This window comes from Nannobrachium achirus (assembly GCF_963921795.1).
Source record: "Nannobrachium achirus genome assembly, chromosome: 16".
Lineage (NCBI taxonomy): Eukaryota > Metazoa > Chordata > Actinopteri > Myctophiformes > Myctophidae > Nannobrachium > Nannobrachium achirus.
In genome coordinates, this window is record NC_137823.1 from 1,418,286 (window position 1) to 1,525,035 (window position 106,750).

Below are 106,750 nucleotides of genomic sequence, written 5' to 3' on the forward strand. Positions count from 1 at the left end.
CATGGACTGACTTGATATAGTTATGGGGAGGAGAGAATGTTTGTGCTGTAGATAGAGCCATACAGGGCCATGGTTAGAACAGGATTGCACACATTAAACATTGTTCAATAGGCGTGACATTAAGTGACATTTACATTTTGTTTACTTTCCAGTCAGAGATAGCATTGTGCAGTGGTGTCCCATTAACTTTTGAGATATCAAAGTCAAGTGAATTGTCCTTGTGCCAAATAAATTGTACATCTTTACTTGTGCTATTGATGAAGTCCACATAATATCATTTTAGTAATAACATGGTTACAAAACAAAGGGTTAGGTAGATCAGACTTCCATTCTTTCTCCCTATTAGAGGGTTTTATTTATGTGTGTATTTATCTTAATAATCATTATAGTATTACTTAAGACTTAAGTAACCATAAAGCTTAGTTTGTGTCATGCAATTTATTATGTTTTTAAGGATTTGTTGTGCAATCCACAACAAGTTAACTTGTCATTAGTGTCCACACTTTTCAGACACCTCTAAATTACCTTCCTGTTTGTTTTCCAATCCAGTGTTTCATCACCAGTCTGACTTCCTTGTCCTACCAGAGATGAATGGAAAAAGAAGGTTGGCTAAGCAAAAACAACACTGCTGTGATCAGTGTGGAAAACATTTCCCTAACATCTCCCAACTTAAAAGACACCAGAAAATCCACACTGGGGAGAAACCCTATGGGTGTGATCAACACTTTTCTTTAATGGCACACCTTAAAACCCACCAGAGAATTCACACTGGAGAGAAACCATATGGCTGTGATCAGTGTGGACAACACTTCTCTGTAATGTCCAGCCTTAAAAGCCACCAGAAAATTCACACGGGGGAGAAACCCCACGGGTGTGATCTGTGTGGACAGCACTTCTCTCTAGTGGCAAACCTTGAAAGACATAAGAAAATTCACACTGGAGAGAAACCATATGGCTGTGATCAGTGTGGACAACACTTCTCTTTAATGTCTAGTCTTAAAATACACCAGAAAATTCACACCGGAGAGAAACCATATGGCTGTGATCAGTGTGGGCAGCACTTCTCTGTGATGTCCAGCCTTAAAAGCCACGAGAGAATTCACACAGGAGATAAACCATATGGTTGTGATCAGTGTGGACGACACTTTTCTCAAATGTCCAATCTTAAACGCCACCAAAAAAACTCACACTGGAGAGAAACCTTATTGATGTGATCGGTGTGGTCAAATCCTCTGTCCAGCCTTAAATCACACCAGATAATTCACACTGGGGATAAAACATTTAATTGTGATATGTGTTGAAAAGCTTTTGACAATCAATCAACCAATCAAGTTCACAATGTTGAACACACTTGATTTAATCTGAGGTCAGTGTAGAAAGAGTTTTACGTATTCAGACAGAAAATATCATGACATAAACACAAAATATACATCAGATTACTGTGAATGGTATATGACAAGAGCTTTAGAAGCTGAGAATCATAACCAAGTGTAGCGTGATAGTCTTTTCAACTTGTTATTAAGATGCACTATAAACACGTTACATGTATATGAGCATGATTATTCTAGAACAACTGGAGATGATATTTTGTTGATCCTCTTTAAGTGAACGGTTCTTTTTAGTGGGTTTCTCATTATCATAGTTAAGAGTTTAAAAATAAAATCTGGTGTTTGAGCCTGTTAAATGTATGAATTCGGTCACTTTGCATATTATTTCCCTGCACCACATCTGCAGCTTTCGTTATTCTTATTATCATCCTTTTTTACACAGAATTGTCTTTGTGGAAGATGTCCCACATACATTTTGAGATGCACAAGTCTCAACCAAAACAGACCTTTCTTATAGCAGCATTGAAGAGTACACTACATCTGTATTTATATGTTGTTAAATGTAAATGTGTGTGTGTGTGTGTGTGTGTGTGTGTGTGTGTGTGTGTGTGTGTGTGTGTGTGTGTGTGTGTGTGTGTGTGTGTGTGTGTGAGATTCGGAGCAATCATGTGCAAATTAGGTTTCTATAGGACTTGATAGTCCACTCTATCTTAATGGTTCTGCATGAATAGCTAGGTGAGAGACACATTCATAAGAGGCCATTAATATAGGTTGTTTTGTTCTGTTGAGTATTCATGCACAAATTAAGTTTCTGTCGGAACAAGGTTGACAAAATAAAATAAAAAATAAAACAAATAAATAACAATGGTCTGTCTTAGACACTTCTCACTGGTCACTGTCCTTGACCACAGGCCTTTGTCACAGTCCTCAGTTCTTGGCCTTTCACAACCTTGGCAAATACTACTTCAGTGCAACAAAAAAAAATATATTTAAAAAACAGATATTAACAGGCTCTATGAAAAGTGCCTAAAATAATAATAATAATCCTTTCTGTTCTCTGGGATTACAGACTGCTTTGACACACTTTTGCATGGCCTGACTTGATATTGTTATGGGGAGGAGAGAATGGTGGAGCACATGTAGGGACATGTGCTGTAGATAGAACCATGCAGGTCCATGATTAGAACAGGATTTAATACATTAAACATTGGCCAATAGGCTTGTCATTAAGTGACAAGCAATTACATTTGTTTACCAGTCAGAGATAGCATTGTGCAGTGGTCTCCCATTACCTTTTGAGATATCAAAGTCCATACAGTGAATTGTCCTTGTGCCAAATACATTGAACATCTTCACTTGTGCTATTGATGAAGTCCACATAATATCATTTTATAATAACATGGATATAAAACAAAGGGTTAGGTAGATCAGACTTCCATTCTTTCTCCCTATTAGAGGGTTTTATGTATGTGTTTATTTATCAGGCACAAAGCACTTTAATCAACACGTCAGTTTCATCAGTGTGAATGGCCCAGAGTATAGCCATAAACACATTTTCATCTGTAGCCTCTGAGCAGGCTATAAAGGCTTTGAGGGCATTTACACATTATGAGATACCACATTTGATCACCCAGGATACAAATGGTGAACACATGGTGGCCCATCGACACCTAGGAGGCATTGCATTTCAATTTCAAAAGTCTGACCAGGTCTATGAAGACAGATGGCTGTTCTGTACAGAATGACATTCTTGTATACAGAAACCAGACCACTTCTTTGTACTCTATGTAGTCAAATCAATTTAAAGGTTAACTTACATAGCAACTTAAATCAAAACATGTGCAGGGAATATTACACATGTTCTGAAGGATTTCAGCCATTAATTTAACATAAATGTTTAGCACAACCTTTGATTGTACTACCTGTATTGTTAATAATTGTGGTTTCTATATATGTTATTGTTTTGACTCTGCGTTGTTAAAAATTGATTGATAGAATTGATACATTTCAGAAGTTAGTATATTCACATACCATTTAGTAATAATATTTGTTCTAAAAAAAACAAATAAGTAGATTTAGACTTCCTTTCTTCCCCCCTAGGGTAGATGATCATCCTCTCTTTGAGGGCATTTAAGAGATATTATGAGATGTCCACTTTTCCCATAGTTTATATCCATAATGTATATAAATATTGTATTATTATAGAGTAAACAAAGCATTTATTGTCATATATAGAATAATCAAATTATTGATCTTATATGTGCCATGGTGTATATCCATACATATATTCATTGGATAGATATGTCATTATTATAGAGATAGGTTCATGTATTTTAGGTAACAATGCTATGTATTTCCATAGACATATTATTCTGTTGCCACTTCATTTGTAGAAGGTGGAGGAGTGAGGGGTGGAGCACTGTATGTTACACTGTGATTGGTGGAGAGATGGTTCTATTGTTCTCATTGGCCAATCATTCAGCAGTTAGTGTTTTCACCCCAGGCTCTCTGGTATAAGAAGAGTTGGTCTGTGACATGTCTCCACAAGTCTTCCAGGATATCCATCATTTCTGATCAAATCTTACTGTGGACTTCAGGGGAAGATGAACTATCTCAACCTTAACTCTGCTGAACAGGAGGAAAACAAAGACTTTGGTATGTTACGTACTCTATTTAATTTATTATTTATTCTCTATATTTCGTTTTTTCCCCATTGTGTTAAATTGAACTGTTGCTTTGCTGTATATTAGACCAATTCCAGCTTGACTCTCTTTTTAACTCATGAATGCAAAAGCAGTCTTCTAAAGTAACCATAACAATTTGCCTATTAAATAATGTTAAACCACAAAGTAATAAAACACGTAATGTCTAGTGAACAAATGGACTCACAACTGAGTTTTATATAGAAATACATATTTATAGAAAATGAAAACAGCATTTAGGTTCAAAGCCTGGACTGTGAAAATACCCCTCTTCCTTCAGGAATAATATCACAACACTGTAAGTGCAAAATAAAAAATATATAATCTTCCCACAGTTCATATTAAAATAATAAACACCCATTAGATGTCTCCCTTTGAGTCACTTAATGACAATTATAATAATTTGTGGGCCTACACACTCACACACAGTCCCTAAAAGCCAGCAAAATGAACTACTACCTAAGTTAGCAGGGACTTAGGTGGGACAGTTAACAAAGCATTATCCAGTTTCTGTCTATTGTCCCCCAGTTTCTGTCTACTGTCTCCCCCCACCACCACCATGATTGGTCCATCAGAGTCATTGTGAGTATTTAACATAGCTCTGTTTAGCTCCATGACACAGTCATGACACAGTTCCATGTGTGCAAGTTCCTGAGGCTGAACTCTCTTCTGGACTAAAGGTGAAGTATAAATAGATAGATAGATAGATAGATAGATAGATAGATAGCAGGTTGATGCACCAATTGATGCAGGTTAGAGTTGTCCCATCTAAAAAAGAAGGTAATATTTGAATTCTCCATCAAAAAATACATACAATAGACATCCAATTTGTTTTTTAGATGGATAGGGTACAATTGGCAATAATAAAATACCAATTGATGCAGGTTAGAGTTGTTCTATCCCAAAAATAAGGTAATATGTGAATTCTCCATCAAAAGATACATACAATAGACATCCAATTTGTTTTTTAGATGGATAGGGTACAATTGGCAATAATAAAATACCAATTGATGCAGGTTAGAGTTGTCCTATGCAAAAAAGAAGGTCATATTTGAATTCTCCATCAAAAAACACATACAATAGACACCCCCTTTTTTTTTTGTGGCATTTTTTTCGCGGCCTCGTACATGGATGCGTCCACGGCCGGCCGTTTGCGTCCACGGCCGCGGCCTCATCCACGGCCTCGTCCACGGCCGCGGCCTTGTCCACGGCCTCGTCCACGGCCGCGTCCCCGGCCGTCTGCGTCCACGGCCGCGTCCACGGCCGGGACGGCCGGCCGTTTGCGTCCGTGGACGCGGCCTCGCGTCCACGGCCGTTTTTTTCGCGGCCGCGTACATGGACGTGGACGCGGCGGCCAACGGCTCTTGCTGGCATTATCAGTGAACATTTGAAATCTAAATTATATTAAAAAAAAAGAAAAAGATCTTGATTGCATTTAAAACACAATTTTCTAAAATGTCTCTGTTATTTGTCATGTGACAACGCATATGGCTTAACATACATCCTTGTAAACAGATAGTTGTGGATTCTGTGAGGGATATAAATAAAACTAATCTAAATGACTCATACCTTGACATGGAAATTAAGGATTTATTAATCTGAGTACCCAGAAGTTCTTTTTTTCACCACTAGAAGGATTTATAGCTAAATGACTCTTTGGTAGAGGTTTGTCTTTCAGGTAGATAATGTGCCATCTTCAATAGCTTCTCCATTGATTATCGTTGATTATCATTATAGAGCTGAAGAGACACTATAGCAATGATTACTATCAGAATAAAGTACAATTAAATGGGGAATTGGATGCAATTAAATTGTGTTTTAATGTGACACCATCTTTGCAAGTCCGTATTAAGTGAATTTCACAAGTTTTATTGAACTGTGATGGTGTACACTAAACTGCCATTCTTATTTTACTTTATTAAACCAGTGGTTCTCAAAGTGGGGTCAGGGGTCCTTGAGAGGGCTCCCCAGCTAAATGATTGATAGTTAGGAACCAAATGGACCCATTGACCCATAATTCTGATGGTGTAAATGGTACCAAATGGTGCCACCATTTGTACACCGTCAGAATTATGGGTCAAATCCAGACCTCCCCTAATTTAGGCTACAACTACTACTGACAATAGATTAAGAATAAATAAAGCAAAAACAAATGATTTCTACCATAAAGAACATTATGTAAAGCAGGCTAAAAATAATTGTCATTAAGGCAGGGACATTAGCTGGTATTATTATTATTAGCCTATTATTAGTGGCCAAGGCCACGAAGTGGCAAATGGCCACTTATTGATATTGGACTTCAGCACTATTATTATTATTCCGCCACTTTTGCTCTAGCGGCTAGACCGTGCAGTCACATTTTACGAAACTCGGCAGTATGGCAGAGGACTATGCCAAACGGCTAAAACGCGAAGCTCGCAACAATCGGCCAAAGGGTGGCGCTGTAGGAAGCCTTTGAAAAATGCCAACTTTGAACTGGTGTAGCTCATGCCCTGTTTCAGGTACAGCAATGAAACCTGTATATACTTATGCGTCTCCTCATGCCGAACAACTTTTACGCTCTGACTTTTGACCTCTGACCTTTACTTCTCCCACAATTTTGAATTATATGAAAAACAGTAAAAATGTATCTCCTCCTGGGATTTTCGCGTAACGTGCGCAAAACTTTTTTTACATGAACTTTGGACCAATACGGTCTGAAAAGTTAGGCGGATTTTCTTTAAAGCGAAACATTATTTTTTAATAATTCACTCAATGTTGCAGTTTTATGCAAATTATTCTTCTGCCTCTAAATCATACATGCAAAGTGACACGTTCATGGCATTTGGCAAATATGTAGAGGGTTAGTCCAAATATCACTGAAAGCAATCTTACTCCAATTGGCCAAAGGGGGGCGCTATACGAAGCGTTTGAATACTCAAACTTTAAAGGGGCATAAGTCATGCCTCGTTTCGTTTGAAGACATGCAACTTGCTTACACGCGTGCCTTGACTCAAGCGGAAGACATCTGTGTGTTTGTTAAGTAAGTTCCGCCCTTAGATTTTCCGCCATTTTGAGCAGTTTGTAAAACACTTAAACCCGCTTTTATTCTGGAACTTTCGCGTCACGTGCACGGAACTTTTTTTACATGAACTTTGGACCAATATCTAAAGATCTGTCAGATCGGATTTTTTTTTAATTAAAACATGCTTTTTTAATAATTCAATCAATATTGCGGTTTTATGCAAATTATTCTTCTGCCTCTAAAACATACATGCAAAGTAAAATTTTCATGATGAACTACTGTAGAGGGTTAGTCCAAATATCACTGAAACCAATCTTACCCCAATTGGCCAAAGGGGGGCGCTATATCATTTCGAAAGAAGGCGTCAAGTACATTACATGAAACTTTTTTTTTTTTTTTTTAATGACAGGTCCATTATGTGTGACTGCCGTAGTGTAGTGGTCAGTGCCTGTGCCTGGTATACGCATGGTTGAGTGTTCAAACCCCACGTCGGGTTGGGTTGATGTTAACATCCTGGATGCCCATGGCATGTGCGTATGTCAAACTCTTTAATGTGGACACGTCTGATCTAACTCCAGATCACCTTCATGTTTAAAATGAGCCCTTCTCTACAGGCCGTTTTGTTTCTGTTCTGAGTAAAAGAAAATGTCAGAAATACTCAGATTACATTTACTCAGATTGATTTCACCCCAAGCCTCCAAAATATAAAAAAGAAATCAATAAAATCAAGGCACTCAGCCTAAATAGAACTTTTTTTTTTTTTTTTTACAAACATGGTGAACAGATCCTGTGGCTGCCTAGTGTAGTGGTCAGGGCATATGCCTTTCATGCAGAAGGTCGTTGGATCGAATCCCGCCTGGGGTTTATATAAGCATAAAACCATGACATTTGGTAGACTTTACAGTTTGGTTCCTTGAACAATGTCTGATATGGAGCCTTCCTAAAAATGTCCCCCAACCCCCCTTGATGCATATTTTAATATCCGCCATTACTAAATAATGTATTTTGCATCATAAATCCTGAAACAAGCATTATAATACAAACTGTCATGTCTACACCTATGTTGTGATTTCCAAGGATTGCAATGATATCATGTACCAGCTCAGTGGCCTAGTGAGACTGGGAGATCTGGGTTCAAACCCGGGTCGCGTCATACCAAAGATTCTAAAAAATGGGACCCAGTGCCTCCCTGCTTGAAACTCAGTATCAAGGGTTGGGTTGGATTGGGGGTAACTCCCTGCGACATACAGTACTAGCGTCATGTCCAGGGGGTGTACTTGTACATCAAGCTGCCTTACGCTACAGAAATAGGAGATAGGCTCCTGCCCTATGAGATTCATGGTCTGGCCGATTCATATGGTCTTCATAGCTCAGCAAGGCTTACTATGTACATCATCAAACTGTCCAGGTGCATAGTATCACAGTTTTTTATGTCTGTTGCATATAGGCCTACAGTCTTTTGCATACATGTTGTGTAGAGGCCAATTTGTGCTTTTACCTATGACCACCGATTAGTGTAAAACTTTGTATGCACACTTCCCAGAGGCCAAGGAAAAACCTGTTCCCTGCATTTTTCACATCTGCCATTTATAGCGCCACCAGTGTTACAGTATGTAAAACACATTCTTCGATATTACTCCTTCAGATTTTATCCAAAAATCACACAAATCAGTACACAGTATCTCTACAGTGATGTGATCATGACGGATTTGTCAGATATCATATTCTATCTAATTGGCTAACATTGAATTCCAAGGTTTGCAGGATTGCTCCTTTTTGAACAAAATGTCTCAAACGCAGTGTGAGATTTTGCACACACATTCCCACTAGGCCACATTCCCACTAGATGCCACCCTTCTCACATTGGCCTGTTATAGCACCACCAGCGGGTCAATTTTTGGAACAACATGTCTCAAATCCCGCATGCAGCGTCCGATTGCCGTGAAATGCCCAAGAACACGTGGTACCCTTTTCACTTTGGCCTATTATAGTCACCACTAGGCCAAAAAAAAAAAAAAAAAAAACACCTGACCTGCCGGAGACCTGTTCGGAAGAACACTGCTTCCAGTTTTTCTTTGATTTGTTCTTTGCTTTCCCTTGATGCTTTTTTGCTTTCCTGCTTTTTCTGCCTTGGCCACTTTATCGCTGCTTGCAGCTATATTTATTATTATTATTGGCCTATTATTATTACCCGTATATTAGTATTACCCCTATCGTTAAATCGGTTCACGAAGCCGAGGTCCTAGGGCTGGTGTACACGACACATTTCCAAACCCCGCTGTGTGTTCCCTGGGGGCGTGAAAAATAAGGGGGTGGGCTCTACATGTCCTCTGGGACCCCATCTACGTATGGACACCACTTGTTCGCCCATCCGTCTTACGGATGCTTTTTTATTCCATTTTATTTGTTTTAGGGTCCTATCTTGCAGTTCAAGCCTATTTCCACAGGGTGGCAGGCTACTTTCCCAACCTACTGGAGGTGAACATGCAGGGGCGTCAATTGGGTATGGCAAGCTATGGCAACTGCCATACCTTGGCTACAGGGGGGAAATAATTAAATGTACTTTTCATCGTGCCTGTTGCTAAGTTATGGCAACATGATTGGTGTCTTGCAAGACACCAGTCATGTTGCCATACCTTAGCCTTTCCTGAACTGACGCCGCTGTGAACATGTGTACACAGCCAGCATATTACTCAATGCCAAACTTTGCACACACACTCCTTGCCTGCCAATCCACAACCTCCACCCCTCCAGGGACCCCTGGAGCTCCAGGGACCCCCAGGGCTTATCTCCCGATTAGGACACTTTCCAGCATAGTGACATGCAGAACAAACTGTCCATATAGTATGGTTTACATAAAAGTCAGTTGTCTTTCACACACACACACACACACACACACACACACACACACACACACACACACACACACACACACATATATACATATACATATACATATATATATATATATATATATATATATATATATATATATATATATATATATAATTTCATTTATTTATTTCATAAATATTTTTCATCACAATTGGGTTTGTGGGGAGCCATCCCTGCTTCAAGCTGTCACAGCACGGCACCAACACTTCAAACTAGTTAAAAAACCCAATACAGCAGATCTACAAGCACCTCACAGATCTACAAGCACCTCGCACATGCCAGGGACAGAGTTAGGTTGGCCTGCATAAGCCTTGCTGTCAACACACTATACTACACCACTCAGGCCACCAAGCCAGGTGTGGTCAATTAGTGCCTTCTTTTGATCAGTGGCTTCTGCTTGATGAGTGGCACCAGTCTGTCTTTGTTCACTGGTCAGTCAAGTTCACTGGGAGAGAATATGTTTCAGATCAGTGCAAGTGTATTTGTTTTCCATTTGGACTTACTGTGTTTTGTTGGTACAGTATGCGTGCGACTAACATATTTCTCATAATTCCAATTTGTTTGTTGTTTAATTAGCCGGATTGTGAATGCCCTGCATTTTTCTTTCATCTTTAGAACCACACGTGTGTAACAAAACAGAGTGGTGATCATTTGGTGTGGGTGAAGAGAAGAAAAACATTTCATTAAAGGAGTAGTTCACCCCCAAAGTGACTTTTTTTCTATTGAACTCAAGTCTCCATGGCGTGAGTAATACATTGAAAAAATAAGTCATTTTGGGGGTGAACTACTCCTTGAATGTCAGTTTTGTGGTGTTTTGACTGGACACCCTGAGGATATTGCCAGATAGATAGACAGACAGACAGACAGACAGACAGACAGACAGACAGACAGACAGACAGAGAATTGTAGGCCTTGCATTTATTTGACTTGGTTCCAACAGATGGCGAAAATAGCTAATCTTCAAGCTCACAATGCCTCACTGTTTGGACAAAGAGTTGAGGCGTTACATTTTGTAAAACACGGCCTTGTGAAAATAGCAGATCTACATGCTCACAACACCTCACAACGCAGGGCGGCGTGAGCATGTAGATCTGATATTTTCACAATTTCTGCCCCTAATATTTAATTTATCATTTTAAAAGTATTAAAAAGTCCTTAAATTGTCTCTTTAGAAATGTGCAGATAGCCTCTGTACACTGTTGAGTGGAAAAACAATGTTTCACATTAAGCTAAACATTTGGGACCACCCAAGATCATTTGGAGACCCCTCTAGGGGTCCCATAGTTGAACCACTGACTTATAAGGGGAGTATGGAGACCCCTCTAGGGGTCCCATAGTTGAACCACTGACTTATAAGGGGAGTATATGAGGCTGGATCCGTCTGGAACACTGCACTAGGCTCTCGCCAGCTCTGTAGCTCTCCACACTTGAACAGTTGTGTCCTTAAATTCAATTATAATAATTAACCCCTGTGTATACGGGCAATAGTTTTACATGACTTTGTGTACACAGCCAATAGTTTTACATGAACATGTTCAGGCTTTAGTACTGTACTGTCTCGTGTAGCCCAACAGAGCCCATCACAGCACAACACGGCCCACCAGAGCCCAATACAGCCTATACCAGAGCCCAATAGACTCCAGCAAACCTAAGTCCAGCCCAGTCCTGCCCAATAGGAGTATAGACCAGGGAAGGGGGGTAGTTAGATGACTCCACCAGGCCATTACAGTGACTGTAATGGCAGACCAGGGTAGACAGGACTGCACCAGACTCCACCAGGCTGCTCCATGCTCCAGCCAGCTCTGTAGATCCTGTGTACACGGCACTCCTAACTCGAAAGGTCAAGGAAAAGGGTCGTTTTAGGCGTCAAAACAGGCCCTTTGTCCTTAACACCTTGACGTCCGAAATAGAATGGTGGTTGGTAGATTAGCCGTGACATTTCTATTATTGTATTGTGATCTGAGACATAATATTATGTTTATAAACATGACCCCTCCATCTTGAACAGCGCCGCTGTTTTTTCTTTTTTTTTTCTCCCCCAGGCCAGTAACTCACCATGATTTTCTCGATTTCCGTTGGGATAGAATGGGGGTTTTGGCCGATCGTCGATGTCCCCGTGCGTTTCGCGTGCGCGATCCTTTCACGTAAATGTCCCCGCAAATAGTCCATGTGTGACTGAAGAACAGAACTGAAAAGTTTCGCTAGCATAGCCCCAAGCATGGCTGCAGGAGGAGCTCGAGTGTGTAGACAGTAAACGGATGGGTGGAAGGTGCCTTGGAGAAGGAGAGGCGCTGACGTCACCTCTGCTTCATGCACGGTCTGCATGAGCTATCAGTGCACGAGTGGTGACTAGGGAAGGTTAGACGATCGCCGATTTTCGGATCAAAAGCTTTTATTCCGGTTTTAAAGACAAAGTCCGGGAATGTACGACGTGGCTGAGAGTCCCTGGGGGGATGTGCGATATAGTACGGTTTTAACATTAAGGGGCTCCCCTTGGCTTAGAAGGTGTTAAAATGAATAAAAAAATCAAAAAAATATGTTTTGTTTCAGGCAGGACACACGTTTCATATTTGAAGCATGCCCGATCTGATGGAATGGGTTTCGTGTCTCTCCGACACTTTGAACCCTTTACGATTGCGAAAAAGACACCGAAACCCGGATTTTTGTCCTTAAAATCAATAAAAAAATCTAAAAAAATCTGTTTGTTTTACGCAGGAAACACTTTTCATATTTGAAGGATGCCTGATCCGATGGAATGGGTTTCGTGTCTCTCCGACAATTTTAACCCTTTATGATTGCGAAAAAGACACGAAATTTGCACGCCACCAACACGATTACACATTCTTTCGGATAAAAGACACTTATTCTGACTTACTTTTTGACGCTGAATCCAACAAACCCGGTCTCGTGTCTCTACAACACTTTGAACCCTTTACGATTGCGAAAAAGACACCGAAACCCGGATTTTTGTCCTTAAAATCAATAAAAAAATCTAAAAAAATCTGTTTGTTTTACGCAGGAAACACTTTTCATATTTGAAGGATGCCTGATCCGATGGAATGGGTTTCGTGTCTCTCCGACAATTTTAACCCTTTATGATTGCGAAAAAGACACGAAATTTGCACACCACCAACACGATTACACATTCTTTCGGATAAAAGACACTTATTCTGACTTACTTTTTGACGCTGAATCCAACAAACCCGGTCTCGTGTCTCTACGACACTTTGAACCCTTTACAATTGCGAAAAAGACACCGAAACCCGGATTTTTGTCCTTAAAATCAATAAAAAAATCTAAAAAAATCTGTTTGTTTTACGCAGGAAACACTTTTCATATTTGAAGGATGCCTGATCCGATGGAATGGGTTTCGTGTCTCTCCGACAATTTTAACCCTTTATGATTGCGAAAAAGACACGAAATTTGCACGCCACCAACACGATTACACATTCTTTCGGATAAAAGACACTTATTCTGACTTACTTTTTGACGCTGAATCCAACAAACCCGGTCTCGTGTCTCTACGACACTCCTAACTCGAAAGCCACTGTGTACACGGGCAATAGTTTTACATGACTTTGTGTACACGGCCAATAGTTTTACATGAACATGTCTAGGCTTTAGTACTGTACTGCCTCGTGTAGCCCAACAGAGCCCAGCACAGCACAACACGGCCCACCAGAGCCCAATACAGCCTACCAGAGCCCAATAGAGTCCAGCAAACCTAAGTCCAGCCCAGTCCTGCCGAGTAGGAGTATAGACCGGGGAAAGGGGGTAGTTAGATGACTCCACCAGGCCATTACTGTCCAGATCTGGCTTGAATTGGCCAGACCAGGGTAGACAGGACTGCACCAGACTCCACCAGGCTGCTCCATGCTCCAGCCAGCTCTGTAGATCCTTGCATATGCGATTAACCACTGTGTACACGGGCAATAGTTTTAAGTTTTACATGAACCCTCAGAGGGACACTGTGGGCTTATCAAGTGGTCCATGGCCGGTTCTCAAAGTGAGGTCGGGGGGCCCACAGTGTCCCTCTGAGGGGACACGGCACAGACCGTGTACACGAAGGGCAGGAGCAAGTGTTCAAGTCCCATAGAATCTATGGGAAATGTACACAGGCGTGTACAAAGTCACCAGTAGTTTTACATGAACCCTCAGAGGGACACTGTGGGCTTATCAAGTGGTCCATGGTCGGTTCTCAAAGTGAGGTCGGGGGACACTCAGAGGGACACTGTGGGCTTATCAAGTGGTCCATGGTCGGTTCTCAAAGTGAGGTCGGGGACCCTCAGAGGGACACTTTGGGCTTATCAAGTGGTCCATGGTCGGTTCTCAAAGTGAGGTCGGGGACCCTCAGAGGGACACTTTGGGCTTATCAAGTGGTCCATGGTCGGTTCTCAAAGTGAGGTCGGGGGACCCTCAGAGGGACACTGTGGGCTTATCAAGTGGTCCATGGTCGGTTCTCAAAGTGAGGTCGGGGGACCCTCAGAGGGACACTGGGCTTATCAAGTGGGAGCACAAAGTTGGTGATGGGGGTACTAGCTATAGTAGGATGATCAGGCTTGTCGAGGCCAAAGGGTGTACTAGAGTCTTAATAGGCACCATTAGGTTGTTCTAGGCCATTGTCTGCCCTTTAGCTGCTCACACAATTGAGACCAAACACTGTGTACAGGAGCCTTAGTTTGTGTGTACATGACCAATAGTTTTAAATGGATATTTCTAGTCCATCGCACACCGCTGCCTTGTGCACCCTTGGTTGGTTCGTCTTTGTTTGGGAAGGAGGGACTTTGAGGATGTACCTCACTTTGAGAACCGACCATGGACCACTTGATAAGCCCACAGTGTCCCTCTGAGGGTTCATGTAAAACTACTGGTGACTTTGTACACGCCTGTGTACATTTCCCATAGATTCTATGGGACTTGAACACTTGCTCCTGCCCTTCATGTACACGGTCTGTGCCGTGTCCCCTCAGAGGGACACTGTGGGCCCCCCGACCTCACTTTGAGAACCGACCATGGACCACTTGATAAGCCCACAGTGTCCCTCTGAGGGTCCCCCGACCTCACCTTGAGAACCGACCATGGACCACTTGATAAGCCCACAGTGTCCCTCTGAGGGTCCCCCAACCTCACTTTGAGAACCGACCATGGACCACTTGATAAGCCCACAGTGTCCCTCTGAGGGTCCCCCGACCTCACTTTGAGAACCACCACGGACCACTTGATAAGCCCACAGTGTCCCTCTGAGGGTCCCCCGACCTCACTTTGAGAACCGACCATGGACCACTTGATAAACCCACAGTGTCCCTCTGAGGGTCCCCCGACCTCACTTTGAGAACCACCACGGACCACTTGATAAGCCCACAGTGTCCCTCTGAGGGTCCCCCGACCTCACTTTGAGAACCGACCATGGACCACTTGATAAGCCCACAGTGTCCCTCTGAGGGTCCCCCGACCTCACTTTGAGAACCACCACGGACCACTTGATAAGCCCACAGTGTCCCTCTGAGGGTCCCCCGACCTCACTTTGAGAACCGACCATGGACCACTTGATAAGCCCACAGTGTCCCTCTGAGGGTCCCCCGACCTCACTTTGAGAACCGACCACGGACCACTTGATAAGCCCATAGTGTCCCTCTGAGGGTCCCCCGACCTCACTTTGAGAACCACCACAGACCACTTGATAAGCCCACAGTGTCCCTCTGAGGGTCCCCCGACCTCACTTTGAGAACCGACCATGGACCACTTGATAAACCCACAGTGTCCCTCTGAGGGTCCCCCGACCTCACTTTGAGAACCACCACAGACCACTTGATAAGCCCACAGTGTCCCTCTGAGGGTCCCCCGACCTCACTTTGAGAACCACCACGGACCACTTGATAAGCCCACAGTGTCCCTCTGAGGGTTCATGTAAAACTACTGGTCGTGAACACCACCTAGGGCCTGTGTACATATGGCTCTCTGCTGCCCCCCATTGAGAAACTATAGACGGCACAGACCGTGTACACGAAGGGCAGGAGCAAGTGTTCAAGTCCCATAGAATCTATGGGAAATGTACGAAGTCGTGTACAAAGTCACCGGTTGGTACACGAGCCATAGTTTTTTCCATTGTAGCTCCCTACAGTGTACACGACTTTGATTATTACTATTATCATAATTATTATTATCATATTGATGTAACTACTAACTAATAAACACATTGATGTGAACACATGTGAGGGGGAAAAAATTGCAGTTCTGTCTCAGAGTTATAGTTGTAATGACATGTAAATATTCTTGTCTCTGCTCTCAAATCAACTTCTGGGAACTACAAGAGTCAAGTATTTTGGTCTCATGATGTTGCCACGACACCTGCTGGTTGAAAAAGGTAAATGCAGAGCTTTTTAAACCACAGTGTCTGAAAACAAATTATGCATGGCATATTTTTATTGGCAGACCTATTATGCCTTATGTGTCATAATAATAGTAGGCCTATTTTGTATTATTTTGTAATATTATGTAGATACACTACATACTATTACAAAATAATACAAAATACAGTACAGTGGTTCTCAACAAACAACTAAAAACATCAATCATCATATTTATGCTGTGTATTTTGAGATATTACTGATAGCATTCGATGTTGTTGGGGAAATGTCCCTATGGAAATGTTATAATATATAACACTCTATGTTGTGTAGGCCTATCAGGGTATGTTATAATATATATAACACTGTATGTTGTGTAGGCCTATCAGGGTATGTTATAATATATAACACTGTATGTTGTGTAGGCCTATCAGGATATGTTATAATATATAACACTGTATGTTGTGTGGGCCTATCAGGGTATGTTATAATATAGAACACTGTATGTTGTGTAGGCCTATCAGGGTATGTTATAATATAGAACACTGTATGTTGTGTAGGCCTATCAGGGTATGTTATAATATATAACACTGTATGTTGTGTAGGCCTATCAGGGTATGTTATAATATATAACACTGTATGTTGTGTAGGCCTATCAGGGTATGTTATAATATATAACACTGTATGTTGTGTAGGCCTATCAGGGTATGTTATACTATATAACACTGTATGTTGTGTAGGCCTATCAGGGTATGTTATAATATAGAACACTGTATGTTGTGTAGGCCTATCAGGGTATGTTATAATATATAACACTGTATGTTGTGTAGGCCTATCAGGGTATGTTATAATATAGAACACTCTATGTTGTGTGGGCCTATCAGGGTATGTTATAATATAGAACACTGTTTGTTGTGTAGGCCTATCAGGGTATGTTATAATATATAACACTGTATGTTGTGTAGGCCTATCAGGGTATGTTATAATATAGAACACTGTATGTTGTGTAGGCCTATCAGGGTATGTTATAATATATAACACTGTATGTTGTGTAGGCCTATCAGGGTATGTTATAATATAGAACACTGTATGTTGTGTAGGCCTATCAGGGTATGTTATAATATAGAACACTGTATGTTGTGTGGGCCTATCAGGGTATGTTATAATATATAACACTGTATGTTGTGTGGGCCTATCAGGGTATGTTATAATATATAACACTCTATGTTGTGTGGGCCTATCAGGGTATGTTATAATATAGAACACTGTTTGTTGTGTAGGCCTATCAGGGTATGTTATAATATATAACACTGTATGTTGTGTAGGCCTATCAGGGTATGTTATAATATAGAACACTGTATGTTGTGTAGGCCTATCAGGGTATGTTATAATATATAACACTGTATGTTGTGTAGGCCTATCAGGGTATGTTATAATATATAACACTGTATGTTGTGTAGGCCTATCAGGGTATGTTATAATATATAACACTGTATGTTGTGTAGGCCTATCAGGGTATGTTATAATATATAACACTGTATGTTGTGTAGGCCTATCAGGGTATGTTATAATATATAACACTGTATGTTGTGTAGGCCTATCAGGGTATGTTATAATATATAACACTGTATGTTGTGTAGGCCTATCAGGGTATGTTATAATATATAACACTGTATGTTGTGTAGGCCTATCAGGGTATGTTATAATATATAACACTGTATGTTGTGTAGGCCTATCAGGGTATGTTATAATATAGAACACTGTATTAGGGGTGGGCGATACTGGCAAAAAGCATTATCACGATATGCTTCATGCAGTATCACGATACACGATATTATCACGATACTGTTTTATGCGAGTTTTTAGGTTTATTATGATTATTAGACCCACACAGATATTCTATAGATAATAATCTATTCATTTTTATGCTGCAGATAGAAAGATAGATAGCCTAATCTATGATTTTTTAATGATAACATTCAGATTTTTGATTAAACAATTATCATTTTTTACCTCAAAATATTTACTAGTTGGTGTGATGATGGTTCAGGTCATTCAAATGGGTCCCAGAAATGTTTTATGGGTTCCCTTAAAATGTTTTTTTGAGTGTTGTGAGCTTGTAGATCGGCTATTTTCAAAACAATTTGGCGGGACCTCTCTGGGGGTCTCGACCCACAGGTTGACAACAACCCATGCCTTACCATTGAAACTTCAGGGAAAACAAATTACCTTATGACCAACCAAAGTCAGGAGGTTTGTTATGATACAAGCTTTCTTTTTAGAGAATTACTCACTCATTATCATCCTAGCTTTTAGCTTTTCTACTAACAATAATGGCATGGTTTTATAACTAAGCCAATTATGTAATAGACGCAAAATAGACGCTACGATTTCACCGCGAGACGCGACGACACACGCATGCATCAATGGTGAAAACATAACAAACAAAGCACTTTACAAATCGCAGCAAAAAGCTACTTGTTTGTAGTTAATAAAAACAGAAGCATGGATTTACAAGGTGATCTAAATCATCTCATCAATACTGCCAGAGTGGAGACTCCAGCACAGCTTTGCAAGCAGTGAGATGGCTGATAGCGATAGCAGGACGGATAAGTACAGTAGTTTGCGTCCTGTTAGTTTAATGCATCCATTATGAAAAATATGCTCCAAAGAATGCAGGCCAAGCTGCATCCCTGCTTTACAAAGTCCCGTGAAAGTGAAACTAAATCGTGGGCCAGTGTGCCGTGCTGCTCGGTGCTCCTCAGCTCCTGCACACAACTCAGTCAGTGCTGTAGACACTCTGTAGCCTGTCTGCGTGCTGCCCGGGGGAGGGGCCGTGAAAGCAGGGGACAGATCCCCAAGCTATACGACACGTTGAGCCGCGACACGTTATAGCTTGTAGATCTGTTCTTTTTGGCGAATTACACCACCGTACTATAGAAGTATAAATTAAGCAATCGAGCTGCGACTCATGGAACGTGCACTCGCTGTATATCCAGATTCCAGAGCCTTTTCTAAATGACTGTTTGTATCACGAGAGAAACGATATTCTGAAATGGCCTATCGTGGCAAAGCTGTATCGCCGAGACGATAATTATCGTCATATCGCACACCCCTACACTGTATGTTGTGTAGGCCTATCAGGGTATGTTATAATATAGAACACTGTATGTTGTGTAGGCCTATCAGGGTATGTTATAATATATAACACTGTATGTTGTGTAGGCCTATTAGGGTATGTTATAATATAGAACACTGTATGTTGTGTAGGCCTATCAGGGTATGTTATAATATAGAACACTGTATGTTGTGTGGGCCTATCAGGGTATGTTATAATATATAACACTGTATGTTGTGTAGGCCTATCAGGGTATGTTATAATATATAACACTGTATGTTGTGTAGGCCTATCAGGGTATGTTATAATATATAACACTGTATGTTGTGTAGGCCTATCAGGGTATGTTATAATATAGAACACTGTATGTTGTGTAGGCCTATCAGGGTATGTTATAATATATAACACTGTATGTTGTGTAGGCCTATCAGGGTATCAACATTTCTAAATTGGCAATTTACAGATAGTTATGAACTTTTTTAAATAAAATAAAAAAATTATACCATAAACATCAAAAGTAATCAACAAACTATAGCCTACTATAAAATTGTGAAATATCTGTCAAATTGTCAAATATCTAAGTGCAATCTTCAAATTAGATTACATTTAGGGTCAAATTTCTCTCTCTCTCAGGCTAAAAGGTTTGGGAACCACTGCTTCAAGCCACATGTTTAGAAGAGGATAAAAGTTATTCATTTACATACTGCAACCGAGAATGCAAGAATAATAAATAAAAATAAGAATAAAATAAAAAACACCAGTGTTTTCATTCATTAAAGTTGATTTATTTTTTAATTCAATCAGATCACAGGCATTTATACATCCAGAGCTAACAACAAAAGATTTCTAGTAAAGAATCATATTTTCATCTTCTATTATTGATAACATGGTGCGGTCATTAAGATCAGAATCATTGCAGTCCTATTTTCAATTAACTCTTCTAAAGAAGAGATGTTAAAGTACAACAATCTGAGAATTAAATATTGTTATTCCTGCACATTAATGAAATAAAAAAATTGAGATCAACTTAAACTTCAATGACAAAATAAACAATCAAGTCAAAAAATTAAAGTAGACTAGATTTAATCAGTATTACAGACCCCTTGAACCCTTTCTTTCCTATTTTGGTATTTTTTATTTTTTTATAGCATATCTACAGTATTTTAAATATCTTTAGTGTAAAGTAAGGTTTAAGTGGTTAATCAAAATACATGTTTCACTGGAGAACTCATTTCCCATATTAGTCTGACCGTTATTCATGTACATTACGTTTCTTGTTTTTCAATAGAATGTATCTGTTAGGAATTTAAATGCCTTGATTTGAAATGACAGTTGAATTGAAAGTTAATCTGTACTTTCCTGTTCTTTGTTTTTGCAAACTGCTAATGAAGTATTCTGCTAATTAGTAAGTAATAATCAATCAATTAACCTTTCAAAATACACATTTGTTTTGTCTTAATTGAAAACTAATTTAGGATTAAATTTGTCTAATCAGTGTGACTGACAGGAGAGATGACCAGAGGAGCAGAGTTTATACCACCATCATTGAAAGCTGGATTAAGGATTGGATAGAGTTTCTCAGTGAAGGTGCAGCCAGTGAAAGAGTACAGATGAACTCTGGTCTCCACATCATAAAAGGAGACCAGACCCTCCTCATAATCCACAAACACCCCCACTTTCTGGACCTTCTCTCTTACAGGGAGGAGGACAGGGGGGTCAGTAAGAGCCTTGTAATCATTTTCATTACTTAACCCTATAGACCAGTAACCGTTGTCGGGACTCTGTGTGCTTGGACGTTTCCTGTTGATGGACTCTCTGGCCACTCCTACAGTCCAACTAGTCTTCCCTTTAACCTGAACCTCATAGTAAAACCTTCCTGAGGAAAAGCTTTGTTTTCCTAAGACACGTGTATATTCAGAGAATCTCTCTTTGTTGTTTGGGAGATTCTTCTTTATGTTTCCATGCCTCACTCGTTTTCCATCCTCAGACAGGATGAGTTGGCAGTGTGCTGTATCAGGGTCCAGAGTCACATCCACTGCATATTGCTGGACCATTCTCAGCTCTGCATCACGCAGCTCCTTCTCCATCTCTTGACCGAGTGTCTTCAGAGCTGTCTTCACAGTCCCTACAAATGAAAACTGATGGACATTGACCTTGGTGGGTGGAGAGGTGTTGATGTCTGGGAAGTTCTGGAGGAAGTGGAGGTGGTCTTCAGTGTGTGAGAGCTGCTTCAGCTCAGAGCTTCTCTTCTTTAACTCAGTGATTTCTTGTTGCAGATCTTCGATGAAGCCTTCAGCCTGTTTCTCTGTTGTTTTCTGCTTCTCTTCAATCACATCAATGAGCTCAGCCTGGCTTCTCTGAATACAGCTGATCAGTGCAGTGAAAACCTGCACACTGTTTTCTATCTCTCTGTCTGCAGCTTTCTTACTGAGCTCTACTGAGTGGGTGACCTCCTGAATCTTCTCTTGTCTCTCCTGGATCATCTGCTTAACATCAGCCTCCGTCTTTCCCAGCTCAGCTTTCTTTCCTTCATATGCCTCTTTCAGAGAAACGATTTGATGTAACTTGTGGTCTGACTTAATGCACATCTGACAAACACACATTTTGTCAGTCTTACAGAACAGCTCCAGAGGTTTGTCATGTTTCTTACAAAGAAAGTCTTCCAGGTTCTTTACAGGGTCGATTAGTTTGTGTCGTTTTAATGCTGTGACTCTCAGATGAAGCTCCAGGTGAGTCTCACAGTAGGAGACTAAACAGACCAGGCAGGACTTCAGGGCTTTGAGCTTGGTCTCAGTACAGACGTCACAGGAGACTTCATCTGGTTCAGCAGGTTCTTGGTTTGTGCTGGAGGTTTTGTTCAGCTGCTTGGATTTCCTGAACTGATCGGCCATCTCTGAAATGAAAGTATTGACAAGGACGTCTGGTCTCTTGCAGAAGATTGTTTGACACAGTGGACACTGACACACATCACTGGTGTCCCAGTAATGTGTGATGCAGGTTTTGCAATAGTTGTGTCCACATGGAGTGCTGACAGGATCAGTGAACACATCCAGACAAATAGAACACAGGAACTGCTCTTCAGACAGGAGAATGCTGGCAGAGGCCATGTCTACACACTGGAAATAAATAAAGAAATGAATAACTTAAAAAAATAAATAATGAATAACTTCTCACAGCTCAATAGTAACACATCTGATTGGGCAAATAGCAAATAAATACATAAATAAATAAATAAATACAATATAATGTTGCGAGCCACAAATTGCAACACTAGATTCTTTTTTTATAATCGGATGAATCTAGGGTTGCAATACCTCCCATAGGCAGCCAATGCATCAAAACAGTTTTTTTCTATCTGATTGTATTAAACGACGTCAAACTCACCAACAGTGCGGCTCTATGGAAAGCTTGCATAATCCTCTTTCTATCTGCAAAGTGTTTGTTTCAGAAAAATCCACCTTGAACATGTTATGATTTATTTTCTGTCAAGAAATCCAAGCAGACATGGTTTATTTTCTAAGTGTTGAACTTCAGAAGCGCTCGTCTTCTATAACGCAACGTCCCGCTGCCTCCTGCATTATGTGACATTTAGAACCGGGTGGTCACAGGACCGTTGAGGGATTTTCCACAAGCGCTTCCAAACTAAAAAATAATCACCTGAACCAAATTTCTTGATAGAAACGGGCTCATAACATGTCTATGGTGGATTTTTCAGAAACAAACACGTTGCAGATAGCAAGAGTAAACTCCAAGCTTTCCATAGAGCCGCAATATTGGTGAGTTTGACGTCGTTTAATACAATCAGATAGCAAAAAACTGTTTTGATGGATTGGCTGCCTATGGGAGGTGTTGCAACCCTAGATTCATCCGATTAAAAATAAATCTAGTGTTGCAATTTGCGGCTATAATGTTGCTAATCATATAGGCCTACTACAGGATACTATACTTCCTGGAAACCCTACAAACTAAAACAGACCACGGAATTTCAGGGATTATTATAATAAGGTTGGAAGACCATGGCTAATTAGTCAGCTACAGTTACAACTTCATTCTCAGTTACTGAATATTAAGCCCTTAGCCTATCTGATGTACAGGCTACTCACCTTTTCAGTGTGTTCGTAAAAGCCGTGTTGGATTAATGTTTTGTAGCCTAGAGCTTGTTGTGTGCGCTGCCTCAGTTGCACAGTTTAACTTTCATTTCACTAGATTTGCGTCACTGAGAAACTCCTCCTTGTACTGGAGTTGTTAACCCTTCACATCCTCCACTTCACATCTCTTTCTCATTCCATCTCTCTTGTTACCACTTCCACTGGCTTGTTGCTTTTCTTTAGGAGTCTGAAGGTTTCCCTCTCTAGTTGCACTCGTGGACTCACCTGTGTGTGTGTGTGTGTGTGTGTGTGTGTGTGTGTGAGGGGCGTCAATTGGTTATGGCAGGGGTATGCAGCTGCCATGGGGGAAAATAAAAGTTACTTTTAAATATAAATCCATGAATGTCTCTTTGTCTATCTGTGCTGGTTGTTAAATTGCTGTAACATAACTACAAATGCATTATTGTTAATTGTGGCACGTTTACTAACATGCCAAGTCTAGCTGCCATATCCAGCCCAAGAAACCGTAGAAACAGGGGAAAAAATAAAATGTACTTCTTAAAATAAATGTATCATGCCTATTGCTAAGGTATGGCAACATGACTGGTGTCTTGCACGCGCCAGTCATGGCCATGTTGCCATACCTTAGCTTTTTCTGAACTGACGCCACTGGGGTGTGTGTGTGTGTGTGTGTGTGTGTGTGTGTGTGTGTGTGTGTGTGTGTGTGTGTGTGTCAGCCTTTTGCAGTCTATGGTCAGCCTGGTCTAATGAGCCGAAGGATAGCCTACTGGTGAATGATTCTTGTCATTTTGGTCGGAGTGCAGAGGGCTGAAACCAGATGGTAATAATGTTATGGAAACATAAGCACTGCTGCACAAGTGCTTTAACAGAGTGAATAAAGCACTGGGCTAGGGGCTACTCAGCAAAATACCAAAAGTCTGAGGGCCACAAGCTGGACGTTTAGACAATGATGTTGTAAGTAAAAGTAAGATAACACACAGAAAACAGCCACATTTCTATCTATAAGGCCAAACCTCATTGAACAAAAAGATGATCAAGTTTCTTCTTTTGGAACAAATGAAATAGCAAAAAAGCCCCCAAAAAGTCTTGTATAAAACAGGTTTTGGAGAGAAAATGACATCAGTAATGATTTGTCTACACTGAAAGTAGAACAAATATATTAGTATTGGTATGACCACAACGGCCACATAGACATGCTCCAGGGGCTGCATGCGGCCCACGGGCCACATGTTGAATAGCTCTGCTGTAGAACATAACCTGAACACAAACATGAACAAATCATGGTGTGAGATATTTAATAAATGACACCTGATGGCTTCAGTAACACAGAACAGTAAATGTTGTGCTTCACAACCAGTGATAAACAATACAGAACAGTCACAGAATATTCTATAACACAGGGGTCTTCAACGTTTTCAGCCCAAGGACCCCTTAGTTGAGAGAGAGATGAAGCAGGGACCCCCACAACCTGTTCATAGATTCCATATAGTTTCATCGTTTGATAGCACGATCAACAGTGTATTTTGGATTCATGTTAATTTGTGTTTTCAGATATTTAACCACTTGAACCGTCAAGTCGTCAATACTTAATAAACTTGACCTTTCACTGTACTTAGTCTGCTCTTTTCCCCCTCCAAAGCTCTTTACCAAAAATAGCCGATCTACAAGCTCACAACGCCTCGCAGCGCGAGCCGTTGTGAAGTTCCCATTACACAAAGATTTGGAGGACTCCCTGTAGTATCTCCGAGGACCCCCTAGGGGTCCCGGACCCCCTGTTGAAGACCCCTGGTACATACTATAACAAATGATATTGATGCTTGTTGTCAAATGTCTTATTGGGTCGACCACTGAATGGCAGCATTTAATGTTGGCCTCCATTAACAATGCAACACTAGAACTAAATGTATGGCAGCTTGTAATGTGTATATCTTTAACAAATGACAAAGAAATATAGAAATATACAGAACGGATGGATTGAGAAAAGACAGGTGGCACACCACAATGTACAGCTATGTGTATAACAATGAATATAATAAAATAATAATAATAATATTCTCGAAACATGACAGTGGGAGTTAATAGCAACATAATCACAATACATTCTAACAGATAACAACAAACGTAAACAATACTAAATGCAGTGCATAACTACAGATTGAACAAAGTCAAAATCTCAAGGCACTCATGTAATCATTGCAACAATAGCTGATCTACAAGCTCACAATGTGTCGACTCATTGCTTGTACAGTAGATCTATCTAATTTGGCTAGTTTTAAACATTAGTGAAAAATAAAACAAAATTATAAACTAACACCGGTCCAAACATGTGTATGACAGGATGAGAGCTCTCTCTCTCTCTTTAGGTTTTTAGGGTATAGAATTGGGAGAGTGTTTTCTGCAGGTCTTTAAGTCCGAGTGTATCAAAGGGTGCGTTCGGAAATGCACACCGGGTGTGTGCTCAGTGTAGTGAGTGCCTAAACCCAACCATAACCCTAACCTCAGTAAAACTATGCCTAAAACTAACCCTAACCTTAGTAAAACTATGCCTAAAACTAACCCTAACCAGACCCGGTGCACATTTCCGAACGCACTCTTTGATACACTCGGACTGAAAGACCTGCAGAAAACACTCTCCCATATAGAATTGGCCACTGTATTGGAAAACATAATACATAAATTATTTGTGTACAGTTGTATATATTGTAATAATGTGTTCAAAATTCCAAGACAGGCCTGGACTTGCCACACAGCACAGGGTGGTAACTAGGTTACTGTTACTTTCAACCTAATCTCTCAAAAACAGATGTAGTGCTATGCTGGAACAAAACAGAGAGGGCGCAGTTTTTTCCTTTTCTTTGACGACGACGACTAGCCAGATTGCTTTCAACCAGGCATTCCTTCTTTTGGGCCATCATCATCAGTGAACATTTGAAATCTAAATTCTTAAAAAAAAGAATGAAAAATCCACAAAATCTTGATTGCATTTAAAACACAATTTTCTAAAATGTCTGTAATTTGTCATGTGACAAAGCATATGGCTTAACATACATCCTTGTAAACAGATAGTTGTGGATTCTGAGGGATAGAAATAAAACAAATCTAAATGACTCCTTGACATGGATATTAAGGATTTATTAATCTGAGTTCCCAGAAGTTTTTTTTTTTTTTTTTCACCACCAGAAGGATTTATAGCTAAATGACACTTTGGTAGAGGTTTGTCTTTCAGGTAGATACTGTGTCATCTACAATAGCTTCTCCGTTGATTATCCAAATTATTCTCCTTCTCTACAGGGAAACAGGTCTCAAAGTCACTCTTTTAGCACATATACCGTACAAACGCAAACTAATCTGGATCTTCCTCCTAATTCAAAGTCAAATCAATAGGAAGATGCATCTTTATCCCACAACCTTAATGAGAATCGCCCCAAAAAATAGTGTGTATGTTTGTCCGTTTGTCCATCTGTAACTCCACGTTCAGCAGTTGTTCAATTGTCTAAAAAACATAATACAAAAATCAATAACGCATGTACCTTGCCCAACATCAACTTTATCACCTTCAAATGTGTCTCTACTTCTCATAATCCCCAAATGTTTAAAATATTTTCCCAAATTTTGGCCTGTAGGCGGCTTTGTCCTGTGATGCGATTTAAATCACAAATGGGCGTCACCAAGCAGCGCACTCCCAGTCCGGGGGCAGTTCCAGAGAGAACAACATTGGTCTGCTTCACACCAAGGGGGACTAACAGGCACACACACAAAGGGGCCAGGCCCCCGCAGGGGGCTGTAGGCTAGTTTGTTTTAAACAAAAGAAAAGAAAAAGCCCAGAATCTATTTATGTACACAAAGAGCGTCTTTGAGACCTTTTTCACTGTGATGAGGATATCTCACAGGCACTCTACAGATCGAGGATAGTGATGTCATAAAAACGCAAACATAGAAAATGCAGAGGACCCTGATTATCATAATATCAACTAATATGGCTGATGTTTAGAGGACGTTTGGAAGAAAAAAGGGCTGAATCAAAGCAGTCCTCGAGGCAGGCACCGAACCCTACTGGTCACTAGAGTGGTTGTACAACAATAGTGTGGTTCTACAGGTCAGCTCCTACAACAGTGTTAGACAGTGGTTGTACTGGTAAGGCCTCCCAGTGACCAACAGTATAGGATTGTTGTGGAGCGTCCGCTGGCCTACTGGTCCAGACACATACCACGTAGTCTCCGTGTAGTAGCCTGATGGCGTGTCGCTGGTTCGATTCCCAATCCCGACCGGATTTGCTGCTCATCACTCCCTGTCTCTCTCCCCATTTCTATCAATAAAGGCATAAAAGCCCCAAAACATAATCTTAAAAAAAGATTGTTGTTGTGCTGGTACTGCACTGATATAACTGTGAGATCAGTAAACAAAACACTACAAAACGCTGAAAAGCTGTCACCAGTGGTGGAAAAAGTACTCAAATGTTTAGCTTAAGTAAACGTATCAATGCTTATATAGAAATTCTCTGTTAAGGTGCCCACACACCAAAATACCTAGAGTGGAATCCGCCAATGCATTTCAATGAGAATGGAGCGTTCTTTTGCCAGTAGAGGATTTCTGCAAAAAAAAAACCCGCTCCATTCTCATTGAAATGCATTGGCGGATTCCACTCTAGGTATTTTGGTGTGAGGGCACCCTTACAAGTAAAAGTCCAGAATTCTAAATGTACTTGAGTACAAGTACAAAAGTATTGGTATCAAAATGTACTTAAAGTACCAAAAGTAAAAGTACAAAATGTTTGAAAATAGCAGATCTACGAGCTTGTAGATCGGCTATTTACAAATAGTCCAGGTATAAAATAGGGCTCAAGTGGTTAATGTGCGTTATGTAATATTAAAATTTATATCTGCAAAGTAACTAGTAACTAAAGTAAAAAAAAAATTAGTGGAGTAGAAGTAAATGTATTGGAACTACTCAAGTAAAGCTTGTACTTTAGTAAATGTTACTTTACACCCCTGACTGTCACTCTACTCCACCCCCAGACCAGTCCAGCTGGTTTGTTCAGTGGTTTATAATTTCTCAGTGCTCAGACAGACATAACAGTAACAGTCTTTTCACGCGGGGAGAGACTTTACATCTGTGGGGTTGCACTGTGCTTGTCATTTTCAATAAATGTCTACGCGTCATGTAGAATAGATCACATTTCAACACATATCAACTCTGGCGTTGAGACGACCACAAATGCGACAGTTTCACAGGATTGTGCCTCCCTATCTGTTGCCTCTCATTGAAAATGAATTACTAGACATGTGAAAAGCCCTTTACTCTGATACCTCCGTTTGCAGAACAGTAGCAGACAGTAGCATGTCCACACAGTAAAGTCCTTAGTGACCCAGAAGAGTATACGATTATACCTGTTAAGGGTCCATTTGGTTCCACTAAAGATTTTACTTTGTATGTGGAGAATAGCACAGTGTTCACCAAGTGGTTAAAAAAACAAAAAAAAAACACACATCTTGTAACTTTAAGATCCCAGGTTGAAATCCCTTATCGACATGTCCTGGAGCAAGACAATGAATAAACCGTGACTTTCTTACCTCATTGTAAGCCGCAACGTAAGCATGTCGACCAAATGCGTCATATGTAAACGTAACACTCCCAATCTTAAAATCCTGCCACACTCACGTCATCAGAGTAACACACTGGAGCTGGAGGAACCAAATGGACAAAACCTGCTGACTCCTACTTCAGAGCTTGGTTTTAGATTATCAACGCATTAGCCCAGACCGTCCAAAATGAGTTGGAGCAACGCCAAAACATAACCTCGAATTATTTCAAACTTGTATTGCACTTCTTACACTTGTTTGACCGTTCTAAAAACATAAGTCAGCCAGTCAGTCAATTACGCTTTACGTGTGTCAAGGTCTTTAGTGTTTAACTCGGATGAGTACACTACACTCAGATTTGTATTGACTTTCAATGTGCATGATGGCACAGCGTTCGCCACAAAAAAGCATTGTATAACTTTAAGATCCCAGGTTGAAATCCCTTACCCCAAACCGACCGTGTCCATGAGCAAGACAATGGACCGTGACTTGGTGAAGCGGCTTCACTTACCTCACTGCAATGCTGTGTTCACACTGGTAGAAAAGAGACAGACACAAAGCTAAACAGCATATTTGTAGCTTTGTATTTTTGTAGCTGAAGACAGTTGAAACCAGCTCAACCCCGTTTTGTAGCTTTTCTAACAGCCACAAACATCGGATGTATCTTCATGTCGCTGGCTTCCACTGAAAAACATAATGGTAGACTGTATCTTTGCAGCTACCAGTGTGAACGAGGCATTAGCAGCGACGTAAGCACGACGACAGGTGTCACGTGTAAACGTTAACACACCCGATCTAACGTTCCTGTTTATTTACAAGTTCGAACCCCTCTCCAGGGTTCCCACACATCTTTACCAATTAATTTCCAAAACTTTTCCAGAATATTTAACACGATTTCCAGGACTATATAACAATAATTCAGCTCAATAACCTATGTGCAATGCACAAAGACAGGTTGTGTATGCCAGTGGTTCTCAACCTTTTCAGGCTGTGACCCCCAAAATAATCATATTTTAACTGGGGACCCGGCACCCTGACGAGCACTACGAGTTGAGGAACACCATTTTATTGTGAAAATAGCAGATCTACATGCTCACAATGCTTCGCGTCGCGAGGCGTAGTGAGCATGTAGATCTGCTATTCTCATCATTTCTGCCTCTAATATTTGACAATTTGGCCAATGTTGAATTTGTCAATTCAGAGGTGTTAACAAAATCAATAACCAAAGACAATGCATAGCTATTTTTTTCCTGGACCTTCCAGGACCCTTGATCAATTCCAAAACTTTTCCAGTACTGGAAACATATTTTTCTAATTTCAAAATATTTCCAGGAATTTCATGACCGTGGGAACCCTGTCTAACGTTCCTGTTTATTCACAAGTTCGAACCCCTCTCTCTCTCTCTCTGTCTCAGCACTCGGTCTCCTTGCTGTTGATCCGTCGCTGTCGCTGCAGGCGGAACACCAGGGCCTTGTCGCTGCGCCCCGCCGGGGGGCCGCCCTGCTCCGTCAGGTCCTCAAAGGAGCGGGAGGCCATGGCCTCACCCCCGGCGCCGCTGGGGAACCCCTCCTCCTCCTCCTCCTCCTCGCACCCCTCCTCCTCGTCCAGCACGTCCTCGTCCAGGTGGGAGTCGAAGCTGGGCGCCTCCTGGATGGTGGCCATGCGAGGGCTGTCCAGCGGCGGGAGAGAGGAGGAGGGGCTGTGCTCGCGGTCCGGGCTGTGGGTGTGGATGTAGGCGTGGCCGTGGGCGGAGACGGAGACTGGGGGCGTGCTGGTCTGCTGGGGAGGGGCCCAGGACGGCTGCTGCTGCTGGGCGAGGCCCCAGGGCTGCTGGTGGGCGGGGCCCCAGGGCTGCTGGTGGGCGGGGCCCCAGGGCTGCTGGGCGGGGCCCCAGGGCTGGAAGGACGGCCCCCGGAGGAGGGCGGAGGAGGAGGAGAGCACTGGGGGCTTGAAGATGCGGACGGAGGCCGACTCCAGACTGCTGAGCAGCTCTGCATTCTGGAGAGAGAGACACGCACGCACGCGCGCACACACACACACACACACGCGCGCGCACACACACACGCACACATAATTCAATTCAATTCAATTTTCAATTCAATTCAATTAAGGGCTTTATTGGCATGAGAAAACATACATTTACATTGCCGAAGCAGAAGTTTACACAATACAATAAGACCAATAAGGGCTTGAAATTGAAAAGGTTGAGAACCACTAATCTAATTAGCCCTTCGCTATGCCCCTCCTAAACCCGTGCTTGCCCAATGCCACGTTTAGCGACAGGTTACTAAGGCGGGTGCCTTGGCAAGCTGCCATGGCGGCGTGCAGCAATAGCACCCAGCTGCAGACTAACCTGCCTCAAACGCACGTCTAGGAAGAAAACAATAGCCTATACTAAAGTCAGATTAACATACAGTACACAAGTGTTACCAGTTATATTTTCTCATGAAGTGCTCCTAAATTATTCCTGTGGGTTTGTGTAGGTCAGTGCAATCCGTTCTGTTTTTGTTTCAGTGTTTGTGACACGGAAGCGAGTGGGTGGGACGTTCGCGAACGAATCGAGTCTTTTGAACGGCTCTTTGAAATGAACGATATGATTCGGTTCACAGTAGGGAGCCGTTCCTTTCTAATGAACAGTGTTGGGAAAAGTAATACATTTCTTTACTTAGGTAAACATATCTGCAATCAAGTTTGGAATGTTATTAATGTACTTGAGTAAAAGTAAAATAGTATTGGTATCAAAATGTACTTAAAGTAGCCTACCAATATTAGAACGTAGGCCTACTCATTATGCAGAATGTCCTGTTTCACAGGTTTTCCAATGAGTAAAATGTAGAAAAATCATTTGCAAATAGCTGATCTACAAGCTCACAATGCATTGCAACGTGACACATTGTGAGCTTGTAGATCACCTATTTTCAAATGCCAGAAATGTATCCAATGGCAAAAATGTATAGGCCTATTTGGGTGGAAGTGATTTACAATCATAATCAAAATCTACAAAGTAACCAGTAACTAAAATGAGGCAGTCTTTTGAACGGCTCTTTGAAAGGAACGGATCTCAGAGATCCGGTTCACTTCAGAGAACCATAAATCCCATCTCTATCTAGCAGCCAGACTCGCGGTACAGCGATGCGCGCCGCCATGGCAGCTTGCCAAGTCAGCTGCGTTAGTAACCTGTTGCTAACTTGGCATTGGACAAGGACGGCTTTAGGAGGGGCATAGCGAAGGGCTAATTAGGCAGATTTTGATGACACCATGACTCTAGGGCCCGCTAGAGAGAGGCTAGTTTCAATGTCTCAGTTCATCAAATTAAACACACTAATGTTGTCCATCATGTGATACACTTACACTGGAGAAGAATTAAACACACTAATGTTGTCCATCATGTGATACACTTACACTGGAGAAGAATTAAACACACTAATATTGTCCATCATGTAACACACTTACACTAGGGAAGAATTAAACACACTAATATTGTCCATCATGTAACATACTTACACTAGGGAAGAATTAAACACACTAATGTTGTCCATCATGTAACATACTTACACTAGGGAAGAATTAAACACACTAATGTTGTCCAGCATGTAACATAGGCTACTTACACTGGGGAAGAACATAGACTTGGTGTTCTGCTCATACTGCTGGTCCAACTTCTTATCCTGCAGGAGACAACACAGTGCCATCAGCGTCATGATCTTAAAACGTACGCCATTAGAAGTGGGCCGATGACACCTTTTGGGACTGATGCAGAGTTCTAGACCACTGATTAACCATGTTTTGACTTATAGTCTTTTTAAAAAGCTGCAAATCCAGTATGAATCCAGAAACAAATATATACACTTTCTTTTTTCTTTTTTTAAGTAGACGATATACAAGCTCACAACGCATCACGATGCAACACTTTCTGAGCTTGAGTTTGCTTTTTTTAATTTTGGAAACCTCACATGTCCAGAACTTTTCAGGGTTCAAGTTCAAAAGGATCAAAAGTAGCAGATCTACAAGCTCGAAACACGTCGTTCACGCAGCGTATCAAGCTGCGTATCAAGCTGCGTATCAAGCTGCGTATCGAGCTTGTGGAGCTGATGCTTTTGCGTGACGCTGTAGTGTGGTCAAGAAGGGCAATAATTTATGGAAAAAAAAAGAATTAATAGAATATGGAGATAAGAGGTTTCTGCCTGACCGTGACAATATTTGTGTCACATGAGCTGTTCCTAGTAGTTGTAGATGTTACTAGGGCTGTCACCATTATGACATTTTACATGACGATTAATTGTCTCTCAAATAATTGTGATTAACGATTTAATTGTGTTTTTGTCGTTGACAATTACATTCCTGTTTGGTTTGTAGGCTTTGAAGTTGCACATGGCAGATATGACACATAACCTAAATATACAAAGAAATGACTGACATATTTGACAAGCGATGTGACGCGTAATAATTGTGACAGCCATATGAGCTGTTCCTACCACACAGTGCACCAGGATGCTGAGAGGAACCCAGAACATCTCTACCTCAGGGGTTCCCAAACCTTCGTTGTCGGGTGGAAACCTTGTATGTCCAAAACCGTTCGTTTTGTATTTATCATCTATAAAATGTACTAAACTAGTGAAAACAGCAGATCTACAAGAACACAAGTGAGCTTGTAGATCTTCTGTTTTCACTAGTTTAGTGCAACAGTCTTGTATGATGAAGCAGGGCTTTGCTTTACCAAAAGACGTACACATTTGAAACGTGGAGATAAAAGGTTTCTGCCCGACAATAACGATATGTTAGTGATTATGTTGAGAGGAAAACATTGAGATAATAGCAATTTTGGTTAGAACTGACTGAAAATAACTTTGTACTTCAAGTTTAAAATGATACTAAATATTTTGTGTCCAAATAAATTCCAAATATTATCAAATTATCTCGCGGGACCCCTGGACTGCCGTCACGGCACCCCAAGGTGCCCCGTCACCCACTTTGAAAACCCCTGCTCTACCTACCACACAGTGCACTAGGATGCTGAGAGGAACCCAGAACAGCAGGGAGAAGACCACCACAGAGCCCACGATGTTGTCCGCCAGGAACTTGCCAAACGTGTTGATGTCCAGCTTGTCGATGAAGTCCCACAGCCTCTCGATCACATCCTGCACCTGCTTCATGCACTTACCCTGATGCCGCGCACGCGCGCACGCGCACACACACACACACACACACACACACACACACACACACACACACACACACACACACACACACACACACACACACACACACACACACACACACACACAGGTGTTTCTATACTTGTGCAGATATCAACATTTTAGGACAGCAATTTCATGAAAAAGGTTTTCTTTTATTTTTATTCTTTAATCTTAGTAACCCTAAAGCCTGAGTTACACATAGTTGAGTACTGGTGTGGCACACTGAAAACAGCCGATCTATAAGCGCACAACACATCGGTCTGACTTTATGATGGTGTAAATGTGGCTGTTCAAATTCAGGTCTGACACCATGACTATACAAAGGTTTTTGACTTGGCCTGTGTTTTTTTAACATTACACCAATTGAAGCTGGCCACCGACTTTGAATCTGTCTTAGCTCCAAAAACAATTACTTCAGTCTTTGTTAAAGGAGTCATTCAGATCAAAACACATATAGGGTTAAATCTGCCTTTTATCATACCCCTTCATACCTGCTTTAGTCCATTTCTTTTCATAGCTGCCCCTGTTGCTAGATTTCATGGGCTCTCTCATAACTAACACAGTGAATTGTCCTTAGGCTAGTGCGGTTATTTCTTTAGCTTCAAAGTTGGTATTTGTTTATTGGATTGTGTTTACTCAACGTCCTGAGACCAACCAAACCGCTGTTTTGACCTCACAGGCACCCTTACTTGTTATGTTATGCTTTTTCTGCTTTTGAAATGATGTCCCAGATAAAGTACTGTGTCCTATCCGTCTGTCTTTCAATGTTATATGAGATAAATAAAGTGGTTCCTGTGTAAGCCATAGGGCTTTCTAGGATCTCCTTCTAGTTGACCTTCTACCAGGGATTTGTGCTGTCATGAAACTGTACTCTTTTCTATTGCAAACTGCTAATAAATTCTTCAATCAATCAACTTACATCTCCGTCACAGAAGCCCACGGTGCAGGGCTTCCCCTTGCGGAGGAAGAGGAAGTGCCCCAGCGCGTCCTGGTAGGGAGCACACACACCACGTGCACTGCGGCAACACACCTTGCACGATGAGTTGGTTTCTGGTGAGGAGGGATGGGACGATATGAACATGTCATGTCACGATCGTTGTGACCAAAGAAGTTGCGAAATACGATATTACTGCGATAATCAAAATATCCCAACATCCATTATCCTGGGGCGGAACATTTGCCATAACAATAGCAGATCTACAAGCTCACAACGTGTCGCAACATTGTGAGCTTGTAGATCGGCTATTTCTTTGGCAAAGAGATTTGGTAGAGTGAAAAAAAAAAAATGTATCAACTACATCTATTATAAGTACGTTTTACCAATAGAGGGTTTAAGTGGTACCGGATATGCAGCTCAGCAAATAAAAGGTGAATTGATCCCAGTGCATGACGAGGACGATTTCGCGATGAATTAAATCTCCACGATACGATTATCGTGAGTTTTTTATCACGATAAACGATAATATCGCTTATCATCCCATCCCTACTGGTGAGGAGAGGAATACATGGTGAGTCTCACACCCACTGGACCCCCAGATGATAAGTCATTACTAAGGACGTCTTACTTCGCTTCAGTCATCTCCTGGATTCTCCTGACTGACAGTCCAATGTTGACAACCCTGCTCATTGGCGAGGTGGCGAAATGACCTGTATTCATTTAATTGCTGCATGTAACTCCCCAACTCTCTCTCTCTCTCCATTTCCTGTCTCTCTAGTCTACACTGTGGACTATCCAAAAAGAATAGAAACAGTCAATAAAGAGGTTATGTTACCATTACAGGCACAGGAGGTCAGGTTCAGCATGGCCTCACAGAAGGGGACACACACTCCTCCACGACACTCCCCACTGTCCAGACACTCTGTCTTATCTGGAGCACTCTCTGGAGGAGGACACTCACTGTGGTTACCTACACAAACACAGGAGTACCATTTCGATTAGGGGATGAAAAAAGCCCAGTAGCATTGCATTTCAAAAAGGTACACCACAATGTCTCATCTTTAAGATATTTAGGAATAGAAAAGGTGCTACCTCCAAGACGGGGAGGAGCTATAGATAACCTCTTATTGAGGAGGGAAGTATGGTGGATCCATTATCTTAAAACTATGGCACCAATGGGACTCAACGAAGAGTTCGACATTAGGCCTTTTTTATAAGCATTTTGTACGTTTATTGTTATCGGGTGATATGTTCAAGAAGAGGTTCTGAAAAAAGGTTGGGGCTTGACAGTGCTTCCTCGAATAGTGTATTGAAATTTTGAAGTTTTGATAACTTGATCTTTTGTAAGATTTTGGAAGATCTTTATAAAAGTACAAACTTATGGAACCTTATAATGTGTACCTATTCTTAGAAAATCATGTATATTTGTTAAAAAATGTTAAAACATAATCATGTAATTTTGAATCATGTCTATAATCATCAATCATGTATCACTGATTCGCTCCAGCTCACCAGGTGGGGCTAATAATCACCAGTGTTGAATGTGTATATAAAGACATTGTTTCCTATAACACTTTAACCAGTCGAAACGTCTATCTTATTGCTGCTTGTAAATAGAAAGCTTGGAGCGACTTAAAAGTGAGTGCGGGCTACCTTCTTTGTTTCTTGTACCTACACAACAAATACACAACACAATATCTTATCCGGAGCACGTAAGTGTCAGAACTCTCTCTTTCTACGGGTCTGGCTACAACTACATACAGTATACGCTCATTACACTAACCTGTGCAGTAGGACCGACCCTCACAGGTGGCATCAATGAGCTCCTGGCAAACCTCGCCCTGGGCCTTGAACTGGCACTTATTACAGCACACGCTGTTTCTGTCACTGCATGGGAACACGAACACACACACACACACACACACACACACACACACACACACACACACACACACACACACACACACACACACACACACACACACACACACACACACACACACACACACACACACACACACACTGCTTCATTATGTTTGCGGTCTTTTTAACAATTCATATAGTAGGGCATTCACCAAATATTAGAATATTCGAATATCAAAGTCAATATTTGAAGTTTTTCACCAAAGTCGAATATTATCTTTTTTTTATATATATATATATATATATATATATATATATATTTATAAAGCTTGGCTAGATAGGAAGTCATAAGAATGAGTTGTCAATGCCCCTGGTGGATGATTTTGTTAATGCTCTATACCAGGGGTTCTCAAACCTTTTTAGGCTGTGACCCCCAAAATAAACATATTTGAACTGGGGACCCCCACCCTGACAAGCACTTGGAATTGTAGGTATTACATTTAATGTGACTCGGTTCCACAGATAAATATTGTGAAAATAGCAGCAATGTAGATCGGCTATTTTCACAATGTTCGCCTCTTGCTTACTTAACACTTTGACTGCCACAATGTTAAGGGTTTTAAGGGTAAAACCCTTGCCACCATAGAGGCCCATTGATTTCTGACGGAATAAATTGAAAATGGTAGGATGTACGAAAATTGCCAAAAAATTCAGAGAAACTAGAGCCGGAACCCTAGTTTTCACCATAAAATTTTCGTCCATAAAAAGTGCTGTGGAGAAACCTGAGGGAGAGCGAAAGCTGCACAGATGAAAAAACAGCATCAGAAATTTACTTTCTGAGATAATTGAGGTCAAAGAAAAAAAACTTTCAGAAGCCCTACAAACAAATTGGTAAATGGTACAAGAACACACAGTACCTCTAAATGAAGAACAGGGTGCCGGTCATAATGCTGTAAAAAAAAAGTTAAAAAAAGTTGTACCGTGGTCTAGTTATAAGGCAGGAAAGTGGAAGAAGCCAGGAGACTGAGAGAGGCTCTTTTTTCATCTTCCCAGGATGAAGGAGAGACAGAGTAGAATCCACTGTGTTTTGACCTGGGATTTTTTATTCAAGCCTTCAGTTAGACATCAGACATCTCAAAAATAAAGATAAAAACTCTGATAAAGATAAAAAAAAAACTTTACATTGCTGTTTCACTTCAGTATAGTTGTAGATGTGTTCCATTGCAATCATCATTTTAGTCACTTCAAACTAAAACGGTCAAACTACCCTGAGCAATTCAAAGTCATAATACATAAAATTAAATAAAAATTGATGTACATTCATATGGAAATGTTTGTATTGACAAAGTCAAGCCAACTGCGACAAACTTCACCATGTTAGAATCCAGACCAGGCAACTGCAAGTAAGAGTAATTATGAAAAAAAAAACATAATTACCATAAGGTATATATAATTATTTGCTATACATTTTATATACACAGGTACATATATTTCCAAAATAGCAGATCTACAAGCTCATAGCCCGGCACCGCGCTATGAGCTTGTAGATCTGCCATTTACATATGATGCCTAATAGCCGATCTACAAGCTCATAGCCCAGCAAGGCACTATGAGCTTAGTATTTTCATGGCTCTCCTTTTAGTAGACCTTGTACCAGTGAACTGTACCGTCATGAAACTGTACCTTTTCCTATGCAAACTTCTAATAAAGTCTTCAATCAATCAATCAATCAATCAATCAATCAATCCCTTCTTTGTATTTACCTACTGTATGTTTTTATACTGTTTTTTATTTCCCCCTTTTTTCCTGACTATATCTACTGCATAGTACTGTGTTCTATCCGTCTGTCATTCAATGTTATATGAGATACTGCAATGGTTTACTATGGAAATAAGCCTAGTCTTTTCATGGATCTCCTTTTAGTAGACCTTGTACCAGTGAACTGTACCGTCATGAAACTGTACCTTTTCCTATGCAAACTTCTAATAAAGTCTTCAATCAATCAATCAATCAATCAATCAATCAATCAATCAATCTCTCTCTCCCCAACTTTCTCTCTTGTATCATGGCTGTAAGGTTTATTCTAACGCAGTTGGTTCTCTAGCGAAAAAAAAAGAGAGAGAGAGAGAGAGAGAGAGAGAGAGAGAGAGAGAGAGAAGTGGAGCAGAGAGAGAGGTAGAGAGACATAGAGACACGGTGAGAGAGATCACTTTCTGAACGAAAGAGAGAGAGGAAATCTGAGCAGGCTAGAGAGTTAGCAAACAACGTTGGCACCACTTCGATGGGTTACTTTTAGAATAAAACACGATAAAACTATAAAAATACAATGAGGATTACCACTGGGATTCTTTTTCGATCTCCATCTCGCTGGATTGGTCAGACTGCGACGTCTGCGAGTGACTTATAGTGGTTGTTTTGCTGGGATGTGTTTGTTTTGCACTAAATGGAGCATCTGTCCTCCTTCCTCACCAAGCTAAGCTAAAGAGGCGTCAATTGGGTATGGCAAGCTATGGCAGCTGCCATACCTTGGCTACAGGGGGAATATAATAAAATGTACTGTAATCGTGCCTGTTGTAAAGGTATGGCAACATGACTGGTGTCTTGCACGCGCGCGTGAAAGACACCAGTCATGTTGCCATAACTTAGCTTTTTCTGAACTGACGCCGCTGAGCTAAACGCCCTGCTCGATCGGTGGTCCGCGCGCGGACCACCTGTTGTGATCCGAGATGAGCATAATCATCTCTCATCTCATGCTTGCTCTCGGAGCGACGTCGGCGACCCCCCAAACACGCCACTACACCACTGTATGTATCAATCAATCAATCTAGCAACAACCACTTACTTTATATAGCAGTTCTTTTCGCTGCGACGCCGCGGCTCGGTGGTCCCTGGTGGCCTGGTCGATGAACCATGACGATCCAGTAAAACTTTTCAGATCACATGTAACGGCTGTAGAAGTAGTCCTCAGTAGTATAGTAAAGCACCCCTCCTCCATCTCAAGAAATCTATACTTTTCACTCTACAGTTGGGTCCTTTCACTCCAGTTGTCAAGTTGGACATATTACTGGCCGTGTTATATGATCACAGAGTAGAATGCTACTCCTTGCCATCCATCCAGCAATCCCAGGCCTGGGGAGGACGGTCATGTACCAAATCACCATGGTAACACAAGGTAACACAAGCTGATTGGCCACACAATGGTAACCATGGTGATTTTAGTCATTCCAGGGCCCAGGACGGCTGAATCCAAGCGTCAGTGATACATATGCTCCTAATCTTGTGTTAATTAAAAAAAAGACATTCTGGCGTCAGTTGACGCTGGTGGCAGCGCGGGGGGGGGTAAAAACCGTGACGTCATATGACTCCCGTGGCGGTTAAAGTGTTAATAGGCTATTTGACAGTTTGGCCAGTTAGGCCAGTCCTGTCGAATATTCCACTATTCAAATACTTTGAGGTTGAATAATTAGAATACTAAAAATCTATATTCGTGAATGCCCTAGTGTGTGTGTGTGTGCGTGCGTGTGTGCATGCGTGTGCGTGCGTGCGTGCGTGCGTGCGTGCGTGCGTGCGTGCGTGTGTGCTGACCTGCACTGTGCGTGCTCCCGGAGCTTGCACTCGGAGGTGCAGCAGGGGTCGGTGTTGAGGTGGAGCAGGCCGGGGTCGCACTGCTCCCCCTGCTCCACCCGGGAGTTCCCGCACACATTGCTGTTCCTCTGCCTGAAGCACTGCCCCGCCTTGGCCCTCAGCCGCTTCACTATGGACCTCTTACTGCAGTTGGAGAACACCTGCACACAGGGGCGGCACAAGGGGGGGGGGGGGGGGGGGGGGGGGGAGTGGGACTGAGTTACTAGGGCCCAAGGTGGAGGGGCCTGGAATTATTTTATACTTTAGCTATTGAAAAATAGCAGATCCACAAGCTCAGAGTGCGCTTGTAGATCTGCTATTTTTGAAAAGTCGTGAAAATGTGTGCAAATATTTGAATATATGTATTTGTTAAGCGAACATTTGTAACTCAAATTTTGCTTCTGGGGGGTCCCTGGAACTAAATATTTGGAGATGGGGGTCCGTGGCCAAATACATATCATTTTGGGGGTCCTTCACATGAAATGATTTGAGCACCACTGACAGAAACATAGGTTTTTCAAAAAACCTTAGAAGGATTTGAAATATTCAAAGACTTGCACACGCTGTGAGCTTGTATATCTGCCCCTCCCCCTATGAAGAACATTCATGGGGGGCCCGCAGTGAATCCTTGTACCCAGGGCCCAGAATTTGGTGAGACACCCCTGCCTGCCTTGCTCCTCGGAGAACACGCACACACATACCTGGATTAAATACATTAAAGATGCACTATGTGTTTTTTGGTGAATAAAATTATCGGTTAATCGGTTTGGAACCATTCAAGCTTACAATGTTGTGTGCTTGTAGATCTGCAGTTTTCACTAGTTTGGGTCCCGGGCAAACGTCTCATTTCTCTTTTGGGTCTTGAGCTAAAGTGTTTGGGAACCACTGTGGTAGTAGAGTATGTTGCTCTCTGCTCTTCTATTGAGGACTGCTCTTCTATCCAGTGGTCAGGTAGGACCTCTACTGGTTGAAGAGTGCTACTGCCTGAATGTCAAGCTTCAATTTCTCCCCCCAGTAAGAAGAAAGGCCATGCTCTACTGTAACTGTTCAGTCTATTGGCTCAGTGGTAAAGGAAATTCAGCACTTTTGACTTTTAAGGTTTCAAAATTTAAAAACAGCAGCAGATCTACAAGCTCGAAACAGGTACCTTGATGTTTTCTAAAACGTCTGCTGTGTTTGATCAGCTGCTGGGACCAAGTGAGTGCTGGTCATCATTTTAAAGATAGAATTACGGGCGGGACGATAATTATCTTTTATCGTGATAAAAAATAAAACACTCATATTAACCGTATCGCGAAGATTAAAATGTAACGTCCGTCATAGGATGAATTAGCTTTTGTTGAGCTTTAAATTCATTACCACTTAAACCCTTTATATTTTACACATTTTAAATTTTCAGTACTTTTACTTCTACTCCACTAAGCCTCAGAGGAAAATATAGTACTTGAGTTACTAGTTACTTTGTAGATTTGAATTATTATACAAAACATAGGCCTACATTACCCATTCCAGCCCTAATTTGAACTTTGGCTATTTGAAAATAGACGATCAACAAGCTCACAACATTGTGAGCTTGTAGATCGGCTATTTTCAAAATATATTATACATTTGAAAAGTTGTGAAATGGGACATTCTGCATAGTGACTACTTTATACTTTTACTTGTAACAGAGTGTTTCTACATTGCGTTGTTGCTTTCACTGAAGTAAAACTTGAAAGTAATTTTCCCACCACTGTCTAGATTTCTAGAACAAGCTAGGGATGGAAATCGGAATCGGCCAATATAAAAAATCAGCAGGTATGATATCAAACCGGCCGAATCGGTGACCGGCAGGTCACTGACATAAATACCGGTTTTATACCAATTGTGTTTATGGCACTGCACAGCATGATGCTCTGGTCCTGTGACTAGCAAGTAGCAGCCAGTCTACTTAGTGGCAGCCTACAGAATACAGATGATGCTGATTACCTTTGCAATGTAAGGATATATTCCATAATCCTGGGTCAATGTCGTCTCCAAATAGAAGGGGGAAAAAAAGCATGTGTCAACTGCTTTCCTCCTGCCTAGTCCAGACGGTCATATTAGAGTATTAATAGTAGTATTAAAGTATGTCTTGTAGGCCTACTTGGCCTTAAAAAAGGGTATTGGAGCAACCCTATTTTCTAGTTCTTAGCTAAAGAAATCGGTATCGGAAAAATCAGTTTTGGCAGGTCAGACCTTCATAAAACCGGTGGATCGCTATCGGCCAAGAATTTTGCAATCAGTCCATCTCTAGAACAAGCATCTCGTTCTCCTGTTCCCGCAGTACCTTGTTGTTGACGTGGTCTCCGCTCACAGCGATGGGGTACATGACGTACTTCCCGCCCTGGTCCTCTCGGGGGGCGCAGTAGGCGATGTTGTCTGGGTCGTGCTCCGCTCCAAAGTTATGGCCCAGCTCGTGTGTGGTCACCAGGTCTGCCTCCTGTGTGTGAGACAATATGAAAGACCAGTGTTGATTTCGTCGACTAAAACTATGACGAAAAATGTTTGTCGACTACGTTTTTTTCACTGACAAAAACTAAATAAAAACTAAGCTGTGATGACTAAAACTCGGAATAAATATATTGACAATTTCGTCAACAAAATAAAAACTAGACTACAACGTTAGGGGGAAGAGAGTCATTTTATGTTTGGTTGCTCTCAGGTGTTGCGTGTTGAAAATAGCCGATCTACAAGCTCACAACGCGTCGCGCTGCGACGCGTTGTGAGCTTGTAGATCTGCTATTTTCAGCACGCAAGCAAGTGTAAAATCAGTCATTACGATGCCATCAAGGCCTGCCAAAATATATTTTAGTTGACTGAATCAACTGTAGATTTAGTCGACTAAAAACTTATGATATTTAGTCGACTAAAATTAGACTAAAACTTAAAACTTTTCAGGTGACTAAATTATGACTAAAATTAAATGACATTTTATTCAAAAGACTATGACTAAAACTAAATCAAAATTTGCTGTCAGAAACAACACTGTGAAAGACACACAGGATTAATGCAAACACACCCTCACAGTTGTATTGATAAAGGTTTTGAGAGTAGTCTCGCGTGGCCAGGCTGTTGCCTCCCACACTTTTCAAATGCTTACAGTGCTTACAGTCTGGAGCAACGGAAGCGGATGTAAAGCCTTCTCCCCGCTTCCGTGTCGTCTTTACAGACGCGCAGATTTATCCTATTATAAATCAAAATCATCTAAGCATACAGTATATACCTTGCTGCTTAGCAGAAATGGAAATTAAATACATTTTCGAGAAAGTAAATGCCAGCTTCCTCTCTCTGATTTTGTGAGGTGTAGTTCCAGACTATATAGCATTCAGAGATTGTGGAAGAGTTGTCTGGATACGTGAGACTATTTTGAGAGTGATCTGTGTTATGTGAAAGGATGCGTATCAGACGATATCGCTGGTCTCTTTCAAAATTGGCCTGAACAAAACATATGATCAGGAAAACAAATATGAAGGGATCTAGGCTTTAGGCCTAGATCTCTTCATATTTGTGAATACTGGAGCATACTGTAAGTTCATCAGTGTCATTTAGCATAGTCATTTATGGTCTCTCTAGATTACGGCTCTAGTTCTATCTAGACCAGTGGTTCTCAACCTTTTCAGGCCTGCGACCCCCTAAAAGAATCATATTTGAACTTGTGAACCCCCCACCCTGACAAGTATTTGGAATGGATGAGTACCGGGAGCTCAGCCCCCACCTCTCCGCCGAGACCTCCGACCAGAATCACAGCCGCACCATTCACTTGAATGGATATACAGTGGATTTTACACATTAAATATTAATTCCGTTTTGGACCCAGAGCTTCGAAATCTCGTCCAATCCGTCAACAAAGGCCTGGATATGCATTGGAAAAATATGTAGACCTTTAAACTTTTAAAACAATACGACAAAGGAGGATGAAGGAATATATAAGGACGCAACAGCAGAATGAGGAAATCGCCTGTCTGCTGGACCTATACAGAGCCGTTTTCACTTTTCACTGATTTGTTTAGAGGCTATTACTCTCCATTACACAAACAACCAACCAGAATAAACTGCTTCAAATGTAGGCTACATGTTTCTTATCATGCCGATTGCTTATAAATCTTATCTATAACATCTCTGGCGTGAAATGTTCGCGATTCCTGACAAGTTTAGCTGCCGAGCCGCAGAGGGAGAGGCAAGGGTGTCGCACCAAATTCTGGGCCCTGGGTACAAGGATTCGCTGTGGGCCCACATGAATGTTCTTCATCCTGGGATTTCAAAAATAGCAAATCTACAAGCTCGCAGCGCGGCACTCAGTGCCATGCTATGAGCTTGTATATCTGCTATTTTTCAATCGATAAAGTCTAAAATAATTAAGGCCCTTCCACCTTGGGCCCTGGTAAGTCAGTCCCACTTTTCCCCCCCTTGTGACGCCCCTACCCACAGCATGCAGTCGAAAGCAGAGTTGAAATACAACACTTCGCGTCGCTACCCCTGTTCATTCAGACATTCACAGACGTACATTACATATCAGTTGCTATTTAACATAACAAATAAGGTGTTTGTAGTCATGGGTTATTGTCGTTTAGGCCAATACAGTCCATTCATATTTAAATTGGTTTGAAACGGCTTTCTGTGGTCCAGCAACCATGGACATGTTCCTTATTCCTCTGCTGCGACCTTATATATTCCTATGTCGTATTGTTTTAAAAGTTTAAAGGTCTAAATATTTTTTCCAATGCAGATCCAGGCCTTGTTGATGGATTGGAAGATATTTCGAAGCTCTGGGTCCAAAACGGAATTAAACGGAATTAATAATTAATAGGTTGCGATAGGCATTATATCTTGTTTGACTCGGTTCCACAGATAAACCTTGTGAAAATAGCCGATCTAACAAGCTCACAACGCCTCGCAACAGCTTGTCTCTTTCTTATAATTGACAATTTGGTCAATGTTTAGTCTCGCGTGGCCAGACTGTTGACTCCGCGATTTGGGAAATGCTCCAGTCAACAGTCTGGGGCACGGAAATAGAGATAAAGCGGATGTGACGCAACCGCTCCCTTGGTGCAGTAGCAATAACATGTCCTACTGGAAGCGTTATGTCTCCTTTCAATATTTCTGGGGGCGTTATTTCGTCTTTCTCTGGTGTTATTGGTGTTACCACCGTGATGTTTTCAAACGCTTTCTTAAACTATACACCCATAACAAGAATAGGCCGCTCGAATGACTTTGTCTGAGCTATTGTGTTTCTGCATGTTTCCAATGGGACTACAGTTCAGTACAGCACTGGCTACATCCGATACTCGCCGTTCGGGAGCTGCTGTTCCAGACTCTATATAGCATTCGGAGAATAGTTGGAATAGTTGTCTGGCTACGCGAGACTAGTCAATGTTTGACCAGCTTTCATAGTGCAGTCTGACTATGTTTGATGCAGTAATGGTCCTATTCACTTCAACTCTTTTCTTTCTTTTTTTTATGAAAAATGTCCTTAAATTGTCACCTCCCCCTCAAAAAAATAAAAATAAGATAAAAGAATCACGTGGGTTGAGAGCCACTGGTCTAGAATGAAGGTTGTAGTTCTATCTGACCTTAGTGAGGATGGTCTTGCCATAGTTCTTGGTGCTGGTCAGTCCGGTGTTCAGGTAGATGGGTCTGTGCTCAGTGGAGGACGGAGGACACTCTGACAACAGAGACAACACGACCACATGAACCCTATTCTGCATAAATAGACGATTTACAAGCCCAAGTACACCCCAAGAGTTCAAAACTTGAGCAGGCCGTGTTTTTTCAATAACTTTTTTCATTTATTTTTTATAATTATTTTTTGTATATCATTTTTTTCCATTTTCCCAAATAATTATTAAAAATAAATGAAAAAGGTTATGGAAAAAACACGGCCTGCTCACATATTAGGAGGGTAGTATGAGTCACCAGAAAACATAATGGGGTTTTAATGAATCTATCATGGTTAAAATGGAGTTTGAAGTTACGATGGGTGTGTGTGTGGAGAGAAGCCCATAAGCTGTTTCCCTGTTGAAAGTGGAATATCCATTTAATACATAATATTATGTCTTAAATGTTGTGAGTTGATGAATGAACAAAAACACAAATAATGCACGCTCAAATCAAATGGCTCTGGTAACGAGTAACGAGGTGTTCTTTTAGCGGAGTAATGTGTTAAATATTACCGTTTTTTGCAGAGTAATACCTTACCTTACTCTTACTGGCTAAAGTAATAATATTACAGTAATATATTATTAGTAATTGTTACTGTACAATTACTCCGTTTTGTATTCCAGACATTGTCATTGCAGTGTGGGTATTTCCACTGTACTGGCAACATATAATATGCATATGTTAGAATAGGTTTAGCTGTGACACTTGAATTTTGAATTTTGACCCAATTTTGACCCAATTCTATAAGTGTCTTTTGAATCCTTCTAAGGTTTTTTGAAAAACCTATGTTTCTATGTCAGCAATCTGGCTAGCCATCGTCAAAGAAAAGGTCCTTTTCACTTAACTGGAGCTCAGTTAGTCTGTTCTTGAGAGACTACTATGTCAGTGGTTCTTTTTCATGTGAAGGACCCCCAAAATGATATGTATTTGGCCACAGACCCCCATCTCAAAATAGGGACCCCCCAGAAGCAGAATTTGAGTTACAAACGTTCGCTTTAAAAATGCATATATATTCAAAGATTTGCACACATTTTCACGACTTTTTTTCTAAAATAGCAGATCTACAAGCTCGCAGCGCGGCACTCGGTGCCGCGCTGTGAGCTTGTATATCTGCTTGTATATCTGCATTCAATAATCCCAGGCCTATGAAACAACATGTTGTCTTTGAGGATTATTGAAGTCTGTAATGGTTCAGTAAACTGCTACCTGTTTATAGATAGATAGATACCTTTATTATCCCAAGGGGGAAATTTAGTTGTCCAGTAGTAGCACAGCAGTATACAGTTATTTACAAAGTTACAGAGACGTAAGAAAGATAGATAAGAGGGAAAAAACAAAAAAAACAAAGACAAGAGCAGTACAGTACCAATAAGGAGAAGGTGCACCAATAGAGGGGGGCAATAATATATATATATATATATATATATATATTTCCCACATGAGAGGATAAACAACACCACCTCCTTCCTCAACTCCTTCTTACTTCAAGGCCTTTCTTAGCGGATAGTAACTGGCACTGCTGGTGACCTTTGTTGACCCCATACTACATCTGTCATTTATGCCCAGCATCCAGAATGTTCCATATTGCGAGATAGTATATTAAGGACTGTTCATTCTGCATTGAATGCCTTTGCCATTTTGCTCTGACTCTCAGTCTTGAAAATGTGTGCAAATCTTTGAATATATGTATTTTTTAAGTGAAATTTGTAACTCAAATTTTGCTTCTGGGTGGTCCCTGGAACTCAATATTTTAAGATGGGGGTCCGTACATCATTTGGGGGGTCCTTCACCTGAAAAAGTTTGAGCACCACTGACATAGAAACATAGGTTTTTCAAAAAACCTTGACTCATATGATTTCTCAAACATAGCAGATCTACAAGCTCGCAGCGTGGCACTCAGTGTGGCGTTGTGAGCTTGTAGATCTGCTATTTTTCAATAGTCGAAGCACAACATGATGCGTGATAATACGTTCCCAGTCTAAATGGGTTAAACCCCCTCCCCCTATGAAGAACATTCATGGGGGGGCCCGCAGTGAATCCTTGTACCCAGGGCCCAGAGTTTGGTGAGACACCCCTGCCTCCAGGGATGGATAAATGTTATGAGCCCCTAAGGGATGAATAAAGCAGTGTTTCTCAACCACTGTGCCTGGGGACCTTTGGTGTGCCCCTGAGAAGGGTCAAGTGTGCCCCTTGAAACTGCTTGAAAGCCATTATTGTATTTATCATTTTAAAAATGATTTAAACTAGTGAAAACAGCCGATCAGCTGTTTTCACTAACGTTGTGCGACAGTCTTGTATGACGAAGCAGGGCTTTACTTTGCGAAGAAACGTACAAATTTGACACTTGGAGATGCAAGGTTTCTTCCCGACAGTGACGATATTTACACCCCCGTATTATGTTGGTGTGCCCATGGATTCTTGGGACATGAAAAGAGAAAAAAGGTTGAGAAACACTGGAATAAAGGACTTACTTTCGGAGCAGAGCCCCCCAGGGATGAATAAGTAAGGGATAATGAATGGCTCCACGGTGAATGACGATATATAACAGACCGACGGCCTGATAAGTTATCAGGCCGAAGGGATGTTATATATCGTCATTCACCAAGGAGCCATTCATTATCCCGCTTACTACCTGGCTAATAAATAAAATGTATAATCTGACAAAGTATTTCCTTGTTTACAGACGGCTGGAAGTGTTCCACAAGTGTTGCGCTGGGCGTCCCCCTAGCGCAGGGGTGCCCACACTTTTTGGACGTGAGATCTACTTTTAAAATGACTAGCTCAACATGATCTACCCATCCAAAATGTTTTAGCTTAGGGCCTGAGGGGGGCTTTGGAATAGCAGCACTGGCGTTACATTTTAGACAAACACACTTACTGTAAGGGGGAAATAAATGGGAAATACTGGGGGAAATGTCTTCATTCTGTATGGAAGTGGTAGGTTTTGGGGTTCTTTGTAATGCTACTGACTCTTGAACAAAGCATTGCATTGGAGGTTTGCCTACTTTAGAAGCCATGAAGGGAGCTGACAGGCCCTTCTTGATGTCATATTGACATATTATTTTTATATTTTAATTATATATTTTTAGAGGCATGTCATGTGGTCTACCTGCACCCCCTTGGTGATCTACTGGTAGATCACAATCTACCTTGTGGGCACCCCTGCCCTAGCGCAACACGGTCGCCTTGGAAACCAAGGAAGTGCTGATTAGATAAGGTCCATTTTCTGATACTACGTTGTCTATTTCTCGCTTAAAATATTTTTAAAAACATTCTTGAGAGCAACGTTTAGTTGTAAATGTTGCTGTGTGTTTGTTTAGGCCTACATGGCTGACATGTTGGCTACAGCACAAGGTTCACGCAGTGCCGCTTGACTGCAGCAGGTGCTCTGAGTCTTTGATTAGGCAGCGGTCTGTTATAGAACGGAGGGGTCTGTTATCGGGGAATTAGCCTTATTCACGGCCCGCCCACTCAGCATCCCCCGGGTGCTGAAGTCACATTTTGAAGGGGAAAATCCTACTATAGCCTATAGAGTTAACACAGAAATCACAAATGGAATGCAATTTCCGAATAGCAAAGTATAAAATACGGCTAGAATGATCAAGAACACAAGATAGTAAAAGGCACAAAGCATTATAATTTACTTTACCGTTCGAAATAATGATTTGTTGGCTTTAAGTCCAGCTATTTCTGTTATAATTTCCCCTTCTAAATTGATGTCAGCACCCGGGGGATGCTGAGAAATTTGCTGAGTGGGCGGGCCGTGAATAAGGCTTATATCAGACCTCTGATTTCAGCGATTGACCAATCAGAATCAAGCATTCAAACAAGCCGGGTAATAAAGGACTATAAAGGACTTACTCTCAGAGCAGAGCCCCCCAGGGATGCCGTGTCTGGAGGGGGCCACGTAGGCCAGGCCCAGCGTCCCCTCGTCAAAGTCCTGGTAGGTGAACAGGTGCGCCAGACACACCTGGGACGCCTTCTCTGCCATGTCCACGCTGAACTGCTGTGAGGGAGCACACACACACATGGTGAGTTCCACAGGTTACAAACAGTTTATACAAATATCAATACATTATTTTTAAATGTAATGATAGGACCAATCAATAGATAATGTCTTTGCAGGTGAGACTAGAGGCCTAAAATGTATTCTAATTAGTCAGGCCAAGCATCGGGTCGGCCCAGTTAGGCCCAGTTAGGGCCGCCGGGCCTTAATTTTCAGGCCCGTTGTGAGACTCTAGTGAGACTTTTTCATTATCATTATTCTATAGTCTATACCAGGGTTCCCCAATAGGCGGCCCGCGGACCATTTGCGGCCCGTGGGGGGGTACTGTCTGGCCCCCACCAACCCCAGTAATATTGGTGGTATAAGAGCAGCAACAACACTAGTATATCGTCATTGTCGGGTGAAAAACCTGTATCTCAAAATGTGTACGTTCTTTCGCAAAGTAAAGCCCTGCTTCATCATGCAAGGTCGTCGCACAAAAGTAGTGAAAACAGCAGATCTACAAGCAACAATGCCTCGCGTAAAATGATAATTGCAAAACGAACGGTTTTGGACATACAAGATTTTCTACCCGACAACGACGATATCTGAACTGTCACTGGAGTAGCGGGAACGCCACCTTTGCCCCCTGCAATGTTGTGGCCCTCGGCTTGGTACCCTAGACATAATTCGGACCTTGGGGAAAACTAATTGGGGAACCCTGGTCTATACTGTACGTATATGACAGTTGCTGTGCGTCTTGATGGATCATAGTTGTGTAGTGTACCTGTGTCAACATAGGGTTAATCGAGACACTGAGAGTAAGGGTGGCAGCGGTCACTGGAAAAATGCCTTATCTGTACCTCCCCTATAGATCAACTGGAGCTTCCCCTAAAGAAAACAAAACATTGTCTTTTATTACCCCCGGAGTGGTCCTGGCTCTGTGAAACCCCTAGTCGTATCTCAGATGAAACGATAAGTAACCCTGCGATATCCTGTCATTCCCCAGGCCTGTCTTCACTACTTCTGTGCTGATCGGCATTACTGGTGACCTTTGTTGACCCCATGCCACATCTGTCATTTATGCCCCAGAAGCCCTTCTGCATCTAGAAAGTTCTACAGTCCTGAGAGATCATATATAAGGACTGCTCACCCTGCATCAGATTGTCATTGTCAGTTTGTGCTCTGACCCTGCCCATGGACAGCTGTAAATAGATCTTTCTTTTATTTGACTAGAGGCTCTGCCGGCTTCGCCGGCCGATCATCTCGTGTCACCGACAAACCCCTCAGGCACAGGGTGGCTTTGAGCAGATTCCATTACAATTGGCCAGTTGTGCACAACCTGGCCAGATATTCCACTGCTGTGCACAGCTCTCCAGGCTAGTGCACAGCATTTAAGGGCAAAAATTACCTCATGACAGACAATGCTGTTGAATTGGCTTGTAAAACCTCTGTCAGGGACTTAAAATGTTACATATATTTCTGTTGCTTAGTGTACTTTGTGAAACTATCAGAGGAGACTATTAATGACCTTTAACGGGCTTCACCTGTGGACATTCATTAATCCAGCGTGTGGACATACCACAAAGTGAACAGTCTTTTTCTTTTCAGCAGAGAAACTGGAGCTGATTTTCCTTTTAAACTGGCTAAAATAAAGGGACTAATGGCTTTTTCTGTAGCTTGCAAAAGCTTTTGCAATTCTGTTGCATTCTGTTAAATTAAAGTGAAAGTAAACTCCTTCTGCATGGAACGTCTGGATAATATTATTATTAGTGGCCAAGGCCACGAAGTGGCAAATGGCCACTCATTGATATTGGTCTTTCCCATTATTATTATTATTCTTCCGCCACTTTTTCTCTAGCGGCTAGACCGTGCAGTCGCTTTTTACGAAACTCGGCAGTATGGCAGAGGACTATGCCAAACGGCTAAAACGCGAAGCTCGCAACAATCGGACAAAGGGTGGCGCTGTAGGAAGCCTTTGAAAAATGCCAACTTTGAACAGGTGTAGCTCATGCCCTGTTTCAGGTACAGCAATAAAACCTGTATACACTTATGCGTCTCCTCATGCCGAACAACTTTTACGCTCTGACTTTTGACCTCTACCTTTACTTCTCCCACAATTTTGAATTATATGAAAAACAGTCAAAATCTATCTCCTCCTGGGATTTTCGCGTAACGTGCGCGAAACATCTTTTTACATGAACTTTGGACCAATGCGGTCAGATCTGTCTCGGCGGATTTCTTTTAAAGCGAAACATTATTTTTTAATAATTCACTCAATGTTGCAGTTTTATGCAAATTATTCTTCTGCCTCTAAATCATACATGCAAAGTGACACGTTCATGGCATTTGGCAAATATGTAGAGGGTTAGTCCAAATATCACTGAAAGCAATCTTACTCCAATTGGCCAAAGGGGGGCGCTATACGAAGCGTTTGAAAACTCAAACTTTAAAGGGGCATAAGTCATGCCTCGTTTCGTTTGAAGACATGCAACTTGCTTACACGCGTGCCTTGACTCAAGCGGAAGACATCTGTGTCTTTGTTAAGTAAGCTCCGCCCTTAGATTTTCCGCAATTTTGAGCAGTTTGTAAAACACTTAAACCCGCTTTTATTCCGGAACTTTCGCGTCACGTGCACGGAACTTTTTTTACAAGAACTTTGGACCAATATCTAAAGATCTGTCAGATCGTTTTTTTTTTTAATTGAAACATGCTTTTTTAATAATTCAATCAACATTGCAAGTTTTATGCAAATTATTCTTCTGCCTCTAAAACATACATGCAAAGTAAAAATTTCATGATGAACTACCGTAGAGGGTAAGTCCAAATATCACTGAAACCAAAAAGAATCATATTTGAACTGGGGACCCCCCACCCTGACGTGAGTAGGGTTTTCCCATGATCTGGGCCTTAGGCTAGATGCAGAATAGAGCTGGGACGTTCGCGAACGAATTGAATCTTTTGAACGGCTCTTTGAAGTGAACGTTGGGATCCGGTTCGCGCAGAAGAGAGCCGTTCATTTGTGGGGGAGACCCCCTCCCCCCAATTCAACATCTCCTTGCTACTCCACTGAGTACTGACTGAGTACAGTGAGTGAGTGAGAGAGAGAGAACAAGTGGAGGAGCGAGTTCATTGTTGCCTGCTTGTTTTTTTTGGTGTTTTATGAATAAGGTAGCTTAATTTACACACACATTTTATGAAAAGGGTAAATACTAAATTGTGATCTCAACTGTCAGCAGAGGAATGTGGTGCCACCTTGTGGATTCATGTTTAAACAAATTCTTCTTAAAAATATATAAATATACAAGGAGCCAAATGAGCCAGTCTTTTGAACGGCTCTTTTTAGTGAGCCAGATCGATGGTACTGTCTCACTTCAAAGAGCCATAAATCCCACCTCTAATGCAGAATGGTTAGGCACAGGTGTGTGTGTGTGTGTGTGTGTGTGTGTGTGTGTGCGTGCGTGCGTGCGTGCGTGCGTGCGTGCGTGCGTGCGTGCGTGCGTGCGTGCGTGCATGTGAACTGAATCTAACTGATGGCTTAGTTTGGTTTTCAGAAAAACTACATTTCCCAGAATGCAGCAGCTAAGATGGCTGCTTGTTGCAATCAGTTTGATTTGTCAGCACCATAGAGTATATATAAAATAGAGAGCGGACGAGCCCCGCCCCCACTATCATTTCAATGCAAGTGCTCAGTGGCGTTTTGAAGCAACGGCTACGTGCTAGCATGTAGCTAAATCCAGGTGCATTCTGGGGGAATTGGAACCACCGTGGTTCCAAAATGACGTCACGCTGCTCTCCTCTCCTGTCTGGAGTGGAGGGGGCGGGGCCAAAATGCGCGTTTAGGCTGCAGTTCCAACTTTGGCCACCATCGGGGTTGCTTCAAATCTAGCCCTGGGTTCTGGGGGCTTGGTCAGCACCTGGCCGCAACACAGCTTCTCCGAGTCAGGCAATCCAAATGTTTTTGCTCTTAACCACCGAGCTCTGCTTCACTGTGTAGCTGGCTCTCGAAGGGACTCTTCCATCGAGCAGTAAGCAAAACTCCACTATGTTCTCCTCTGTCGCACATTTGCTCTGTATTTTGCCACATTGCTAATGGTGGTTCTATCTGTTCCCATTGTAGGCAAATTAGGAGCTGCATCTGAGTCTTGGAAGAGAAATGGCATGTGTTAATGGAAGCAACGGCATACTGTGAAACATATGTTTCGAATGTAACCCCTGTTTGTTAAGTTCTGGAAAGAAGCATATTTTGAGTTAAAAGCCCCGGTTTTGGGAAGAACTTTATTTCATGTTTTAGGGGAACGCCCCATTGAATAAAACAACGCTTATTGCGTTTTCACCTTGAGAACTGTTTCCGTGTGCTGGTTTGGGTTCAGACTTCACAATACTTAATGTTTAAAAACTTTATTTGAAGACGTTTACTACTTGAATTATTTGAAAACATTGTGATTTAAAAGACATGCCTGAAAATGGCTAGGTTGTTAACCCTCTGTTTTGAAGGTTTACAACCTGATGACCAACTCTTCAACAAAGACAACTAATGAAAAAGTTGGAAAATAAAGATATTGAGTTAAAACCTTGAGGAGTTCTTTGGAACTATTTTATGTCTGTTGCATATAGTCTTTTGCATACATGTTGTGTAGAGGTCAATTTGTGCTTTCACCAATAACTATGCCGATTAGTGTAAAATCGGCAGAGTCTCTGTCATTTATAGCGCCACCAGAAGGCCGAAAACGCATTCTTCGATATTACTCCTTCAGATTTTATCCGATAATCACACAAATGGGCACACAGTATCTCTACAGTGATGTAATCATGACTGATTTGTCCAATATCATATTCTATCTAATTGGCTAACATTGAATTCCAAGGTTTGCAGGATTGCTCCTTTTTGAACAAAATGTCTCAAACGCAGCCTGCTATTTGTGTGAGATTTTGCACACACATTCCCACTAAGCCAAGGAACCCCCACTCCGTTATTTTCAGCTTCTAAAGCCTTCTTTTTATATGTTTTCTATGATCCCTGCCCGGGACCGGTTTTCGCGGAAAAATTGCGTCATCACACTACCGGCCAATCACAGCGAGGGTTATACACTGCCGGCCAATCACAGCGCAGAACATACACTGCCGGGTTCTCTGGTGGGTTTAGGAAACACGCCTTCAGGAAGTACACTGCAGTGTTTACACTGGAGGAGTCTAGCATGTAACTCTCCAACCGCTGCTCGTAGAAGGACACGGGAGACCTCATTGAAAGCGTCTCGGCGAGGCGAGGCGGACGCGGTGGTCTGACGGCCCGGTCCGCGAGCGAAAAACGGACGAAAAAAACAAACGCGACCGCGGTTTGCTATACTGCTACAGACCACCAGTTGAGCAACTTACACAGTATAGCTTTAATGAGACCTCTATTCACACCTTTCAACAAATAAAACAATGAATTAGCGATTTGCATATAAAAAAGGACATGGGCCGTTGACACAGTTGATGTATCACGTTGGAGCGAATTATTAGATTTTATTATTGGAAAATGTAATATGTCACAATAATCTGACTCTAGTCTGTTCCTTTCAAATATTTAAGGGCAAAAGTTACCTCATGACAATGCTGTTGAATTGGCTTGTAAAACCTCTGTCAGGGACTTAAAATATTACATATACATTTCTGTTGCTTAGTGTACTTTGTGAAACTATCAGAGGAGACTATTAATGACCTTTAACGGGCTTCACCTGTGGACATTCATTAATCCAGCGTACGCACATACCACAAAGTGAACGGACTTTTTCTTTTCAGCATCAGAGAAACTGGAGCTGATTTTCCCTTTAAACTGGCTAAAATAAAGGGACTAATGGCTTTTTCTGTAGCTTGCAAAAGCTTTTGCAATTCTGTTGCATTCTGTTAAATGAATGTGAAAGTAAACTCCTTCTGCATGGACCGTCTGGACTGGAGGCAGGAAAGCATGGTGACACGATGCTTTTTTTTTTCTTTCTTCTTCTTTGAGACGACATTGACACAGGATTATGGAATATATCCTTACATTGCAAAGGTAGGCTAATCAGCACCGCGGTATAAAGTAAAACGTTGAAAAATTAAAAATATCCGTGCCGTGTGTCTCTCTCCCCCCTCCTACTCCGTGAGGCTTTGTCATCTCTCTCTGTCAGCTGCTGTTACTGGGGGCTTTTACACCGCAAACGGTGACCTATAGAATCTGGTGACAATTCGAAAATTGCGGCGTGCGTGATTTGTTGTTTTATATACTGTTTTTAGGTGATTCACACAGACAGAGGAAATATACACTCTTTCTCTCTCTCTCGTATTGGGTGCCCCCCCAAAAGGCAACTAAATTAAATAGGTCCTTTTGGCTGTGTGTGTGTGTGTGTGTGTGTGTGTGTGTGTGTGTGTGTGTGTGTGTGTGTGTGTGTGTGTGTGAGTGTGTGTGTGTGTGCTGGCTACGCCCCCCTCGGTTGAAATTGGATCCGCCGGTCCCATAGATGGGAATACGAGCCAATGGACGGCTATGGGCGGTATTATTCCGTACGTTCTTCTCCCTACCGTTGAGTTGAAGTTGAGTTGAAGTGGATGCAAAGTGGGCTTGAATGGGCTTGGAAGTGGGATGCGGCTCTTACTCAATTGTAAATATAAGATACTTTGACACTGTTTTGAGTTTTCTCTATTCTTTGGACAAAGTGTTGTCTCGTCCTGATCATGATCGGTTCGGATTAAACTTTTTCTGTTTGACTTTTAACTTGTTCGGAGTAGGGGTGGACGATATGGAAAAATACAATATCACGATATTTTCCCAAGCTGTATCACAATACACGATTTTATCACGATTCTTTTTCACGTTGGTTTTGATGGTTATTTTTCAAGTTACTTGACAAAAACTAGACTCTCTGGTTTCCTGTTGGAAGGTCTAAATTGATCTTTACAAGTATGTAACTCTGACAGTATACAAATGAAACCTTACGGCAACATGACTGGTGTGGACTGGTATGGCAACATGACTGGTGTCTTACACCAGTCATACCACCAGTCATACCTTAGCTTTTTCTGAACTGACGCCACTGGTGGAAAGTTACCAGGACCCTACGTCTCTGTCTTGATTTGGGAACCAATCAATGAGTCCCACGCCTAACTGTCATGTACTGTATTCTCTTATATACTGTACAATGTGTCAGAGAGAGCTCCGACCGTGAAACGGTTTGGATGTGTTTTCTGTACTGTTCCTTGCCTGTCTCTCTCAAAATATAGCAAATTCCATTTATTCTCTCAGGTCTTATTTCTTTGAGAATTTTTCTATTAAAGTCCCCGCAACCTTTTTGTGTCATCCTTTTAGCTTTAATGTCATAAATTGCCAAGGGCTGTTTTAGATTTGTGAATAATATAAAGCAGGGGTCTTCAACAGGGGGTTCGCGGAGGTACTGCAGTGGGTCCGGGAAATTATTGCTTAAAAAAAAAAAAAAAAAAAAAGATTTCAATTATTGTTATTTTTTTTGTGCCATTTTTTCACATTTATGTAAAAAAAAAAAAATCATGATTCTATCCATTTTGAATAGCTTGAATACATGATTATTATGCAATTGACAGATTGTTGATATTATTGACATTGGTTCTCAGTTAATAAGTAGTATGTTTAGAAATGGTAGTGGTACGGCCCACCCTGCTCGCTGTAACTTGTACATGTTTAAAATAAAAAATATGTCGTAGCCCCGACCCCCCCACCCTACGAGGTGGTAGGGGGTCCCTGCTCCATCTCCCCATCAGTTTGGGGGTCCCCGGCCTGAAAACGTTGAAGACCCCTGATATAAAGTATTTGATCAATCAGTCATAAAGGATGATTCTATGTCTTACCTCCAGCAGTCTCTTGACGTCCCACACTTCCCTGCCCTCCACTGGACTGCCTCTCATGTTGAAGTGAGCGCCCCCTGGTGGTACAGAGGTGGGACTCTTCTCAATGATGATCTGACAACAAGAACAGCAGAAACAAACCCTTGAATATTTGCTCTAAAGATGCAGTACAATACAGCAGTGGCAATGATTATTTAGGCCTAGGATTATTGAATGCTTTAACTGCTGAAAAATAGCAGATATACAAGCTCACAGCGCGGCACCGAGTGCCGCGCTGCAAGCTTGTAGATCTGCTATTTTTGAAAAAGTAAAAATGTGTGCAAATGTTTGAATATATGTATTTTTAAAGCGAACGTCTGTAACAAAAAAATTGCTTCTGGGGGGGTCCCTGGAACTAAATGTTTTGAGATGCGGGTCCGTGGCCAAATAAATATCATTTTGGGGCTCCTACAAATGAAAAGGTTTGAGAACCACTGACATAGTAGTCTCTCAAGAACAGACTAACTGAGCTCCAGTTAAGTGAAAAGGACCTTTTCTTTGACAATGGCTGGCCAGATTGCTGAGTGCTGACATACAGTAGAAACATTAGAAGGATTCAAAAGACACTTATAGAATCGGGTCAAAATTCTAATTTTCACGATTTAAAAAAAATAGCAGATCTACAAGCTCGCAGCGCTGCACTCGGTGCCACGCTGTGAGCTTGTAGATCTGCTATTTTTTCAATAGTTAAAGCATAACATATGAAAATATTTTGTGACAGGGACCACCAGGAGAGAAGATCTGTGTAAAAGAAAGCAAACTAGCAGATGTAAAAGCTCGCAGCGCGGCGCAAAGTGACTCGCTATGAGCATGTAGATCTGCTATTTGTGAATCGCTAACCTGTAAATGGGTTAAGTGGTTACAATGATTGTGATGCTATGTTAACTAGTATTTGCTGGGGACCCCCTGGGGATCCCCTGAACCCATCTCAACACGGCAGCCAAAATTGCAATAATTCTCGAAGAGGATAATTGGAAATTCAGCTAAGCTGCAGCCAAGTTATAAAAAAGGATAATGATTTAAAAAGAAAAGGGAAAATAAAACAAAGAGTATAAATGGCAAAATAATAAAAATGTGCATTTAATTATTGGGCTATAATAGCGAAATAAAGTTCTTCTAAGTAGAAGTCTACTCTAATCTACATGAGAATGGCAATAATAAGTAAGAATCCATGCACTGGAGAGGGTAGTATGAGAGGGACCCCACTTTGAGATCAACTGGTCTAAGTTTGTTTTAGCAAAATGTCCATAAACTAACTAAACTAACCCTAACCCTAACCCTGTAAAAAATGACTCTCTTGTGGCCCATTTATGCACAACTAATGGAGACTAAGTGTGTATGAGACCAGAATGTGTCGGTAAGCAGAGTGAAAAGCAGATCAGGAATGGTGGCAGTAAAACAGTCTGTGTGGAACCAGGCCTCCTAACAGTATCATTCATCAGCATATATCACACACACGCTGCCCCCCCCCCCCCCGACCCCAAGCATGCAAGCTGGGGTCATTTAGGCCACTGGTTCTCAACCTGTGGGTCCCCAGATGATAATGTGCAACATTGTTTTCTCTGCACTCAACAGTAAACAAGCCAAGCAGCCAACATACCTTTTAAGTGAATAGAGGGTATCTGCACATTTCTAAAGTGACAATTTAAGGAGTTTGACATAGAAAATGACAAATGAAACATCTGCCAAATGGTCAAATATTAGAGGCAGAAATTGTGAAAAGAGCTGATGTACATGCTCACTGTGTGGCGAGGCGTTGTGAGCATGTAGATCTGTTATTTTCACAATAGAACCGTGTTATACTAAATGTAATTACTCTCAACTCTTAAGTACCATGCATAGTAGTGCAGGAATACACAACACACGGAGGGGGAGAGTGATTTAATCCGGTTGCTCTGTAGGTCCGTATGTAATTTTCTCTGTCCGAAACCTTACGGACAACACTCAACCCGACGGATTAAAACCGATAAAAACATACGTACGCTTGAACTACACGTGGCGAACTTTTGTCAACCGTGGCAGTAGTGAGGAAAATTACTTATGACAGCGGTTCTGAAACTATGTGTCCCAACAAGAAATATAATTTAGCAAGAAACAGGAAAAAAGGAACGTCATTGCAATCACTGAAGAGGATGTCTGGACTCCTCACAGGCTCAAAAGGGCTTTATTGGCATGAGAAAACATACACACAAACGCGCGCACACACACTTACACCGCCTGTCCTCCAACAGCGAGACGGGTGCAGTGCACTTTGTTTTGTTATTATAACTCAGTCCGGGTGGTTAAATCTGTACCTCTGTTCCTCGCAGAGTTGCATTTACCGCGATTGCCGACAGACAGCAGCTTATACAAAACATCACGTCGGTCGGTTTTTACACATGTGTGCTGTGAAGAACCACTTCCATGTGGCGCGTGGCCCCAACGGGAGCAGAATTGGAGCGGAGAGCGGGTTGGCACGTAAATAACGTAGAGAGGAACTATGCATGACGACGAATCTACCGTACGTACTCCCCTCTCTCACCCAAAAACATACACAAAATCACGCATACGTAACTATAAACGGCCCTAGGACACCTAGACCAGACCACCAGACCAGATCTAGACCAGATGCACATTCCAAAGGTAACCTCCTCATGCCAAGTGACTATACAAGCATTCTGAACACCTCAGTTAATCCACCCAGTATCTGCCAACGAGAGTTGAGGAACATATGGGTAAAAGAACTGCATTTGAGGTTAAATGTGAATACTATAGAGCAGGGGTCTTCAACGTTTTCAGGCCGAGGACCCCTTAGCTGAGAGAGAGAGATGAAGCATGGACCCCCAGATTCCATATAGTTTCATTGTTTGACAGCACAATCATCAGTGTATTTTGGATTCATATCAATATGCGTTGCAGATATTTAACCACTTGAATCATCAATACTTAATAAACTTGAACTTTCACTCTGTACTTAGTCTGCTCTTTTTTTCTCTTCTACACCAAACCTCTTTGCCAAAAATAGCCGATCTACAAGCTCACAAGCTTGTAGATCTGCTATTTTTGGCTAAAGTTCTCCGAATATGGACGCTAGGGTTCAAGTGGTTAATATAAAAAAGTAGAAAAAAGGTTTCTATCATACAAACATTTGGAGGGCCCCCGTAGTAACTCTGAAGACCCCCTAGGGGTCCCGGACCCCCTGTTGAAGACCCCTGCTATAGGGTGGCAACTGCCATCCCCTGAGACCCCAAATATCTCTCTCTCTCTCTCACACGCACGCACGCACACACACACACACACACACACACGCACGCACACACACACACACACAGGGGTCCCTTGCACCAAATATTGTCCGTGGCCTTGACATGCACATATGTTTGAGAGACACTGATGTTAATGCCAGTGGTGGAAAAAGTACTGAATTAAAGTAAAGTCCGGAATTATTATTATTATTATTTATATATATTTGAAGAAAAAGTGCAAAAGTATTGGTATCAAAATATACTCAAAGTACCAAAAGTAGAAATGTCCAGTGTTCAAATGTATACAAAATATTTTGAAAATAGCTGCGCTACAAGCTCACAGTGCATTGTGACATTTATTCAGATACCCTCAGAGTCTCCCGAGAGGGGGGGGAGTATGTGAGACTCAACAATACAAACATAACGGTAACAGCCCTTAACTAATCACAGCTAACAAGATGGCTCACCTAAACAACATCAGCTGGGGAGAAATTGGAAGTAAAGTGTCACTGCGAGAACATCTGCAGGAACACAAAAGGTAAAAATACATCAAGCCAGGACCAAGTGTGGAGAAGAGGGGTCACAGGTGCAGCGCACAACTTGGTTGGTGAGTTGGTGAGACGAAGGAGAACTCCAGGCAGGAATAACCCCACAGTACTGGAGAACTCTACGCACCTGTGTCACCTCAAGACCTCAGGATGGACCCACCCAATACCTCCCCAGAGAAGCCTCTTGTTGGGAAAAAACAAATAGAGCAGGAGAGGGGAGTTTAGCCTTGGTCAGGAGGAGGAGATGGGCAGTGATTTGGCCACCACTGCCGACCCGGCCATCAGGAGGGTGTTGTGGTTTGCGGGTCGAAACACCACCTATGATCGATGGTTACCACCTGAAGACATCAAATTTTCCTGGACAAGGCTACATTCACCAAACGTGAATGGAGGAGAAGCATCGTTAGATGTAATTATAATCTGAGCTTGTAGATCAGCTATTTTCAAATGGCTTGCGTAAATGTCCTTCAGTTACTTGACACCACTGGTTAAGGCATTGGTTCTCAACCTTTTCAGGCCGCAATCCCCACAATAATCATATTTTAACTGGGGACCCCCCCCCCCCCCCCACCCTGACAACCATTAACAGTTGAGGCATTATATTTTGTATAACACGGTTCTATTGTTGCGAGGCGCTGTGAGCATGTAGATCGGCTATTTTCACAATTTCTGCCTCTAATATTTGTCAATTTGGCCAATGTTTAATTTGTCATTTTAGAAGTACTAAAAATTACAGCTAATAGAACTTTGGAATACCCTATACACTTACACTTTACAATGTTGCACATTAAGTGAATCATCTGGGGACTCCCCCTCTCTTCCTCTCCATTCATTCTCCATGGCAATTAATCTTCTTGCCCTGTCACGGGGGAGTGGAGTGTGTGTGTGTGTGTGTGTGTGTGTGTGTGTGTGTGTGTGTGTGTGTGTGTGTGTGTGTGTGTGTGTGTGTGTGTGTGTGTGTGTGTGTGTGTGTGTGTGTGTGTGTGTGCGTGCGTGCGTGCGTGTAAAGCCCCTCCTCACTGAAGCTCCTTTATCTCTAAAGGCGTAATAAAGTTTGGAGCAGAGGAGAGCAGAGTCACAGACACGCGGGAGAAGACTGGAGAACAACAACTGGACTTTACCTTCAATCTGCATCTTGGAATCAGAGTCAGCTTTAGACCTTTTCACTAATATCGTTTTTATTACATGTTTTTTAGAACTTGTAATCAATCATTTAATCACAGGACCTTATATTTCTTAATATCGGTTATACCTTATCTTGAATCTTTTTTTGGCGTCTTAGTGTTTTACACGTTTGTATTTGACAGATAATAAGAAACGTCATTTTATCGATTGATAAAAACATGAAGGGTGAACGCCAGTCGCAGAGCGTGAGCGCAGCGCGTTGCTTCAACGTAAAGGTAAGGCCAAATAAAACGTCGGGTGACAATGTTTGTTCTTCTGATTAACTTTGAGATTACATTGCAACTTAGCCCTAGAATGGCTGTGACATTACATAGCCTACATCAGTGGTTTGTAATACAGCATCACAATCATTTTAAACACTTTTTACACTGTATTTTATACTGTATGTTGGCGACATAAAAAAATAGCAGATCTACAAAGTCACAAGGCATCACACTACGTGCCGCGCTGCAAGCTTGTACATCTGTTTTTTTTTAAATGTAGACTAATTTTGGATCTTTTTTTTAACTAGGATAGTAGACTGACAGGAAAGGGGGAGAGAGATGGGGGATGACATGTGGCAAAGGTCGTCTGGATGGGGAATCGAACCGGCGACGCCAGCAGGCTTCATAGCCTAGTATGTGGTATGCGCCTTGACCACTAGGCCAGCGGGCGCCCCACCTCACATGCAAATTAATGCATTTTCCCCCCCTGTATAGTAAAGTTAATGGGACCCCAACTTTCTGCACCTTCCCAGAGGGAAATTGTATTTCAATCTTAGTTGGACGCGTTTCTAGAAACCTCTACATTTCTTGCTAAGGAATTCCCCTGACAGGGACGTGCAGAGAATGTTAGAGAGGCAGGGGCTGACATTTCTAAAAGTTCCTTTAGGTGGAAATATCGAAAATAGCAGACCTCCAAGCTCACACTCTCAGAGTTACAAACCTTTTAAGGGGTCATTTGGAACCCCCAAGGAACCATGAGGGTCCATGGACCACACTTTGAGACCCACTGTTGTAGCAACGCTGCAACGCATTGTGAGCTTGGAGGTCTGCTATTTTCGGTACTTGTTACTTGGTAAGTTGAGGAGAGGACAAGGCAAGGCAATTCTCTTGAATAATGCCTTCAGGTATGGCATGGAAAGGGGACATTTGCATTTTTTTCACCATAGTAAAAATCTGCATTCATGGTCTGGAGAAGGCACTTTTTACAGACGGCTAAAAGGGCAAAAGGCTCAAGCCCCCTTTGATGAAAACCTCCACCCACTGTCTGTCAGTCTGTCCGTCACGTCACGTCACACCACACTTTTGGCCCTACTCTTATCTCCGCCACCGTTGCCCCTATCCATGCCAAACTTTGCACACCTGATTTCTCACATGCCCCTCTTCTAGCGCCACCATGAGGTTGCTAAGGCCAATTTGTGCATACATGCGACTTGACGGTCGTTTATCTCCCGATTAGGGAGTCTAAAGCCCTTTGCACACAGGATAGTTGTGTTTTTTTTTTCGTTTGCTGCATGAATACAACGCATTGGATTTAGTGTGCAATGCTGTGCGGAATCGGCGCTGCGGATCCCAAAAGGAGTCATAAAAGGAGCGATGAGTTTCTTACCGCATGCGACAAGACGCACGAATCGAACTGGGTTCGATCGAGAAAAAAAACGCACGGCCGCAGCCACTCGTCGCACGGCTAATTCAGATCTGGTGTGCATGAGGTCGTAGAGAATCATTGTTTTTTTTAAAAAAAAATATGAAATTGTCCGTTTTATCCGTGCGGATAAACGCGCCTGTGTGCAAAGGGCTTTACTGGTGGTGTCTATGTGTGTCCCCTGCAGGGGCGTCACACCAAATTCTGGGCCCCGGGTACAAGGATTCACTGTGGGGCCCCTGTGCTTTAACTATTAAAAAATAGCAGATATACAAGCTCACAGCGCGGCACCGAGTGCCGCGCTGCGAGCTTGTAGATCTGCTATATTTTTTAAATCGTGAAAATGTGTGCAAGAAACCTATGTGAAGGACCCCCAAGATGATATGTATTTGGCCACGGACCCCGATCTCAAAATATTTCGTTCCAGGGACCCCCAGAAGCAAAATTTTAGTTAGAAATGTTCGCTTAAAAATTGCATATTATTCAAAGATTTTCACACATTTTCACAACTTTTCAAAAATAGCAGATCTACAAGCTCGCAGCGCGGCACTCGGTGCCGCGCTGTGAGCTTGTATATCTGCTATTTTTCAATAGCTAAAGTTACTAGGGCCCCTCCACCTTGGGCCCCAGTAACTCAGTCTAACTTTCCTACCCCTTGTGACGCCCCTGATCCCCTGACAACTACTCTCTCTGTCTCCCAGATGTCCTCCCCCTCCCCCTCTCCCTCCATACGGCCGTCGGAGCAGCAGCTGCGCTGCCCCGTGTGCCTGGGCGTCTTCGCCATGCCGGTCAGCATCCCGTGTGGACACACCTTCTGCCGCCGCTGCCTCACGCACTGCTGGGCCAGGCGCGGCCAGCGCCGCTGTCCCGTGTGCTGCCAGCGCTACGCTACCATGCCCATGCTGAAGGTCAGTGGTGGAAAGCAGGGGCGTCGCACCAAATCCTGGGCCCTGGGTACGAGGATTCACTGCGGGCCCCCCATGAATGTTCTTCATAGGGGGAGGGACTGGGAATGCATTATTTAGCATTATTTTGTATTAACTATTGAAAAATAGCAGGTATACATGCTCACAGCGCAGCACCGAGTGCCGCGCTGCGAGCTTGTAGATCTGCTATTTTTTATTTATTTATCGTGAAATATTTGAATATTTCAAATCCTTTTTCGAAAAACCTATGTTTCTATGTCAGTGGTGCTCAATTTTTCATGTGAAGGACCCCCAAAATGATAAGTATTTGGCCACGGACCCCCATCTCAAAACATTTAGTTCCAGGGACCCCCCCTAGAAGCAAAGTTTGAATTACAAATGTTTGTTAAAAAAATACATAGGCCTATATTCAAAGATTTGTACACATTTTCACGAGCTTGTATATCTGCTATTTTTCTATAGCTAAAGTATAAAATAATGAAGGCCCCTCCACCTTGGGCCCTAGTAACTCAGTCCTACTTTCCTCCCCCGTGTGACGCCCCTGGGTGGAAAGTAACTAGAAAGATGCAATCGGAAATTGCAAGAGTGTTTGCTGTGACGCGTGTCACACTTACCATTTGAATTTTCCCTATTCAAGTCAATCGGGAAATGTAATTCACTAGTAAATGAATGCCCATATATGGAGATCTCTGTGTCAGTCCATGTCCCTTTCATGCCCATACAGTATATGGAGATCCCTGATGTCATCAATAATAATATGCCCATATATGAACATACTGTGTCATGTAGTCTATGATGTCGAACATCTATGATGTCAGTCATCTCCATATTTGGGAAAAGGTTACATTTTTAATTAAAGTCAACAGAGAAAATAAATTCACGAATACATTTACATAAATTAAACAATAAATATAACGTATCCCTTTGCAAATTGCAAGGAATTGATTCTGGTCGATTTGACATAGGGCCTGGCCTGGTGCGTGCCAGCAGAACTGGGCAGCAAAATAACGTTTATCTAGGAAGGGGTTGAAGATGGATGGATGGAATAAAGTGGGAGCAGTGGTTCTCAACCTTTTCAGGCCGCGACCCGCATAAATAATCATATTTGAACTGGGGACCCCCGCCCTGACAAGCACTAAGAGTTGAGGCATTACATTTTGTATAACACGGTTCTATTGTGAAAATAGCAGATCACACCGCCTCGCAATGCGATGCATTGTGAGCATGTACATTGGCTATTTTCACAATTTCTGCCTCTAATATTTAACAATTTGGACATTGTCATTTTAGAGGTATTAAAAAGTCCTTAAATTGTCACTTTAGAAATGTGCAGATACCCTCTATGTCTATACCATTAAACATTATGTTGGTTTGTTTACTGTTGAGTGAGAAAACAATGTTGCACATTAAGATAATCATCTGGGGAACCAAAGGTTGAGAACCATTGCTATAGTGCAGGGGCAACCACGCTATTTATAAAACATTCATCAACCGATTCATCCCTATTTTGTACTTTGGCTATTGACGCGTTGTGAGCTTGTAGATCTGCTATTTTCAAACGTCTTGTACTTTCACTTTTGGTGCTTTAAATATAGTATGATGCCAACACGTTTGTACTTTTGCATTCCAGACTTTTACTTGTAACAGAGTATTTCTACACAGCAGCATTGATACTTTTACTTAAGTTTAAAACATTTGAGTACTTTTCCCACCACTGCTGCAGGTTAACACCATCCTCAACAACATGGCTCACCAGGTGAAGGAGCGGACGGGCCCGGACACGAGCCACAGAGAGGTAAGGACCGGAGTGTCACTATAGGCTGTATGTACATCCAGGGGCGTCACAAGGGGGGTGGGACTGAGTTACTAGGGCCCAAGGTGGAGGGGCCTGTCTTTAGCTATTGAAAAATAGCAGATCTACAAGATATTGTAGATCTGTTATTTTTGAAAAGTCGTGAAAATGTGTGCAAATCTTTGAATATATGTACTTTTTAAGCAAACATTTGTAACTCAGGTTTTGCTTGGAACTAAATCTTTTGAGATGGGGGTCCATGTACAAACACATATAATTTGGGGCTCCTTCACATGAAAAGGTTTGAGCACCACTGACATAGAAACGTAGGTTTTTCAAAAAACCTTAGAAGGATTTGAAATATTCAGACTCTGCACATAATGTTCACGATAAAAAAAAAATAGCAGATCTACAAGCTCTTGTATATTTTTCAATAGTTAAAGCACAAAATGTGAGTGAATCCTTGTACCCAGGGCCCAGAATTTGGTACGACACCCCTGTGTACAGTGGCCATTTTGGAGAGAAGTTGGGCTTCTTTCACAGGTGTTACCAATAATACTGATGGAGGCTCTGTTCCATTCTGCTCAAAAAGAGTCAGTAGTGGGTGCGTTTACATGCACAGATGTATTCCACTTATATTCGGAATGACTGCTCATTCAGAATAGAAATGCTCATATAAACGTTTAGGAATGGCCATTCCGGTCTGACCGGAATGAATTTTCATTCTGGTCTGAAGGGGTGGTATATGCCGTTTCAATCGGGATACATTTGTCATATAAACGCTCCATTCTGAATGAACTGCTGTCTGAAATAAATGAAGTATGTTGCACTGAGTACCCCCCCTCCACACCCCACCCTTCTCCGACCTGAAGTATACTGAAGTATACATGCCCACAGTTCTATTCCGAATGAATCCTTTGGTCATGTAAACGACTGTGGAATGAGGGATACTTGTATTCAGGTCCCATGTAAACGTTTGGGTATGAAGCTCTATTCAGAATAAGTTCATTCTGAATGCCATTCTGAATGAGTATATAAACGCACCCATTGTTACCAATGATACTAATGAAGGCTCTGTTCCATTCTGCTCAAACAGAGTCAGTGTTACCAATGATACTAATGAAGGCTCTGTTCCATTCTGCTCAAACAGAGTCAGTGTTACCAATGATACTAATGAAGGCTCTGTTCCATTCTGCTCAAACAGAGTCAGTGTTACCAATGATACTAATGAAGGCTCTGTTCCATTCTGCTCAAACAGAGTCAGTGTTACCAATGATACTAATGAAGGCTCTGTTCCATTCTGCTCAAACAGAGTCAGTGTTACCAATAATACTGATGGAGGCTCTGTTCCATTCTGCTCAAAGAGAGTCAGTGTTACCAATGATACTAATGAAGGCTCTGTTCCATTCTGCTCAAACAGAGTCAGTGTTACCAATGATACTAATGAAGGCTCTGTTCCATTCTGCTCAAAAAGAGTCAGTGTTACCAATGATACTAATGAAGGCTCTGTTCCATTCTGCTCAAACAGAGTCAGTGTTACCAATGATACTAATGAAGGCTCTGTTCCATTCTGGTCAAACAGAGTCAGTGTTACCAATGATACTAACAGGGGCATAGTTCCGCCGATTTAAAACGAATCCAATACGGAACTAAAACTTCCTATGTTTGGCCGCTAGTTGCGCTGTTTCCCCCCCGCGAGGTACCAAAAAGAATTTGTCTACATTGGACCCCATTCGTTTTCCCCTTTGATGTTCGAACCTTAATAAACATTGTCATAAATAGTCAGTGTTGCACAGCACTACGACAAGGGCACAACTTTGTTTGTTGAAGTAGGCTACAATATTGTCGTTGTTGGGTGGAAACCTTGTATCTCCAAGTTTCAAATTTGTAAGTTCTTTCGCATAGTAAAGCCCTGCTTCATCATACAAGGCCGTCGCACAAAAGTAGTGAAAACAGCAGATCTACAAGCACACAACAGTTTTCACTAGTTTAAATCATTTTGTCAAAATGGCAAATGCAAAACGAACAGTTTTGGACATACAAGGTTTTCACCCGACAACGACGATATACTGTATGCCTGTCAACATTTATAAACATATCTTTAGTTTTATTGTTCCACCACATTTCATAATCATAACTGCAATGACAGGGAGTTGTCTTTTCTCTTTATAAGGTCATTGATGGAAGCCCCCTAAAATGAAAAGAAAAATAGTTTAAAAGTTAAGTAACCAGTTACTTGTAACGGAGGTGATCCGAACCTCCCCACCCGGCTTCGAACCCGGGTCTCCCGCGTGAAAGTCCAATATCTTAACCATTACTTCAAAGGGATATCCCTATGGAACGAGGGCATATACTAGACTTTTGAGGCTTCAGGCTGGGGCTGCGACTCTCTCCGCCACACTCACCCCCCTTTGACCTCCTCCAATGGGGAAGCCCGGATCCGGGTCACGGCACCAATGTAACGGAGGTGATCCGAACCTCCCCACCCGGCTTATATATAGATGTGTCTATGGAACAGGACGGGAGGGGCCTCCCCGTTCTATCAGTCTGGTGTCCGAAGCACCACAGGTGCGAGTGCAAGTTTTTTTTTTCTCTATAATTTTTATCCCACAATTTTGCAACCCACTTTCACCCAGTGCCAATTGCCTATGTAATCCTGGGCTCTGCTCTCCCTCTGCCACGCCTGGGGAGACAACGGACTGACCTCATGCTTCCTTCAATGCATGAGTAGTCCAAGTTGTTTCTTTTCACCTGACAGGGGGGATTTCCCCGGGATGGACGCAGCGCGTGGAAGGAACACGTTATTCCAACCAGTTCTTTCCCCTCCATCAATCGCCCCGGCTGGCCAGGGGGAGGCATTATTGAGACCAGGATTACTGCATGTTTTTGTGAGGGTATCAACCCTAGGAGACACGGGGAGAACATGCAAACATGCAAGTTTCTATGCAAACAGAATGACCTTGATGCTTCACAAAGACTTCTCAGTGGAAAAATGATACTCCCTCATACCACAAGACCGGAGAGTGGTCAAGTGAATCGTACTGATATGGATTTTTCTAACCTTATGATACTGTATACTATTTTTATTCTTATCTTATGACACTGTGATACTATTTTTACTGATGTGATACTATTTTTACTGATCATATGCTCATTTTATTTTCATACATCATATGGGGTAATTCCCTACTGTTCCCTACTGATGGAGGGGCCCTGAACTTGACCTTTTGACCCGTGTTTTGTGTGCAGTGACAAACAGTCAGTGTGTTCACTTCTTCATCATCAGCACTAGTTCATGTGTAGGTCTATTTATCTCTGTGTCTAACTAATGGCTGGATCATTTGTCCACATTAGCACTTCACTGACACATGTTCGACTACTAGCTAAAAATAGTTCAATTCATTTGACCACTCTGTCGTCTCCTGATCTTAGAAAAGTGTCATTTTCCTTTCACATAGGGCCTCTGTGGACGCCCCAAGGCCATCTCGGTAGCATGGCAACGCTCACTCCCCTGTCTGCTGGCTAATAGAGAGGAGAGCCCCTCCCGTCCCAGGTTTTTGAGACTCTGTTCTCTATATATGTGTCCCAATTTGGCTGGGAGCCAGTCATTGGATTTTTATTCATTTTCATTTTTTCATTTCATTTGAAAGCTGGGGATCATAGCTACAAAATGATATATTGGTTGTGGAGATTGACCCAACAGTTTTGAAGATATGGCTTATAGAATGATGCCATGCTAAAATACTACTTCTGAGATATTCAAGTTCTAAATAAATGTCTAACCTGCAAATGACCTGACGATCTCTCACATTAATTAAAAAAAGTCTTATTTACATGCAGAGTTAAGCTCTGGCGTTTAAGTGAAATGTAGCCTGAAATTTATGAAATGCTTTAGTGGCTTTATCACATTTTAGTGAAAAAAAAAAAAAAGTATTTTCAGTCCCTGTCTAAAGCTGTACTTTTCGAGATGACTGGCTCTCAGTGAGATTGGGACACATATATTTGTGTTTTCATATCTGTCCTCTGTTGCTTTTCTGGGAGACCTTCATGCCTCTGCCTGAAAAGCAAACGTGTGTACGCACTATTTTACTGGTTTGAATACATTCACAGAAAGACAGCTCAAGCTTCCATCTTTATTTTCATCGTGAACTGGTCTAATTAAAAAAGCTTCGACAGTACGATTTAAACCAGTGACCATAAACCTGTCACAGCAGAACGCTAAAGTTGACATATGTATTATCATTCTTGCATACGATTAGACACAGAAGCAAATATACACATATGACCCACAGTGGTGAAAGTGAGCCGGAACGGCCGGAACCCCCGTTCCGTTAAAACATTCGGGGCCGGAACGGAGTTCCGTTAAGAAGAGGAGAAGCCATCTGTCAAAATCCCATGTTAAATAACCAGCCACAAACGCACGTCCAGGAAGAAAACAATAGCCTATACTAAAGTCAGATTAACATACAGTACACAAGTGTTACTAGTTATATTTTCTGATAAAGTGCTTCTAAATTATTCCCGTGGGTTTGTGTAGGTCAGTGTGATCCAGTCTGTTTGCGTTTCAGTGTTTGTTTGACACGGAGCGAGTGGGTGGGACGTTCGCGAACGAATCGAGTCTTTTGAACGGCTCTTTGAAATGAACGATAGGATTCGGTTCACAGTAGGGAGCCGTTCCTTTCTAATGAACAGTGGTGGGAAAATTACTCAATTCCTTTAGAAATATCAATACTGCAATCAAGTAGAAGTTTGGAATGTTAATGTACTTGAGTAGTAGAAGTATCAAAATGTAGGCCTACGTCTTTTGAACGGCTCTTTGAAAGGAACGGATCCCAGAGATCCGGCTCACTTCAAAGAGCCATAAATCCCATCTCTAGGAGGACTCGTGTCTGTGCCTGCATGCGGCAATACATGCAGAATAGACCAAAATGATTCAATTCTGCATCTGGAAATGGGAGATGTAGTGGAGTAGAATTAAAAGTATTGGAAATACTCCAGTAAAGTAGGCTAGGCTATACTTAAAACCTGTACTTAAATACAGTACTTTAGTAAATGTAGGTCTACTTAGTTACTTTAGATAACTGGTTATAATGATATTAATAATAATATATATAATAATATAATAAATATAATATATATATATATATATATATATATATATATATATATATATATGCTTACTCTTCTGTATGGAACAATGAACAATATGAAGAGGCTTATTATAGAAGGGCAGCAGGTGGGCCTCCCAAAATGCAGTTTTCTATGCATTTCAGGGGTTTTGGGGGATTAGAGCCTCCCAAATTTTTTTCGGATGACAGTTCCGGCAAGAATTTCAAACCACTTTCACCACTGCCCACACATGAACTGAGGCTGGTGATGACGTCACAATGATGCTTTGTAAATGTATAGTTCAGCAGTAGGCACAGGTCAAAAGGCCAAATAGCCCCAAGCTCCGTTCAGTGGAGAACTTACACAGATTATATATCGTCGTTGTCAGGCAGAAACCTCGTATCTCCAAGTTTCAGATTTGTATATATTTTTTTCACATAGTAAAGCCCTGCTTCATCATACAAGGCCGTCGCACAAAAGTAGTGAAAACAGCAGATCTACGCACACAACGCCTCGCAGTGCGAGGCGTTGTGTGCTTGTAGATCGGCTGTTTTCACTAGTTTAAATCATTTTTAAAATGATAAATGCAAAACGAAAGGTACTGGACATACAAGGTTTTCACCCGACAACGACGATATGTAAAAGAAAGAGGTAGTATTAGATAATTATAAAAACCCATAACTATGCCTGTCAACATTTATAAACATATCTTTAGTTTTATTGTTCCACCACATTTCATAATCATAACTGCAATGACAGGGAGTTGTCTTTTCTCTTTATAAGGTCATTAATGGAAGCCCCCTAAAAAAGAAAAGAAAAATAGTTTAAAAGTAAAGTCGCTAGTTACTTTTATGATTTAGTAACTAGCAACGTAACTAGTTACTTTTTCAGAGCAGTAACTAAACATCAGCATTACTTCGAATTTCATGACATCAACCTCCTCTGTGTCTCCCTTCATACAAAGGCTCCAGAAAACGAGAGGCATCGGGAGATGGCATTGAGCGATGGCGAGAGTGACCGCCATGGCGAGAGTGACCACCACGACGAGGGCAAGGAGGGGAGAAAGCAGATGAAAAGAAACACGATCAGCTCTTCATCAGAGGAGGAGGAGGAGGATCAGGCGGATACATCATCATCATCTGAGGAGGAGGAGGATCAGGTGGATCCAAGCTCTCCTTCGTTCCAGGTGGGATACAAAGCGGCATTGATGTAAAGTAACTAAGTACATTTACTTAAGTAATTATACTTAAGTATAGTTTTGAGGTATTTGTACTTTACTTGAGTATTTCCAATTTCCAATACTTTTACTTCTACTCCACTACATCTCAGATCCAAATATCGTACTTTTACTTCACTACATTTATTTGAAAACTTTAGTTACTAGTTACTTTACAGGTATAACTTATAATATTATAAAACATAAATAGACCACTTTAGCCCTATTTTATACCTTGGCTATTTTCAAACATTTTGTTCTTTTACTTTTGGTACTTTAAGTCTAGGGCTGTCACAATTATTACATAATCGTCTAATCTCAATTATTAGACATAATCGCTGTTATTTTTCATAGTCGTCATAATTGTTTTTATGAAAAATGTTCATATATTTTTTAAGTAAAAAATAGCAGATCTACAAGCTCACAACACGTCACATCGTGACACGTTGTGAGCTTGTAGATCGGCTATTTCCACTATCAATGATGTTTTCTAAGTATAAAAGTTGTATGTCAGTAATTTCTTTGTATATTTAGGTTATGTGTCATATCTGCCATCTGCAACTTCAAAGCCTAAAAGCCAAACAGAAATGTAATTGTCAATGACAAAAACACAATTAGATCGTTAATCACAATTATTTGAGTGACAATTAATCGTCATGTAAAATGCCATAATTGTGACAGCCCTACTCACATCACACTCGGTGTGATTGTTGCACGTGACGCCCGCTTCATGGGTTCCCTGACTTTTCATGCCTGTTGATCACAGCAAGTCTCATGAACTAATGAAGAAAGGAGACAACATTTGTGCAAGTCATTCACATGACATCAACCTCCTCTGTGTCTCCCTTCATACAAAGGCTCCAGAAAACAAGCGGCATCGGGAGATGGCATTGAGCGATGACGAGAGTGACCACCATGGCGAGAGTGACCACCACGACGAGGGCAAGGAGGGGAGAAAGCAGAGGAGAAGAATCAGGATCATCTCTTCATCATCATCATCATTATCATCAGAGGAGGAGGAGGAGGAGGAGGAGGAGGATCAGGCAGATACTTCATCATCATCATCAGAGGTAGATCAGGTGGCTCCAAGCTCTCCTTCGTTCCAGGCGGCAAGAGAGGATTTGGAGGGAGGGCGTGATTCCCAAAGTGACCGTGCCCTTCAGGGCGCCCAGCGACGGAAGAGAGCACTCAGTGGACAAGTGGACAGCATGTCAAAGAAACGACCCAGGAAGGAAACGGCCCCTTCCCCAAAGGAGGACCAAGTTGACACAGCTGGTATGGAGAAAGACCGACCTGCTCAAATCAACGAGGCACGGAGGAAGACCTCCAGGGAGGCAAGGAGAAGAAGCAGAGAGGACGAGTCTAGCTCTCCAGCAGACAAGGAACCTCCCATTTCAGACAAAAGAGGACGGCCGCCAGGAGTTTCTTTTGACGCTAAAAGCTATGCCACCGACTATCCCCCTTTGGATAAGGGGGAAGGTGAAACATCTCCACGCACGTCAAAGAAAAGGGGCAAGGACAAGAAAAAGAAACACAATGAGATAACTCGGTCCCCGACATCCACTGGCATAGACCATACCCTCCAGAAAGATGCAAGGAAGAATGAGAAAGCAAGACCAGTGGATTGCAACAGCCTGTCTGGTTCCGACGGGGAATCCCCTCCCGACAAGGATCAACCAGATCAGAGAGAAGGAAAGGGTGACGGTAACGCGTCGTCCGGCGAGGATTCGGAACCGTGTGTTGAAGAGGCCCAACCCACCCGTCAAGCTACAGCATCTGTTGGGAAAAAACCAACCGAGGTATCCACGATCGATGGACCAGAGTTGGACCAGGATAGTACTTCTGAAGAGTCGGACTCATCAGAGGAAGACGGCCCTAGAACCTCTTTAATGAAGAAAGCTCCAGAGATGAAACGGCGGTCGCCTCAACGAGACAACATCCGGCCTGTACCAGATGTCGTGGCCGTGGGCCGTCCCTCAAAACCGATCACTACAGAGTGGACGGCAGTGAAAAGATTGATATCCTGTCCAGTGCCTGAAGTACCGAACCCCCAAGGGCGCGTCCAGTTTTATGATGTCAATGGAAGGAGATTCAGCGGAGAGGAGTTGATGGGCCCTAACGCTTGGCTGGGGATTGCGATGATGAGACCGGGCCGGGTGCCCGACCCGACGAGCAACGGCGTGTTCATGAACTGGGAGCCAAGCCGCCGAGCGGCGGCGTTGATCGAATCCGCCTTCTTGGGATGCTCCAGTCACGATAACCTGGAGTTGCTGCCCGGGATGTGTGCGGCCGTAGTCACCCTGTATTCCATGCAGGGCAATCCCACCCGTTACTGGGCTAAAATAGAAGCCATTAAGAGGAGTGGGTATTACAGCAAGGTCATACAGGAGCTCATTCTGTCAGCCAAGTGGAGTACGACGTCTTCCGGGGATAAAGAAGAGGAGTTCCATGAATCTTCATCAGGCGGCGAACGCAGGCCTGCACCAAGGCCTGCAAATGGCCAGATTGCATGGAAATTGAGAGAGAGAGACAGAGAGGGAGAGAGAGGTCCGGGGATGGCGAGAGACAGGGAGATGGAAATCACCCAGGGAGAGAGAAGGGGCGGCCCGATGGCACCCGCTCTCCAGCCCCTCCCCGCCAAGCATTACCGACAATCTCCTCTGCCCAGTCGGCCTCCTCCCATGAAGATGACGCCTTCCCCCCGACCCAATCTAAACTTCCCCCACCACCATCCACCGTTTACCCCATCTCCACCGCAAGCTCCAGTTCACCCAGGGCGTTGTAAATCTTACCCAGGGGGGAACCAGTCGGAGGGCCAGGCGGGGGCCAACGCAGCACAGGGATACGACTCGTATAACTACAGCAGACCAAATGAAGAGAGGAGGGGCCTCGGATGTCAGGACAGAAGAAGTCCAAATGCTCCCAGGATGAGAAACAGGCCGACTGACCCGCGGAGAAATCGCCCTCTGGCCAGTGGACGTGGAGAGGGCTTTGTTCCAGGGAGATTCAACAGAAACCCCTTAGGACCAGCAGGGAGACGCTACGATAGAAACCGCATGGGACCGCCAGGGAGACGCTACGATAGCAGGGCAGGAGAGAATTAAAAACAACTGCTCTGACACCGTGGTCTCGCAGACGGGATGGAATCAGCCAGACCAGAGGAAGATAGCGTTGGGGAGGAACGAGCGATCCCAGTTGACAAACGACGCAGTCGGAAAGGGACGCTATGCCAGAGGGACTGGTGGAGTCATCAGGCGACATCGCAATCTTGAGCTATTATGCTGCTTGTCCATATTTCTCTACCAACCCCCCATCATCTATGAAATGTCCTCTATTCACCTCAAAACAATGTGACACCAGAGACTATCATTATGCGTGCACCAGAGACTGTCATTAAACCTGGCCAAACAAAATCTTTTACTTTTCCCCAAATACATTATAAGTGGTTGTGGATCCCAGTTCAACCGACGATTCATAGACCCCACAGCCTGTCCTTGTGGCCCACTATTACCTCGCCACCCCCATCGGGGGGATTGTCCTTTCCCCTCCCTCACACTAGAGGCTGACCCAGATGGATTTGAGATAATGCATTGATATCATGATTTTGTTGGTGATTATTTGTGGTGGCAAAATGTGAAGAGGAAGTTGATGTTACCTTGATGTGGTGGTCATCGATTTTTTTTTTTTATGGTCCTAATTAAGGAAACCTAAATTGTGTTGCATAGTTTATTTAGTCTCATATAACCAATCTGAAATACCATAATGGGTTATAAGTAGCATAAGGGATTTTTATTTTTATTTTAAACAATGATTATATCATTGAGTGATCATACTAGTCATGGTTGTTTTATAAGTTGTTATAAGGTGTATTTTTTGTTGTCAAGAAAGCTTGATTCATTTAGCCCACGATAGCATGTGTAAAAGTTCAGCTATGGGGTGGGCAACTTTCATGATGGCGAGGGACACTATATTTCCATCTTCACTCCAGAGGGCCACATTGCATATTGCTACGGCCTACTTTCTACTATCTCATACAAAAAGAAGCAAAAATAGCAGATCTACAAGCTTGTAGATCGGCTATTTTAGCTTCTTTTGAATTGGAATCCTGAATTCTTTTTTGTTATTTTTTAATTGGAATCCTGAATTATTTTTTGTTATTTTTGAATTGGAACCCTGAAATGTAACATTTTGATTTAATTCAAACGCATTTAGTTATATACTCATGTTAACTTTATGAACCTAAAAACAAATATATTGGACATAAAAAATGCATTACTACTATACTAGTCATTAAGCTACTAATATAGACTGACGGGATTAAAGCAGGTGTTTTTGGAATTGTAACAGCTGAAATCAATAATATATCAGTATTCCGGTATTAACCTGAGGGCTGCCTTAAGTGAAGGTGGGGGCCGCATGTGGCCCCCGGAAAGCCAGTTGCCCATGTATGTATAGGATCAGAGCAAAAGAATGTATAAGACAAACAAAACTAAACATCCATAGGTCAAGAGGTGAATCAAACCCTGCCCTCCCCGGCTCAGCGACATGAGGGGATAAATCCAAAACCATTGACAGGGGGGCCCCTAAATGGTAGGACATTTAAAGTGTTACCAAACAGAGAGAGGGGCTGAAAACTCTTCGTAGACGGACCACTGTTGCCGCAGGAAGTTTCGTTTGGAGCCTTTAGCAATTTTGCCTCTATTTCAGGAGTTAGACTTAAAGGAGGACTTCACCACTTTTCAACCCATCTTCATATAATAACATGTCTACCAGTGACATCATCGTTAGGCAGATTTTTTATTTTTTAAAGGATATTTAGATTTTTATTATCATGAGAACGATGGCTTCCATTATAATATTGCAACTTTTCAGGAATAGAAAGCCTGCCGTTTCTATTAGCTTTGATCCCCCATTGATGATGTCACTGGTAGATGGGTTTATGAACTTCCCACAGCCCTCCTATGAGACACAGACTGAGTAGAGCAGAGGTCTTCAACAAAGGGTCCGGGACCCCTAGGGTGTCCTCAGAGTCCTTGGCCTGAAAACGTTGAAGACCCCTGGAGTAGAAAAGAATTGTGCTATTTTATAATGAACATTAGTGAGGACCAATTATAAGAAGATAGGTTGAAAAATGGTGAATTCCTCCTTTAAGTCCTTTACATTTTTTCCACTCAATGTATCCAGAAGCTCTCATAGCCTCTATCTTTGGCAAAGGGATTTTCTTAGTTTCCAGACATACAAAGTATACATTTTTGGATACTATCTACTATATTTTTCTTGTATTACATTTGTATCAATTTATCTATTTTTGACTTTTTATAATTTTTGTAACTTTTCCTTTTCTGCAATTTTTGAATAAAGCAGAGATTATTGGACATTACGAACTCGGCTTGTGCTATTTTCCTTGACATCTCCATATTTCCGGTGAGTAATAACCCTTTTAACCCTCTAAGGCCCGCATTAAGAAATACTTGAAATAAAAAATTGAAAAAAATCAGATGGTGTTGTAGGAGTCCTATTAACACATCTGCCGCCTTACACGTTTATAAACGTTCTATTTTGCCCAGCTATCTACCGCCTTACACGTTACTGTACGTTCTACCGTTTTTGGCCACTGGGGGGCACTGTTCACTAATATATGAGACAGCAATGTGTTCACAGCTCTTTGGGCAGCCTGTGATGCTGATAAAAAATTATAAAAATGTTATTCATGTAATCAGCTTTCTGCACACCTTCTTCAAGATGGCTGCCAAAATGGCCACCATCCACATGCTGTAATTGTTTGTGTGTGTTAATCTAAAAATAGATTTTTCTTGGGGTTGATTATATTTTTCTGCCAACTGCAAGGGGGCAATGGACATCTTCTGAGAGCTTATTTTTTTTCAAAAAATGTTTAATTTTTATTTTATTTTCATTTTAATTTTTTGTAAAAAGCCGGGCAGTACTAAGATAGATTTTTTTTAACCCTTGGCAGGCATTGTGTTAAGAGGAAAATGTAATGTTTTTTTCAAAAAAATGTTTTTGTAAGATTTTATAGCCATAAATCAAAAATCATAAATCATGCTCTAATTTACATATGGGGGATATTTTTCACAATAATAACATATGTACATGTTCTAGACATTCTAATGATCACCAAAAAAAATAGTACAGGCATTTTACTTATGTTTTTGTGAGGTATAGCTTCCATGAAAAAGTGAGATGTTGTTCGTCAAAACTCTGGAATTTCAGCGGGTGTGGCGGGTGTGAATGTCAGCCCCTGTGGGGGGTATTTATATGCAAATATTGTGGCCAATGGCATTGTAATACTAAACAATAGAATCCAATGGTGGTGTTTAGGTGGTAGGGGGAGCTAAAATAAAATGATTTAAACCTTTTTTGGGATAAAATACAAACGTTGTAATATTACAACCGTGGGCCTTAGAGGGTTAAAACAATAATAATCTTTTACAGGACTGTGTCATTACCATTTATTACTAACCTATGTGTTTAATGAGAAGCAGTGAACCATAAAAAAGGGAAAAGAACACTCCACTCAATAAGCCGCACTCTGTGTCTGAACCACCAGTGCAGATAATTCACATCCCTCTCTGTGTCCAAGCACCAGTGCACGCACGCACACACACACACACGCACACGCACGCGCACGCACACGCACACGCACGCACACGCACACGCACACGCGCACGCACACACACACACACACACACACACACAAACGACCTCTGACCTGTTGGATCTGAACTCCATAGCCCTTGTAGTCCTCATCCCAGGAAGTGTTTCGGTAGATGTCATCCACGCGATCAATCAACTCAATCTGCAAAACACACGCACACGCACAAAGTCTAAATTATAGTGAAATTGGCTGGCACACCCTGCGGTCGCTACTCGACCTTAGGGAGTGTTACTTGTATAAAGAGTTATAGACAAGGAGTAGAGATTTGAAGGTCAACCGAAATCATTCTATATGGTGTGCACGTGTACAGTATCCTCTCTGTCGGGTGCAAACCTCCTACCAGCAATTCAAAAGTCGCTTCGTGACACATTTCTAACCTTCCTTTTTCCTAACTTTCCTTAAAATGTTTTTTAAGGAAAGTTTGTCTTTTTTAAATGTGAGGATAACAGGTTTCTGCCGGACAGCAACGATATCACAGAGTGCATTAATGTGGTGCTCTCCTCCTCTCTGCCCATGTGTTTGTTGTAGTGTAGTGTAGTGTAGTGTAATGCAGTGGTTCTCAACCTGTGGTTCGGGACCCACAGGGGGGTCCCCAGATTAATGTTCAACATTGTTTTCTCACTCAACAGTAAACAAACCAACATAAAGTGTATAGAGGGTATCTGCACATTTCTAAAGTGGCAATTTAGGACCTTTTACTACCTCTAAAATTACAAATTAAACATTGGCCAAACTGTCAAATATTAGAGGCATAACTTGTGAAACCGCCTCACAACGGCGTTGTGAGCATGTAGATCTGCTATTTTCACAATAGAACCGTGTTATACAAAATGTAATGCCTCAACTCTTAGTGCTCGTCAGGGTGGGGGGTCGGTCCCCAGTTAAAATATGATTATTTTGGGGGTCACGGCCTGAAAAGGTTGAGAACCACTACCACATGTAGTGTAGCATAGCACAGCGCAGCTACAGCGTAGCATAGTGCAGTGCAGTGTCAAATCATAGTGTAACTACCAGATAATGATCGTATTTGTACGATAATTTGACCCTCTGTACGATGTACGATCAATAATTAAAAAAAATCCCAAATGTACGCCAATTTCGGCATATCGCCAATAAGAGCGTGAATTCACTCAATTCCCTGGCTGCTGATCTGGGATCCAGTTTGGCTTCACAAAATAAGCCAGGAAATCAGACAATCTGACCCTAGATCTGTACTTGGAAGCAATAAAAACACCAGTCGCGTCTTTCCAGACCAGTTTTAGGCTTTTATTTATGTAAGCTCCAGGACGTTTCCTGCCTCCACACAGCATGTCTGATGCGTTTTTATCACACAGGAGTCTCAAACAAGCTTGTTTCTTACACTAAAGACGCATGCTTTTGGTGAAATTACTTTTTTATGCGGGCGATTTCTCTTTCTTGGCAGTGTACGATAGTTTCATGTCAAATACGATAATTCTGAGCCTCCGGTACGATAATTCAACATTTCCCATCTGGCAACACTGCTCTCTGCCCATGTGTTTGTTGTAGCGTAGCGTAGCATAGTGCAGTGTCATATCATAGTGCATCATACCAGGTAGTTTAGCGTGGTGCTCTCCTCCTCCCGGCCCATGTGTTTGTAGAAGCGGTGGTCGGCCACCAGTAGCAGAGGACAGGTGTTCTTGCTGTGATCCACCGCCTGGCGCTTCCGCCGCACCGCAGACTCTGCAGCGCACAGGGAGACAAGTCAAGTCAAATCAAACTTTGTTGACATAACTTGGACAGCAGTGGTTTTTGTATATGAACCGTGGCCGTAATTGTGTATGAGAGAAGTCAGAGAACATTAAACAATAGATAGTTGGTAGCCTACAGTGAGTGTCCTACAACAACATTACGGTACAAAGCACGTCCAAAGATAAAGTTGACAAACAGAGTGGATATCACTATTAAGACGCCTCAGGGGGACATGCGACCTCGCGCCAATTCTTGGCCATCTGGCCAGTGATGTATATCGGACCAGTTACCCATATATGGAGATCCCTGTCTGAACCGCACAGATATGGGCTGTCTTCCTCCATATATGGGCCTTCCAATATGAAGTCCTGTTAGATATTGGCTTAATATTGATGACATCAGGGATCTCCATGTGCATAAAAGGGATTCTGTTAGAGTGGTTCCCATGACATCACAACATAAAATATATTGTATGCCCATACATGGAGATTCCTATCTGAACCAGCCACACAGATATGGGCCATGCCTTTGCCATCTGGCCAGTGATATATATATATATATATATATATATATATATATATATATATCGATGACATCAGGGATTTTCATATATGGGCATAAAAGGGATTCCTTTTAGGAAGTTCAGCTCCTGCCTCTAACATCCTCTGCACGTCCCTGGCCACTGGCTTCACTCACCCTCTTCCTCCTCTGCTTCCTCCAACATGGCCGCCGTGAGGCCGCCGGGCAGCAGGTGGTTGAGGTCGTAGTTGACGTAGCCGCAGACGCGCGGCTGCGCCAGTCTGCTGAGGTTCCTGATGTCCTCTGAGCGGTAGATCAACAGCCGGCCATCGGGGGGCACCGTGGTGAACCTCCACAGAGGCTGGCGGGGAGAGAGAGACGACACAACGGGCTGAAACACTTCATCAAACTAATTTAGGGGTCTTCAACAGGGGGTCCGGGACCCCTTGGGGGCCCAGAGTTACTACAGGGGGTCCTCCACAACTTTGGGTGATAGAAACTTTTTTTCCCTCCTTTTTTATATTAACCACTTGAACCCTAGCGTCCATATTCTGAGAGCTTTAGCCAAAAAATAGCAGATCTACAAGCGCGAGGCGTTGTGAGCTTGTAGATCGACTATTTTTGGCAAAGAGCTTTGATGTAGAGGAGAAAACGAGTACAGAGTGAAAGGTCAAGTTTTGACAGTTCAAGTGGTTAAATATCTGAAAACGCAAATCCAAAATACACTGACTAATGGATTGGTTTGATTAAGTTTGATTGATCTGCAATAACGTTAGCCTAGCAGCATAGCAACACACATGAAAGCAACAGGCTCGTGTGTGCGCGCGCACGTGTGTGTTGTGTGTGCAGTGGTGGAAAAAGTACTCCGATTTTTATTTATTTAAGTAAAAGTATCAATAGTTGCATTAGGCCTATAGAAATACTCGGTTACAAGTAAAAGTCTGGCATTTAAAATGTACTCGAGTAAAAGTACGAAAGTATTGGCATCAAAGTGTACTTAAAGTACCAAAAGTAAAAGTAGCCTACAAAGTGTTTGAACATAGCAGATCTACAAGCTCACAACACGTGATGCGTTGAGCACTTGTAGATTGGCTATTTTCAATTATCCAAGGTAAAATAGGGCTAAAGTGGTTCACAATGTATGTTTTATAATATCATAATTTATATCTGCAAAGTAACTAGTAACTAAAGTGTTCAAATAAATAATAAATACAATATTTGGATCCAAGATGTTGTGGAGTAAAAGTAAAAGTATTAGAAATTAGAAATACTCAAGTAGGCCTACAAACACCTCAAAATTATACTTAACTAATGGTACTTAAGTAAATGTAGGCCTACTTAATGTTACTTTACTTACTTGTGTTACTTTTTTGTTTAGCAATATGTAGGCTACTGGGTTCAGTTGGGTGAACTGGACATACTGGTGGTGGTGTTGTACTGTACTGGGATCAGTTGGTTTAACTAGATATTGGTTCTTCTGTTGTATTATTGTACTGTACTGTACTGTACTGTACTGTACTGTACTGTAAAACTAGACTAAAATGTCAACAGTTTTCGTCGACTAAACTAGACTAACTAAAATGACTTTGTCTTGGACTAAGATAAAAACTAAAATGCTCAGACTTTTAGTCGACTAAACTTGACTGAATAAAAACCGGATGAGGTAGACTAAATGTGATAAAAACTAAATATAGTTTTAGTCTTAGGACTAAGACTGACAAAAAATAAAAATATGGCTCATAAAATTAACACCAGAAGGCAGTTATTATAGACGATTGGGAAATCTGACTGATGCATGACGATCACATGACTTCATAGATAATGTCTACTGATGTGAGTGAGTTTTGGAGTTTATGTAAAAGTATCTGGAGAGCATTCTGCATAATGCATTATGTATTTAGTTTGTATTAATTTACTGAATATCTGTCTGGATATATGGGCATAAAAGAGAGCCAGACAGACAGAGATAAGAGATCTCCATATATGGGCATGAAAGGGACACAGACAGACGGATACTGCACAACTGGACATCAATGGTGACCGTTCTGCCCAACGGTCACCAGTCTGGTGCATAATGTATTTCAGTGTGTATAAAAGTACCTCCATGTTGTACTCTGCCTCGTCGGTCAGGATGTGAGCAGAGAAGTCGTTGTCGTCGATGTGAGCCTGGACTCGAGAGTTCTCCTCTCCTGCAAGTCAAAGACTGCTCTTACCACACTGCTTCTCCAACTAAAGGACCTCTGGTTTGGTATGCATTAGGGCATTCACCAAATATTAGAATATTCAAATATCAAAGTCACTATTCGACGTTGATCACCAAAGTCGAATATTCACTTTTTTTCTCATTAAAAAATATATAGTTTATAAAACTTGGCAAGATAGGAAGTCATAAGAATGAGTTGTCAATGCCCCTGGTGGATGAATTTGTTAATGCTCTATACCAGGGGTTCTCAAACCTTTTTAGGCCGTGACCCCAAAAATAAACATATTTGAACAGGGGACCCCCACCCTGACAAGCACTTGGAATTGTAGGTATTACATTTAATGTGACTTGGTTCCCCAGATAAATATTGTGAAAATAACAGATCTACATGCTCACAACGCCTCGCGAGTCGCAACGCGAGGCGTTGTGAGCATGTAGATCGGCTATTTTCACAATGTTCGCATCTTGCTTACTTAATATTTGACAGTTTGGCCAGTCCTGTAGAATATTCAAATACTTTGAGGTTGAATAATTCGAATACTAAAAATCACTATTCGTGAATGCCCTAGTATGCATTAGACCAATGGTTCTCAAAGTGGGGTCCTTGAGGGAGTTGCAGGGGGTCCCCAGCTAAATGATAGTTTAGATGATGACACAACGCCTCGCTGTGTGCTTGTAGATCGGCTGTTTTCACTAGTTTTGTGTGACAGTCTTGTATGATGAAGCAGGGCTTTGCTTTACCAAAAGACGTACACATTTGAGAGATACGAGGTTTCTGCCCGACAGTGACGATATTTTAGTGATTATGTTGCGGGGAAAACGTTGAGATAAAAGCCATTTTAGTAAGAACTGACTGAAAATAACTTTGTACTTCAAGTTTAAAATGATACTACATATTTTTTCAAGTGTCCAAATAAATTCCAAATATTATCAAATGATCTCGCGGCACCCCTGGACTGCTGTCACGGCACCCCAGGGTGCCCCGTCAACCACTTTGAAAACCCCTGCCTTACAGGAGTGTAACTCTGCAGTTGTACCAACAGTACACTCTCAGAATTATGGGGGTCCCTTGAAATAAATGAAAATAAAGTTTGAGGGCCAACAGTGTAGGAGAGACAGACAGTAGGACAGCTTAGAGAAGGGGTTTTCAAACATGTTTGACTCGGTTCACCCCTGTAAATAACCTTTCATCCATAGCACCTCTGAATTACACTGTTAATGTTTAGAATCTTTAATCATATTATGCCAGGCAAATATGCATTTTCCATCTGAGATACGGTAGGCTATGTCACGGAGAAATATCCGTTTCAATCAGAACGTATTGAAAATAACTTTATACTTGCTGTTTAACCACTTGAACCCCAGCATCCCTATTCTGAGGGGAAGGTTCACCAAAAATAGCCGATCTAAAAGTTCACAAAGCGTTACAACGTGACGTGTTGTGAGCTTGTAGATCTATTTTTGGTGAAGCGAGTTGGCCATAGATGGAAAAATAACTCAAGTACAGCGCAAATCAGGTCTGTTTTACTGAAGTGATATTGATGAATTCCAAATATTATCAAATTATTCTGCACCCTGGACTGGCATCGCGGCACCCTCGGGCAGTGGTTCTCAACCTGTGGGTCGGGGGTCCCCAAATAATTTTGGGGGGTCCCCAGATGATTAACTTAATGTGCAACATTGTTTTCTCACACAACAGTAAACAAACCAACATAAAGTTTAAGTGTATAGAGGGTATCTGCACATTTCTAAAGTGACAATTTAAGGACTTTTAAATACCTCTGAAATGACAAATTAAACATTGGCCAAATTGTCAAATATTAGAGGCAGAAATTGTGAAAATAGACGATCTACATGCTCACAATGAGCATGTAGATCTGCTATTTTCACAACAGAACCATGTTATACAAAATGTAATGCCTCAACTCTTAGTGTTGGGGGTACCCAGTCAAGTTGGGGGGGGGGGTCCCCAGTTAAAATATGATTATTTGGGGGATCACAGCCTGAAAAGGTTGAGAACCACTGCCCAGGGGGCCACGGCACCCACTTTGAGAAACCCTGGTTAGAGACAGACAGTGTAGGAGAGACGGACAGTAGGACAGCTTAGGGCAGGGGTTTTCAACGTGGGTGACGGGGCACCCTGGGGTGCCGCGACAGCAGTCCAGGGGTGCCGCGAGATGATTTGACAATATTTGGAATTTATTTGGACACTTGAAAAAATATTTAGTATAATTTTAAACTTGAAGTACAAAGTCAGTTCTAACCAAAATAGATATTATCTCAACGTTTTCCTCGCAACATAATCACTAAAATATCGTCACTGTCGGGCTGAAAACTCGTATCTCCAAGTTTCAAATGTGTACGTCTTTTGGTAAAGCAAAGCCCTGCTTCATCATACAAGACTGTCGCACAAAAGTTTAGTACATTTTATAGATGATAAATACAAAACGAACGGTTTTGGACATACAAGGTTTCCACCCGACAACGACGACATGCTATAAATATAAGGTGCTGGGAGTGAAAATTATAATGTAGGGGTGCCTCGGATTAAAAAAATATTTATGGGGTGCCCTGAGACAAAAAGGTTTGGGAACCCCTGGCTTAGGGACAGACAGACAGGTAGTCTTACCAATCACATGTCCAGTGAAGTAGTTGTGTCTGTTGACAGGGTAGAGGTCCTCCTGTCCGTCCTCTCCAACCACTACCGCTCTGAAGTCCTCCGTGAACAGCTCTGTGTTGGTCCGCAGGTACAGCCTAAAGTGTCTGCACACACACACGCACACGCACACGCACACACACGCACGCGCACGCGCACACGCACACGCACACGCACACGCACACACACACACACACACACACTCGTGAAGGCATCCACAATTTAGAATGACAAATTTATCAACCTGAGAAAAAAGCTCAAAGGTGTGTTGTGTAGTGGAAATTCACTAGATACTGAACATGTATCAAGGAGAAGACAAACTCAGAACAAGTTAAAAGTCAAGTGTATAAAAGTAGTTTAATCCAAGCTGATCACGATCAGGACGAGACAACACTTTGTCCAAAGAATAGAGAAAACTGAAAACAATGTCAAAGTATCAAATTAAAGAAAGTTCTATTTACAACTGTCCATGGGCAGGGTCAGAGCATAATGCAGGATGAGCAGTCCTTATATACGATCTCTCAGGACTGTAGAACTTTCTAGATGCGGAAGGGATTCTGGGACATAAATGACAGATGTGGCATGGGGTCAACAAAGGTCACCACCAGTAATGCCGATCAGTACGGAAGGGAGTAAAGACAGGACTCAGGGGAAGTCCGGATATCACAGAGTTACCTATCGTTTCATCTGAGATACAACTAGGGGTTTCACCGAGCCAGGACGACTCCGGGGGTAATAAAAAGACAATGTTTTGTTTTCTTTTGGGGAAGCTAGGGGAGATACAGATAAGGCATTTCTCCGATGACCGCTGCCCGCCACCCCTACTCTCAGTGTCTCAATTAACCCTATGTTGACACAGGTGTATTATATTTTTTCCAGTACAGTTGCCCCTTCCTACTGTAGCTTTTCTGAAAGTCCCTCCTCACATCTCGCTCTCTCTTGTCTGTCTCTCTCTCTGTCTGCGTACATCTCTCTGTCTGTCTGTCTGTCTGTCTGTCTGTCTGTCTGTCTGTCTCCATCTCTCTCTCTGTCTGTCTGTCTGTCTCCATCTCTCTCTCTGTCTGTCTGTCTGTCTGTCTGTCTGTCTCCATCTCTCTCTCGGCACACAACATTAAAACCTCATGTCCGTGTGTACAGTAAGTCCACAGAGGAGTACAGCACAGGTTCACAAACCTTTTAGCTAGAGGCCCAAAGAAGACGTTTGCCCTGGACCCACACTAGTGAAAATAGAAGATCTATGCTTCGAGGCGCGTTGTGAGCTTAGATTAGACTATTTTCACTACTTTTAAATTATTTATTCATGGAATCTTTCTTACATTTGTTTATTTGTTTTAAAATGTATACAATTATTATATTGTCGTTGTCGAGCGGAAACCTTGTATCTCCAATTTTCAAAGTTGTACGTTCTTTCGTAAAGTAAAGCCCTGCTTCATCATACAAGGCGGTCGCACAAAAGTAGTGAAAACAGCAGATCTGCAACGCCTCGCGGTGCGAGGCTTGTGTGCTTGTAGATCGTCTGTTTTCACTAGTTTAAATCATGTTTAAAATTATACTTGCAAAACGAACGGTTTTGGACATACAAGGTTTCCACCAGAAAACGACAATATATATATATATATTATTTCAATTTAAAAAAGAACGTTAGAATTCTTTTTTTATCTAGGAAAAGAAAATGGGATTTGTGACCCATAAAAAGTGCTCCGTGACCCACACATTGGTCCCCACCCACTGTTTGGGCACCAGCAGTGTTTTTGACAGCAAATTTTGATTTAGTTTTAGTCATAGTCTTTTGAATAAAATGTCATTTAGTTTTAGTCATAAATTAGTCACCTGAAAAGTTTTAGTTTTAGTCTAATTTTAGTCGACTAAATATCATAAGATTTTAGGCGACTAAATCTACAGTTGATTTAGTCAACTGAAATGCATTTTGGCAGGCCTTGATGGCATCGTAATGACTGATTTCAAACTTGTTTGAGTGCTGAAAATAGCTGATCTAAAAGCTCACAACGCGTCGCGCGATCAGCTATTATCAGCACTCGACACCTGAGAGCAACCAAACATAAAATGAGTCTCTTCTCCTAGTCCCTCCCTTTTAGTCTTTTTAACGTTTTAGTCTAGTTTTTATTTTGTTGACGAAATTGTCAATATATTTAGTCTTAGTTTTAGTCATCACAGCTTAGTTTTTATTACGTTTTATTTAGTTTTTGTCAGTGAAAAAAACGCAGTCGACAAACATTTTTCGTCATAGTTTTAGTCTACGAAATCAACACTGGGCACCAGTCCAGTGCAGTACCTGTGCAGGGCGGTGAAGGTGATCAGTCTCTCCACATGCGTTGGTTTCTGGGTGTCTCTGCGTCGCACAGAGTGAGCCTGCAGGCTGGACTGAGGAAGCACCTCGAAGTCTGCCAGCATGGAGTCCAGAGTCTCTGTAAACACAACGCATTATTTATTATAGTCTGGTTCAGTCTGACAACATGGAGTCCAGAGTCTCTGTAAACACAACGCATTATTTATTATAGTCTGGTTCAGTCTGACAACATGGAGGCCAGAGTCTCTCCAAACTGTGGTGAACACAGGATTAACTGAAAACCAATACACAACAGTAACACAGTTCTAGATGCAAGCCAGCAGGCACATTTATTACAGCTTCTTTGGTTACAGAGTCAAAAGGGCCGGTGCAGCCGGCAAACAAAAAGATCAGGTTTAAGGCAAACTGAGTTAGTCTCTGTCTTTCCGCTGAGGCATTAACTAAAGTCTTCCTTCCTCTCACGTCGAGGTTTGCAATGTTCAGGTTGCTCTCCAGAGCGGTTGGGTTCAGGGGAATTAGCAGGCTGTACCTTTAAGGGGCCAGGTGGCATAAGCCCGAGCAGCTCCCTCACACGCCAAACTTAAATAATAAAGGGAAATAAGGAGCCCTCGGGCGTTCTGTAGTTAAAGTAAGGGGTGAGTATCGTACTCAAAATAAGGGGGATGCGTAGGGCTGTCACAATTATTACATAATCGTCTAATCGTGATTATTTTTCATAATCGTCATAATCGTTTCCATGTCAAAAATAGTGGAAATAGCAGATCTACAAGCTCACAACGCATCGCATCGCGACGCGTTGTGAGCTTGTAGATCGGCTATTTCCACTATCAACGTTATTTTTTAAGTAAGTTGTCAAATATGTCAGTAATTTCTTTGTATATTTAGGTTATGTGTCATATCTACCATATGCAACTTCAAAGCCTAAAAGCCAAACAGAAATGTAATTATCAACGACAAAAACACAATTAAATCGCTAATCGCCAATTATTTTAATGACAATTAATCGTCATGTAAAATGTCATATCGTGACAGCCCTAGGGATGCGTGTCTTAGCTCAACCGTTTCCAATACAGTCTGTCTTCGCTGTATTTCTCAACTAAAGGGGGCCGAGCCTCAGCTCCAAAGCTCTCCAATGCAGTCCATTTATAGGCCTCCTTTCTCCTGCTTTTAGCCAGGTCGGCTCACAGCGATACTGAATCATATGGTCTGATGAAATTAATATCAAATGTGAAACTGAATCAGTCAACTTGACAACTGTCTGGGAGAAACAGAGTCAGAGTGGACGTTAGAATGACCCAAAACATGTTTGAAAGCAAAATATCTTGTTTAAACTCAGTGGTTCTCATTGTGGTGTCTGGGGACCCCCCGTGGTCATTGAGGGGGTTGCAGGAGGCCCCCAGCTAATTGTTTTAATATGGTAGTTTATCTTCTTCACTTCACTATTACATGTATAAATACATACCACAACTAAGTACATTATTCAGAGAGTGTCTCTACCAGGGGCGTGCAGAGAATGTTAGAGAGGCAGGGGCTGAGCAGGGGCTGACATTTCTACAAGGGCCTTTTTGGTGAAAATATCAAAAATAGCAGACCTCCAAGCTCACAACACGTTGCAGCGTGACGAATTGTGAGCTTGTAGGTCGGCTATTTTCGGTGCGTTATACAACAATGAACTAAACATCATATAAGCATAATTTATACACAGAAAGGGCAATTCTTTCAACATAAGATACGGCATTCAAGTTCAGGAGAGTTTGGACAAGGCAATTCTCTTGAATGCTGCCTTCAGGTATGGCATGGAAAGAGGGGCATTTGCATTTCTTTCACCATAGTAAAAACTGCATTCATGATCTGGAGAGGGCACTTTGTACAGACGGATAAAAAGGGCAGGGGCTCGAGCCCCCTTTGATGTCTATGTGTGCACGTGCCTGGTCTCTACAGTAAAAAGACAGTAAAGGAATAATGGACCAAATGTCCAGATCAGACCAAAATCATGTCTAACAATAAAACATGTTCTCAGATTGGGGCGTCAGAGATTACAATCTTATCACATTGGGGGTCCTTGAAATGAAAAAAGGTTGTGAATCACTTGCTTTAACTTCACATCGTCTGTCAGGCGGAAACCTCATAAGTCTAAAAACTCATACTTTAGAGGATTCAAGTTAAAAAATAGCTCAAACAATGTGATGCTTTTGTGTGATGCTCTAGTACAGGGGTCTTCAACAGGGGGTCCGGGACCCCTAAGGGGTCCTCAGAGTTACTATAGGGGGTCCTCCAAATCTTTGTGTGATAGCAACTTTGTTTCCTCCTTTTTTATATTAACCACTTGAACCCTAGCGTCCATATTCTGAGAACATTAGCCAAAAATAGCAGATCTACAGTGGCTATTTTTGGCAAAGAGCTTTGGTCTAGAGGGGAAAAAGAGCAGACTAAGTACAGAGTGAAAGGTCAAGTTTATTATTTAGTATTGAGGGTTCAAGTGGTTAAATATCTGAAAACACAAACTGACATGAATACAACATACACTGATGACTGTGCTCTCAAACAATGAAACTAAATTATATGGAATCTATGAACAGGTTGTGGGGGTCCCTGCTTCATCTTTCTCTGAACTAAGGGGTCCCCGGCCTGAAAACATTGAAGACCCCTGCTCTAGTATGATCAAGTGGGACGTTCATCTGCGAAAAATACAAAAAGTTAAAAAATGGAGATAAGAGGTTTTCTGCCTGACAGCAACGATACTGTATACAATCTGAAGTGAAAGAAAATCACTAATGCTTCTTCTACTGAGTGAATTGAATAAGAGTTATCTGAATAGTTACGGTATTCTTATATCATACGATTAATATGATTAATAACTTCTAAATCCGGTGAAAAAATAGTGACATATTCCTCATTTTAGAGGGGAGTGGACCCCCTGTAAACCCCTCAATGACTCCTGGGGGGCCCCTGGACCAGACTTTGAGAACCACTGGCTGTACATCATTGGTTCTCAACCCTTTTCATGTCAAGGACCCCTAAATTGATATGTATTTGGCCACGGACCCCCATCTTTGCCAGGGTCCCCGATCTTATCCCAATTTTGAAATCTTCCAAACGTTTTTTACCCCTAAAATACATGAGATATTTTGGGGTATCCAAGGTATATGGATAAAGACCAACGAAGAACAAAGCCTTTCCTTACCTTTCTATTGTAAATACCATTTATTTTGCATTGTTTTACGACTGTTTTTGATGATATCTTCTGTATAGTACTGTGTTCTATCTGTCTGTCTTTCAATGTTATGCAAGTTAAAAAAAAAAGGACCTCAATTGAAACAAGCCATAGGCTTTCATGGGTGTGTCCTTTTAGTTGACCTTGTACCAGTGAACTGTACTGTCATGAAAGTGTACCTTTTCCTATGCAAACTTCCAATAAAGTTAAAATTATTATGATGCACTACGTCAGGGGTCTTCAACAGGGGGCCCGGGACCCCTAGGGGGTCCTCAGAGTTACTACAGGGGGTCCTCTAAATCTTTGTGACTTTTTTTATATTAACCACTTGAACCCTAGCATCCATATTCTGAGAACTTTAGCCAAAAATAGCAGATCTACAAGCTCACAACGGCTAAAAGCTTTGGTGTAGAGGGGAAAAAGAGCAGACTAAATACAGAGTGAAAGGTCAAGTTTATTAAGTATTGACGGTTCAAGTGGTTAAATATCTGAAAACACAAATTGACATGAATCCAAAATACACTGACGATTGTGCTGTCAAACAATGAAACTATATGGAATCTATGCAAAGGTTGTGGGGGTCCCTGCTTCATCTCTCTCTCAACTAAAGGCCTGAAAACATTGAAGACCCCTGTAATACATCATTTAGTTGGGGGACCCCCTGGAACTCCTCCAAGGACCCCTGGCCCCACTTTGAGAAGCTCTGTCTCTAACATGACCTCATCGTGGGTGCAAACAAAGACAGTCCACATGCTGTAACATGTCCTCCTCCTATAGCTGGGAGCCCCTCCCCTTCCTGTCATGTGCTGTGCAGCGCTTTGAACCAAACATCAAACACTGCCTATGAAAACGTTATTCACAGGGGTGGAAAGGTATAAACCGCACTCGCTTAGTGTTCTTAGGAGTCTTTTTTATTAAAGATGCAGCAGCAGTTTGAACAGACGCGTTTCGGCTCTAGGCCTTCATCAGTGTTACAGTTTACAGTTTACAGTTTAGGCATTTAGCAGACGCTTTTAATCCAAAGCGACTTACAATAAGCAAATAAACATCAGTTACTGCCTGATATTCACAGGGTTGACCTGCAGTGGTGGAAAAAAAGTACTTTACTTTTTTGCTTTTACTTAAAGTAAAATATGCAAGTTACTTAGTAAATGCAATATAGAAATACAAATACTCCGTTAGAAGTAAAAGTACAGAATTCAAAGTGTACTTGGGTAAAAGTATGAAAGTGTTGGCATCAAAAAATACCAAAAGTAAAAGTACAAATAGCTCAACAACATTGTACTTAAGTACATTACTTAAGTAAATGTACTTAGTTCAGTGTTTCTCAACCTTTTTTCTGCATGGGCACACTTTTCATGTCCCATGAATCCATGGGCACACCAACATAATACGGGGGTGTAAATATCGTCACTGTCGGGAAGAAAACCTTGTATCTCCAAGTTTCAAATTTGTACGTTTCTTCGCAAAGTAAAGCGCTGCTTCATACAAGGCTGTCGCACAACAGTAGTGAAAACAGCAGATCTACAAGCACACAACGCCTCGCGGGTGCGAGGCGTTGTGTGCTTGTAGATTGGCTGTTTTCACTAGTTTTACTAATTTTCAAAATGATAAATACAATACTGTCTTTCACTCCTACTGGAGTACTAGCCCTGAAAGATAGTTCAGGAGCGGCAGTGGCTCAGAGGGTTAGAGTAGCTGCTTGGCAACCAGAAGGTTCCCAGTTCGATCCCTGTATACCCATTTGGAACGGGTACACAGTATGGTGTATCATTATTTTATGCTTTAACTATTGAAAAATATCAGATCTACAAGCTCACAGCGCGCACAGAGTGCCGCGCTGCGAGCTTGTAGATCTGCTATTTTTGAAAAATCGTGAAAATTTGATTCTATAAGTGTCTTTTGAATCCTTCTAAGATTTTTTGAAAAAACCTGTGTTTCTATGTCAGCAATCTGGCCTAGCCTGGTTAATAAACCAGACTGCACAACACCACCCCCTGTTGGTAGTGGTGGTGTTGTGTAGTCTGGCCCTTCACATTAAATAAGCTTTTTCCACCAGCCCTCAGAGAGGGCGAGCCGATCAGGGCTGTAGGCTTGGGGCACGTGGTGGGTGGTGGCCTGGTTCAAAACCATTCAGCCAATCGGGCGAGTCTGTTTGTATTCAAACACATTCCCCCCTCCACTCTTTTTACAGACATCAAACAGATTGTAGTCTTTGATGCTTTCAGTGACTAACGAGCTATTGACACTTGTATCACTTGTATAATTACAGCAGCTCACAAGCCCTTTGCAGTTCAGAGGGAGCAATTAACACATATGGTGCCAACCCCGAGTTTCCCGAGTTTGTATTGGTACTACCGCTGTGCCAACCCAGAGTTTCCCGAGTTTGGGCCGTTTTTGAAAAAAAAAAAAAAAAAAAAGAATTTTGGACCTCCAGAAACGTATTAGGCATGATCGCGATCGCGAAATTGCATGTTTAACCCCCATACCAACTCATTCTTTCAAACATGGCAGCCATGTTTGTTTACATCTGAAGAAAACATAATGGCTGATAAATCATGAATGCCTGAACGGATTTCCAAGCGGATTTTTTTGTTTGAAAGCTGTGAACAGCATCTACACACGTGGTGCATCATCTAGGCAGGGGCGTGCACTTTTTACACAATTGCAATTACATGGAAGTCTATGGTAACCATGGCAACGCGAGACATTGAAGAGAAAAAATCATTGCAACATAAGTGTTAAGAGCAAGTCAACTTAACATTTTTTTTAAACCACTCCCTGCCCGCCCCCCAGAAGTGGAATATCTGCCCGAAATCTCAGACTCTCTTCCCAAAACGAAGTGTGTGATAGAGTCTGACGCTTGCAGTCAGGCTAAATCTGGCCAGCCATCGTCAAAGAAGAGGTCCTTTTCACTTCAACTCTAGCTCAGTTGGTCTGTTCTTGAGAGACTACTATGTCAGTGGTTCTCAAACCTTTTCATGTCAAGGACCCCCAAAATGATATGTATTTGGCCACGGACCCCCATTCAACACATTTAGTTCCAGGGACCACCCAGAAGCAACATTTGAGTTACAAACGTTCGCTTTGAAAATAAATTTATTCAAAGATTTGCACACATTTTTACGACTTTTTCAAAAATAGCAGATCTACAAGCTCGCAGCGCGGCACTCGGTGCCGCGCAGTGAGCTTGTATATCTGCTATTTTTCACTGGTTAAAGCATTCAATAATTCTAGGCCTAAATGGGTTTAAGTACAGACGGTGGTTAAACTGAAGTGATAATGATAAATATTGCCAAAGTATTCCGAGGCACCCCTGGACTTGTGTCAAGACACCCTAAGGTGACACAAGGTGTGGCACCCACTTTGAAAAACCTGGCTGTATGGCTACACACTAGGGGGGTAACGATACATTTAATGGACCTTATATTTCAACACATATGGACAAACCTGCACTTTGACATGAACGAACACAGAGATTACACACATTTATAGATAGACCAAGGGTAGCTATATGGGATGGGAAAGCGACCCCTCTTTTTCATTTTCTCTTAAAATTGCTAAAGTACTTTAATTGCTTATGATTTGATTAGTTGCATTGATAAACACTTATATACCAATTATTTGCATTGTAAAATGATGATGACGATATATGATACAAAGCCAAACGATATGTTGCTGTTTGCATATCAATATATTGCTTTTTCGATTCAGTTACAACATGGTTACACCCCTACTACACACAGTCTTTGACTGGAGGACTGGGGTTGAATACTTTGTTCAGCAGCTATGGTTCTCATAGTGGGGAACCGGGGAACCCAGGGGTCCCTTAAAGGGGTTCCAGGGGGTCCCCAGCTAAAACCATTGATAGTTTGTAACTAGTGTACACATATTATGGAACCAAATGGACCCATATTTGTCTGTAACTCTGAGAGTGTGCAAATGGAACCGTTCCACTTGTACACTCTCAGATTGATTGATTTATTGATTGGTTGCTTGATTGATTGAATACTTTATTACAGGGGTCTTCAACAGGGGGTCCGGGACCCATAGGGGGTCCTCAGAGTTACTACAGGGGGTCCTCCAAATCTTTATGTGATAGAAACTTTTTTCTCCTTTTTTATATTAACCACTTGAACTCTAGCCTCCATATTCCGGGAACTTTATTCAAAAATAGCAGATCTACAAGCTCAGATCTACAAGCACTGCGAGGCGTTGTGAGCTTGTAGATCGGCTATTTTTTGGCAAAGAGGTTTTGTGTAGAGGGGAAAAAGAGCAGACTAAGTACATAGGTCCTTGAAATTAAACATGTTTGAAAGCCCCTTTTCGACTGCAGCTTTAGCACCACACCACACCGCACCACATAAAAATATCTACATTTTCCATTACACAAAAGTACTCCTAACGTTAAGAAACAAATTGACCCTTTTAACTGTGATTATAGTACAATATAAATTTGTATTACAACTATCCTAAATTATAATACACTATAATGGATTATAACTGTGATATAATACACTATTAAGTATTAATGTATTACTATGATAATTATAATACACTATAATAGATTATAATAGTTAGTGGTTATAACACAATAAAATCTATTTTGTATTACAATCCTGGTGGTCTAAATGAAAAGTCAGTGAGTGATTATGAAGTGTTTGGCCCTGTTTGGCCAAGCTCAGACCTACTCTAGATTGGATACCACGTTTAGTACCACTTTCACACCACTCTACCCAGGTCCTTGTAGTGGAAAACCTGGTACAAGTGGGCGGTGTGATGTGGTGTGGAGTGGTGTGGTGTTGGGCCAGTGGAAAAGGGGCTTTTGTGAACCACTGCAGCTTTAATACACCACCCTTCTTCCATTGTCACCACAATGACTCTCTTCCTAATCAGAAGGTCATGAGTAACATTCATTTCATTCTACAACTAGAAGTCTAGACAATAGCAGCGTTCAGCAGCCATTAAAATACCACAAGTCACTCATTCACTGTGTTGTTCTGGATACTCTGTCCATGGAGTTGTTTACTTAACTCTAGACCAGGGGTCTTCAACGTTTTCAGGCCAAGGACCCCTTAGTTGAGAGAGATGAAGCAGGGACCCCCACAACCTGTTCATAGATTCCATATAGTTTCATTGTTTGACAGCACAACCATCAGAGTATTTTGGATTCATGTCTATTTGTGTTTTCAGATATTTAACCACTTGAACTGTCAATACCTCTCCCCTCTAAACCAAACCTCTTTGCCGAAAATAGCCGATCTAGAAGTTCACTGAGCTTGTAGATCTGCTATTTTTGGCTAAAGTTCTCAGAATCTGGTTAAGAATCTGGCGAAAAAGGAGATTTTCTTTTTTTCTTTCTATGACACAAATATTTGAAGGACCCCCTAGGGGTCCCGGACCACCTGTTGAAGACCCCTGCTCTAGACAGTGTACACAATGGTACCAAATAGACATGTAAGCGTCCATTTGGTTCCACTTTGTCTTTGTACACTTTGGGAGTTAGATTAAGACCTTTAAAAGGTGATCAGTTAAATGCCCCAATGTTTTAGCCTAGTGTTTTTAGGAAGAAAGGTCCAGGAGAGGCAGAAACTGATCAATATGAGTTGATTTAGGATCGATATCGGTTCGATGAAAATAAGTCAACGTTGTTGAGAAACATTAAAGACGAGGCTTAATTAGTTTGTGAAGTTTGTTTCTACAGAAAGTGAACAAATCTCAACTCACCATGATAGTCCGGACTCAACTCATCTGCTGCTGTGGTCGCTTCGTCCCCCGTTAAAAACACACTGCATAATAATATTAACGACAAAACGCCGCGTTTCATCTTTACGCAACGTCCAAACTAAAAGCCTTGTTGTGTCTTTAAGCGTTTGACTTGACGCAAAAAACAGTTGCAACAGTTGCCTCTGACAAACCGTCAACAAAAGCACTCAAGGCATTACGCGATCATTATGTTTAGAATCATTTGCACTGCAATGCAGGACAGCTCGATTCCAAGTGAATAAAGAAAACACAAGGATCGGATCAGACAGTCAGGTCAGGTTTAGTTGTGGAAAGTTAAGTTGCGTGTTTTTGGGGGGTCCGCCGGGTAGGATCGAACACTCCTAGTGTGTCTGGAAGTCTGGAGAGAGGAGGATCTGTCCAGGACACCCGGAAGAATACATTAAGATCACTGAGAAAAACAACAATAAAAATATCCGATCGGGGGGGGGGGAAAGTCCACAAAACAAAGAGAAATATAGCCTTGGTTCTGCTATTGTTTTCTAGTTCAACACAACGCCCCACCGGCTCTTGCTGTTATACTTTCATGTCAGATTAAACATGGTGGCTGCGTGTGTGTGTGTGCAGTGTGTACAGTGCGCTTAAGCTGTAGTGTATTCATATCGTCCTGTCCGGTCCTGTCGCGTTGCCTTCCTCGCGCGGCACCGCAGTACGACGAGAGTATAAAGCGAAGTGTTTTACATAATGGACCAGATGATCTGACATCTATTTTTAATGTCTGGAACAGCATCATCATCTGGGACCAATCTCTGCTCTAAAGTTAGTTTTCTTCACACTGCAGGCCCCAGGGAAATGCTGGAGATTATAGACTATATTTCATTTGTTTCAAATAAAAATCCAACTAATTCGACAAGTTGATTTTTTGTTCTTATTCTTATTATCTATGACAGGGGTCTTCAACGTTTTCAGGCCCCCTTAGTTGAGAGAGAGAAGCTGGGACCCCCACAACCGTTTCATAGATTCCATATAGTTTCATTGCTTGACAGCACAATCATCAGTTTATTTTGGATTCATGTCAATTTGTGTTTTCAGATATTTAACCACTTGAACCGTCAATACCGTTTATTTCATTATTTACGGAATTCAACCCTTTTTATAACATTTATTTTTTGCTTAATGTTTTATTAGGATATGTAAAGCATGTTTGAATTGTCTTGCTGTTGTTGAAATGGGCTGTGCAAGTAAACTTGCCTTTCTGGATTAATCTTTTTATTTATTTATAATTTTTCAATATATATATATATATATATATATATATATATATATATATATATATATATAGGCTATGTGTGGCCTAAACTATTTTGACTTCGAACTACAGGTCCATCCCCACCAATTTATTTTATGTATGTATGAATCTATTTATTTTAGCATGTTTAATAGAAGCCCCCCCCCCCCCTTTTTTGTTGTTGCAAATGATATGAAGACTTCAGTTTTTTAAGTGTTAAACTTTACAGTGTCTTTATCACAGTGTTTATCATAATCACTTGTTTTTCATCGTTTTGCAAAAAAAAAAAAAAAAAAAAAAAAAAAACAAGAAAAGGAAATGCCTAAATAAATAAATCTAAAGCTATTTATAGCTCAAAGTAGAGCTAAAGTTAAACACAATGATTTATTCAAGTCACACAGTGAGAAATGCAGCGAAAGACCCAGGCTGAAGCATTTATTATGTAAGGTGATGAATATTTGATATTGTAGAATAAGCAGTCTATTGGTGTCGGAGTAAAGTTAACACACACAGACAGTGGCGTCAGTTCAGAAAAAGCTAAGGTATGGCAACATGACTGATGTCTTGAAGGCGTGCGTGCAAGACACCAGTCATGTTGCCAAACCTTAGCAACAGGCATGATACATTTATTTTAAGAAGTACATTTTATTTTTTCCCCCCATTTCTTTCTTGGACTGGATATGGCAGCCTGGAACGGTTGTTCAAGTGCAGCTAAACTTGGCATGTTAGTAAACTTGTCACCATTAACAATAATGCATTGCACCTGTGCAGCTGACCTGCGGAACCTGGGAATATACCATTCTGTCAGGATGGGGAGAATAAAAGTGTGGAGAATCTAATTATAATTCCTTGTTAAAGTGACCATTTTGTTACATTTTGCATTTGTAGTTATTTTACTGTAATTTAATAACATAATAACCAGCATAGATAGACAATGAGACATTCATGGATTTATATTTAAAAGTAACTTTTATTTCCCCCCCTGGACCCAGTGTATGGCAGCTGCATACCCCTGCCATACCCAATTGACGCCCCTGCTCCCAACCTGGAAACCTGCAGAACTGTCAGTAGCAGTGCTTCTCAACAGAGGTGGAAAAAGTACTCACATTTTGTACTTAAAGGGGAAGAACACCCATTTTCAATATTGAACTATGTCATTAAAGTTATACCATGTAACTTTTTTTATAAAACAAATCTTAAAATTGTCCTAACTGTTAAGTCGCTAAAGTTTTAGAACACCCACTCCGTTATTTTCAGCTTCTAAAGCCTTCTCTTTATATGTTTTCTATGATCCTCGCCGGGGTCCGGTTTTCGCGGAAAAATAGCGTCATCTGCATCATGTGTATACGTTGGCCAATCACAACGCAGATCATACACACATGATACACTACCGGCCAATCACAGCTTATCTGCTCTGGTCTTCAGGAAGTAGCCTCGCTGCAGCTACAGTGTTTACCATGGTGAAGGATTTTAACCTCTTAATCCCCAAATCCTGGCCAGAAAATTACGTTCTACCCCTCCACGGATTACTATCGGTCGCGGTGGTTTGCGGCGCCGCTCCAGTGGTCCGCGGCGGTGGTCCGCGACGACTCCGGGCGAAAAACGGCCGAAAAAAGCAATACCGCTACTGACCACTAGTTTAGCAACTTACACAGTATAACTTTAATATAACTTAGAGGAGTTGTGTGGAAATAAAAAAAAAAGTTCCCCCTCTTCTGTGTTGCCTAGAACAGGAGGATTGATTTTTGGGTTTGTATTGCAAATCACAACTTGATGACATCACACATTGTACTTTACAATACAAATCCAAAAATCAATCCTCCTGTTCTAGGCAACACAGAAGGGGGGGGGGGGGACTTTTTGTTTATTTCCACACAACTCCTCTATTAATGACATAGTTCAATATTGAAAATGGGTGGTCTTCCCCTTTAAGTAAAAGTATCAATTACTGCACTGTAGATGTACTCCGTTACAAGTTAATGTCCTGGATCCGAGATGTAGTAGAGTAGAAGTAAAAGTATTGGAAATTGGAAATACCCAAGTAAAGTACAAATACTTCAAAAGTGCACAGGGACCCTGTGGGGTCCTCGATCAGGGGAGTTTACAGAGGTACAAACTGCAAGTTTGTGCATCTGCTATTTGAGAACATTTCTTGACAAATCTTGAAATCATCTTTGAACTAGAAGCATTGCTCTTCCGAGCACAGGTCTCCACCAGGTCAGGTAAGTCCTGGTGGCGTTAAATGTGAAAAGGGTGCCATGTCTTCTTTGGCCTTTAACGGCAATGGGACTCTGCATGCATGACTTGAGGCATTTTGTTCCAAAAATGTGTTTGGAAAAAGTTGACCTGCTGGTGGCGCTATAACATGCCAATGTGAAAAGTGTGGCATTTGTTCCTTGACCTATAGTGGGAATGTGTTCCTTGACCTAGTGGGAATGTGTTCCTTGACCTAGTGGGAATGTGTTCCTTGACCTAGTGGGAATGTGTTCATTGACCTAGTGGGAATGTGTTCCTTGACCTCGTGGGAATGTGTTCCTTGACCTAGTGGGAATGTGTTCCTTGACCTCGTGGGAATGTGTTCCTTGACCTAGTGGGAATGTGTTCCTTGACCTCGTGGGAATGTGTTCCTTGACCTAGTGGGAATGTGTTCCTTGACCTAGTGGGAATGTGTTCCTTGACCTAGTGGGAATGTGAATGTGTTCCTTGACCTAGTGGGAATGTGTTCCTTGACCTAGTGGGAATGTGTTCCTTGACCTCGTGGGAATGTGTTCCTTGACCTAGTGGGAATGTGTTCCTTGACCTCGTGGGAATGTGTTCCTTGACCTAGTGGGAATGTGTTCCTTGACCTCGTGGGAATGTGTTCCTTGACCTAGTGGGAATGTGTTCCTTGACCTAGTGGGAATGTGTTCCTTGACCTAGTGGGAATGTGCGTGCTGAAATTCTCTGTAATCACAATCACAATTTTGTTCAAAATAGACCAATTCTGCAAACCTTGGAAGCCAATGTTAGCCAATTAGGATGGAATATGAAATATCGTACAGATCTGTCTTGATCACATGACTGTAGAGATACTGTGTAGTGAAAATCTCAGGGAATAATAGGAAAAAATGTGTTTCACATAAGTCGGCCTCCTGGTGGCGCTATAAACGGCAGATACGAAAAATGCAGGGTAAAGGTTTTTCCTTGGCCTCTAGAGAGTGCACATACAACGTTGTACACTGATCAGTGGAGTTATAGGTAAAAACATGAATCGGCCTGTTCATGATTTCAGGCATTTTATTCAAAACTGACCAATCCTGCTAACTTTGGTTAGGGGGTCCTTGAGGGGGTCCCGAACCCCACTTTGAGAAGAAATTCTCACAAAAACGTGTGATTTATAAAATGTCATTTTTTAATTATCATCATCATCATTATCATTTCATGTTAAACAGAGCTGGTTACGCGGGGCGCGGGGAACAGCTTCACATGGGGCAGCAGGGATTACAATCAAAAGGTTACCAGAAAGAAGACAAAAACTAAACTAAAAAATAATAACCTAAACCAGGGGTCTTCAACGTTTTCAGCCCAAGGACCCCTTAGTTGAGAGAGAGATGAAGCAGGGACCCCCACAACCTGTTCATAGATTCCATATAGTTTATTGTTTGACAGCACAATCATCAGTGTATTTTAGATACATTTCATTTTGTGTTTTCAGATGTTTAACCACTTGAACCATCAATACTTAATAAACTTGACCTTTCACTCTGTACTTAGTCTGCTCGTTTTCCCCTCTACAAAACCTCTTTGCCAAAAATATTTTCGGCTAAAGTTCTCCGAATATGGACGCTAGGGTTCAAGTGGTTAATATAAAAAAGGAAGAAAAAGGTTTCTATCACACCCCCTGTAATGGAGGACCCCCTGTAATGACTCTGAGGACCCCCTCGGGGTCCCGGACCCCCTGTTGAAGACCCCTGACCTAAACAATAAAACAAAGTGGTTTGAATCTCTGACATGGACCGGTGGGAGGAACCAGAAGCGCGCTCACATGTACACAAACCAGGAAGTAATGTCTGTTTTTTTGTTGTTGTTTTTTTACTAGTAGGAAAGGGTTAATTCAGAACCTTTGAGAACGGAACATGAAACTTTCCAGAAACCCGTTTTTAAATCGCGTCACAGTGGTTCTCAACTTGTGGCAAATTATTTTGGGGGTCCCCAGATGATTAACTTAATGTGAAATGTGATTTGAAGGACCTTTTAACACCTCTAAAATGGCAAATTAAACCTTGGCCAAATTGCCAAATATTAAAGGCAGAAATTGTGAAAATAGCAGATCTACATGCTCACAACAACGCCTCGCAGAGTCGCAACTGGGTCATACAAAATGTAATGCCTCGACTTTTAGTGCTCGTCAGGATGGGGGGTCCCCAGTTCAAATATGATTATTTTGGGGGTCGCAGCCTGAAAAGGTTGAGAACCACTGCTCCATTATAACCGACGCAGGAGGAGTAGGCCCTAAAGAAATACAATAAAATAAAATAAAAAAAACACCTGCACAAAATGTGAAAACAGCCGATCTACCGATCAGCCATTTTCTCACATTTTCGGGGAACATTTTCTGAAAAGTTTCAAGTTCCGTTTTCCCAGAAGTCAGGATTAGTATCACCTGTGAAATGCTTTTGACACCAGAGGTCTTCAAAGTGTTTCAGCCCAAGGACCCCTTAGCTGAGAGAGAGAGAGATGACGCAGGGACCGTCACTACATAAAATCGTGGTGCAGATTTTCATAGATTTCATAAATCGCCTCATAGACGTCGGTGTTGTGCGTATCATTTTGTTGTTTATTAGCACATCATCTTCTCTGTATTAATTAATGTCGGATTCACGTTAACGTTTATTTTCATTTAAACCCGACAATACTTATTAAACTTGATCGTTGGCTCTGTTTTTGGACTGGTGTTTTTTTTCTAAACCTCTTTGCCAAAAACAGCCAAAATAGTTAAAGCTCCAATCGCAGGGGTTCCCAAACTCTTTTGTCTCAGGGCACCCCATAAATATTTTTTTAATCCGGGGCACCCCTACAGTATAATTTTCAATCCCAGCACCTTATATTTATAGCATATCGTCGTTGTCGGGTGGAAACCTTGTATGTCCAAAACCGTTCGTTTTGTATTTCTCGCGATGCGAGGCGTTGTGTGCTTGTAGATCGGCTGTTTTCACTAGTTTTGTGCGACAGTCTTGTATGATGAAGCAGGGCTTTGCTTTATCAAAAGACGTACACATTTGAAACTTGGAGATACAAGGTTTCTGCCCGACAGTGACAGCATTTTAGTGATTATGTTGCAAGGAAAACGTTGAGATAAAAGCCATTTTGGTTAGAACTGACTGAAAATAACTTTGCTATTTTCAAGATTAACAAGTTTAAAATTATACTAAATATTTTTTTCAAGTGTCCAAATAAATTCCAAATATTAAATTATCTCGCGGCACCCATGGACTGTCGTCACGGCACCCCAGGGTGCCCCGTCACCCACTTTGAAAACCCCTGTCCTATCGCAAAAAGATTTGGCGGCCCCTCTTTAGCGAGGACCACCGAGGGGTCCCTGGCCCCCTGTTGAAGACGCTTGATTTGGAATCGCACCTCAGTTCTAGGCGCACCCACTCGTTGTCTATTGACCATGACTCCGCCGAGCCAGCGAGTCGCTTTGTCGAGCGCTGTGAAGGTCGCGTGAGCCGACTCGGCGCCGTTTGAAGTTGTAAACCAGGATAGCAAAACTTCCGCGCGGTCCAAGGGAACACAAAGGAGCGCTCCTTAGCTCCGGTTCAGCCAATCAGAAGCTTCCGCGGGCGGGGTTTGCCTAGAACTGACGTGCGATTCCAAACAACGCGTCAAGACCCCTGCTCACTTTACTTCCCGTAGTAAAAGAAAAAGAGATAATCGTTGACGCGTGGAAATCTCGTATCTCCAAGTTTGAAATTTGTACGTTCTTTCGCAAAGTAAAGCCTTGCTCCATCGCACAAGGCCGTCGCACAAAAGTAGTGAAAACAGACGATCTACAGTGCGAGGCGTTTGTGTGCTTGTAGATCGGCTGTTTTCACTAGTTTAAATCATTTTTATTGTGATAAAATGCAAAACGAACAGTTTTGGACATACAAGGTTTCCACCCGACACCGACGATATTTCTATCAGATCTGTTTAGTTGTGTGATTGTATTCCCGTTCCAGTGTTAACAGTGTTAAAAAAAAGGCATGCGTGTACATTTTATTTTTTTTGTTGTCTTTTTATGGTCATTATAACGTTATTATAATGTGCCACTTTTTATTTGTTTTGAAAGACATGCAATCTGAGGGGAAGGGAGTTTGACCGGGGGGGGAGAAGGGGGAAGGGGGGGTGACCGATGTTGACGTAACAGTAAAGCACAGATCGCAGTGGTTTTACTACAACCAACTGACTGTTGTGGGGGTGCAGGAGGATATACCGAACTGTTCGCTGAGACGGACGTTCATTTCCGTGATCAATTCAGCCGACGCCAAGATCTTTCTTTCATTGCAACGATGCCAACACAGTTACAAATCTCTATACAGAAACATTGCTATTCAGAAGA

General features: G+C 41.8%; 2 protein-coding genes across 2 annotated transcripts; both read right to left on the bottom strand.

Moving 5' to 3' along the window:
* Positions 1 to 20,291: 20,291 nt before the first annotated feature.
* LOC308300242 (zinc finger protein RFP-like) lies at positions 20,292 to 22,501 on the bottom strand (the record flags this gene model as incomplete). The annotated part of the gene is made up of 1 exon (XM_080744056.1): positions 20,292 to 22,501. The coding sequence occupies one exon, from the start codon at positions 22,499 to 22,501 to the stop codon at positions 20,882 to 20,884; it is 1,620 nt and encodes a 539-aa protein (XP_080600182.1). The 3' UTR covers positions 20,292 to 20,881.
* A 7,991-nt stretch (positions 22,502 to 30,492) lies between these two features.
* Positions 30,493 to 98,994, bottom strand: adam17b (ADAM metallopeptidase domain 17b; the record flags this gene model as incomplete). Its single annotated transcript, XM_080744159.1, has 18 exons — positions 98,886 to 98,994; positions 89,930 to 90,062; positions 87,610 to 87,743; positions 84,878 to 84,966; positions 82,955 to 83,138; positions 82,119 to 82,249; positions 80,603 to 80,689; positions 58,211 to 58,321; positions 50,245 to 50,389; positions 46,296 to 46,387; positions 43,013 to 43,165; positions 40,666 to 40,865; positions 37,001 to 37,104; positions 36,053 to 36,187; positions 35,200 to 35,330; positions 34,077 to 34,244; positions 32,694 to 32,750; positions 30,493 to 31,080 (listed from the first exon to the last, which is right to left on the bottom strand). The coding sequence occupies exons 1-18, from the start codon at positions 98,983 to 98,985 to the stop codon at positions 30,493 to 30,495; spliced, it is 2,742 nt and encodes a 913-aa protein (XP_080600285.1). The 5' UTR covers positions 98,986 to 98,994.
* Between the last annotated feature and the right edge of the window lie 7,756 nt (positions 98,995 to 106,750).